This window comes from Pseudophryne corroboree, chromosome 6, assembly GCF_028390025.1.
Source record: "Pseudophryne corroboree isolate aPseCor3 chromosome 6, aPseCor3.hap2, whole genome shotgun sequence".
Lineage (NCBI taxonomy): Eukaryota > Metazoa > Chordata > Amphibia > Anura > Myobatrachidae > Pseudophryne > Pseudophryne corroboree.
The window spans coordinates 111338051-111482229 of NC_086449.1; the positions used below are offsets into that span (position 1 = coordinate 111338051).

General features: G+C 46.1%; 1 protein-coding gene across 1 annotated transcript; it reads right to left on the reverse strand.

Moving 5' to 3' along the window:
* Window positions 1-25194: 25194 nt before the first annotated feature.
* LOC134934923 (CD209 antigen-like protein E) lies at window positions 25195-115852 on the reverse strand. Its single transcript, XM_063930251.1, has 12 exons — window positions 114748-115852; window positions 114251-114388; window positions 112554-112610; window positions 112303-112341; window positions 86469-86519; window positions 84316-84432; window positions 72414-72455; window positions 67387-67458; window positions 50293-50346; window positions 48416-48564; window positions 34412-34515; window positions 25195-26034 (listed from the first exon to the last, which is right to left on the reverse strand). Exons 1-12 carry the CDS (start codon window positions 114785-114787, stop codon window positions 25902-25904), a joined length of 996 nt encoding a protein of 331 aa, XP_063786321.1. The 5' UTR covers window positions 114788-115852; the 3' UTR covers window positions 25195-25901.
* Window positions 115853-144179: the final 28327 nt, after the last annotated feature.

The following is a 144179-nucleotide window of genomic DNA, read 5'->3' on the forward strand; positions in this document are numbered from 1 at the left end:
CACATGCTACACTGGATTTTGCTCCCTTTTGAGCTGTGATCATATTTATATGATCTGGAACTATCTTAAGGCGTCATAAATTCCTAACTAATAAGGTGTCTCCCCTTCTGGGGTAATAATAACATATACACCCAAGCATTATAACAGAGTGTCACACAATCGATAACACATTATCTATATTCGTCTCACTCACATCTCTTTAATGCCTCCTTGAAATATCGTTTACTGACTAGACAAACACAGTAACTAATGATATAATCAACGACTAATATAATATATTTATCTAGACGTTAGAATAAACACGCGGACACACATTTTTTAATCTTTTGATCACCTTTATTATATTTCATTGCACCTTTATGTTTTGTCTATGTCATATTTTAACCTCTATTTTTCGCCTATACTCCTAGTTTGTGTATAATCATTCTTGCACCAATTTTTAATATATAATAATAAAAGTAAAATTTTAAAATAATATAGATGGATTCGTTAATTAGATCGAATCTTCCTCATGTGCACCGATAATACAGCCCTTTCCTTCTTTTTTCTTTGTGTGACTTCCTCTTTAGAAATATCCTGGCTAAGACCGAGCAATGTGTGGGGACTGATGGATGGAAGAATACAAGGGGCAAGGTATTCTATACAGTTCTGTGAAAATCCAGGAAGGTCTGAAGGTGAGGGGAGGTTATATAAGGTTTCGTAGTACAGGTTGAGTATCCCTTATCCAAAATGCTTGGGACCAGAAGAATTTTGGATATCGGATTTTTCTGTATTTTGGAATAATTGCATACCATACTGAGATATCATGGTGATGGGACCCAAGTCTAAGCACAGAATGCATTTGTGTTCAATATACACCTTATACACACAGCCTGAAGGTCATTTTAATCAATATTTTTTATAATTTTGTGCATTGAACAAAGTGTGTGTACATTCACACAATTAATTTATGTTTCATATACACCTAATACACACAGCCTGAAGGTCATTTAATACAATATTTTGAATATCTTTGTGTATTAAACAAAGTGTGTGTACATTGAGCCATCAGAAAACAAAAGTTGCACTATCTCACTCTCACTCAAAAAATTCCGTATTTCACAATATTCCGTATTTCGGAATATTTGGATATGGGATACTCAACCTGTATTCCCTGAATGTCTGGTTGATAGTGTGGGGATCATAGGACAGTGTATTGGTTTTATCTTTCAAAGAGACTATGGCTTGAGCAGCACGTTTAGCTTTCAGTTTATTAGCCAGTAGAGTGTCGGCTTTATTACCTTGTCGTAGAATTTCTGTCCTAACCAGCGCAGGGTTTTTTCCATTTTTTCAGCTAAGATGTTGTGTAACTTGCCTCTCGCTTTATCAAGCTGTTGTAGTATTACGGCAGAGTGGGTGCGTTTATTTTCAGCTTCCAATTGCTGGATTCGGGCTGATAAGGTAGATATAGTGGCCAATTGGGTTTTCTTGCGGTGAGAAGTGTAGCGAATAAACCCCCCCTGATCACTGGCTTATGGGCCTCCCACACCGTGCTCAAGGATGCGTCGGATGTGGTATTAGTTTCAAAGTATTCAGATAATGTGGTGTTCAAGGTAGCCTGGAAATCTGGGAGTTTCAGGAGTGCCCTCACATGCATGGAGACATGAGGTCTAGGTGGATCCCTACAGCTGAGTGGTCAGACCAGGGATAGAATAAATGGTCGAGTCAATAAGGGAATCCGTCAAAGAGTCACAACAAAGGAGCATAGCTATTCTCGAGTAGGAGTCATGAGGGCGGGAGTAAAAGGTATAGTCTCTGGCTGTGGGGTCAGGGCCAGCCCTAGGCATAGGCAAACTAGGCAATTGCCTAGGGCATCTGGTATGCCTAGGGGCACAATCAGCTTCTGCTGATAAAAATTATATGCAGCATGCCTATATTCTGTGTGTAGCATTTCGTATGCAGATACAGCCACAGTCGCACACAGTATATAGGCATGCCGCATATCATTTTAATTAGCAGAACCTGCTTGTGCATCCAAGCCACATAGCAATGCAAATAAGATGAATTTTCATAGAAAATAGGCACCCGACGTTAGCAGAGCTGCCATTTGACTCATGCCAGGAACTATATGTGTCATTATGTGACCCTGCACCCCTTTCCCAGCACCATCACCCCCACCCATAGCAGTCCTTTTTTTGTTTTCCTTCCCCCTTAATTTAAATAAGAACAGTGTGCACATTCGGCGCACAGCCCAAAAAGGTATGTGTTTTTGCTGGCAAGGGGTATGGCCACACAATAGTACCCCCCAATTCAAATTATGCCTCGCAGTAGTGCAACTTTATTCACAATTTATCATGCGATAGTGTCCCTTATTCACATTACATCACACAGTAGTACCAATTTACCTTATATACGTTACTCCTCACAGTAGTGCCCCTCATTCACTTAACATCATACTAAATTGCTCCTTATTCACATTACACCACACCATATTGCTCTTTATTCTCATTATACCACACCATATTGCTCCTTATTCACATTACACCACACCATATTGCTCTTTATTCACATTAGACCACACAGTAGTGCCCTTCTATCCATTACGCCACACAGTAGAGCACCTTATACACATAATGACACACATTTGTAATGCATTGTCAGTAGGACAATGACCCTAAGCACACAGCCAAGATATCAAAGGAGTGGCTTCAGGACAACTCTGTGAATGTCCTTGAATGGCCCAGCCAGAGCCAAGACTTGAATCCTATTGGACATTTCTGGAGAGATCTGAAAATGGCTGTGCACCAACGCTTCTCATCCAATCTGATGGAGCTTGAGAGGTGCTGCAAAGAGGAATGGGTGGAACTGGCGGTGGTGCTAGGGGGCACCAGCCAAAATCTTGCCTAGGGCATCATATTGGTTAGGGCCGGCTCTGATGACCCACATAATGTCCCTTACACATATGCCACACATTATTAATGCCCTTATACACATAATGAAACACATAGTGCCCCTTACACATATGTTACACATTATTAATGCCCTTATACACATAATGACACATATAGTTCCTGGCGTGAGTCAACTGGCAGCTCTACTAACGTCGGGTGCCTATTTTCTATGAAAATTCATCTTATTTGCAATGCTATGTGGCTTGGATACACAAGCAGCTTCTGCTGATTAAAATGATATGTGGCATGCCTATATACTGTGTGCGACTGTGGCTGTATCTGCATACGAAATGCTACACACAGAATATAGGCATGCTGCATATCATTTTTATCAGCAGAAGCTGATTGATGCCCTAGGCAATTGCCTAGTTTGCCTATGCCTAGGGCCGGCTCTGCCCAAGTGAATTTTCGTTTTATAATGTGTGGTAATGAAAATGTCCTATCTTGATGAGGATCAGGCCATCCAACTAGCCCATTGGATGCTGCAGTAGCCTCCCCGTTGCCTCTTCCTGTATGCCCGGCTGCTGGAGGGGGGCGGCAATCCTATAAAGTTTGCCTATCCGCAGCTGCGGAAAGATAGTCTTTCTTCAGCCCAAGCTCAGTGGAATCAGGGAAGCTGTTGATACATGCAGGGCTGTTTCTAGCCAATTTGGCTCCCAGTGCGAGATTTCAAAATGCCCCCCCCCCCCCCCCCATTGACATAAAAAAAAATGCGCCCCCCCATAGATATAAAAAGGAAAAAACAGTCGCGCATGCACCCGGCAAGGGGGTGTGGCCTCATTAAAATTGGTGTGTCCTCATTAAAATGGATGTGGCCTCATCTGAAAAGACTACCTTTCACCCCAGTTTTTGACCTTGCACCAACAGATCACGGCCACCACAGGAAAAAAAAAACTAAAATATATATGCTATATATATTGTGCCATACACCGCAATGCCCATGATACATTAAATCCCCATTTTACACAGTACGGCAGGCAAGAGTCCCCATTTTACACAGTGCGCAGGCAAGTGTCCCCATTTTACACATTACATTTGCAGAGGCTCTTCCCGCTCTTCGGGCCGCCTCTCCCTCCTCGCGCCGGCCGCCTCCTCCTTCTTGCTTGGCTCCCCCTCCTCTTGTCATCAGTACTCCGCTCAGGGGGTGGAGTTTCGCGGATGTCACGACGCAACCGCGTCATTCCACAAAACTCTGCCCCAGAGCAGGAATACTCGGGAAGAGGGAGGAGGGGGAACCAAGGACCTGCAAAGTGCCGCGGCGGGCGCCCCGTGTGGTTTCACGGCTTGCCTGCCGCAAGATACGGCACTGGCTACAGGCACTACCAGGGTATGTCTTCCATACTGTAGGTTCACAAAGAAAACAACACCAAAAAAAAAAAACTCATGTCGACCTTTTAGCATGTCGACCTTGTACATGTCGACCTAATAGTCGTGTTGACCTATTTCTAGTGTTGACCTATTCACTGTTGACCAATGGGTGTTGACCTAATGGGTGTCAACCTAAGTGGTGTCGACCCAGAGTCCGGATACCAGCCCCACATCCCCTGGTCTCTAATGCTCTCAGCCAGCAGTGGTTGATGTTTTATAGTTAAAAAAAGTTTAAGGTATTTATACATACAGGTTTTTTTAACTGTATAAAACTATTTTTTCCAAAAATGTCCACAGAATTGTTGATTATTATTTATTTTTTTTAAAAATCAAATGATGTAAATTGGAGCTACAGGTACTTAACCTTTATTCAGTATGACTTGATTAACCAATCTGCATATTTGTTAATAAAGTTATACTGAATCCAGTTTAAAATTTAAATAGCTAGAAATAAATAAATAAATAACAGCAAGTTTGGGGACATTTTTGTAACAAATATTAGCCAGTTAAGTGGTAATGTTTCTCACTGTCTTAGTACATGGCAAAAACATACAGGTCTGACCCCATGACTGGGGAAGGAGCTTACAGGCATGTGAGGATGTGAGATGACTCATGTGACAAATGACAATGTGATATGCACATTTTATAAAAATAAACCATGGAAATTCAGACTCGATATTTGTTGCAACACTTTCACGTGAAGCCAAAATGATGTTTGTTGTGTCAATGGAGAAGCCAATAAAGTCACCACGAGACTCCATTTCTTTGCCAGAAATACAGATTTTTCACTTATATCAGCAGTTTCCACACAAATGTAACACAATACTTTTCCATGGAATTTGAATGCAATACTTAGCAAGGCCATGGGGTAAATGTAATAGTGGATGAGTTTATTGCAGATATATCTTGCCAGAACACGTAGCGAGTTTCTGGTGAGTTTGGAGTGAAACTCACTGGATGTATTAGGGAGCAGGGAGTTAGACTGTGCTTATGTAACTCAATGGCAACTTTGATCAAGTTTGCAGTAGCTGTAACCCTTGAAAGCCTCACCAATCCTACAGCGAGTTTCAGAACTTGCGTTGTGTTTGGGTTGAACCCATTGTAGGCACAGGTTGTCCAAAATTAGGAGAGTTTGACCTCATTAGCCCTCTGTAAGCATAGATTCTGCATACTAATCTCTGACAGAGACTGTAGAGGAAATACCACTAGACACCTTTCAGCCTACGCAGGTCTTGCCCTCTCACCACAAACCCAGCCAAGCATATCTGCTTTATCTGGATCACTAAAGGAGTCCTGGTCAGTGCTGCATTAAGCGGAAGGAAGGATGAATACCTCTGGGTCCCCTTCCCTCAGGGGATTTTCAACCATAGCTGCTCCAACCCAGCTCTGGTGCTACTGTCCAGGGACAATACTGTTCTTCTGCAGCCTCCACCACTAGCAGCAGCACGGCTGAGTTGTTGAGGGAGCTGCTGCTGGCAGTGGAGCCTGGAGAAAAGTTGAATCATCCCCAGCACCTGCACCTGTCTGTCTGTATCTGCTTGCTTGCTGCCCTGCTCTGGCAGTGACCTCTAGATGGCGCTGCGCAACTAACACTGGTGGAAGATAAATCTTGACATCTCCTCCCCCGGCCTCTAGACGACGCCTGATGATGCTGGGATGCTGGGAGGACTGAGCTGAATGCAGCCCACCCCAGTCAGCAGAGGTCAGAGAGCAAAGCAGTACAGATATGGTGGGAGAAAATCATGGAATATATTTTATACAGGGTGGGGGTGACAGAAGATCATTAAATATTATATAAGGGGTGGGGGCATTCATGCCTACTTTTGAAAAAGTAACACCTATCCATCGGACTGGGGCATGAAGGGCCCACTGGGAGAATGCAGCCCTAAGGGCCCATGTTTAGGGGTGTGGCCAGCCGCTATAGAGGTTTGACTAACCATTAGAGAGTAAATACTGCTAGTACATCATGAAAATGTTAAAGATTAATAACAACAATGTACTGTAGAAAATACAATATAGTCCACTGCAGTATAAGGTAACATATATATATATATATATAGTATAATTCAAGTGCCCAGTCTGGAAACTGATGTCTAGAGAAGAAGGTGGGCCCGCCGGCAGTGGGGCCAACCTGGGGTTTCCCCTGTACCCCTGTGGGCCAGTCCGACCCTGCACCTATCGGCGTGGACGTGTACTTACTATATCTGAGAGGCGTGTCATAAAAATGACTTATATCCATATGTAATTGAGCCCCAAAGTTAGTAAGAGCTACTTGTTGAAGAAAAGACACTGAGATTTTTCAGGATTTGTTTGTGTATTATGTTTTACAAGAGGTTCCATATACTGTAAGTGGCCACGAGAAACCTTATTTAAAATGCATGTAGCCATAGGGATCACTGTGCCTTATACCAATGCAGGGAAATGGCACTGATGATCCCATTTGAATGTATGTATCTCTGATTTCTTTTTTTCCCCCCCAAGAATATAACAGCTACATAATGGGGATAAGGTGCAATCAGGGAGATTGATGACTATTCAAGGAGTCAGGGAGATTGCTGCTATTTCAGGGAGTCTCCTGTAGAATGCGGGGGGGGGGGGGGAGGTAACTATGGGGTGGGGGTGATGGGAGATCATTAAATATATTATATACACTACATCCGGAAAGCATTCACGGCGATTCACTTTTTCCACATTTTGTTATGTTACAGCCTTATTCCAAAACTGTAATGAATTCATTTTTTCCCGCAAAATTCTAAACACATTACCCCATAATGGCAACATGAAAAAAGTTTTTTTTACGTTTTGCAAATTTATTAAAAATAAAAAACTAAGAAATCACATGTACATGTAAGTATTCACAGCCTTTGCTCAATACTTTGTTGAAGCACCTTTGGCAGCAATTACAACCTCAAGCGTTTCTGAAAACTTGGCACACCAATCTTTGGGCAGTTTCGCCCATTCCTCTTTGCAGCACCTCTCCAGCTCCATCAGGTTGGATGGGAAGCGTCAGTGCACAGTCATTTTCAGATCTCTCCAGAGGTGTTCAATTGGATTCAAGTCTGGGCTCTGGCTGGGCCATTCACAGAGTTGTCCTGAAGCCACTCCTTTGATATCTTGGCTGTGTGCTTAGGGTCATTGTCCTACTGAAAGATGAACCGTCACCCCATTCTGAGGTCAAGAGCACTCTGAAGCAGGTTTTCATCCAGGATGTCTCTGTACATTGCTTCATTCATCTATCCCTCTATCCTGACTAGTCTCCCAGTTCCTGCTGCTGAAAAATATCCCCACAACATGATGCTGCCACCACCATTCTTCACTGTAGGGATGGTATTGGCCTGGTGATGAGCGGTGCCTGGTTTCCTCCAAACACGACGCCTGGCACTCACGCCAAAGAGTTCAATCTTTGTCTCATGAGACCAGAGAATTTTGTTTCTCATGGTCTGAGAGTCCTTCAGGTGCATTTTGTCAAACTCCAGGCAGGCTGCCATGTGCTTTTTACTAAGGAGTGGCTTCCGTCTGGCCACTCTACCATACAGGCCTGATTGGTGGATTGCTGCAGAGATGGTTGTCCTTCTGGAAGGTTCTCCTCTCTCCACAGAGGAATGCTGTAGCTCTGACAGAGTGACCATTGGGTTCTTGGTCACCTCCCTGACTAGTGCCGTTCTCCTCTTGTGTGTAGAATTTTGAGTGAAAAAATGTATTTATTCCAGTTTGGAATAAGGCTGTAACATAACAAAATGTGGAAAAAGTGAACCGCTGCGAATGCTTTCCGGATGCACTGTAGGGGGCAGGGCTGATGAGTGCTGGGCAGGGGAAAGAGACATCATATATATATAAAGGAAGAATCGGGGATATATACTGCAGATAGGTAGAGATAAATATATATATTATATACATACCTGTATATATTACTAATTAGTAAACAGTAGCTATATATATATCTCCTATATAATAGCCCAGATCTGTGACTTTGTGACTCATTTGCTAATGCTGGGCGGAGTCACAACACTGGGCGGAGTTAGTCAAATGAGTCACAGATCTGGGCAAATCTATAGGAGACTAGGAGCAGAAGCAGATGGTATGGGCATGGCACAGGCAGGGGTGCATACCTGCCAGCTTTCTTCAGACAGGAGGGACACACACGCGTCGAAAAGGGGCGTGGCTTCACGGGAGGGCCCCATTTTCGTCACTGAGGGGGCATGCCCAGCACTCTGTGAGCTGCTGGCATGCCCCCAGGGGCGGATTATGAGTCTGGGGGGCCCAGGGCACTTGAGACAGGGGGGCCCTATCTCATTGCTGTGCCTGCTGTGGGTTTGGGGGCGTGGCCTAATAGTGTGACGCGTGACCACGCCCCTTATGCAAATTCCGGAGACTTTTTTTTTCCATGGGATTTTGGCCCCTCAGCTAGGGGTAAATCCAGAGGGGGTGGTCGCTCCCCCCTACACACCCGCACAGGCAGAAGAAAGCAGGGACCCTGCAACACCACAGACCTGCCAACACGCAGGAGCGTGTGCTGACTGTAGCACAATGCTGCTGCTGTTGCTGGCAGGACGGGGGATCTTCAGAGCTGGGACAGAGCTACTCCAGCCGGGGAGGCCCCTAAAACTGTGGGGCCCATGGTACATACCCCCTGGCCCTCCCCCCTTAATCCGGCTCTGCTGCCAGAACCCCCCCTTAATCCGTACCCCCTGATGCCCCCTCTCCTCCTGTCTCCACTAAATAGACGCTGTGCGCATCTATTCACCGCTGCTCTGCTAAGCAGAACAGCGAGTTCAGGAGCTTCCCAACTGCCCCCCCTCCCCCCCCCCGCACCGGGGGACACTGCGGGACAGACCCCCAAAAATGGGACTGTCCCGCGAAAATCGGGACAGTGGGGAGGTATGGGGGTGTGTGAGGGGGTAAGCCGTACAGGCAGACGGGCACCGGCTCACTGTGTGCTTGACCCCCCCACAATAGAAAACTCAGCAGGGGCTCTCTGGCGCGGGGGAGTGTCACTTTATGGCACACTCCACGCTTCTTAGCTGCAGTTTTGTGGGGCACCTGCCTCTGTACAGGTTCCGTACTGCCCCTGTTATCTCCAGCCCCGGCAACCCCACCGCTAGCTGCAGCGCTGCCACCCGCAGTGAGGTGCGCCCAGCTCCTTCACAAACTTTAGCCGGCGGGTAGCGCTGCAGAAGTCTGCGCTGCTTGCAGGCTCCGACCCCCTCCTCTCTCCAGCCGCAGCATCTCCTGGGAGCTAACCAGTCACTCCCAGTCTCCCCTTTCCACAGTGCCCGGCAGCCGCGAGGTCCGCGCCGCGTGCATGCTATGACCCCCTCCTCCCTCCAGCAGCAGCGTCTCCCGGGGGCTAACCAGTCACTCCCAGTCTACCCTTACCACAGTGCCCGGCAGCTGCGCGAGGTCTGCGGTGTGTGACTGAGGAGGGGGGGAGGGATGCGGACGGGCAGAGGAAGCAGGACTCCAGCCTGAGAGAGTCAGCCATGCCAAGTCTCCACCAGCAGCAGATCCCAACAGGTTGGAGTGGAACAGCAGCAGCAGCCAGCAGCAGTGACTCCGGTAAGACACATCTGTCTGTCACCACTGTTTTGTCCCTAATACCAATCTCTCCCGTGCCCTGTGTTCTGTCATTTCCCTGTCACCCCTGGCCTTGCCCTGTCACCCTTATCCTGGCCCTTTCACCCTTATCCTGGCCCTTTCACCCTTATCCTGGCCCTGTCACCCTTATGCTGGCCCTGTTACCCCTATCCTGGCCCTGTCACCCCTGTGCTTGCCCTGTCAACCCTATACTGGCCCCGTCACCCCTGTCCTGGTCCTGCCGCCCCTACCCTGGCCATGTCACCCCTATCCTGTCCCTGTCATTTCTGTCCTGGCCCCATCGCCCCTGTCCTGGCCCCATTACCCCTGTCCTGGCCCTGTCACCCCTGTCCTGGCCCTGTCACCCCTGTCCTGGACCTGTTACTGCATACCCTCCAACTACCTTTTTGGCAGGTACAGTACCCGCAGCGCCTCCAGACCCCTCCCCAATGCACCACACCTCCGTACCTTCCCCTCTACCACATGCGGCACCCCTCCCCCCACGCTGTGCCTCCAGACCCCCTACACTACCCGCGGCTCCCACTCCCCCGCCTCTCCACCACCCACAGCACCTCCAGGCCCCCTCCACCATCCACCCCCCATATATCTCTCCCCCCACACCTGCCCCCCCCCTCCACCCACAGAATCTGCAGACACCCTCCTCAATCCGTGGGTCCCCCCTCCCCCACACCTGCCCCTCCACCACCTGCAGCGCTTCGAGACCCCCTTCCCCATCTGCCGCACCACCTGTACCTGCTCTTCCCCCACCCATGGTGCCTCCGGACCCCCTACCCCACCCCCGGCACCCCCGCCCCTTCCCATCCCACAGCACCTCCGAAACCCTTCACCCATCCGCAACATCCCCGCACCTGCCACTCTCCCACCCGTAGCACCCCTGCCCCTCCCCCACCTGCAGTGCCTCTGGACCCCTCCCCCATCTGCAGCCCCCACTCCTCTGCCCCTCCCCCATTCGCAGCACCTCCCGACCCTTCCCCATCCGGACCCTCCCCCGCTTCCGCCCCCTCTTCCACCCGCAGCATCTACAGACACCCTCCCCCATCCGCAGTCCCCCCCACACCCGCTACATTCTGTACATCATGCCCTGCAGGTGCTGTTCACGCCGTCGCAAGGGGCTGCGCCTCCTTCACCATCGCACGCCCTTTCATTGTGCAATATTTAACCACTAACAAAGGAATGCAGGTAATACTCCATATAATACAAATATTGAACCCCAGAAAGGCATGCAAGGGTTAAGGGGGCGTAGCCCCTTGCGACGGTGTGAAGAGCGCCCGTAGGGCGCGATGAAGCACCTAGTATGTATATATATATATATATATATATATATATATATATATATATATATACATACATACATTGTAGAAGAGCCGCACTCACATGTCGTTAATAATCACAGTTGCTGGGGTGCAAAATCCAGGAACAGGTCCTATCAGAACAAAGTTCCACGATACATGTGCACAAATAAGGATGCACTCACCAGACTTCTCCAGGGTGAAATTGATAGATTTTAATCCAGACAGCACATACTCACAAACAGAAGACCTTCTGTTTGTGAGTATGTGCTGTCTGGATTAAAATCTATCAATTTCACCCTGGAGAAGTCTGGTGAGTGCATCCTTATTTGTGTATATATATATATATATATATATATACACATACACATACACACACACACACACACACGGTATATATGACTTGAGCCTCATGGAGGTGCAGGGGGTAAAGACACATGCAGTGGGCACAGTCAAGGGGGCAGTGCTGACATGAGGGGGCATCTTAAGTGTGCTAGGCCCCCTGAAGGCCCCTGACACTCCTGGTCCTTAAGATGCAGATTCACTGGCCTAGACAGCGGTCATTTTGAGCAACCTTGCCTGATGCCAGCCCGATGGTCACAATGACGATCTGATGCTGCATCTCCGATAGCAGCGGGTCTGAGAAGGCACAGGTGAGTGACACCTGCATCATTTACATATCTGCTCCCATACGCTGCTACAGCAGTTCATCATATGAGGATGTCGGTCTGTGGAAATAGGCGGGATAGTTACTGACCCTGAGCTGAGAAACACTGTGCTACAGCAAATTGACACTTGACCAAAGTTTCATTTTCATGGATATTACTCTGTGTGTACGAGAAGGACAGATTTCTGTTCATTTTCGAGTCTTCTTCAAAATCTTTACAGGATTCCAAGTGATTCTCCATTTTGGTCAGTTTCAGTTCTTTGTATTATAACAGTGACTCACACAACTTTCCAGAACTGTATGATAGCTTTTTATAATACGTATTCTTTTTTTGGTCTGGGAAGAGTATACTACTCACTTTTATTTGTTTCATTTTCATCCACAGACAGGGGTGTAGAGAGCACTGGCGGTCCGAGGTAATTGGGGAAGGGGGGGTGTGGTCTAATCGCAGGAGGCATGGCCACACCTCTTATGCAGATCAATATGAAAACAAAAATCTTTTCAGAGACGATGAGCGCAGATTTGGGGAGAGTCACAGCAGCGCACAGGAGGTCCCGATGACCAGCTGCCTGCACTGCAGCATTGGCTCCTGGTACTGGTATTTTGTTGTTTTTTTACTTTTATTTTTTATTTACCGATGATCAGCTCGTGTGTCCATCGGACACACATAGCTGATCACCGGAGCCCGATCCCTGCACAGCTTTCTCTGCCAGGGGGCAGAGAAAGCTGTGCAGAAGAAGGTATCTCGCAATGATCCTTGTAACACCAGCTGGAGTTGGCGTAATTATCACAGGGCTCATTGCGAATTTAAAAAAAAATTTTTTTTTTAGTACATTTGGCCCAGATTGCATTTTCCATTATAAGTATGAGAAATGCGATCTGATTACTAAAAAAAAAAAAAAAAAAAAAAGTGATAAAAACTGCTCCACAAGCCCTTTACTACATTTAAGTGATACTAAAATAATGTGAAAACACCTTTTCACATTGTTTTAGTAAAAATAATGTTATTAAATAGGCCCCCAAGACTTTTCTGATTGCATATGTGATTAATTTTGACTATTCATGTATGTGTTATTGTTGATGATAAGAAAGTTGAATTGATTGATTGATTGATTGATTGATTGATTGATTAATTATGGCAAGCCTATCTAATGGTTCATTTGGGCTTCAGGTAAGAGCTTTCCAGGTTAATAAGATTTGCACAGAGTAAGGAAATGATGGCTTGTTGGGTAATGATCTGAACTGCTGCCAATCAGTAATACATGTATTGATTGCCAGTAATATATACACAATGGAGCAGGGCAAAATAGATATAACCCTATTTAGGTGCTTTTATAATGACATTTTTAAATACAGGTTGAGTTTCCCATATCCAAATATTCCGAAATACGGAATATTCCGAAATACGGCATTTTTTGAGTGAGAGTGAGATAGTGAAACCTTTGTTTTCTGATGGCTCAATGTACACAAACGTTGTTTAATACACAAAGTTATTAAAAATATTGTATTTAATGACCTTCAGGATGTGTGTATAAGGTGTATATGTAACATATGTAACATAAATTTATTCTGTGCTTAGACTTAGGTCCCATCTCCATGATATCTCATTATGGTATGCAATTATTCCAAAATATGGAAAAATCCGATATCCAAAATACTTCTGGTCCCAAGCATTTTGGATAAGGGATACTCAACCTGTATATCCTGCCAGTAGCTTACTCCACTACCATACCTCCCAACATGACCCTCTCCAGGAGGGACAGAATGCTCTGCTCCTGGATTTCCCTTTTAATGTATGATTGCCGTCACTGTTTTGTTCATATGTTTGTAAATCCAGTCATCAGGACACAGAGACATGTGAGTTCACTGCTGTGCTTTTTATTCCATCCCCAACTTCAGGCACACTGCACACTGGACCACCCACTTCCCAGCATCCCCCTGGTCCTAGGGACCATCACTGAAGATTTAGGCTTACACATGTTAGTAAGGGAGTGTCTACAAATATTAAGCATTCTAACACACTAACATCACATCCTCTTTTCTTTAAAGATAATCCCTGTACGCTTCAATGCAACAAATAGCAACGTCATATTAAGAACATCATCTAACATGTTTCAATGAGTCTCTCAGGTCTGCATATTTCCCTTTTGGGTCTTTCATACACAGTCTGTGTTTCATTGACCATGTTGGACCTTTCTAGAATCGTGGTTTGTTCACCATCATCAGGATCATCATACATGTCAGATGAAGGGTATTCTTCAGTCATGTTATCTTCATTATGGTTAGGTTGAGATCTTAAATCCACCTGATTTCTTCTTACTTCCGTTCCACGCTCTGTACGTATAGTATAAGATCTTGGTGCTACTTGTGCTTGCACAATACTTTTCTGCCCCCAAATACCTTTCTCGTGATCTCTGAGACTGACTTGGTCACCCGATTTTAGATCAGATAAGCTTTTTGCTCGCCTGTCATGAAACAGTTTCTGTTTCGCCTGTTGACGTTCCTTACTGAGTCTGACCAACGCTGAGTTATGTGTATTAAGCAGTTCATCATGTATCGGGAGATTTGCTCTAATCCTCCTTCCCATCAGCATTTGTGCAGGAGAAAGTCCATTCTGTAAAGGTGTACTGCGGTAGATTAAAAGACTTTTGTAGAAATCTTCTTTACCTTCTTGAGCTTTTTTCATGAGACTCTTTACAGCTTTTACTGAACTTTCCACCAACCCATTTGAGCGTGGATAGTGGGGACTTGACGTAGTATGGACAAATTCCCACTCATCAGCAAATTGTCTAAATTCAGCACTGGAAAACTGAGGACCATTGTCAGTGAACACTTCCATAGGAACACCATGCCTTGCAAAGATTGACTTCATGCAATTGATTACGGCTATACTAGTAGTTGTATGTAGTGTCTTCACCTCAGGGTAGTTAGAGTAATAATCAGTCACGACAATGTACATTTTCCCATTACAATCAAACAAATCTGCGCCAACTTTCTGGTACGGTCTCTGGCACTGCGTGAGAACTCAGTGGCTCGACTTGTTGTTTCGGTCTATACGTAAGACATAATTCACATGTAGCTGTAGTCTGTGCTATGTCTTGGTTCATTCTTGGCCAATACATAACTTCACGCGCTCTCCACTTACATTTTTCTTCTCCTAAGTGGCCTTCATGTATCTTGCACAGCATAGTTTTTCTTAGTCGTGCAGGTATTACAAACCTATTGCCTTTGTAAATAATACCATCGACGACTGTAAGGTCACTGCGGTACATCCAATAATCATGGATAGACAGCGGGCACGCATGTTTTTCTGCTGGTCAACCTTTCAGAATGATATCTTTCAACACTTTCATTGTGTCATCTGTCTCAGTATCTTTCCTAATCTGTTCTTGTCTTGCAAGAGACACTGGTAGAGAAGCTACGATCAAATTAACATAGGCTTCTATCTCTTCATCCATCAGACTTTTGGAACCTTCACTTTTGTCCACAGCACGAGAAAGTGTATCAGCAATGTACATGTATTTGCCTGGACAGTACAGCAAGTGTACATCATATTTCTGTAGTCTGATAAGCATTCGTTGAATTCTCATGGGACAGTCATGTAATGATTTAGTCATGATAGCTACCAATGGCTTGTGGTCAGTTTCCACTGTAAATGTTTGACCATACACAAACTGATGAAATCGCTCACATGCATATGTGATTGCTAGAAGTTCTTTTTCTATCTGAGCATACCTTGTTTCAGCACTTGTCAGTGCTCTTGATGCATATATTACTAGTTGCCATGTATCCTCATGTTCTTGTAACAGCACTGAGCCTAGGCCAAATTGTGGAGCATCTGCTGAAATTCTTATTCTTTTCGCAGGATCAAAGAATTTTAGCACTGGTTGCTCTGTAATGATCTGTTTCAAGTTTTGCCAACTTTCTTCTTGTTCATGTGACCACATCCACTCGTTATCTTTGTCCAACAACCATCTAAGAGAGGCTGTTCGTTCAGAGAGTTGAGAAATAAACTTTCCTAAGTAAGTAATCATTCCTAGGAATCTTCTGACGTCGTCTTTGTTGTTAGGACGTTCCATGTTCACTATGGCTGATATTTTCTTTGGGTCTGGTTTTACACCTTGATCCGAGACCACGTCACCCATAAAGGTAAGTGTATTCACGCCAAATTCACATTTGTCCTTGTTTAGCTTTAGATTCACTTTCTTGACGAGTTCCATTACTTGTCTCAATCTAGAATCATGTTCTTCCTTTGTCGATCCCCAGACAATAATGTCATCCATCATTGTTTCAACACCTGGAATATGTTCAAAAATCATGTGTATCTTTTTGTGATATACTTCTGGAGCAGACAATATTCCATATGGTAGTCGAAGAAATCTGTATCGACCTTCTGGTGTATTAAATGTACAAAGCTTTGAGCTGGCCTCATCTAGCTTAATTTGCCAGAATCCTGAAGATGCGTCTAATTTACTGAACCATTTTGCTCCCGCAAATTGCGACATGATTTCATCTCTGGTTGGTAGTTTGAAATGTTCTCGTTTAATAGCTTTGTTTAAATCTCTGGGGTCTAGACATATTCTGAGTTGTCCATTTTTCTTTTCAACAATTACTAAGGAGCTTACCCATTCAGTAGGCTCATCAACTTTCTGTATCACATCCAAGGCTTCCATGCGATTTAACTCTTGTTTCAGTTTTTCTCTCAGCGCAAACGGCACTTTTCTACAGGGGTGTATCACTGAAGAAACTTGCGTGTCTATATTTATTTTATGCTCTCCAGGCAAACAACCTAGACCTTCAAACAAGTCTCTGTATTCTGTAAACATCGATTTGCAGTCATCTTCTACTTGTGGTATCACCATAAAAACTTTCTTTAGCAAGCTTAGTTTCTCACAGGAACTTAATCCTAGAATCGGTTGCACATTTTTATCCACAATCAGTAGAGATGTTTTAAACTGTTGTCCCTTATATTTCAGTTTCACTAAGCATGTACCTTTCACAGGAATTTCCTCCCCAGTGTACCCTGTAACTTTCACTTTGGCTGGATGAATTTTAGGTTTTACTCTAAAAGTCTTATAGTCTTGAAACGATATTAAATTCACCTGCGCACCAGTATCAAGCTTAAAAGGGAATGACATCTCGTTCACAGTTAAAGGGACAATCCATTATTTCTTATCTGCACTGCAAAGTTCAATGCAATCCACAAAGAATTCCTATGCTTGCTTAATAGCATGCACATTGGTTTCACTTTTCATTTTACAGCATTTGGCAAAGTGATTAAGTCTACCACATTTCATGCAGGTTTTACCATAAGCAGGGCACATTTTAGGATTGTGAGCATTTCCACATCTACTACACATTTCCTTGTTAGGCTGTGGCTTAGACTGCTTCATTCTTGAGAATGGAGGTTTGCGTGGCTGTTTTCTGCACTACATAGACAGCACCAGCTTCCTTGTGTAATGTTTTGGCTTGAAATCTAGTTATTTCTGCAGATCTACACATAGTCACTGCCTTTTCTAGTGTTCGGTCCTGCTCTCTCAGCAATCTCTCTCTGAGTACATTATCAAGTATTCCACAGACAATACGATCTCTAATCAGTGAATCCTTTAAATCACCAAACTCACAGGTTTTACTGAGTGATTGCAGCTGTGTAGCATACTGATCAAATCCATCTACAGACTTCTGATCACATGTGAAAAACTTATATCTTTCATATGTCACATTTTTCCTTGGCACAAAGTAATCTTCAAACTTTTGCATTATAGAAGATAGCACCATATTCTGCCCCTCATCAAACTGAAAACTATTATAAATGTCCAGCACATCCTCTCCTATGACATGGAGGAAAATGGATGCCTTCGCTTTGTCAGCCTCTGTATCAGCTCCACCAGGGACGTGCAGTCAGGGGAGGCAGGGGAGGCAGTGCCTCCCCTGTCATTAATGATTAAGATAATACAAAGAAGATGCATATGACACATATTCTGTGTCATATGTATCTTCTTAATATTATTCTTTGCATTGCTGTTTTCTTTTTGTGTTTGGGAGGCACCGATCGTGGTGCCTCCCGTTGTCACTGGGGAAAGTATGGGGGGCGGGCACGGGCGAGGACTAGCCATGGGCTGTAAAAGCCCATTGAAAATATATGGGAAAGCGGCACCATTAGTGGTGCCGCTTTCATACAGGGACGTGCTTTCAACCTATGAAAGCACGTCCCTGTCAGTGAGGCCACAGTGATTGGCCAGCGGATCCGTCACTGGATCCGCTGTCAATCACTGTGTGGGCGACGCTGGCGGAGGAGGTGCGGGCTGCTGGATGCGGCGATGGTGCGGGCGGCGGCGGTGCGGGTGGCGGGTTGCAGCGGCGGAAATTTACCTTTATCCTGCAGAGTTTGGCAGCGGAGCGGTTCCAGTTTCAAAAATGACTCCTCAGCGTCATTTTTGAAATTCAAGATGGCCGCCGCGAGCCAATCACGGCTCGCCGCGTCATCGCCCCGCCCCCTCCGGCTGACTTATATAAGTCAGCGCGAGGCGGAGGAGAGTCAGTCCGACGGCGGAGGAGGAGCAGTGAAGAGCTTAGCAGCCGCCGCCCACCAGGTGAAGATGCTGGAAGCCCTGGGGGGGTGGCGCCCCCCAGGTGAAGACGCCGGGAGCCCTGGGAAGGCGGCGGCCACGCAAAAGAGCTTAAAGGCCGCCGCCCCCCCGGTGAAGACCCAGTTTAATAAAGCTTATTTTCAAGATGTGCGGGCCCTTTATGTCCGGGCATGCTGGCACTTGTGGTTCTCTAAGTGCCAGCATGCTGGGGCAGGCTTGCTGGGACCTGTAGGCTACCTGTAAAGAACAATATTACTATTCTTTGCAGGTGGACTACGGGTGCCAGCAGGCCCTTTATGTCCGGGTATGCTGGCACTTGTGGTTCTCCCAAGTGCCAGCATGCTGGGGCAGGCTTGCTGGGACCTGTAGGCCACCTGTAATGAACAATATTAACACACAATTAACCCCGCACCCACCGTCACCAGGGGTGCGGGGCATAGCACTGGGCTATCAGCCCAGTGCTGGTTATTGCTCGGGAGGGGGGACCCTATTTTTATGTTTTGGGGTTCCCACTTTCCGAGGAATTCCAACCCTGGGCTGACTGGCTGGGGGGGCAGATTAATGTTATGGCAGGGGGACACCACACTGAGTGTCTCCCCTGCTATGGCATTACTCCCCCTGGCTGCTTCTGCCTAGTGCTGGTTTTACTGATGTGTTGGGGGACCACACTTTTTTTTTTTCTTTTTTTTTCGGGGGTGGGTGGGGGGGGGTGGGAGGGCTTGTTAGCTGCCAGTGCCTCCCCAACCAGTGACCTCACCGCACGTCACTGAGCTCCACATGCAGCAAGATATATATTAAACCTTTGCTTAAATCTTTTCCAGTTTTCAGACAAGTTACCAGACATCAGCATGCCGGTTGGAGGACCTAGTTTATCCATGGTTACTCACTGTTTGAAGAGAGGAGTATCGGCAGGCTTTGCAGACACCGAGTATCACAGCCTTACAGACTGCTGCAAGATTATTTTACACTCTGAGAGCACTAGCAGTCCAAGTTAAACTTCTTCTGACACCATGTTTTGTTCATATGTTTGTAAATCCAGTCATCAGGACACAGAGACATGTGAGTTCACTGCTGTGCTTTTTATTCCATCCCCAACTCCAGGCACACTGCACCACCCACTTCCAGCATCCCCCTGGTCCTAGGGACCATCACTGAAGATTCAGGCTTATACATGTTAGTAAGGGAGTGTCTACAAATATTAAGCATTCTAATACACCAACATCAGTCACCTGTGCTGAAACTCCTTTCTTATCCATAAACCTGTTCAATACAGGTGCCAGCAACCATACATTGAGAGAAAAGTCCAGAAGCAGAGCATTTTGTCTGTCCTGGAAAGGGTCATGTTGGGAGGTATGCACTACTATTGTTTTACCACCAGCTGCCACTGTCCTCCACTCTGACCCTAAATTCTGTTCTTATCCTTATACTTCTACCCACTCCTTTGGGCCCATTTACTACAGCCTACATCTTGTTGAAAGTGGAGTGTGCTACTGCACAGAATCCAGTCTTCCTGTCCTCCAGAAAGGCTTCATGCCCTATCCCAAGATGGCCACCCAGCTTGCTACTGAGCTTGTACAGATGCTGTGTAGTGTGACTCTACAGGAGACAGAAGTTTCCTACTTAGCTCCAAAGTGACCTGGTTTGGTTATTACCTGCAATCCACAAGCTGTTCCAGCATCCCAGCACCACTACCATTTGCAGTATACACTCACTGGTGAGCTGTATGAAACCCTACTGTGTTCCTATCATAAAAGCATTTTTAATCACCAATTAACAATGTATTATTATAATATTGCTCCTTTAACATAATTAATAATGGAATAAATAAATAATATTGCGCTCTTAACTGCAATTTTTTCCTTCAAAACCGTACATAACATTGTATTTAAAAAATAATAATAATTATTTAATATAGTTAAAAAAAAAACATTTTTAAGATATTTAAATTTTGTATTGTGCACATCTGCAGAACGGATCTCGTTGTCTGAAACTGGGGGCACAGTGGGGCGGCGCGGTCGCATGTGATCTGACCATGCTAGTTAAGTGGTTAATACCGTTAAACAATACTTTTACCCCTAATATATTAACAAAATAGTATATCCCCCATAAGGGAATTATCAGTGTTATCTATCTCCTTATTTAATATACAATTATTGCTCTCCTTTTAAGGGCATTGTGATTCCTCACCTTCTGATTGGCCAGATAGATTTGGTGGTTTTACAGCTGCATAGTCAGAACCTGCGGATATAATTAACACAAAACCACCATATCACATTGGACATCAACCTTGGATTTCAAAACCCCATCAAAACAGCTGAATAGTACTGTAAGTTCAGTGGTTTGGTACTTCAAAACCCTGGCAAAACCACTGCTTAACAAATGTACCCCTACAGCTCTGTTGGATGTGTGTTAAATACATATACATTTTCTGTATCTGTATACAGGTTGAGTATCCCTTATCCAAAATGCTTGGGACCAGAGGTATTTTGGATATGGGATTTTTCCGTATTTTGGAATAATTGCATACTATAATGAGATATCACGGTGATGGGACCTAAATCTAAGCACAGAATACATTTATGTTACATATGCACATTATACACACAGCTTGAAGGTCATTTTAGCCAATATTTTTTATAACTTTGTGCATTAAACAAAGTGTGTGTACATTCACAGAATTCACTTATGTTTCATATACACCTTATACAAACAGCCTGAAGGTCATTTAATACAATATTCTTAATAACTTTGTGTATTAAACAAAGTTTGTGCACATTGAGCCATCAGAAAACAAAGTTTTCACTATCTCACTCTCACTCAAAAAAGTCCGTATTTCGGAATATTCCGTATTTCGGAATATTTGGATATGGGATACTCAACCTGTATTTGCCTGGGTGTGAAAATATTTTCCTATGTCCAGAGTGCTGAAGGTTAGGGACAGAAGGACAGTTACCCTGCAGAGCTCTGACTTGGTGCTGGAGTTGTTGCTGGATACAATCTGTACCAGTTGATGCATGTAATTAGACACTATGGGGGGAATTCAATTGTTTTGTGGATGCCTCACAAGTACAATCTGCTATATGTCATTGAATGCTATTAGTTTCTAAGAGTGAGGGAATGAACATCCTAGACATATGTGCTTTTATCATTCAATAAAATGAATTTGTTTCATTAACCCAGAGGTTCTCAAATGCGGTACTCAAGGCACCACAATGGCCCAGGTTTTAAGTTTAACTAGAGCCCACAAAAAATACTTCATTTTGTATCAGGGCTTGCACTTTGTTGGTCTAACTATTTCTAAAGAAAACATATGTGATATCCAGCACCGGAGAAACACACACACAAACGTATCTCTTCACCCAGTGGGACTTTTTGGGGGGTGTGGTTCATCAAATCGACAGTGTCTAGGTCGACAATGTTTAGGTCGACCACTATAGGTCGACAGTCACTAGGTCAACATGGATGGAAGGTCGACAGGGTTTCTAGGTCGACATGTGCTAGGTCAACAGGTCTAAAGGTCGACATGAGGTTTTTGGGGGGTTTTTTGGTGTCGTTTTCTTCGTAGAGTGACCGGGATCCCAAATTAGTGCACCGCGTCCCCTCGCATGGCTCGCTTCGCTCGCCATGCTTCGGGCATAGTGCCTTCACTCCGCTACCGCTTCGCTCAGCACACTTTACCGTTCCAATCGTAGTCCGCGTGGATCGTTAAGTATGAAAAAATTCAAAAAAAGAAAAAAAATGTGAAAAACTCATGTAGACCTGTCGACCTAGAAACCCTGTCGACCTTCCATCCATGTCGACCTAGTGACTGTCGACCTATAGTGGTCAACCTAAACATTGTCGACCTAGACACTGTCGATCTTCAGACCGGATCCCGTTTTTGGGAAGTCCCCCCTTTTCCCAGGCTGCAGGACAATCCTTTTCAATGTATTAATTATTTTATTATCTTTGGTACTATTCGGGTGGCGCCAGTCAGAACATCTGCCTTGACCTTTGGGCTGACCTCTCCGGGAAGCGGTAACCAGGTTGGCGCAGGGGAGGCGTGGTGCTGCAGAAGTGGGTGGTGCTGGGGGTGTGGTGACATGATTGCATCATCTTTGCCCAGATTACCGGCATTGAGATGTGGGGGGACAGGGACACGATGATGTAATTCAACATTTATCGCATCATCATCCGCCTGTTCCGTTCACTTCACTTGGGAAGTGTGCGGTTGGGTGGGTGGCAGCTCTGGGAGACTTGCCCACTCTTCTGGGCAACTAACAAATTGGAGAAGAGAGAGGATCTGTATTGTTGACGCACATGGAGAAGGAAAGTTTTATTACATTAAAATATAACCTTTATTGTTCTTTATTAAACTATAAGTTTCCGTGTTAATCCATGAGTACAGTGAAACATAGAGGTTAAAATCACAAAGACTAACAAATATGTCCATATGAGAAAATTATACTGTATGTATATGCACACAACCTTCCATCTGTCAAACTTCCATCTATAAGTAGATTTGGTTGCCATTAGCACTTATGACTCCTTGGGGGTGATTCAATTGTTTTGCGTGCCCGACCCCCCGTCTAAAGTAACAGAAGGTTGCTGGGCGCAATTTAATTATTTTTTCTTATTTGTCATACTGATTGCGCCCAGACAGGCCAGGCTTTGACACATAAAGACACTAAACCCAACTATAGTGCTGGGCGTGACGTGAAAACTGCTGTTTGGGTGCCCACAGGGGTCACTTTTCGAACATTTCAGCTCGCCTTTATGCAGGGCTGCAAGCTTAAATGTGTCCCCTGTGGTTCAGCACATCCCAAGGGAGAAACAATGAAATCCCTCCTTGTGCTTGGATAGGCAAATCAGAAGGCAAATATTGCTCAAGGAGACCACATATGTGCCTGTCAGGGGCGCAACATGTGCAGGTGCTCCACTCCTGGCGCAAAATACTTCAGCAGCCTCTCTCGCCCAGCGCAGCACACACTGCTGACACGCTGCTGTGTGCTAGGCTAGGGAGAGAGCCAGCAGCAGTGGTCAGCCTCTGTCCTATGCGCAGGCGATTGCATCTGCCCCCTGCTGCCCACCAAATCTAACATAGGCGCCCCCAGGCGGTGCACGTGGGTGCACACAAAGAGAATTTATTTATTTTTTTGTAAGGAGGGGGCCTGGCCACACCTCCCCCATTGGCGATGCGGTGGCTGCAGTGCCGACTACCTTGTGCATGGAGGGAACGCTAAGCACATATAAACAATACATGTGTAGATGTATGTAATATATGTGCTGCTCACGTGTCTGGATCGGAAGCGGTGCAGTATGCCACAACAGCTGCGCAGAACCCGGGACACAGCTTTAGGTTTCCCTCTCCTAAGCCCGCCTCCAGACTCCTGTGAAACTAGCCAATGAGGGTCTAGGGGCAGGCTTAGGAAAGGGAATCCTAATGCGAGTCCCAACTTCTGCACAGCGGTTGTACTATACAGGTCCGCTGCCGATCCGGACACAAGGCAGCACATATAATACATACACATGTATTATACATATAATACACATGTATGTTTATATGCGCTTAACGTTCCCCCCTACACAAGGTAGTCAGCACTGCAGCTGTCGCTAATGCCTACTGTAATAGGGATTTATGTGGCATGATGCTCAGTGGTATATCACGCAGAACTCAAACGGCCCTTAAGGGTGCAGAAATCAGGTCTACCCTTGCAAAACTGGGTTGTATGGATGCCCTATGTATGAATTGATTTGGGACATAGGGGGTTATTCAGCGTTGTCAACTAACCAAAAGAGCACACTAATGGGCAAAACCATGTTGTACTGCAGGAGGGAGGGGAGGTTGGGGGGGGGGGGTGGGGGGTTGGGGCTATGTAACACGTGAGTTAGATTTGGGTGAGGTGTGCTTAACTCCCAACTGTCCCGAATCCAGCAGGACAGTCCCGCTATTCGGAGACTGTCCCACTGTACCTCCCGCAGGCAGTAGTGTCCCATGGGTGAGGGGCAGTTGGGGGAGCCTTTGATCACACGCTGCTCTGCTCAGCAAAGCAGCGAGTGATCTCTGAATGGATGCCATGCGCATGCGTACGGCATCTATTCAGTGCTGGGAGAGGAGCAGGGAGTTCCAGGAGCGCTGGGCACACCCCATAATGCGGGACCACGGATTAGTGCCACATGCCTTGCCCGCTCAGGCGAGTCCATGCGCACTTAACTTAAGGCCACTCCTTTTCCGAGTCGCGCGTGGATACGCTGCAGAAGTTGGGAGGTATGGGTGTGTTCAAACTGAAATCTAAGCTGCAGTGTAAAAATAAAGCAGCCAGTATTTACCCTGCACAGAAACAATATAATCCACCCAAATCTAACTCTCTCTGCACATGTTATATCTGCCTCCCCTGCAGTGCACACAGAGCCGGCCCTAACCAATATGATACCCTAGGCAAGATTTTGTCTGGTGCCCCCTAGCACCGCCGCTAATTCTGCAGGAGATGCCTGGCATGAGTCAGCTGTCAGCTCTGCTAACGTCAGATGCCTTTTGTTTCTGAATATGCATCACATTATTTGCATTACTATGTGGCTAAGATGCACAAGCAGCTTCTGCTGATTAAAATGATATGCAGCATGCCTATATTCTGTGTGCGACTGCGGCTGTATCTGCATACGAAATGCTACATTACAGTGATTTCCCGGAATCCACTGCAACATAGCATTTCGTATGCAGCTACAGCCGCAGTCACACACAGAATATAGGCATGCTGCATATCATTTTAATCAGCAGAAGCTGCTGGTGCCCCTAAGCATATCAAATGCCCTAGGCATTTGCCTAGTTTGCCTATGCCTAAGGCCGGCTCTGAGTGCACTTTGGCCCTCATTCCGAGTTGTTCGCTCACTAGCTGCTTTTAGCAGCATTGCACACGCTAAGCCGCCGCCTACTGGGAGTGTATCTTAGCATAGCAGAATTGCGAACGAAAGATTCGCAGAATTGCGAATAGAAATTTCTTAGCAGTTTCTGAGTAGCTCCAGACTTACTCAGCCATTGCGATCAGTTCAGTCAGTTTCGTTCCTGGTTTGACGTCACAAACACACCCAGCGTTCGCCCAGACACTCCCCCCATTTCTTCAGACACTCCCGCATTTTTCCCAGAAACGCCAGCGTTTTTTCGCACACTCCCAGAAAACGGACAGTTTCCGCCCAGAAACACCCACTTCCTGTCAATCACACTACGATCACCAGAACGATGAAAAATCCTCGTTATGCCGTGAGTAAAACACCTAACTTTTGTGCAAAATAACTAAGCGCATGCGCTCTGCGAACCTTGCGCATGCGCAGTAAGCGACTAATCGCAATATAGCGAAAATCGGCAACGAGCGAACAACTCGGAATGACCCCCAAGGTTTTGCCCAATTGCTAACTTTTGTGGTTCGCTAACAACTCTGAAAACTCCCCATAATTCTTTACACAGTCATTGGTTAGTGTCGTACACTCAGCAATCGGGCGATCTTTTGCATATGTAGTCTATTGTATTGCTGCAGTCCAAGTCATTCCATCCTCCCGTTATCATTTCTGTACAGTGCTCACGATAGGCGGCATTATTCGGTTCACCATTATTCCAGTTGCTGCAAAGACAAGACACAATAGTGCAATAAAATAGTAGTAACTTTGCACCTGGCCAAACCATGCTGCAATGCAAATACTTTTATTTTATTTTTTTGCATGCACTGGCTGCTTTTGCATGTAGCCGACATGTGCTGGGCAGCTTTATTTTTACACTGCCATTTGGATTTGAGTTCAGACACACTTCTTTCAACTCTAAATCTCTCTGCATATTTTACATCTCCACCACCTGCAGTGCGGCATGGTTTTGCCAAAGCACAGTTATGCTCCCAACCCTTAATTAGGGGTGTCGTACAGTATGCCGGCGCCCGGGCTCCCGGCGACCAGCATACCGGCACCGGGAGCCCGACCGCCGGCATACCGACAGTGTGGCGAGCGCAAAAGAGCCCCTTCCGGGCTCGCTGTGCTCGCCACGCTGCGGGCACGGGGTCGTGGACCCCCACGAGGGAGAATAGCTGTCGGTATGCCGGGTGTCGGGATTCCGGTGCCGGTATACTGTGCGCCGGGATCCCGACATTCGGCATACTGAAGACCACCCCTTAATTAGACCAGATCTGTAGATACAAACATTACACAGGATACACATTACTGACTTTAACCACAGCACAGCAAACAGGCTGCATGGTTGTGGTCACCATCAGTGAATGATGATGAATACACATGGCACCACTAGATATGGGACTAACAATGCAGTTTCTCCTCCCCATACTTGCCTACTTTTAAAAAAAGCATCTCAGGGAGATGTGAAAGTAACACCTATCAGTGCTGACGTGTGCTGCTACATCTGAGAGGCGTGCCATGAAAATGACTTACATCCAAATGGAAATGAGCCCCAAAGTTAGTAATATCTATTTGTTGAAGAAAAGACTCTGAGATTTTGCAGGATTTGTTTGTGTATTGTGTTTTACAAGAGGTTCCATATACTGTAAGTGGCCACGAGAAACCTTATTTAAAATACATGTACCTATAGGAATCATTGTGCCTTATTACCACTGGCGTTTCTATAATGGGTGCAGTGTGTGCAGTGCACACGGGCCCATGAGTCCAGAGGGGGCCCCCACCACACATGCTGCACCCTTTTTTTAAATACTCACCCCTCCGGAGTCCAGCACCGGCATCCACAGCGCTGTAAAAACACAGTGAAAATGGCTCAGCGGCCATTTTCGTGGAGTTTTGCGTATGCACAGTAGAGAAATCTCAAGGAAATTGGCCGCCACGCCATTTTCCTGGAGATCTGCGCATGCGCAATAGAGTCTGAGTCCTCTAACAGCTACATAATGGGGGTAAGGTGCTATCAGGGAGATTGCTGGACTATTCAGGGAGTCAGGGAGATTGCTACTGTTTCAGGGAGTCTCCTGCACAATGAGGGAGGGTAGGCAACTCTGCTGCTCCTACAACCTCTGATCTACTCTCCTAAGCCTACACAGGGGCATTCCCTGTCTCATCTTTACTAAGTTTGCTGCAAGATGATTAAGGGTGCAGGCAGTGGTGGTACGTCCACTATTGCATACTGTGCAGAGGTTACGGCCACCAGTCCTTTTTTAGACCACATAGCCATTTGTTGCAATTTTTTAAAGCAAAATCCAGTTTATTGCGTTGGAAAATATAGATATTTTTCATAGAGATGTGCGGGTTCAGATTTACTCAGTTCTTAACGCCAAAATGAACGCGAGTTTGGATTTATCTGGACTTTTCTAATTGGCTATCCAAAACACATAACATCCAAGAGCCAATAAGATGCCGTTTTGAGATCCGGGTAAACCAGAACCCGCACAGCTCTACTTTCTTCCTACCCAACACACCAGGTTTTGCATTTAAAAATGAATAATAAAATAAATAAATGAAGGAAAAACAGGATTTTAATAACCTACCGGTAAATCCTTTTCTCGTAGTCCGTAGAGGATGTTGGGGTGCATTAAAGTACCATGGGGTATAGACCGGTCCTGTGGAGCCTTGGGCACTATAAAATTTGAATAGTGTGGGTTGGCTCCTCCCTCTATGCCCCTCCTCCAGACCTCGGTTTAGGAACTGTGCCCGAGGAGCTGGACAACCTTGAGAGAGGATACTACATAGTTGTGTGGCGAGATTCACACCACTCACACTGAACTTATAACATGCAACCACATGTAACTCAATGAACACGTCAATATACATGAACAAAATTGGCAGCAACAGCTGCCATCTCTTAACAAGTAAAAACTGTGCAGGGAACAGAAGCACTGGGCGGGTGCCCAACATTCTCTACAGACTACGAGAAAAGGATTTACCGATAGGTTATTAAAATCCTGTTTACTCTTACGTCCTAGAGGATGTTGGGGTGCATCAAAGAACCATGGGGATGATACCATAGCTCCCACTAGGGGAGGGAAAGTGCTGATGTTCCCTGCAAAACTGAATGGCCAAACTGGAGGTCATCAGAGGCCAAAGTATCAAACTTGTAGGATTTAGCAAATGTGTTTGATCCTGACCATGTAGCTGCTCGGTAAAGTTGAAGTGCCGAGACACCCCGGGCAGCCGCCCAGGAAGAGACCACTTTACGAGTAGAGTGAGCCTTTACCGATTTCGGTTTCGGCAATCCTGCCGAAGAGTAAGCATGCTGGATAGTACATCTTATCCAGCGGGCAATAGTCTGGGATCGTAAAGCACGAACAAAGCTTTTAACTTTCTAAGAGGAGCCATCCTCATGACATATATCTTTAAAGCCCTTACTACGTCTAAGGACTTTGCTGTAATAGAAGTGTCAGTAGCCACTGGCACCACAATAGGCTGGTTGATATGAAAAGATGATACAACCTTTGGAAGGAACTGCTGACGCGTTCTTAACTCAGCTCTATCCTCATGAAAAATCAAGTAAGGGCTCTTGTGAGACAAGGACCCCAATTCTGACACCCGCCTTGCAGATGCCAAAGCCAACAAAGCGACTACTTTCCACGTAAGAAACTTTAAGTCTGCCTCCCTTAAAGGTTCAAACCACTCCGATTGCAGGAACTGCAACACCACATTAAAAGCTAATGGCTCCGTAGGAGGCACAAATGGAGGTTGGATGTGCAGAACCCCTTTCAAGAAAGTCTGAACTTCTGGAAGGGCAGCCAATTGCTTCTGGAAAAATATGGACAAGGCCAAAATCTGGACCTTGATAGAGCCTAATTTTAGGCCCGTATCCACCCCTGACTATAGGAAGAGAAGTAACCGACCCAACCGGAATTCTTCCGTAGGGAATTTTTTGGATTCACACCAAGAGACATATTTCCTCCAAATTCTATGGTAATGTTTTGACGTTACTCCTCTTCTAGACTGAATCAGAGTAGGAATGACCTTATTCAGAATACCCTTCCGAGCCAAAATCTGTCGCTCGACCTCCATACCATCAAACCCAGAAGCAGTAAGGCCATGCAAGGTACTGGTTGCTGTAGGGTTAGATCCTCTGGAAGAAGACAGGACTTCATCCTGAGATCGAGAATCTGAACTTGTTTTAGGACTTTTAAAGCCCTGAGGCCTGCCAGATTTGTGTATACTTGAACTGGATGGTTTATCTCCAGTGACCCTTACACTAGAACTAGCCCCAGGATCACTCCCACTATTTGTGGGGTCAACCACCTGGAACAACGTATCCCATCCATCATCTTTCGGTAAAGGCGCCTTATGACTCTTTGAAGATGTAGGCAAAGGTCGTTTACATTTCTGTGAACCACCCGAAGTAGACACCTTCTCTTGAGATGTAGTCTCAGGCTGCACTTTCGCAGCCACCGTAAGAGAAGAAACAATCTTTTCATTTACAATGATCCTTGGAAGCTTGTCACCAGTTCTGATGTCCTTCAGCGGATCCAGGTCTGATTCTTGCACCTGTGTCCCTGTAGTAAAGGAGTTTTTTTCCCTCATAAGAAACGACCTCTAGTTGTACTGATATCAATTCAGGCCTTGTTTCTTCAAAAGACTCTTCTGGAAGATTAGTTTGTGGAATGGTCATCCTATCGATTTCCTTTTGGATTCTCTGTAATTGTCTGTGTCAATTTTTCCAGGAGGGAGTTTTCAACTTTATACGGCAATCCCACTCAGTGGTTGATCTTACTTTCCCTCCTGACTGGACTCCCACGTGGGAGCCCCAGCATCATTGTGGGTTAGCTGGTGGAACAGAAGTTGCCTTCTGATCCTGAACCCCTGCTGCTGCAGGTTTCCCACCTCGTCTCTGACCCCTTCCTTTAAAAAAGAATGGGGTGGAACCTCTGGATTTCCCCGCTTTACCACCTCGGAAAGGTTGTGTAGATGGACCAAAATATGGCTTCTTTGCAGTAGGAGTTGCGGGAGGAAGAAAAGCTGACTTACCCGCTATAGTTTTATATATCCATGCATCCAGTGCTTCCCCAAACAAAGCCTCTCCTTCGTAGGGTAGGGTTTCTACATTTTTCTTAGATTCTGCCTCTGCTGTCCATTGGTTAAGCCAGAGGACTTTGCGCACAGATACTGCCAAGGCAGATGATTGTGCAGCTAATAGGCCAATGTCTTTCATGGCCTCAACCATGTATTCTGCCGAATTCATATTTTTCGATTGCATTCGAAACCCATGCACCTGCAATAGTAGGTCTAAGTATAGCCCCACTGGGTGTGTATAAGGATTTGAGTGTGTTCTCAATTTTCTGGTCCGCTGGTTCCTTTAGTGAAGCCGTCCCGGGGGCGGGTAAGGTAACCCTTTTGGATAACCTCGATAGGGAGGCGTCTACCATGGGCGGGGTTTCTCATTTCATTCTATCCTCTTCAGGAAAGGGATAGGCCAGTAATAGTCTTTTAGGTATTTGGAATTTCTTGTCTGGATTCTTCCAGGTTTCACCAAACAGAGCATTTAAATCTTCTGACACAGGAAATGTAACCACAGGCTTTTTATTTACATGAAAATAAGCTTTCTTCTCCTGCACAGGAGTCTCATCTGTGATTTCTAACACTTCCTTAACCTTTGTAATCATATTCTGAATACTTTTTGAAAGGGTAGCGTCCGCTCCCTTCATCTCCCCTTCAGCGTCCCCTGTGTCATCATCAGTAACCGTGTCGACATTCATTAAACACGCCAAGGAGCGTTTTGAGGGACCTGAAGTGGCTCTCTTAGCAGAGGTAGAGGGGCCAGTATATAATGCATCTTCTATAGACCTCCTCCAATGCTGAAATTCTTTATCAGTTGAATAAACCTGTTATTTAACTGAGCAATCATTTGTTTTATGCTGCCTAAGCCTTGTGGTTCTTCCACGGAAGGATCAGGGAATAACACACATTCCTGTTTATCAGGCAGGAAATCTCTTTAAAGAGTTTTAAATTACCCTTCCATGCTTTATATATATTAATATATAAACCTTATAGGTCTTAATAATTCACCAATGTGTTCCCCACCCCCTTCTATAACACCCTGGTACCACAGAGAGTTAGGAGGAGGTCAGCGTTGCCTGCAGCGTGTCCTGTGTGGGTCGATGCAGCTTCTCAAAATGGCGCTGGTGGGCTGGAGCTGAAATGAGAAGAAGTCCGCCCCTAGAATCTCCCGCGTTATAGTTATTTATACTGGCCGGGGGATCATGTAAACAGGGAGGCCGGGGCCGCTGATTTACTCGTGAACAGTCTATTAGGGACATTGATTTATATATATATATATATATATATATATAACCAGCTCAGAGCGCCCCCCCTCCCCCCCCCCCCTGCGCTCTGTACCCAGCAGAGTACCTCAGTGAGCCAGCGGAGCACAGCCTGACAGAGCTGTGCTCCGTCCCTAACAGCCGCCACTGAACGTCAGTTATCCCTTATGGATACCTGTCGTTTTTCTACTCACCGCTTGACGTCTTCTGGCTGATTTCAGGGGGCGGCGGCTGGCGCTGCGGGAGTGACCGTTTGCCATCGGGGGCTATCCTATCAACATCCTCAGGAGCTAATGGTGTCCTGTTAGCGGGAGCAGGAGCCATGAAGTCTTTAGGTACTTGGTTCCAGCTCCCCCTTCCCCCCCCCCTGAGTCCCATGCAGCAGGGAAGCTGTTGCCAGCAGCTTCCCTGTAAGCAAAACTTAGAAATATCAATTCCTTTTTCACTCATCTCAGGAGCTCACTGGAAGTGCTGCCGGCTCTCTCGGGCACAATTTCTAAACTGAGGTCTGGAGGAGGGGCATAGAGGGAGGAGCCAACCCACACTATTCAAATGTTATAGTGCCCAAGGCTCCACAGGACCCGTCTATACCCCATGGTTCTTTGATGCACCCCAACATCCTCTAGGACATAATATTATATATATATATATATATATATTTCTCTTAAGAACAGTAAGACTTCAAGCACATAGCCAAATTACTGACGGCCTCTACCAACAAACAACTATTCTCATGAATGGGAAGTGCACAGAGGCCATCGACAACACTACTGTTTGCCTGAAACCAGGCAAGTGCTAATAGAGAAGAGCTGGATCGTTGGATTACAGGGATACTGCACCCAGGTGAGTTGAGTTAAGGGTCGTACTGACGGGGAGATATCCCCAGAGATGTGTGCTGAGCAGTCTAGCACAGACCGCTCAGCACACATCTCTCCCTCCGCTCAACACAGCGCGATGTGCTGAGCGAGTTGGGGGGGGGCGCTCATTTCCCCCAGCGGTGAAATGAGCGACCTGCTAGATTGTGGGCCAATCTAGAACCGGGGATAGCGATGCGCAGGTCTGCACATCGCTGTCACCGGCACCCCTACACACGGAGAGATGTGATCTTAATTTCTAAGCAATCTAGTCAGATTGTTTAGAAATAAAGTGACCATCGCTCCGTGTGTACCCCCCTTTGGTGATCTGTACTCAGCACTAAATATTAGGGGCATATTTATTCTAACTAAATTTTGCTATTTTTATCAAATTGTCTTTTTTTTACACTAAACCTCATTCATCAAATCAGTAATAAAGGCGATATGACTAATATCTCCATTATTACAGCCTGCTTCGATAATCTCTACACTCCCCATACTAACGTATGGGGATATAGGGGTCTATTCATGCAGCAGTGAAAAGCCCTGTTTTGCGTTAAACAGGGCTTTTCTCTGCTTACCGCAATTCACAGAGCCGGTTACCGTGGAGAAGTCTCTGACTTCCCCAGCGGTTCCCCGCTCTGTGCCTGAATCGCATCACCATACCTTTGTATGGTGAGTGCAATTCATGAAGGTGCGGAAAGCTCTGCTTTCCGCTTCTCCATGGAGTTCAGGTTCGCCATCTGAGGACGGCGTAACCTGAACTGTAGTGCGGAGACGTCAGGGAAGCTCAAGTCAATGCTTCCCTGATCGCTGCTCGACACCTCGTGCTGGCTCCGCCCCCCGACCTCTCAGCAACCACTGCAGCCTGCCGGGAGGTCATCAAGCTGCGCATGCGCAAAAGGACCCACCGCTGGACTCCGCGCATCGCAGGGAGGGACCGCTGGAGAAGACCTCACCACAGGAGCCCCAGACACCGCAGCGCATCGTCGGAAGGGTGAGTATACATGAATTGCTACTTATCACAGCTATACATCGCATCGAAGAGATGCGATGTATAGTGATAAGTAGCAATTATGTTTTCGTTTTCTACATGAATAGACCCCATAGAAATTAGTAAATTCATCAAACCCAGAAGAAGCATTCGGAGTTTGATCGTGAAACTGTTCGCCATCCTAAGACTGCGTTCAGTTTCACGAAGTACGCCAAAGCTGTATTGTGCCCTGTATACAGCAGGGGAAGGCAGGGAAAGAGAGGGCATGTGGGGGCTGAGACTGCAGCAGCGTTTACCTCCGTATATGTGTCCTGCCGGCTGGGAGAAGAAGGGAGCCGCGTCTGTGCGATCACCTCTCCACAAGGCACTGCCAGTCCCGGCAGGGGAGGTGAGGGGGTCGCGGCTGTGCAGAGCACAGTGGCTTATTGCACCGGTAAGAGGATGCAGTTGGCCCAACACACTACAGCGGTGAGGCGTGCTGGGGGGGTGTCTGTAAGCTGCGGGGTGTAGTACTATAGTTTACTATTACCTGCAGGGTTAGGTAAGTGGGGGAGCGAGGCGCAATTTGGAGGCGCATGTGCAGTGTGGAAGTCCTTAAGGACGCCTCAGCTGCAGGGTTAAAAATATCACTTTTCCGAAAAAGCTGCTTCGCAAAAATAGCAGGCTTTCTGTAGTGATATTTTGAATATAGAGGCATGATGAATACTGAAAGAAATGTGAAATGAAAAGGTGAGAACTGAAGACTAAAAATTCTCATTTCACAGGTTTTTCATGATGAATATGCCTCTTAGTCTTTAGGTTTTTTTTATTTTGTTTGTGTTTTAAAAATGACAACAATAATGACCTACAGTAAGTACTTACTGTGCACATATATGTAAATGTTTGGAGCACACAGATTGCTTCATTTATAACTTACGTGAACGCTGGGGCTGTTCCATCCACCCAAATCCAGTTCTTGGCATTGGCCTTTCTCAGCCCAATCCAGAACCTTTTATTTCCAATTACTGGCCCCAATGATTCCTGCAAAATAGTAACAGTTCAAAGGTCAAACCTTTCCACTAGAAAGATGTAACCACCATTTATCATCTCACACAGCAGGGTAATATAAAATATATAGAATAAATGTAGCAAAATATTTGTATATATTATGATGAAGAGGTTGTTGCTCGGACGTTAGTGCTATGTACACACCAGACAACTTGCAAACGATACGATGTCATCAGCAACGGGATCCCCACACTTGCCAATACCGGTTGCAATGAACGACAGCACGGCCCTCGCTGGCGATGTAGTCCATCAAGTCCGACAGAGAATGCCGCTGACAACATGCAGGAGGGCGCATCGTCAGCGACATTGGGGGTCATTCCGAGTTCATCGCTCGCTAGCAGTTTTTAGCAGCCATGCAAACGCTATGCCGCCGCCCACTGGGAGTGTATTTTAGCTTAGCAGAAGTGCGAACGAAAGGATCGCAGAGCGGCTACAAAATAATTTTGTGCAGTTTCAGAGTAGCTTCAGACCTAGTCAGCGCTTGCGATCACTTCAGACCATTCAGTTCCGGTTTTGACGTAACGAACACGCCCTGCGTTCTCCCAGCCACACCTGCGTTTTTCCTGGCACGCCTGCGTTTTTTTTTCGAACACTCCCTGAAAACGGTCAGTTGACACCCAGAAACGCCCCTTCCTGTCAATCACTCTGCGGCCAGCATTGCGACTGAAAAGCTTTTCTAGACCCTGTGTGAAACTGCATCGCTCGTTGTAATAGTACGCTGCAAGTGCGCATTGCGCCTCATACGCATGCGCAGAAGTGCCTTTTTTTGCCTGATCGCTGCGCTGCAAACGAAAACAGCTAGCGAACAACTCGGAATGACCACCAATATCATGAAAGATGTGTCCGAATTGGACACATAATACACAATACTGTCTGGTATGTCTGGTAGGGTTGGTGGGGGGCAAAGGCAAACAAGTAGCCCAGGACAAAACAAGTGTGCAGTATATATACTGCAGGAAATCTGGGGAGTTTTGATCAGAGATGTGCAAAAAAGATAGGCAGGTGAGGCACTGCCACACCTGTCTTAGGGGGAAATCCAACTGAGGCCCTCATTCCGAGTTGTTCGCTCGCTAGCTGCTTTTAGCAGCATTGCACACACTAGGCCGCTGCCCTCTGGGAGTGTATCTTAGCTTAGCAGAATTGCGAACGAAAGATTCGCAAAATTACGAATAGAAATTTCTTAGCAGTTTCTGAGTAGCTCGACACTTACTCTGCCACTGCGATCAGTTCAGTCAGTTTCGTTCCTGGTTTGACGTCACAAACACACCCAGCGTTCAGTCAGACACTCCTTCGTTTCTCCAGCCACTCCCGCGTTTTTCCCAGAAACGGCAGCGTTTTTTCACACACTCCCATAAAACGGTCAGTTTCCGCCCAGAAACACCCACTTCCTGTCAATCACACTACGATCACCAGAACAAAGAAAAAACCTCGTAATGCCGTGAGTAAAATACCAAACTTCTTAGCAAATTTACTTGGCGCAGACGCACTGTGAACATTGCGCATGCGCATTAGCAACTAATCGCTCCGTTGCGAAAAAATAATAATGAGCGAACAACTCGGAATCTTGCATACCTCGCACCCAATTTTGGATCACCGCAGGTATGCACGCTCCCAATACCCGCAGTATCCAATTTAAAAAAAAGTGGTTGTGGGGTTTTCAGAATTGAACCCCCCTGAACTTCACCTATTTTACACGGGTCCGAGGCAGCCTCGGATCTTCCAGCCTTGCTTGGTTAACCAGAACGCGCCCGAACGTCATCATCCCGCTGTCGGATTCTCGCGAGATTCGTATTCTATATAAGGAGCCGCGCGTCACCGCCATTTTCACTCGTGCATTGGAGATTGAACAGAGAGGATGTGGCAGCGTTCTCTCCCTGAAAAGTTCCGTAATCTGTGCTCAGTGTGCTGCAAATATCTGTGCTCAGTGTGCTGCAAATAATCTGTGCTCAGTGTGTTGAAAATATCTACATTCTCTGCCTGAAAATGCTCCATATCTGTGCTCAGTGTGCTGTAAATATCTGATCAGTGTGCTGCATTGTGGGGACTGGGGACCACCAGTATATAATAATTATAGTAGCACAGTACAGTAGGCCATTGCTGTATCTTGCAGCTCTGTGTCACTGCAAGTATCCATTCCATATCTGTGCGGCATTTTTGTGAGCAGTATATATAGTATTACAGTGCAGCATTTAGGTGACTAACAGTATATAGTTGTACAGTAGGCCATTACTGTATCTTGCAGCTCTGTGTCACTGCAAGTATCCATTCCATATCTGTGCGGCATTTTTGTGAGCAGTATATATAGTATTACAGTGCAGCATTTAGGTGACTAACAGTATATAGTTGTACAGTAGGCCATTGCTGTATCTTGCAGCTCTGTGTCACTGCAAGTATCCATTCCATATCTGTGCGGCATTTTTGTGAGCAGTATATATAGTATTACAGTGCAGCATTTAGGTGACTAACAGTATATAGTTGTACAGTAGGCCATTGCTGTATCTTGCAGCTCTGTGTCACTGCAAGTATCCATTCCATATCTGTGCGGCATTTTTGTGAGCAGTATATATAGTATTACAGTGCAGCATATAGGTGACTAACAGTATATAGTTGTACAGTAGGCCATTGCTGTATCTTGCAGCTCTGTGTCACTGCAAGTATCCATTCCATATCTGTGCGGCATTTTTGTGAGCAGTATATATAGTATTACAGTGCAGCATTTGGTGACTAACAGTATATAGTTGTACAGTAGGCCATTGCTGTATCTTGCAGCTCTGTGTCACTGCAAGTATCCATTCCATATCTGTGCGGCATTTTTGTGAGCAGTATATATAGTATTACAGTGCAGCATTTAGGTGACTAACAGTATATAGTTGTACAGTAGGCCATTGCTGTATCTTGCAGCTCTGTGTCACTGCAAGTATCCATTCCATATCTGTGCTGCATTTTTGTGAGCACTATAACGAGTTTTATGGTAAGAACTTACCCTTGTTAAAACTCTTTCTGCGAGGTACACTGGGCTCCACAAGTCTGGACAATGGGGGTGTGGAGTAGGATCCCGATCCGAGGCACCAACAGGCTCAAAGCTTTGACTGTTCCCAGAATGCACAGCGCCGCCCCCTATATCACCCCGCCTCCCAGCACAGGAGCTCAGTTTAGTTAACCAGCCCAATGCAGTAGCAGGAAAAGAGACGACAACGGTTAGTAGCCACATACACCACACTCTCACGCCAAGAGAAGTGTCAGCGGCTAATGCCATATCAACCCAAAGAAGCTAAGTGCGTCAGGGTGGGCGCCTTGTGGAGCCCAGTGTACCTCGCAGAGTTTTAACAAGGGTAAGTTCTTACCAAAAAACTTGTTTTCTGCTGCGGGGTACACTGGGCTCCACAAGTCTGGACAATGGGGATGTCCTAAAGCAGTTCCTTATGGGAGGGGACGCACTGTAGCGGGCACAAGACCCCGGCGTCCAAAGGAAGCATCCTGGGAAGCGGCAGTATCGAAGGCATAGAACCTTATGAACGTGTTCCCGGAGGACCACGTAGCCACCTTGCACAATTGATCAAGGGTCGCACCACGTTGGGCCGCCCAAGAAGGTCCAACAGACCGAGTAGAATGGGCCGTAGTGTGAACAGGAGCTGACAGACCAGCCTTCACATAAGCATGCGCAATCACCATTCTAATCCACCTGGCATGGGTCTGCTTGTGAGCAGGCCAGCCACGTTTGTGAAATCCAAACAAAACAAAGAGAGAATCAGACTTTCAAATAGAAGCAGTTCTCTTCACATAGATACGAGGAGCCCGTAACACATCCAAAGACCGCTCTTTGGGAGATAAATCAGGAGAGACAAAAGCTGGAACCACAATCTCCTGATTAAGGTGGAACGAAGAAACCACCTTAGGTAAATATCCGGGACGATTCCTAAGAACCGCCCGGTCACGGTGAAAAATCAGATATGGTGAACTACAAGACAAGGCACCCAAATCCAACACTCTTCTAGCAGAGGCAATAGCCAGCAAGAACACCACCTTAAGGGAAAGCCACTTAAGGTCAGCTGAACCAAGAGGTTCAAATGGAGGCTCCTGCAACGCCTCCAAAACCACCGACAAGTCCCAAGGAGCCACAGGCGGGACATAAGGAGGTTGGATACGCAACACACCCTGAGTGAAAGTATGAACATCAGGTAAAGTCGCAATTTTTCTCTGAAACCACACCGACAAGGCAGAAATATGAACCTTGAGGGAGGCCAGACGCAGGCCTAAATCTAGGCCTTGCTGTAGAAAAGCCAAAAGTTTGGTTGTACGAAACGTGGAAGCGTCATAATGGTTAGATGCGCACCAAACAAAGTAGGAATGCCAGACCCGATGGTAAATCTGAGCAGAGGCCGGTTTCCGGGCCCGCAACATAGTTTTAATGACCTCTTCAGAAAAACCCTTAGCTCTTAAGACGGAAGCTTCAAGAGCCACGCCGTCAAAGACAGCCGGCCTAGGTCCTGGTAGACACAGGGGCCCTGAACGAGGAGGTCTGGGCATTGTGGAAGTAGAAGTGGACGCTCTGACGATAGGCCTTGCAGGTCTGAGAACCAGTGCCGTCTGGGCCACGCCGGAGCTATGAGAAGCAGATTTCCTTTTTCTTGCTTGAACTTCCGAATTACCCTGGGCAGGATTGACACTGGAGGGAACACGTACGGCAGCCGAAAACCTCCAAGGCACTGCCAGCGCATCCACGAATGCTGCTTGAGGATCCCTTGTCCTTGCTCCAAAGACCGGAACCTTGTGATTGTGTCAAGACGCCATCAGATCCACATCTGGAAGACCCCACCTTTCCACGAGGAGTTGAAACACTTCTGGATGGAGGCCCCACTCACCGGCATGCACGTCCTAACGACTGAGAAAGTCCGCTTCCCAATTCAGGACTCCCGGAATGAATATTGCCGTTATAGCCGGTAGATGGCGTTCTGCCCAACGTAGAATCCGTGAGGCTTCCTTCATTGCCAAACGGCTTCGAGTGCCGCCTTGATGATTTATGTAAGCCACTGTGGTGTCGTTGTCCGACTGTACTTGAACAGGACGGTTCTGAATCAAATGCTGGGCTAGGTTCAACGCATTGAAGACCGCCCGCAATTCCTGAATGTTGATCAAGAGGAGACATTCCTCCTTGGTCCACCGACCCTGCAAGGAGTGCTGCTCCAGCACCACGCCCCAACCTCTTAGACTGGCATCTGTCGTCAACAGGACCCAGTTGGATATCCAGAAGGGACGGCCTCTGCACCATTGTCGGTCCTGGAGCCACCAGAGCAGCGACAGACGGTCCTCCGGAGTCAAAGAGATCATTTGAGACCTGATCCGGTGAGGCAGGCCGTACCACTTGGCTAGAATCAGCTTCTGGAGGGGGCGAGAATGGAATTGAGCATACTCCACCATGTCGAATGCTGACACCATGAGGCCCAGCACCTGCATTGCCGAATGTATCGAAACTTGCGGACGAGAAAGGAAGCAACGAATCCTGTCCTGAAGTTTCAGGACTTTATCCTGAGACAAGAACAATGTCTGGTTGTGAGTGTCCAACAGCGCTCCCAGATGCACCATGCTCTGAGCAGGGACCAGGGAGGATTTCTTCCAGTTGATGAGCCACCAGTGGGCTTGTAGAAACCGGACCGTCATATCCAGATGACGCAGGAGAAGATCTGGGGAATTTGCCAGGATTAACAAGTCGTCCAGATACGGCAGTATCCTGACCCCTTGACGGCGGAGTACCACCACCAGCGTCATCACCGCCATAACTTTGGTGAAGACTCGCGGAGCCGTTGTTAAACCAAAAGGTAACGCCCGAAACTGGTAATGGAGGTTGCCAATAGCGAACCTTAGGTATTGTTGATGTGACACTGCTATAGGAATATGCAGGTAAGCATCCTGTATGTTCAGGGAGACCATGTAGTCCCCAGGTTCCAAGGCCAGAACTATAGAGCGAAGGGTTTCCATACGGAACTTGGAAACCTTCACAAACTTGTTCAGTGCCTTGAGGTTGAGAATGGGCCGGGAGGACCCATTTGGTTTCGGGACTAGAAACAGTGGAGAGGCACCTGTACTACGACTCCTGTATCCAGGAGGGTTTGTACCACCGAATGCAGAGTGTTTGCCTTTGTCTGGTCCGACGGGATGTCTGTCTGGCAAAATCGATGAGGGGGTCGGTTTTTGAAGGCTATGGCGTAACCTCGAGTAACGACTTCCTGTACCCAGGCATCTGAAGTGGTCTTCAACCATTCCTGGGTATACCCTAGAAGCCGGCCCCCGACCCTGGGATCCCACAGGGGGAGGCCCGCCCCATCATGCGGCAGGCTTATCGGTCTTGGCTGCTGGCTGACAGGCAGCCCAGGCTCTTTTGGGCTTCGGCTTACCAGGTTTGGAAGTGCGGGCCTGCTTATGGTACGCCTGACCTTTTGCTTTACCTGAAGGACGAAAGGGGCGAAAGGACATGCCTTTGGCCTTCGACACAGAAGGAGCTGTATTAGGCAGACAGGCAGTTTTGGCAGTAGCCAAGTCAGCCACTATCTTATTTAAGTCCTCCCCAAACAGAATATACCCCTTGAAAGGGAGTACCTCTAGGGTTTTTCTAGAGTCCAGATCCACAGACCAGAATCTCAGCCACAATATCCTGCGAGCCAGGACTGACGTAGTAGAGGCCTTGGCTGCTAGAATACCGGCATCAGAAGCCGCCTCTTTAATACAGTGAGAAGCTGTGACAATATATGACAAGCATTGTCTAGCATGGTCAGAGGAGATTCAGCTTCTAACTCCAAGGCCCATGCTTCAAAAGCCTCTGCCGCCCATGTAGCTGCAATAGTGGGCCTTTGTGCAGCACCCGTGAGGGTGTAAATCGCTTTAAAACAACCCTTGACACGTTTATCCGTAGGCTCTTTTAGAGACGTGACGGTAGTGACAGGTAGAGCTGAGGAAACCACCATTCTAGCCACATGTGAGTCTACTGGAGGAGGCATTTCCCAATTCTTAAACAGCTCTGGCGCGAGGGGATAGCGAGCCAGCATCTTCTTTTGAGGCACAAACTTCGTACCTGGGCTTTGCCAGGGTTCCTGACGTATATCCACTAGGTGTTCAGAGTGAGGTAAAACTTGTTTAATAATAATCACCCTCTGATGCTTGAACCTATCTGGTTTCTTAGGAGGAACGGATGGCGAGGGATCATCCGTAATCTGCAGAATTAACTTAATAGCCTCCAAAAGATCAAGAACATCCACATGTGAACTACCCTCCCCATCAGCCGTATCTGAGTCAGAACCTGTGGGGTATGTGCTGTCTTCATCAGACGAGGTGTCAGTGACAGCAGTGGATTGTGAGGAGACGAGCGCTCGCTTAGAGGACCTCTTGGACTTAGGCGAGCGTTGGTCAGACTTTTTAGTAGTCAGGGACTGGTTGAACTTCTTTAATTGAGCCGATAAATCGTCCGCCCACGGCGGGTTAGCTGCAGGGACCACTTACGGTTGTACCGGCATTGGGGGTCCCATAGGGGGTGTTAGTTTATGAACTAGCGTATGCAGAAGCGTGGAAAAAGCGGCCCACGGAGGATCAGTATGTGCCTCCGTTTCCACAGTCCCACTGGGGGGCAAGGAGCCCCCAGAACCAGAGCCCAAAGCTGCTATATTCTCCTCATAGGTATCTGCGGCTTCAGCAACACCAGCAGTGTGTCCCGCCCCAGAACCGTTACCCTCAGAAGCAGACATGATATAACTTGCAGTATGAGGTAACACAGTACAATTATTAGCAGCACTATATCCCTAAACCCAAACCCCTGCGCAGTGTAGTCAGCACCAGCAGAGATAAAGGAGAGATATGGTGACTAAATCACAGAGAAAAATACGTAATACAGTATATCTTTGTGAAAAATTAAATAACACCTGACGCACCAAGCCCCCTCAGGTTATAGAATATAGGGATAGCAGGTTGAGTGAAAGACACGAGATGGACACCACTCAGCTATCAATGCACACACAAATAGTCACAGTCTGTACAATACAGAGGTTATTACAGACAATAATACTGCACTGGACTAGCTTACACAGCTATATAGTCAATAGATATAACACTACACAGTAAGAAACTGGATGTATATCACAGGGTAATTGTACTATAAACCCCTGACTAAATGCACTCTTTCTTACTAACACTGACTAAAAAGGCAGGTAGAATACTTAAGTGTCATGTAAAGGCACAGCGCTGACAACCAGGCGGCTTTACATAGGAGGATTTGCCCAAGCAGTCCCAGGAACAGTGAGCTGAGGGGTAATGGCGCCGCAGACACTGACAGGGAGTGAGGAAAGACAGAGATGCAGCTCCAGGGCGGGAACACTTGCTAGAAATGGCGCCCTGGGGCTGGGGGAGGGGCTTCAGGTCTAAGCCTTATATCCCTAGTGGGATTGCCTGTACTGCCACAGTGTCCACCGCCAGCGCGCGTGGTCCGCCTCCCGCTGTCCGCGCCAGATCGCGATAAAGACCAGGTCCCGCGAGCGGGTCCCATTTACCACCTCCCGAAGCGCGGCCACGCGATCCTGGAGAGCCCCAGCCGTGTGTGTGCCTAACGTGAAGTAAACCGGAGCCTCCGCTGTAGGTACCCGGCAACCAGGGCTCGGGAGTGTACAGCGCCGCTGGGGAGAGCTGGAGCTGCAGCAGTGAATGTCACAAAACATTTACCACCGCTGCCGCCCTTGACGTCTTCACTTTTTACCTCATAAAAAGCTTTTCTCAGGGCTGCTTGGAGCAGCCCCTCTGTTAAGTGCCTGCTTACTGCAGCACCAACTGACAAACTGAGCTCCTGTGCTGGGAGGCGGGGTGATATAGGAGGCGGCACTGTGCATCCTGAGAACAGTCAAAGCTTTCAGCCTGTTGGTGCCTCGGATCAAGATCCTACTCTACACCCCATTGTGCAGACTTGTGGAGCCCAGTGTACCCCGCAGCAGAAATATAGTATTACAGTGAAGCATTTTGGTGACTAACAGTATATAGTTGTACAGTAGGCCATTGCTGTATCTTGCAGCTCTGTGTCACTGCAAGTATCCATTCCATATCTGTGCGGCATTTTTGTGAGCAGTATATATAGTATTACAGAGCAGCATTTTGGTGATCAACAGAATATAAGCACATGAGGGAAGAGGGCCCTGCTCGTGAGAGCTTACAATCTAAAGGGGAGGGGTAGACAGACATGGGTGACACAGATGGGGTATATAGAGAACGTGGAACAGAGGGTTAGGAATCAGGATGAGATTTGGCTGGGTTTGGTGAAGAAGTGGACCCCCAGAAGGCACAAGTCAATACTTAACATTGCAACATTTTACTGAGCTATGCAGGAGAAAATTAAAAATAGGGGAAAAAAAAAAAAAAAAAAGAATCGATAACTTCTACCGCTTTCAAAAAGGTCAATGGAAGCTGAAATAATGGACAACTACCTCATGGAAGCCAGATACAGTATACCAAACAGTACTTAGCAGAATTAGGAATGAGTGCTAATGAAATACAGTAACATTTTGTCATAATATTTCAGAAACTGCATGGCTGGTCTCTTGCACTCTTTTGCTCTAATACACCACCTGCTTTAGAATTTATATTCAAAAACATTTTGTCTCCATAATCCCCAAAACGGCAGTCTTCTTCCAGTGATATGGACCAATAATACCATTGATTAGAACGAATAATTCCTGTGATTTTGTCATTTTCTTCCAGTGATTTGGACCAATAATACCATTGATTAGAACGAATAATTCCTGTGATTTTGTCATTTTCTTCCAGTGATTTGGACCAATAATACCATTGATTAGAACGAATAATTCCAGTGATTTTGTCATTTTCTTCCAGTGATTTGGACCAATAATACCATTGATTAGAATGAATAATTCCAGTGATTTTGTCATTTTTTTCCAGTGATTTGGACCAATAATACAATTGATTAGAACAAATGATTCCAGTGATTTTGTCATTTTCTTCCAGTGATTTGGACCAATAATACCATTGATTAGAATGAACAATTCCAGTGATTTTGTCATTTTCTTCCAGTGATTTGGACCAATAATACCATTGATTAGAACGAATAATTCCAGTGAATTTGTCATTTTCTTCCAGTGATTTGGACCAATAATACCACTGATTAGAAGAAAAAATAATTCCTGTGATATTGAGGTGTTTGTGTCGCTTAGCTTAGCCGTCCAGCGACCACAGTGCACCTCTTTTTCTCTTTTCTTTGCATCATGTGCTGTTTGGGGCCAATTTTTTGAAGTGCCATCCTGTCTGACACTGCAGTGCCACTCCTAGATGGGCCAGGTGTTTGTGCCGCCCTCTTGGGTCGCTTTGCTTAGTCATCCAGCAACCTCGGTGCAAATTTTAGGACTAAAAATAGTATTGTGAGGTGTGAGTTGTTCAGAATAGACTGGAAATGATTGGAAATTGTGGTTATTGAGGTTAATAATACTATAGGATCAAAATTACCCCCAAATTCTATGATTTAAGCTGTTTTTGAGGGGTTTTTGAGAAAAAAAACAAACACCCGAATCCAAAATACACCCGAATCCGACAAAAAAATTTCAGGGAGGTTTTGCCAAAACGCGTCAGATTCCAAAACACGGCCGCGGAACTGAATCCAAAACCAAAACACAAAACCCGAAAAATGTCCGGTGCACATCTCTATTAAAAACGCATGCTCACCTGTCCAGTGGTGCCCTGGGCTTCCAGTGTGTTCCCCTCCATCTTCTGACTGGGGAGGGAGCTTCTGGGAGTCTCAGGTGCTGCTGGGAGGTGCAAGGGCTGCTGGGAAATGTAGGTCTCCCAGCAAGGGGGGGGGGGGGGGGGTGCACAGACCAGGGGGCCATTCTCATACACACACACCTAGTCATACACACTCCACAAAAAGAACTCAGATAAACTGATGGTATACACGATTTTGGTATGCATATAATATATTATGGATTCCTAGAGGTAAATTTACTAAGATGGGAGTTCTATTTAAGATGGGATGTTGCCGATCGGACTCTACTCATTTATATAGCACCGAAGATAATACCTGGAATCTGATTGGTTGCTATGGGCAACATCCCATCTTAAATAGAACTCCCATCTTAGTATATTTACCCTTATGTTGGGACAGTGTTATTAACCTTTGGTGTCTCTGTGGTGCAATCGATTAGCGCGTTCGGCTGTTAACTGAAAGGCTGGTGGTTCAGTCCTACCCAGGGACGTGTTTGACCTTGTGGTCAAATTTTGGTGATCTTTAAGTAGACAAGTCAACATATCAAACCCCCTCTTCTGGTGTAAGGTACCTGACCTTCTCTGATGCAGAGTTAGATTTGATTAACCACTTGCCTGGCATGGTCGCATCAGATGCGACCACACCAGAAAGTGTTTTATCTGACCTGGTCGCACAAGATGCAACCAGTCAGATAAACAGTGCTAGCAGCGGCAGGGAAGAGAAACTTCCCTCCACTGCTGCTCTTACAGGGACCGGAAGGTCTCTCTGCCTCTCTGCACCCTCCCCTCAGGGTTGCCGTACCCCCTGTGTACCTGGCGACTGTCTTGGGGGTAAAAAGTAACGTTGTGATGGTCACGATGTTACTGATGTTACGATGTTACCGATCTTCTGACTGATATTCTGATGTTTGAGAAAATGATTTTTATTTGAACACACCCTATCCAATGCCAAACTCTCTGCACATGTTACATCTGCCCCACCTGCACTGCACATGGTTTTGGCCATTAGAGAAAAATTTTGCTGCTGCGATCAGGTCTGAATTATGCCCCTATGTTTCTATGACATAGTAATGTTATATTAGATGGTGCTGTTTCTCATTTAGAGGCATTTGTATTAATATTATTTTTACTACAATAGTCTGGGGGAAAAAAAGGTGTTTTCACCCTTTTCACGTTATTTTATTTTTACTGAAATGTATTAAAGGGCTTTTGGAGCAGTTCTCGTGAAAAAACCTCCATACCCTTTAGTTCCCATTTTTTTGCAATAAAATCGCATTTTCCATACTTATAATGGGAAATGTGATCTGCCCAAATGTACTAAACATTTTTTTTTTTTTTTAAACACAGCAGGGATCCCTGGGATAATAATGCAATACTGAGACAGTGTAATCTCCGGTTCCCCTACTCCTGCACAGCATCGATCGGGATACCTGGATTTTGGCCTAAAATCATCGTCATTTGAATCCTGGGATTGGAGCTTCCAGTCCTGGGATTTCAGGATTAATCAGAGAATGCGCTTTCATTTTGTTGTTATTAATGCCAGGGAGCGCTGAGCACCTGCAGCCGACGGCTCAGACGCTGCCACAGGCTATACGCAGTGTGACATCAGAGGTCACGCTGTGCAGCCTGACATCAACCGGGACTGTCCGCCCAGCATGCACAGCCTGGTCAGTACGTGTGTGATAGTCTGCTTGGCAGGAAGGCCACTGGTATCATCACAGAGGGAGCCAGCCCAGGCAGCTGCGGAGAAAGTAGACACAAACGGAAGCTGCTATTCAGGGGAGATGGGGCGAGAGAGAGAGATAAGGACTGAGGAACGAGGGGGGGGAGAGATAAGTACTGAGGGAGGGGGGGGGGGGGGGAGAGAGATAAATACCGAGGGATGGAGGGGGAGAGATAAGTACTGAGGGACGAGAGGCTGCCTGCCAGTGCCACCACAAACTCAATCTCATGATCGTGGGATTGAGCATTTTTCAATCCTGGTACCAATTAGCTATGCGTGCCTGATTGACACACAGGCTGATCACAGTGTGAATAAATATATATATATATATATATATATATATACTGACCTACACCCAGGGACTGGTGATCGGTTCTCCAGTGAGGGCTGCTGCTGGGCTGCTGCTCATCTGATCTCTGTGTTTCTGTTGTGACCCCCAGTGCAGTAAAGTGATGCTGTGAAGCAGCAGCTCACTTTACAGTACCAGGTGTCACAGCAGAAACACTCGTTCCGATGACCGGCAGCTCACCCGGATCACTGATCACCGGTACCTGGGTTCTGGTAAGTATAATTTGAGGAGGTGGGGAAGGGGGGGGGGGTCACAGTGGCACTCCACGGCGGTGGCACATGCATGGACATGCACTCAGGGTATTTTTCATGAAAAATACCTTATGTTTTGCACTAATCGGATTCGCAGGGACAGAGCTTTCTCGCAAGCTTTGTCCCTGCATGTGATAATTGATCCATCCCTGCAGCATCGGACTGGCTCACTGGGAATTCGCTTCTGCTACATTTATGCCGAGACAATCTTTAGAAGCCCCCGGAACCTTACACCCGCTACCTGTACCACTGACATCACACAAGGTGATTGGAGGTGCAGTGCAGAGAACCGGACACCTGTAAACATTGTCCCAGCAAAAATGGACCGGGAGCGGATCCCTGGTGAGGCAGTCCGGAGCAGCATCCCTGCGATGTATTCAATTATTGCAGTGCGGACTGGGGAAAATGTATCACATTCCATCTGCATCTAATATGCAGATTGTGATAAAAATGCCCCTTATTGCTTCACACTCATCTATTGAATTACTTTTTTGAGAATCAGTTGCCATCCATTACAGCTGGAGGGCGAAAACTATTTTACAACTAGGATTATTTTCCTTGCATTACGTGGACATTCTTTAGGTGTAGTGCTGATAACTACAATCTGTATACTGTATATATATATATGTGTGTGTGTGTGTGTGTGTGTGTGTGTGTGTGTGTGTGTGTGTGTGTGTGGGGGGGGGTGTGTGTGTGTGTGTGTGTGTGTATATATATATATATATATAGAGAGAGAGAGAGAGAGAGAGATTGCTCAGTGGCTAGCTGCATCAGGGGAGGAAAGACACCAGTGGATTGGCAATACAATACCAATTCTTTCTTGCTGTTCAGAATGAGGAGGGTGGAGCCAAGTTTGCTGCATTCCTTTTGTGAATTCTCCCAGGTCTGGTGAGCATTGGATAGAAAATAGCACGTGGAACCCAGCAATGTCCATTCAGCAGGACATATACCGCACAGGCCTGTATGGGAGACAAAGCAATGCAAGGCTCACAGAACATCATCACCAGAAATGGGAGCAAAAACAAAGTACTGTATACTCTACATGCATGTGTACAAATATATATATATATATATATATATACATAAATATGTGTATATATATATATATATAGTAAAATGGGTACTGAAATAAGGACTCTCAGGCAGGTTCACCGGTTACTGGCATCAGACACTGTAGAACACTATATGACAGCACACTCAGACTTGGGCCTGGTCACACAGGTACATTACAGAAAATAAAGCAACAAACATAAAAGGTCCTAGCACTTCCCATGCTCAATAGTCATTCTGCTGCAGTGGCTTGCAACCACACATGCTATGCTCTCCTGGCACAGCCAATGTCCACAGTCCCTGGCGCTACAAACTGTTCCCTGTTCACTGGCCTCTAACAGGCATCAGCGCCATGCACTGCGGGTGTTTGGGAGTTTTAAACCCCTCTCCTACACCTGACTTTTTGCTGTCTCTGGGTGAGCTGGAAAACCCGGACTTCTATTTCTCCATTTGCAGTTGTGCAATTCAGAAAGCCCGGAATTATAAACCTCCACTACAAGTGTAGAATGTGCAGGCCTTGTTTTCCTCTCTCTTAAAGGGAGCTGATCCCACTTGTGGTGAGAGTACTATGGCATACCTCCCAACTGTCCCACATCAGCGGGACAGTCCCGTTTTCCTGGGACTGTCCCACCTGGCATGTCATCTATTCACAGTGCCGGGGGGGAGCCTGGGGCAGTCCAGCATCTCGGAGAGTGCTGGGCACGTCCCCATAGTAACACGATTAGGGGGGTCCCACAAGAATCCGTCTCTTTTCCCAAAGTACCGCACCTTTTCCTGACTCTCCGCTCCTTTCACACGTGCAGGGAGCCTTCGGCGCCTGAAGGATCACGCACCGTAAATCCACAAAATTGGGAGGTATCCTATGGAGTTGGTCACCCTGTTGCTGTTAAAACAGCCTCCTTTCTGCTGGAAAGGATTGGCACTATATTTGGAATACAGTACTTCCTTTGATCATACTTGCCTACCTGACCCTCTCCATGAGGGAGAAAATGCTCTGTTCCTGGACTTTCCTGGTAATGTATGATTGCCATCACCTGTGGTGAGCTAGGTAATTGATAAGAAAGGTGTTTCACCACAGGTGATGGCAATCATACATTACCAGGAAAGTCCAGGAACAGAGCATTTTCTCCCTCATGGAGAGGGTCAGGTAGGCAAGTATGCCTTTGATCAAGATGAGCATTAGTAAAGTCCAACACTGATGTTAGACATGAAGGCCTGCCTCACAGGTGGTGTTCCAGTGCATTACAGGATGTTGGATAAGGATGAGGACAGGAATCTGTTCAGGTCAGTCATGTTCTTACACACCAAACCTGACAAAACTTGTTTTTAGCTGTACTGTACTGCTCCATTATGCCAAAACTAATGCAAAGCATGTTACTGTTCTGGACTATCTATTATCGGAGGCGCTAAGTAAAGTTAAAGATTGCAGATTTTCCAAGAAACCTGCAGATAATATCTAATTTCTCCATTCTTCATCCCATACAGCCATCCCTCAGCTGTGTGTGCATGCAAACTAAGCAGAGTTGCTATTAAATGACATGCCGGATTGGTCAGATGTGCTCTTTACCCCCTCTAGTGGCGAGAATGGATATGAAGGCATTATAGACAAATTAAATGTTGCTTTCTTGCATACTTACCCAACAGTTTTTTAATGGATTTTATATCAGTCTTTAGAGCATTTATTTCATTCGCTGAAAGATACAAATGGAAATCAGCATTACAGAGATACATAAGCAGAATATTATTTACAGTATTTGATACTAGGATGCTCTGGGAACAGGTAACCTATAGCAAACGTGGTTTATCTTCCTAAGAACTTCAGGGTTAGGTTAAGCATCTTGCTGTACAGACTCCAGCCACATGGGGGGGGGGGGGATTATAAATTATGACCTGTGTGAAGGCAGGTTATGATAGCAGTAGTGTGTAATTCAGTTATGCCAGCTTGAGAAAAATTATTTTGGTGAACAAATATAGATTTTGACCCCCGCTGTGGAACAAATTATATTTTACAGGATGAGCCAAAAAATCTCCCAGATTTTAAAGGTTAACAAAAAAACATGGTAAATTCTATTCAAAATTGTAGTACATAAGCCATAGGGGGTCATTCTGAGATGATCGTAGCTGTGCTAAATTTAGCACAGCTACGATCATTCACACTGACATGCGGGGGGACACCGAGCACAGGGCTATCCCGCCCTGCAAGTCAGTGACGCCCCCCCCTCCCCCCCCCCGCAAAAGTGCAAAGGCAATGCACAGCGGTGATGCCTTTGCACTTCAAGAGTAGGTCCCGACCAGCGCAGCTTTAGCGTGCTGGCCAGAAGCTACTCATCACTCCCCGACCCATAGCGGCTGCGTGTGACATCCCGCAACCGCTACGGCCTGCCCCCTGTTCGGACCGGCCACGCCTGCGTTGGCCGGACCGCGCCCATGAAACGGCAGGCAGCATCTATTCAACGCTGCCCTCCTCAGAGCAGCAAGTGACAGGGGGGGTTCTCCCAACTGCCCCCCCCCCCCCCAACCGCGGGACACTGCAACCTGCGGGTGGGACAGCGAGACAGACTGAGAAAAATGGGACTGTCCCGCCAGAATTGGGACAGTTGGAAGGTATGATATATTATCATTTCTTGGTATATACCAGCCTTCAGTTCATTAATGGTTCTTGGTCGTTGTTTGTAGACCTTGACCTAGATGTAATCGGGTGTGAGTTTAGCACTAAACTCAGACTTTTACAAAAATTCACCAATAGGCTACGAGAAGATGCTCACAGGTACTTCACATCTCCACTACTTGCATGGCCCATACTCGCATCCAGATGTTTTCCCATTAACAACATACAACTTGCACAATGTATAAGGCCACCCCCTGTCCTGTGTGCCGCATGGAGAGTCTCCTCCATCTTTGTTTTGAGGACACATTTAACGTTGTTAAAACGTTCTACATTTTCAACATCATGATGGTAGGAACTCATGGCATTAACAGCCTCCTTACGTGGTCGGGTAGTCCTATGTAATTGTGCACCAAGAAGCTGATCAAACTCTGGCACCATAGAATGCACCAGTGCACAATTTTCTGAAGCGTACATTCTGGCAAGTGCCTATCTGCCCAGGAAGAGACACAGCAGGCTCCTCCTCCAGCATCTCCTCCTCCCTCTCAGACTGGGTGACATTCACCTCCTCCTCCTGGCTCTCCTTGCCCTTAACTCTCATCCTGATAGGGGTTGGGTATGTGTGACCAGTGGTCAGGATCCCGTCATTGCGGGGGGGGGGGGAGGGGGGCTCAACAAAGCCCCTTGAGGGAGAGGGGATTGTTCCCTGTTGGTCGGCATGCCGAAGTCAGTATGGTGAGAGTCTGGCTTGTAGGTGATGGTATTGTGACCGCCGGTCACATAACTACATCCCCCTGAAAGACATAGATGGAATAGCTGGTAGCAAAATAACAACTCTCTCACTAGCTCAAACCCACCGCTCCTTCACTGTGTCCTTCCAAAACCAAAAGCACAAAATGGCTAAGATGGGACTTGGATTCAAGGGAGGGGGAGAGGGTAGAAATCCTCTGCACTGGACTTATTTCAGTTTAATATTAGAAATGGTGAACTAATGTAATTCCCCAATTTTATTATTATAAATCAATTCATGATGTTATATGGGGGTGCCGCCATAGACAATAAAAATGGAAGAGAATATGCTAGAAAGGAAAGAATTGTCTCTTTGTTGGCACACTTTAAGAAGAAGAGTAAGTATATTTAAAATGTAACTTTTAATTTCATCATATTAAAATACCTGAGAATGTGAAAAATCATGAGACAACAATCACAAACATTACATAAAATAAAGATAATGAGAAATTCTCCTATGTGTCTTAATTGTATTTGTATAATTTATAGTTCCTTTAAGTGTGTGCAGCAATAGCTCAACTCTTGTCGCAAAAGCAGTGACTGCTCGATCAGACCCCTATTTATTGGGGTACCTCTATTAATACAAATTATAACCCTTATTTATTGGGGTACTTCTATTAATTCAAATTATAAGGATATATCACTGTATCCAGCAGTCACTTGAAAATTTGCGGTTAAATTCTATTCTTTATTCATAATCGTGCATATACATGTGGGACCAAGTCGTGTCGATTCTATGCACAGTAACTGTAGGTAATTGTTATAACGTATAAACCAATGATCATAGCTCATTTGTGGCTTTATCATATATCTATTCTGTTGCTGTCTAAAGAATTCCGTCAGTCCATGGTTATAATGAAGCGATCCCAGAAAAAAATTGCAACTATTAACACTGGGGTTGCAGATTATCTCTATGCCTCTGTAGATGGTTATAAACACACTTCTGTGTCTATCAGTTACACAGAGTAACCTACAGAAAGCATTTATTGGTCAGATATACAGCTCCACCACATAAATTCTTATACAGTAAATGTGAACTATCCACTGTGTTTGTTTATCACACAAAGATTTTTTCAGTGTATTATGCTGGATTGGTTTATCAAAAATCGCTAATTTGTGTCTCTCACATATGACTGCTCTATTCCTGTTACAAAAAATTTGCAACAAACCATGGCTCTTACAGTTTTATTCTGAACATTGCAACAGTTGCCACTGGGACTGCATGTTTCTATTCTCCTTATTATGATGTGATTGACACACTGCTGTATCCTTTTATTATGTGTGGTATCCTACAAAAAGTGTTTACAATCACGTCTAGGAAAAAGTCCACCACATGAGCTCCTATTATTTAAATCGGTATGAGCTGTTTGTTATGTGCGTTTATTGCACAAAGTTTCCCCAGCCATGTCAGAATATATCTGCATACTGTGCTGATTTAATTCAACAGCGTGTTAGGCTTGTAGCTACACCCTTAGACTGATATGAACATTCACTAATTCACCAGTACAATTTCCACAGCTGATATCAAACTGTGCCTGCACATTAGACTAATTGGATAAGGTGTGCTCATACAGGTGTATAGGGAAACTGACTCTGTCCCACTGAAAATAATAAAGGTCCCGCTGCTAAGAATTCATTAGCCTATATGCCTTATTCCAGTGAGCACTAGTCTCATCCACATTTCTGACTACAATAAAGTCCCATATGCTGCACTTTATACTTTAAATCATTTGAATGAGTTTAACATTGCATACACTAATACCCCTTTTACACTCGCAGGAAAATCCCGGGATATTGCACGTGAACGCGCATCATCCCGGGATTCTTCTCAGTGTAAATGGGTACATGGACAATTTCCCGGGACGAGCATCCCGGGATTTCATCCCAGGTCAAAAGCAGGGTTGAACCCGGGACCGTCCCGGGAAGCTGTGTAGTGTGAAAGGGTCCGTCCCGGGATTCACTATCCCGGGACTGTTAAAAGGACTTGGATTGGAGCTTTCTTGGGCTCAGAAAAGCTGATGTCATCTTTTCTGAGCCCAAGGCCATTTCTAATGACATACTAATGCATTTGCAGGGATATCCCGGGATCAGTGTAAATGGGGCTGTCCCGGGTCGATCCCAGGTCTTAATGCAGTGTGAAAGGGGTCAGTCCCGGGAATGCATCCCGGGATGCATCCCGGGAAGCATCCCGGGAGTGACCCGGGAGTGCGAGTGTAAAAGTGGTATTAGTAGATTTTTAATGTAGACACATAGCAGATGAGCTGGCGTGCTGCCGCCGCTCTGAAACGCCCACGTGCACGTTTCACTTTCGCTTCATCAAGGCAAACCCCATTGCCCTGCTCACGGACATTATAACGGCTGGGAGGGCCAATCACGGCGCGGTTTAGCGGTCATGTGATCTCCCATTCAGAGACGCTCTGTCGCCTCATCTTAACTCCGTAGCTGATCGAATAGATAACAACCCTTTATGTTTATGAGACATCCAGTATAGATGACCAATATCAATTATGCCAAAGGACCGGACACTGTATTCCACTATATTCAAGTTGCCCTAATATACTTCAAACATTGAAGCATATATTGGTAACGTTGCTGGACACTGATTATTACAGAAACCACTGACTCTCAATTACATAAAAATCCAGAATAAGGGAATTATCCACATTAGTGCAATGGACACGTTTGTTACTGTCTTTTGTGTGGGATTTTGCACATATTCGTATGATTTTAATTAATTCTGATTGAAACTGCATGAAATTAATACGAAGATGACTCAGGTAAGTATTCATAGTCATTAATATAAATACAGTAAGAATCATAAAGTGTAAAGATGTAAAATGTGATTTGTGTCAAAAGTGAGAAAAAAATTGAAAAAATGTGACAAGTGTCATGTGTTAAACCATAAATATAATATTATGTATATATGTTTAGACACAACATAATATGCACTAAATTATTATAATTACAAAAATAATATATAATTGTGCCTTAAATATTTAAACTTGTGTTAATGTCATCACTAAACATTAACCCTTACCAAAATCACTGACGTTCAAAATCTGAAAAGTTACGGGAGGCAGGAATTATCTATATTGATACAGTGGGCACAATTACTACTACCCATTGTATAAGATCCTGCATATATTCATATAATTTCAATTAATTTTAAATGTGACTGCATTAACTTAATACTGTAACAACTCGGGTAAGTATCCATATCTGCAGGTATAAACACTGGAGGGATACAGTGCTGGTCGTGAATTATGAGGATAAGTGCCGTGATCTGTACCAAGTGTGGGAAAAATTGATAGTGAATATATAATGTGACTAGTGTCGTGGATATAAAATCATATGTGTATATTCAAACATCAAGTGATTTATGAACCATTAATGTGAACAAACTCAACAACTTAAAAAAGAGTGACAAGTGAAAAAGCTGTATAATGTGTGCATGATGTGTGTGATGGCTACCTGGCCATACTTTATATAGTACTGTACTCATCTATGAATCAATACTTGGTATTACCTCCTAGAGTTACTCCCCAAGTGTAATAATCAGTGCATTCCCATCTATTACTATAAAGAGACAATGATGTTCCAGGGATTATTCCTGTCATCCCGAACGATGTTTATTATTATTAATTTGGTGCTTAATGATATTATCAAAAATATCCAAAATCCGGAGTCATATAGATGTATCCCTCCCATACGGGGACCAAAAATAATCTGACGTACCTATTTATTGAGACAAATATGATAATACTGAAATATAGTGGTACCCTATGCAGTGCCATGATTTCAAAATTTGCTCACATGTTGCTTAATATCTGGAAACTCGTGAAAATATGATCATAGAGGTTTAGAATGGTGATGATACTTTTTATATCAAATATTTTCACTAAATAGTACTAACATAACTACAGATCGTTGACCTTACAGCAAAAAAATGTAGCTGTGAAGATGAAATCTACATAAGAAACCCCTTTTTTGTGATTATAGAAGTGAATTCGTTTCTTATGTAGATTTCATCTTCACAGCTAAATTTTTTGCTGTAAGGTCAACGATCTGTAGTTATGTTAGTACTATTTAGTGAAAATATTTGAGTGGCAACTGTTGCAATGTTCAGAATAAAACTGTAAGAGCCATGGTTTGTTGCAATTTTTTGTAACGGGAATAGAGCAGTCATATGTGAGAGACACGAATAATCCAGCATAATACACTGAAAAAATCTTTGTGTGATAAACACACACAGTGGATAGTTCACATTTACTGTATAAGAATTTATGTGGTGGAGCTGTATATCTGACCAATAAATGCTTTCTGTAGGTTACTCTGTGTAACTGATAGACACAGAAGTGTGTTTATAACCATCTACAGAGGCATAGAGATAATCTGCAATCCCAGTGTTAATTGTTGCAATTTTTTTCTGGGATCGCTTCATTATAACCATGGACTGACGGAATTCTTTAGACAGCAACAGAATAGATATATGATAAAGCCACAAATGAGCTATGATCATTGGTTTATACGTTATAACAATTACCCCCAGTTACTGTGCATAGAATCGACACGACTTGGTCCCACATGTATATGCACGATTATGAATAAAGAATAGAATTTAACTGCAAATTTTCAAGTGACTGCTGGATACAGTGATATATCCTTATAATTTGAATTAATAGAAGTACCCCAATAAATAAGGGTTATAATTTGAATTAATAGAGGTACCCCAATAAATAGGGGTCTGATCGAGCAGTCACTGCTTTTGCTACAAGAGTTGAGCTATTGCTGCACACACTTAAAGGAACTATACATTATACAAATACAATTAAGACACATAGGAGGATTTCTCATTATCTTTATTTTATTTTATGTAATGTTTGTGATTGTTGTCTCATGATTTTTCACATTCTCAGGTATTTTAATATGATGAAATTAAAAGTTAAATTTTAAATATACTTACTCTTCTTCTTAAGTGCGCCAACAAAGAGACAATTCTTTCCTTTCTAGCATATTCTCTAAGATGGGACTTGTATATGGCGTGTGAAGTACAACAGGTGACTTTTGGGGACCAATGGATAACTTTCTTTTAAACCGTGCAACTCGTATAACCTAACTTGCATTCTGGCTTGCAAAATTTTTGTGGGCTTCTCCATGAGAAATCTAACGGGATATCGCATGCGAGTTACGTAGGATCGTGAAATCTCACACCCTATTACATAGTGAGAGTTACAACTCACATCATAGTCCCAGCAAAATGAAGCAAGTTTGTTCTCGCACATTAACTTGCACCCTATTACGGTACACCCCTTAGCTCTCAGATGGCCCTATTAGCTATGTAGAGGCCTTTCATGAAGCTGATGAGGATTGTTTTCAACCCAGTAACAAAATTCTACTTGTTAACGCAGTCAGATGAAAGTAAGCTTCGGTAAGAAATTGCAGCGATAACGCCGGAAATGACCCGCCGAGTGATGACAAACTTCAGAAATCGACTACAAATGTGTACAGCGAATGAAGGACACTATCTGGAAAATATCACATTCAAAACCAATTGAAAATAAACTGTATTCCATGCACTGTTACATTATGTACTAACATTTTGAATATCATTTACTATGCCTTTTTGTTAACCTTTAAATGATTCTGAGTTGTACACTATTGGCAGCTGCAAGGAAGCACCTGTGCAATATCATACAGCTAATATGCACATGTGCAGCGTCCCCAACATCACTAACACTATAGCACTCTTAAATTATTCCCAGGGCTGGCTCCAGGCACGTTCCTTAGGAGAGGCCACGCTGGACGCCGACTCCTGCTGCCGGACCGCAAGCTTTGACTGGCTGATGGACCGGCGGCTGATTTCAGGCAGAGGGCCACCGGAGACAGGACTGAGGGGCAGGAGAGGTGCGCGCTGCACTTTCCTCCCCTCACACAGAAGAAGCGGCGGCGGCAGCACGGAAGCAGTAGGAGAGGCCGACGGCGGTTAGCAGCACTACAGGGGCACGTGTATCTAACACTGTGGGTGGCATGTGTATGTGGCACTGTGGGGGCATGTGCATCTGGCACTGTGGGGGCATGTGTATCTGGCACTGTGGGGGCACGTGTATCTGACACTATGGGGGCACGTGTATCTGGCACTGTGGGGGCACGTGTATCTGACACTATGGGGGCACGTGTATCTGGCACCATGGTTGCATATTATGTGTATCTGGCACTGTGGGGGCATATTATGTGTATCTGGTGCTGTGGGGGCATATCATGTGTATCTGACACTGTGGGGCATATTATGTGTATCTGGCACTGGGGACACATGTGTATCTGACAATGTGGGGGCATATAATGTGTATCTGGCAATATGGGGGCATATAACATGTATCTGGTACTGTGGGGGCATATAACGTGTATCTGGCGGCACTGTGGGGGCATATGTATCTGGCATTGTGGGGGCATATTATGTATATCTGACACTGTGGGGCATATAATGTGTATCTGGCACTGGGGACACATGTGTATCTGACAATGTGGGGGCATATAACATGTATCTGGCAATGTGGGTCATATAACGTGTATCTGGCACTGTGGGGGCATATAACGTATATCTGGCACTGTGGGGGGCATGTGTATCTGGCATTGTGGGGGCATATTATGTGTATCTGGCAGTGGGGACACATGTGTATCTGACAGTGTGTGGGCATATAACGTGTATCTGGCAATGTGGTGGCATATAACGTGTATCTAGCACGGTGGGGGCATATAACGTGTATCTGGCACTGGGGACATGTGCCCCTTACAATATGGGGGCATATAACGTGTATCTGGCAATGTGGGGGGCATGTGTTGCTGGCATTGTGGGGGCATGTGTATCTGGCACAATGGGGGCATATTATGTGTATCTGGCACTGTGGGGGCATATTATGTGTATCTGGCACTGTGGTTGCATATTATTTGAAATTTTCTCGCTCAGGGCACTAGTAGGCCTGGAGCCAGCCCTGATTATACCACATGCTGTATTTTTATCAGCCTAACAGATCGGATAGGATTAAAGACATGTCCAATTATTGCAGTCCTTATAACAGTATCTTGTAATCCTTAGCAGTCCAGGCACCGCCCTTTATCCTGGCACTGGTTCATTTATCCATGGTTCCTGAGTACAAGTAGGGAGCTAGCTCCTGTAGCTAACCAAATGGTAACCCTTATCTCTCATTGTTGTAGTCATTGCCTAATGGTAGCCTTACCGGAGCTGTAGCTCCTAGCCAGTCCAGTTTCCCAACTTCTACAATTGTGAATCTAATCTACTTCTGACTTTAAACTGGCTCTGGTTCCTAAGCCTGTGCTGATTGAGTATTTATTTATTTATTAACCGTTTCTTATATAGCGTACCAAAGTGTGTTGTGTTTCATAATTGGAAACAACAGTGATAAAACAAAACTGGGTAATAACAGTTAGATTGTAAGCTTACAATCTATAGGGGAGTAAGCATTAATACACAAGGGGGTCATTCCGAGTTGATGGCTCGCTGGCTACTTTTATCAGCCGTGCAAACTCATAGTCGCCGCCCACGGGGGACTGTGTTTTTACTTTGCAAGTGTGCGAACCCGTGTGCAGCCGAGCGGGACTAAAATGTTTTTTGCAGATTCTAAATAGCTCTGGACTTACACAGCCCTTGCGATCACTTTAGTCTTTTTGGTCCCAGAATTGACGTCAGACACCCGCCCTGCAAACGCCTAGACACGCCTGCGTTTTTCCAAACACTCCCTGAAATCGGTCAGTTGACACCCATAAACGCCTTCTTCCTGTCAATCTCCTTGCGATCGGCTGTGCGAATGGATTCTTCGTTAAATCCATCGCCCAGCAATGAACCGCTTTGTACCCATACGGCGCGCCTGCGCATTGTGGTGCATTCGCATGCGCAGTAGTAACCTGTTCGCTGCGCTGCGAAAAACGGCAGCGAGCAATCAACTCGGAATGACCCCCAAGGATAGGTGTTATCTATTGCACAATGGTCCACCAGATTGCAAGAGTTCTTGGTGGACTGTATGATATGGTCAAACAGCAATTTTGGTCTGGTCAGGAGGGTGTGAAAGTGAAGGTGGAGAAAATGTGAGGATATGTGTGGACTGTACAGTGGAGATTTAATTGGATAGGAAAGTTTATGAAGGTTATATAAGTGGTTCTGGAATTTGATAAGCTTGCCTTAAATAATTTTTACTATCAGTGTTCTTAGTGCTAGGAGTGTGCATCTGCATCTCTCTTCCTCCAGCACAGTATTAGAAGCCTCAGCATGATAGCACCTCTTGAAATCTTTAGTATTAGGGTGTGCAGTCCAGGTCCCCCTTTTTTCCTCTATATTTGTGTATATATTGTACACTGGAAGGCAAGGCTTCCTTAATCTGGTATTGGCACCCCTCCCATTTACCCTCGGGTGTTTTAATTAGCTAGGTTCCTGCATTTCAGATCACACATTGAAATGGCACTATTTGGAGGTAAGTCCTGTATAAATTTATATAATGTGTTAGTATTAGGAATGTTTGAGACCCATGTGATGAAGTCACCTGGCCGCGGTACATGGGCCCGCATATTTGCACAAATGTGTGCTAAGAACTTCAATTATACTCCATTTTAATTGTGAGAGTTTATTTAAATTATTTTTACTATCAGTGTTCTTAGTGCTAGGAGTGTGCATCTGCATTACTCTTCTTCCTCCAGCATATGTGTGGACTGTACAGTGGGGATTTAATTGGATAGGAAAGTTTATGAAGGTTATATAGGTAGTTCTGGAATTTGATAAGCTTGCCTGAAGAAGTGAGTTTTCAGGGAACACTTGAAGGTTTGGAGCCCAGAGGAGAGTCTTATTGTGTGTGGGAGGGCATTCCATAGAGTATAAGGTAGCAGCCCAGGACTTACTCAACCGCTACAATGATCGGGGCCGGAGCTGATGTCACGATTCCTCCTACAAAACGCCAGGTCCCTGCGTTTTTCCGGACACTCCCTGAAAACAGTTGCCACCCACAAACGCCCTCTTCCTGTCAATCTTCTTGCTATCACCGGTGCGATCGGATTTTTAACACCATCTCGTTGCTTTCCAGCGCTCCCCGTCGCGCCTGCGCATTGCGGTGCATGCGCAGTTCAGACCTGATCGCCCACTGTGCAAAAATGCACAGCAGCGATCAGGTCTGAATTAGCCTCAAAGGGTAGTAAGTGGAACATATTAGGAAGGGGATAATGTTATACAGTAAGTGGTGTATCACATGGGCCATATCCTTCTACACATTGGTAGATTCAGACGGACTATATTATTGATAATGGGGAAAATCATTATTTTTAAGCTCTAACAAAATAGGTGACAAAATAGATAAAATAGGATTTTATTTACCTACTGGTAAATCCTTTTCTCGTAGTCCATAGGGGATACTGGGAATCCATTTAGTACCATGGGGTATAGACGGGTCCACTCCACTAGGAGCCATGGGCACTTTAAGAATTTGATAGTGTATGCTGGCTCCTCCATCTATGCACCTCCTACCAGACTCAGTCTAGAAAACTGTGCCCGAGGAGACGGACATACTTTGCGAGAAGGATAGATAAGGAAAGTGGTGAGATTATGAACCACTGAGACAGAGGCGGTCGCTGGGCGGGAGAGGGCTGAACGGCGGCAGCAGGAGCTGCGCTGGCCGGGAGTTACTCCTCAAATACAAAGGCATCACCGCTGTGCGATGCTTTTGTATTTGTGCGGGGGAGGGCGGCACTGACATGCGGGGCGGATTAGCCCTGTGCTGGGCGTCCCACCGCATGTCAGGGAACATGATCGTAGCTGTGCTAAATTTAGCACAGCTACGATCAACTCGGAATGACCCCCTAAGTCCGTTGCCACTCGTGGAAGCGCTCACGGGGTCCCATGTCGTAGAGGAGCTCCAGGTGCTAAAGGCGGTTCCCGCAGAGGTCTTCATTTCTTCAAAGTCCAAGTTCTTCAGCCTCATCTTTCAATCACAAACCACAGTCTTTATTTCTTCAAAGTCCAAGTTCTTCAGCCTCGTCTTTCAATCACAAACCACAGTCTTCATTTCTTCAAAAGTCCAAGTTCTTCAGCCTCATCTTTCAATCACATACCACGTCTTCATTTCTTCATAGTCCAAGTACTTCAGCCTCGTCTTTTAATCATAAAACACAGTCTTCAGTTCTTCTTTACCGGAGTTTTTCAACTTCACCGTTCAAGTCATTTAACCATATACTCTAATTCTTCCAGTTTCTTCTATTTCTCCAATATTCGTGTACAGCCTGATTATTCATTAAAACTACAGTTATCTTCCTACGAAGTCCTCCTTTTCTTTACGCCCTCCAGGCCAACGTTAACACTTAGTTTGGCTTCCACCCCATGCGGAGGAATTAAATTCAGCCACCTCATTTACTCTCCTCACAGGTAGCTGTCCCTTCAGCCAAAACTCGGTTGTCGGAACCCCAACTTACGCCGACACCCTCATAACATCCAAAGACTTTGAAGTAGCAGAGGTGTCCGTAACAACCGGAACCATAATAGGTTGGTTGATGTGAAATGCGGACACCACCTTAGGAAGAAATTGCTGACGAGTCCTGAGTTCAGCTCTGTCCTCATGGAAAATTGAGTAGGGGCTCTTGTAAGACAATGCCCCCAGCTCCGACATACGTCTTGCTGAAGCCAAAGCCAGCAGTGTGACGGTCTGCCATGTAAGGTACTTTACGTCCACCTCCTGTAACGGTTCAAACCAGTCCGATTGGAGAAAATGCAGAACCAAATTGAGATTCAAAGGTGCCGTGGGAGGCACAAATGGAGGTTGGATGTGCAAAACACCCTTCAAGAACGTCTGGACCTCAGGGAGAGAAGCCAATTGTTTCTGAAAAAGAATAGACAAGTTCGAAATCTGGACTTTAATGGAGCCCAGACGTAGGCCCACATCCACTCCCGACTGCAGAAAAAGCAGGAAATGTCCCAGAAGAAATTCCACCGCAGAATATTGTCTGCTTTCACACCAAGATACATACTTCTTCCATATACGGTGGTAATGTTTAGACATTACCCCCTTCCTGGCTTGGATCATAGTCGGGATGACCTTGTCAGGAATCCCTCTCCTGGCTAGAATCGGCCGTTCAACTTCCATGCCGTTAAACATAGCCGCGGTAAGTCTTGATAGACGAACAGGTCCTGTTGCAGAAGAACCTCACGAAGAGGTAGAGGCCACGGATCTTCGATCAGCATCTTCGGCCAGTCCGGAGCAATGAGGATTGCTTGAACCTTTTCCCCTTTTATTCTTTTTAGAATTCTTGGGATCAGAGGAAGTGGAGGAAACATGTACACCAGCTGGTAGACCCACGGAGTTGTCAGAGCGTCTACCGCCAATGCTTGTGGGTCTCTCGACCTAGAACAATACCGCTTGAGCTTCTTGTTGAGTCGAGAGACCATCATGTCGATCTGTGGATATCCCCACCGATGTGCCAACCACTGGAACACCTCCGGGTGAAGGCCCTACTCCCCTGGGTGCAGGTCGTGTATGCTGAGGAAGTCTGCTTCCCAGATGTCTACTCCCGGAATGAAGACCGCCGGCAGCGCCACGGTGTGTTTTTCCATCCAGAGGAGAATTCTTGACACCTCTGACATTGCTGCTCTGCTTTTCGTTCCGCCCTGACGGTTTATGTACATCACCGCCGTCACATTGTCCGACTGGACTTGAATGGCATGATTCCAAAGTAGAGATGAGGCCTGCAGAAGGGCATTGTAGATAGTCCTGAGTTCCAGGATGTTTATTGGAAGGACAACTTCCTGACTTGACCATCTTCCTTGAAACTGCACCCCCTGGGTGACTGCTCCCCAACCTCTGAGGCTTGCATCTGTGCTTAGCAGAATCCAATTCTGAATCCCAAACCTCCGACCCTCGACGAGGTGAGAAGTCTGTAGCTACCACAGAAGGAAGATCCTGGCTCTTGGCGACAGATGGATCCTCTGGTGCATGTGAAGATGCAATCCACACCATTTGTCCAATAGATCTAGCTGGAAGGGCCTCACATGAAACCTTCCATACTGAAGCGCCTCGTAAGAGGCCACCATTTTCCCCAGAAGGCGAATGAAAGATGCACCGAGATCCGGGTTGGCTTCAGGACAGCCAGAACCATCGACTGGATTACCATAGCCTTTTCCAAGGGAAGGAACACTCTCTGAGACTCTGTGTCCAGTATCATTCCCAGGAAAGGAAGCCTCTGTGTCGGTTCCAGGTGAGATTTTGGTAAGTTCAGAATCCACCCGTGATCCTGGAGTAGTCTGGTCGAGAGGCCAATGCTGTCCAACAACCGCTCCCTGGACGGTGCCTTTATCAGAAGATCGTACAGGTACGGAATTATGTTCACTCTCAGTTTGCGGAGTAGAAACATCATCTCTGCCATCACTTTGATGAACACCCTCTATACCGTGGAGAGACCAAATGGCAGGGCCTGGAACTGGTAGTGACAGTCCTGCAGTGCAAACCGTAGATAAGCCTGATGAGGTGGCAAGATCGGAATGTGAAGGTATGCATCCTTGATCTCCAGAGACACTAGGAATTCCCCCTCCTCCAGACCTGAGATCACCACTCTCAGAGACTCCATCTTGAATTTGAACACTCATAAGTACGGGTTCAACGACTTGAGGTTCAGAATCGGTCTTACCGAACCGTCCAGTTTCGGTACTACAAACAAGTTGGAATAATACCCCTTGTTTTGCAGAAGAGGTGGAACTGGAACAATGACCTGAGTCTGTAACAGTTTTTGAATGGCGTCCTGTAAAGTTATACTTGCCTCATATGAAACTGGTAAGCCTGATTTGAAGAGTCTGTGAGGTGGGAGCTCCTGGAACTCCATTCTGTAGCCCTGGGAAATAAGATCTATGACCCAGGGATCCTGGCACAAACTTGTCCAGATGTGACTGAAGAATTTTAGGCGGGCTCCCACCTGCCAGTTTTCCAGGCATTGCGGTCCACTGTCATGCTGAAGGTTTTGAGGAAGCAGAGCTTGAGCCCAGTTCCTGTGAACCGGCAGTTGCTGGTTTGCATGGTTTACCTCTAGCGCCTCTGCAGTAGAACCTCTGGGTTTGCCCCTAAACTTGGACATCCGAAAGGACTGTAAATTGGGACCTGAGTAAGCCTTCCTAGCTGGGGGAGCTGCAAAAGGAAGAGAGTTGGATTTACCCGCAGTAGCTTTGGAGATCCATTTGTGTAGTTCATCTTCAAATAAGGCCTCTCCTGTGAAGGGTAGGCCTTTCACGCCCTTCCAGCAGTCCACGGGCGTAGCCATAAGCCCCTGCGTGCTGACGCTGCCATAGCAGTGGTGCATGCATTAAGCAAGCCTATTTCTTTTATGGCTTCCACCATAAAGTTTGCAGTATACTGTATGTTGCAGGAGTAAAATAGTCTCCCCTTGAGGCAAGGTATCTAACCCCTCAATTAGGTTACCCGACCATTTGGCAATGGCTCTTGTAATCCATCCACATGCTATAGTCGGTCTCTGGGCCACCCCAGAAGCTGTATACAAGGATTTGAGTGTGGTCTCAATTTTACGATCAGCCGTGTCTTTCAGGGAGGCTGCACCCCGGGACAGTCAATAAAATTCTTCGTGACAGCCTGGATCAGGAGGAAAAGGAAAAGATGATAACAACCGCTTAGGGATTTTAAACTTCTTATCAGGATTAACCCATGGTTCATCAAACAGGGTATTTAGTTCCTTTGACACAGGGAAAGTGGCTGACGATTTCTTTTCTATATTAAAATAAGATTCCTCACTCTCCTCTGTCACCTTATCAGGGATATGCAGAACTTCTCTGTTAGCCTCTATGAGAGCCTTTATGTCCTGTGACAGAGTACCCTCCCCCACCTCTGAGTCCGCCTCCCCCTCCTCCATGTTTGACCCCTCATCATCAACAGGGACGTAACAAGACTTTTTGGTGCCCTGTGCCAGAGAGAGAATTTGTGCCCCCCCCCCCCCTCCCCATTTTTCCAGTAGGGACATAAGGCGCATGCCTCGTGGGAAAGGGGCATGACACGATTGATCCCAGAGAAAGCCCATGCTATGATGCACCTTCCCACATTTTTATAATACACACACATTTATCGACCACTGCAAGAAAATGAATTTGGACACAAATCCTCTTTATACCACATTCATGCACTTACCTTGAGAGCTCGTTGTTATTCAGTTACAATACCCTTTATTAAATAACACATTTCAATATACTGCCATACCCAGGATTTAAACCTATAACCTGTTGAATTCTAATCAAACGCCCTACTCATTGAGCTACTTGATTCTGCATAAAAACTATGAAAACTACATGAAGCTACTGGTACTTTGTAAATAACTAATCAGCATTGCAATTGAGCAGATCTACAGTATGTAGCGTGCATCCACATATTCAATTTCTTGCAGAGACACACTACATAGATCTGCTCAGCCACAATGCTGATAATTTCTTCACAAAGTACAAGGTAAGATTCAAATAGTTAGAATTATATAGCTCAGAATTATCTACCTTTCTATGTAAAGACAGATAGCTCAATGAATAACTTGTCTGGCTGCAATGCCAAAGGCAATGAGTTCGAAACCGGGTATGTCAGCATATTGAAATGTAATAAAGGACAGTGTGACTGAATAACAAAGAAATCTCAATTAAATTCATTAATGTTGTATAGGTAATAGCCACAGAAGGGGTCAGGTTAGGAGACAGGAATGGTCAGGGGATGCTGCAAGTGAAAGTAAATAAAACAGATAACTGACAAGTGCGCCCCCTACCCTGCTCGCCGTGGTGGGGTTTGCGAATAGTTCCCTCAGGAGCTAGTGTCCTGTCAGCGGGGAACGGGACCATTAAACCTGAGAGAGGTTGGGCCGTGTGTGCCCCCCCCCCCCCATGAAGCAGGCAGGCTCGTGCCATCCAGTCCCATGAAGCAGGCAGGCTCGTGCCATCCAGTCCTGTCTGAAAACAACAAACACAGAAAACTCTTCAGGAGCTTCCAGAGATGTGACCGGCTCCTCCGGGCACATTTTCTAAACTGAGTCTGGTAGGAGGGGCATAGAGGAAGGAGCCAGACCACACTATCAAATTCTTAAAGTGCCCATTGCTCCTTGTGGTCCCATCTATACTCCATGGTACTAAATGGATTCCCAGTATCCTCTAGGACGTAAGAGAAAGTAAAAATCCTAAATGAATCAGTGTCTCAGAAGCCCTTGCTTACAGCGTCCAAGGTCAGTAGCTACTCATTCCGCAATTTGCAGAGACCAGACTTAGCTGCTCTTCACCTGGGGATGGATGAGAGTGTGATAGAAGAGCATTATGTCTCTCACTCACCCTGGTTGTCTTTCTTCAGGTACTCCTTCCAAAGCTCTATTTCCTTCTTGGTTGACTCTTGGGCTAGAGAGACTATATGATAATACATTAATACATTTTGTACATGAAGCAAGCATTCCTAGATATTACAACATTTTTTTGTGATCCTCAGTTTCTAAAATGACTTCTAGAGAATATTACAGCATTCGTACAATAATACCAATAGAAAGAAGACTGTTACAACATATTCAGGGGGAGACTTATAAAACAGAGAGAGATAAAGTAACAACCAATCATCTCTTAAATGTCATTTTTCAAACACAGCCTATAACATGGCAGTTTGGAGCAAATTGGCTGGTACTTTATCTCTCTGCACTTTATCTCTCTCCAAAGGTTGATACATCTCCCCCTCAGTCTTTTCATGTGAATACTTTAACTGCGCTAATCTATAACAATATAAGAGATTGCACAGCCACAAATTGTAATGTAGTCTTATACATCATTATATAACATCACAGTGAGTAGCCCATACTGTTCCTCTCTCTGAAATCAAAGCGATCTAGTTTCTGTATTATATAAACATGAAATCTCCCTTTTAGGCTTGACTCATACCATTCTATTTATCATTATCCTTTACGTAAATGGCGACACAAGGGATCCGCTGCTACTTACATACCATACGTAGTACAAACACAGAAACAGTGCAAACATAACAATAAAAAAGTGCAAAGGACTTACAGTACAAAATATAGCAGACCACGGGATACAAGCTATAGAAACACTGCAGCATTTGCAGTCATAATACCTACAGAAGTAGCACCAGCTGAACCCAAAGGTTCAGTACCATTGTCTGCAATTGGAAGAGATGATGGGATAAATGAAGGAAGGACAAGGATGAGGGAATAAGGCCTTGCTCATGTCAATTTACAATCTAATGTGTGAGGGGCAGACAGACAGGGCTGACACAGAGGGGAGAGACACAGGGGCGGAACTGCCGGAGACAACGGAGTTGGTTGCCGCTGGGCTCCTGGCCCTGAGGGGGTCATGGCACCTGCTCCGTTGTCCCCCGTTCCGTCTCCAGACCAGTACACATTCATTTCTGTAGTGCAGCAGGAGCTGCTAGATGAGCCGGCGAATGAGAGCAGCGCTCGCTCCTCCTCTAAGTGCTCCCTGCTGCTTTGCTCTGGTGATGGATGTCACGTGATATCCGATCACGACCCAGAGCCGCTGCCCAGGATACGGAGCAGCTGCCAGAACACAGTCACAGTGCGGGGAAGTGAAGCTGTCACTGTCAGGAGGACTGTATACCATCGGGACAGACTCCTGGAGACGCTATACAGTACTACCCTGTAAGTGCAAGTCCTATTGGGAGAGGGGACATGTGAGGGGGAAAACACCAAAACAAATGATTCTTTTTTTAAAACTATATAGTATATATATTCAATCATCCAAGAATGCAGCCCTCCAAATAAGACAATAAGACACAGTCAGTCACAGTGCCATAATTAGCGGCACAGTGACAGTGTCTTATTTGGAGTGCCGCATTCTTGGATGATTGGTAAGTATTTTGCTATATGTGGGCGCCCAACTACTTTATTCCACTACAGGCGAGCCGGGCATCAGAGTTTTTTATTTATATATATATTTACTGTTGGAGGGGGGGGCGCCGGACTATAACTTGCCTCCGGGTGTCGGGGATGAACTTACGCCACTGTACAGGCAATAAGAAGTCTTTTTACTAAGCCTGGGATGGAGATAACGTGCACAGAGATAAAGTACCAGCCAATCAGCAACTACCTGGCATGTCACAGGCTGCGTTTGAAAAATGTCAGTTAGGAGCTGATTGGTTTGGACTTTATCTCCATCCAAGGCTTAGTAAATAGACCCCTGAGTGAGGAAGATAACACGTTGGGTTAGGATGAGAGCTGCAGGGCTTTATAAAGAAGTGGATTTTGAGACCCCGTTTGAAGCTTTGGAGAGTGGTAAAGAGTCTGAAAGGGAGAGATTTCCAGTGGGCAGCATAGGCCAATTCACACTGGCCGATATATCATCCGTTCAATTGAACACTCGATATATAGTGGGTGTGTCGGCGGATATGTACCAGTCATATCTCTGTGAACGACGTAATTCACAGACACATCACGTCAGCCCTGCAGCACAGTTGACGGATGATATATCTGCAGATATATTGGTGCATCTTGCTGTGGGTAGTATAGCTGCTGAGGGGGCTGATGACAGAGACCAACATATCGAGCAGCTGATCAGTAAGTTTGTACACTTGATCAGTAGGAGCATGTTAGGTGTGTACCCAGCCTAACTCATGGGAGCATTATGACAATGGTACAGTGGTCAGTGTTGCTGTCTCTCAGTGTTGGGGTCCAGGGATCGATTCCCACAAAGACCCTTTCTGAGTGAAGTTTATATTTTCTCCCCATGTCTGTGTGTTGGGGGAAATTTAGCCTGTAAGCTCCAATGGATCAGGCACTGATGTGATTACTTATGACTATATCTGGTGGGTGCTACTGTATGTAATCTACAGTGCATCCGGAAAGTATTCACAGCGCTTAACTTTTTGCACATTTTGTTATGCTACAGCCTTATTCCAAACTGGAATAAATTATTTTTTCCCTCAAAATTCTACACACAATGGGCCTCATTCAGGCGTGGTCGCACGCAGGCTATTTTTTGCACTGCTGCGACCAGGTAATCGCCGCCTACACAAGAAGGGGTAAACGCTGTACAGGGGTGCGATCAGCTGTACAGTTTCTGCACAGCCCAGGACTGACTTAGCCGCTGCGATGATCCTGGACGGAGCTGTCGTCAGGAACCCTCTCTGGAGACGGCCGGGCATGTCTGGCTTTTCCTGGATACTCCCTGAAAATGGTGAGTTGCCACCCACGAACGCCTTCTTCCTGTCAATCTTCTTGCGTACGCCACTGCAAACGCTTTCTTTGTTCCGTTCGGCGGGGGCGGGTGACACGCCTGTGCATTGCAGACCGTACGCATGCATTGTTCATACCCGATCTGAATGACCCTCAATAGCCCATAATGACAACGTGAAAAAAGTTTTTTTGAGATTTTTGCAAACCTATTAAAAATAAAAAATGAATAAATCACATGTACATAAGTATTCACAGCCTTTGCCATGAAGCTCAAAATTGAGCTCAGGTGCATTCTGTTTTCACTGATCATCCTTGAGATGTTCCTACAGCTTAATTGGAGTCCACCTGTGGAAAATTCAGTTGATTTGACATGATTTTGAAAGGCACACACCTGTCTATAATATAGGGTCCCACACTTGACAGTGCATGTGTGAGCACAAACCAAGAATGAAGTCAAAGTAATTGTCTGTAGACCTCCGAGACAGACTTGTCTCAAGGGACAAATCTTGGGAAGGGTACAGAAAAAATATCTGCTGCTTTGAAGGTCCCAATGAAATGGAAAACGTTTGGAACCACCAGGACTCTTCGTAGAGCTGGCTGGCTAAACTGAGCGATCGGGGGAGAAGGGCCTTAGTCAGGGAGGTGATGAAGAACCCGATGGTCACTCTGTCAGAGCTATAGCATTCCTCTGTGGAGAGAGGAGAACCTTCCAAAAGGACAACCATCTGTGCAGCAATCCACCAATTAGGCCTGTATGGTACAGTGGCCAGACAGAAGCCCCTCCTTAGTAAAAAGCACATGGCAGCCCACCTGGAGTTTGCCAAAATGCACCTGAAGGACTCTCCGACCATGAGAAACAAAATTTTCTGGTCTGATGAGACAAAGACTGAACTCTTTGGCATGAATACCAGGCGTCATGTTTGGAGGAAACCAGGCACTGCTCATCACGAGGCCAATACCATCCCTACAGTGAAGCATGGTGGTGGCAGCATCATGCTGTGGGGATGTTTTTCAGCGGCAGAAACTGGGAGACTAGTCAGGATAGAGGGAAAGATGAATGCTGCAATGTACAGAGAAAAACTGGATGAAAACCTGCTCCAGAGCACTCTTGACCTCAGACTGGGGCAACGCTCCATCTTTCAGGAGGACAACAACCCTAAGTACACAGCCAAGATATCAAAAGAGTGGCTTCAGGACAACTCTGTGAATGTCCTTCAGTGGCCCAGCCAGAGCCCAGACTTGAATCCGAATGAACATCTCTGGAGAGATCTGAAAATGACTGTGCACTGACGCTTACCATCCTACCTGATGGAGCTTGAGAGGTGCTGCAAAGAGGAATGGGCGAAACTGGCCAAAGATAGGTGTGCTAAGCTTGTGGCATCATATTCAAAGAGACTTGGGGGTGTAATTGCTGCCAAAGGTGCATCAACAAAGTATTGAGCAAAGGCTGTGAATACTTATGTACATGTGATTTCTTATTTTTTATTTTTAATAAGTTTGCAAAAATCTCACAATGTGGAAAAAGTGAAGCGCTGTGAATACTTTCCGGATGCACTGTATGGTGCCATACCAATAATCAGTGATGATGACATGTACATGGGGTGACTACACATGGCTGAAGAATGTAAAATAAGTTATCAACAGTTATCCACTGTAATCAGGGCCTGATCAACCAATAGGGTGATCAGGCTGCAGCCTGGAGCGCAGGATCCGGGAGGGGCACGGCTGGTGCAGACGTCATGTGCGTCATGATATCATGCGCCATCACTGTACCCGCTTGCGCTCCCAGTCCTAGAGTGTCAGCTGATACACAGTGAGGCAGCCTGCACCGCTGCAGCGTTCCCACCCGCCGGCTGCGCTCCCTCATTCTGCATAGGAGGGGGAGGGGCGCCCACTTCTGTATTATTTATTACCAGTTATTTATATAGCGCACACATATTCCGCAGCGCTTTACAGAGAATATTTTGCCCATTCACATCAGTCCCTGCCGCAGTGGAGTTTACAATCTATATCCCTATCACATGTACACACAGACACATTCACAGTCACACTAGGGTTAATTTTTGTTGGAAGCCAATTAACCTACTAGTATATTTTTGGATTGTAGCCTAGGGCGGCTAGAACCCTTAACCAGCCCTGACTGAAATACATGAAGGTGGTGCTTACCATTTTGATTCATGTCTGAGAGTTGATCCGAGAAGTTCACGTCTGAAATGGAATCAGAATTTTGAAGCTCGAATCATTCCATTCATCATCTTTGTCATAGACACAAAAGGCCTCATTTAGAGTTAGGAACAACAAATAAATCTCAGGGAAACCCCTTTCACATCGCCAAAATAACCCAGTTAATTGCTGGGTCGACCCAGGTCGAGGGGCAGTGTGAAAGCACCAAAGTGAAATAATCCGTTTCGAGCAACCCAGCATTTCAGCCCTGGATTAAAGCATGATTAAACACGGATCGAACTTTGCTCTATGGCCCTCATTCCGAATTGTTCGCTCGTTAGCTGCTTTTAGCAGCCATGCAAACACTAAGCCGCCGCACTCTGGGAGTGTATCTTAGCTTAGCAGAAGTGCGAACGAAAGGGTCGCAGAGCGGCTCCAAAATAATTTTGTGCAGCTTCAGAGTAGCTCCAGACCTACTCCTAGCTTGCGATCACTTCAGACTATTTAGTTCCTGTTTTGACGTCACAAACACGCCCTGCGTTCGGTCAGCCACGCCTACGTTTCTCCAGCTATGCCTGCGTTTTTATATGCCACGCCTGCATTTTTTCCCTCACTCCCTGAAAATGGTCAGTTGACACCCAGAAACACCCACTTCCTGTCAATCACTCTGCGGTCAGCAGTGCGACTGAAAAGCTTTGCTAGACCTTGTGTGAAACTACATTGTTCGTTGTAAGAGTACGACGCACATGCGCATTGCGCAGCATACGCACGCGCAGAATTGCCATTTTTTGCCTGATCGCTGCGAACAAAAGCAGCTAGCGAACAATTCGGAATGACCACCTATGTGCAGTGCAGTGTGAAGGGGTCTGACCCCGGTTATTCAACTTGGGACTCAAAAATAGGTGCTGATTGGGTGTTTCTGTGTCTCCTTTTGACACCTCATCTTTGTGAGCCAGAAAAAGTCCATTTTAAATGACATCCATAGTGTTTACATGGGTGACCCGGTTTCATTGTAAAAGAGAACAACCCGGAAATAACCCGTGTCAAAAGTGCAGTGTGAATGTACAGGGGAGTAATGTGCTGTATGCTATAACTGTAAAATGGACCTTACACATGTGTCTGCTGCAAAAGAGACATATCCATCCTAGGTTAGCTGGTGTCCTTTGTCAAATGGTCCCATTATGACCTTTTAATGGAACTTGGCAGTTTGGAAAACATGGATGTCTTTGCCACTGAATATGCAGTAACTGAAACTAATGCCAGGCACTCTGGGCTGACGTGCTGGTACGCTGTCAGCCTCAGAAAACCCCAAAAGATACATTCATGTGTCAGTTTGCTGGATCTACAGTGTTGATGCTTTTTTATACAAGGTTGTGCCCATGATGTGTACTCTCTGGGCGGGATGTACTAATGTACATCACCGCCCATCGCCGCCCAGCAGAGGCGTCACTAGGGTTGGTGTCACCCGGTGTGGTAACTCATGGTGTCACCCCCCCATGATCCTCCTCCTGTATCACACCACACGGAACCCTTAGTAATGTACTAGTACTAGTTTTACTTGTAAATCATAATTCCTGTATATCACTGAATGCAATGGCAATAGTAGTGACATAAACAGCTAACAAAATGAATATCATACCTTTAAATTACAATATCATATGCACAGCCCACATGAACAAAAAAAAAAACCTGTAAAAGCCATATACACTTAAAAAAAAAAAGTTACAGCACTATACTCACCATTGGCTGAAGTCTTACTGTTATGCGGGTCCCTCACCGTGGAGCTCACAAACGGGCAGGCTGTGGGAGACCAAGCAGCAGGAATGCGAAGCTGCAATGCATCATGCCATCAGTGGGATGGGGATAACCAGGCACAGTGGTGGGCGGCCAGGAGCCATTTTAAATGTGGCGCCTACTTGCGAACCAATAGGAGCTTGCGGTCCGGCAACGCTCCTGATCGGCTGTCGGTCCGTGAGCTCAGAATGGCTGGAGGTCGGCGCCTCATTTGAAGTATCGTCAGCGCTATCATCTATAGCTGTCCAGCCCCTGCCTTACCGCTTGTGTCGATGTTCCCTTCGTGATCAGGACCAGGAAGTGACAGCACGAGAGGGCAGTAGATTACTTCCGCCCTTACAGCACCTTAATGTTTTATCCATTCTCCGTTCGTTTGTGGTTATTTCGTTTTACCTATGCACCATTGGACGCTCGACACGCTTTGGGCTGGGTGTCTCGCTCTGCTTCGCTCGCCACAGGTTACTATTAAAAATAGTTTGTGACATGGACCCAGGAGGTTATGGGAAAGGTCCCCTCACGAAAGATAACTAGACGCTACCCTACCTGACCGCATGCCCGGCCCCATCCTCACTACGTTCCCAGTCCCCTCCTCATAGTGTTCACGGCCCTGGTCGCCAGGCACCAATACCTGGTCGCCATGGCGTCTTGGCCGCCGGAATTTGTCGTGCCATGCAATACACACTTACAAAATCTAATCTAAATTACCTTTTATCTTTTTGATAATCAAATAAACATTTAGTATCAGTTGTACAGCAGTCACATAGGGTTGTGTCTATGTTGCCTTCGTGCAAAGGACCTGGACGTGACAAAATGAGTGGGCATGAGAGAACTTCCGCCCTTACAGCTCCTACATGTTTTCTTTGTTCTCTGATTGGGGTATTTTTTTTTGTCTATGCAGCATTGGACCCTCGCCACGCATCGGGCTCGGTGTCTCGCTCGCCACACTTTTCTATTCCAAATAGATTGTGACATGGACCCAGGGGGTTATGGGAAAGGTCCTCTGCACGAAGAGAATCTAGACTCTACCAGTCACATAGGTGTACTAACCTCCCCTGCCGTATTATTTGGCTTGTCTCAGAGCTCTTTTTGTATTATCTTTGCAGATACTGGTCACCGCTCCGCTGCCCGGCGCTACCCATTGCTCCCCGTCTTCATTCTCCTCTCTGCCATCCGCATCATCACCGCCGTGGCCACTGATTCCTCTGCTCTCCGTAGAGCTTAGTCAGCACTGCGCTCCCCCTGTCATCTGCCTAACAGGAAGTTGTGACAAGTGCGCATGCGCAGCTGACAGGGGGAGCGCAGCGCAGACCAAGCTCTACGGAGAGCAGAGGAATCAGTGGCCGCGGCGGTGATGATGCGGATGGCAGAGAGGATAATGAAGATGGGGAGCGTGGGGGCGCAACGGGTAGCGCCAGGCAGCGGAGCGGTGACCAGTAGCCGCAAAGATAATACAAAAATAGCGCTGAGAAAAGCCAAATAACATGGTGGGGGAGGTTAGTACATCCCACCCTGAGACTGTACAGGAGAAGCTTATATCCACTTACTCAGCACTGCAGTCTCAGCTCCAGATGAAAATACAGGCCAGCCCAGCCCCTGCTTCAAGATGTGAGCTGCGCCACAGGACTCAGCTACATGCACCGACCCACACAGTGTCACTGTCAGCTTATCCCGCAGAGTCCCCGCCCGCTCCTCCCAGCGCCTCCCAGCCTCCCTCTACAGCCGCTACAGTGCAGAGAGAAAGACTCGCGAGATGATGATGTCATCATCTCACGAGTCTGTTCTCCGTCGATAGCTCCGCAGCGGCACAGACTGAGACACAGTGCCGCTGCGCTGCGGCTGCCGGACCCCTGTAGCAGTGACAATACCCCGGGCGGTGGCGCACACGAAGCGCGCTGTCCGGTGTCTGTTTAACTTTAAACATAGCGGGCGTGAGTGACTGCGGTCCGCTTTAGGAGGAGGGGGTGCGGACGTGAGAGTGCCTGTACTTGGTGTCACCCTATTGAAGGGTGACACGGGGTGCGGGCCGCACCCCCCGCACCCACTAAGTGACGCCACTGCCGCCCAGTGCCCTGATGCTGATCGCATATGTACTTACATATGCGATCAGCATTGCGGAGGGCAGCTCTTCCGATAAGAGCTGTCCCCTGTGATGCGCAGCGGCAGCCTGACTTCGAGATTCGGCCCCGGGAGTCAGGCCGACCGCAGGGCATGCTGGGAGGGATCCGATCGGATCCCTTACACAGCGATGCGGAGAGAAGCCCATAGGCTTCTATGGGGTATCGCTAGCAAAAGCTGGTGAACCCCCCTGCAGCACTGTCCTGCCGGCTGGGGGATAGTACATTAGGAAAATACGGTAAACGGGGTTTACCGCATTTTCCACTTAGCACATCGCGCCCCTTATCTCAGACTTTAAAGAGTCATAATCTATAGGTGGTTCCAGAGAGCAAGTAGCAGAGACTGAAGGGGAGATGTATCAAACCTTGGAGAGAGATAAAGTGAAGAAGTTACACAGAGCAAACAATCAGCTCGTAGCATCATTTATTCAGCACAATCTATGAAATTACACAGGGATGCCCGATTGGTTGCTATGTGAAACGTCTCCACATTAGCTCTCTCCCAGGTTTGATATATCTCTCCCTGAGTTCTTAACCACCCCCTGGAGATAGGGGTACAGATTGTGGAAACAGAGGAGACTGCCCAAGGACCACTAGACCCACGATTAAGGTAATCAAATGGGGATTGAGTCTAACAAAAAAAAAACATAATTGACATAGGGGCTAATTCAGCATGTATTGCATTTGTAAAGCTAATCACGGACAGCTTTGCAAATACAATCCTTAGCAATGCAAATGCAGTAGGCCTTGCTGCATTTGTAATCCCAGCACTGCGACAGCGTTGCAGCTTGGGATCAACGGGGGTAATTCCAAGTTGATTGCAGCAGGATTTTTTTTAGCAGTTGGGCAAAACCATGTGCACTGCAGGGGAGGCAGATATAACATGTGCAGAGAGAGATAGATTTGGGTGGGTTATTTTATTTCTGTGCAGGGTAAATACTGGCTGCTTTATTTTTACACTGCAAATTAGATTGCAGATTGAACACACGCCACCCAAATCTAACTCTCTCTGCACATGTTACATCTGCCTCCCCTGCAGTGCACATGGTTTTGCCCAACTGCTAAAAAAAAATCCTGCTGCGATCAACTTGGAATTACCCCCAACATCGTGAGCGATGGCCGCAATGTTCCTTGCAGATTGTCAGCTGAGTAAACCTCCTTGGCCTGTGCAGTCCTTGGCCTCACCAGTCCTGCAAAACGGTAGGGATGACATGACACCATTTCCGGCAACATCCCCCCCCCCCCCCAAACGCATCTCCCTGTCAATACTACAATGTGATCACAAGACCGGTTCTGCACATGCGCAGTTTCCCGATTATCATCAAACTGCGCTAAGGATTGCAGGAGCGATCCATACTGAATAACCCCCATAGTCAATTAATTGATAATACAGGTTGAGTCTTCCATATCCAAAATTCCGAGATACAGAATTTTTTTGCGTGACTGAGATAGTGAAACCTTTGCTTTCTGATGGCTCAGTGGACACACACTTTGTTTAAAATTATTAAAAAATAGGAATTTAATACCTACCAGTAATTCCTTTTCTCGTAGTCCGTAGTGGATCCTGGGATGACATTAGTACTGTGGGGTATAGATTGGGCCATAGGAGCCTGGCACTTTAAGAAAACATTAGGGTGTGTTGGCTCCTCCCCTCTATGCCCCTCCTAGCAGACTCAGTCTAGGAAAACTGTGCCCCGAGGAGATGGACATACCATGAGAGAAGGATATAGACATATATAGTGGTGAGGCAACGAATCAACACACAACGATAATAAAGGATAGCATCGCTAACTAGAACAGAGGACAGCAACGCTAAACTTAACCAGGATAGCAATGCTACCCAAACATGGAAGAGGGACAGCAACAGCAGACCCAACAAAGAACACTTACAACCAGGTAAGCAGGAAAATGAAGCACTGAGGCGGGCGCCCAGTATCCACTATGGACTACGAGAAAAGGAATTACCGGTAGGTGTTAAATTCCTATTTTCTTTAACAGCCTAGTAGATACTGGGGATGACATTAGTACTGTGGGGAAGTCCCAAGTTCCCATAATGGGTGGGAGAGTGCTGAGACCCCTGCAAAACCACCTGACCAAACTGAAGATAATTTCTGGCCAAGGTGTCGAACCTATAGAACTTAACGAACGTGTTCAATCCAGACCAAGTAGCTGCACAGCACAACTTTAAAGCAGTTGGTCTTACAGTTACAGCCACCCAAGAAGAACCCACCTTGTGGAGTTGGCCTGGATAGAACTCGGTAGTGAAGAGCTGCCGAAGAATAGGCTTGTTGAATGGTCAACCTGAGCCAACGAGTAATGGGCTGCTTGGAAGCAGGACATCCAATTTTGGTAGCATCATAAAGGACAAACAACGAGTCAGACTTCCTATGATGAGCCGTCCTTTTGACATAACTTCTCAAAGCCCTCACCACATCCAAGGACTTTGGAGCAACTGACGTATCTGACAGAATCGGAACCACTATCGGTAGATTTATGTGAAAAGCCGAAATCACCTTCGGCAAAAACTGCGGGCAGGTCCTGAGCTCCGCCCTATCCTCGTGAAAAATCAGATACGGGCTCTTACAAGATAAGGCCCCCAATTCAGACACACATCTAGCAGAGGCTAAAGCCAGCAGCATGACAGTCTTCTAAGTAATAGATTTCAAGTCCACCCTGTGCAAGGGTTCAAACCAATCTGACTGGAGAAAGGTCAAGACCACATTAAGATCCCACGGAGCCGTGGGAGGGACAAAGGGTGGTTGGGTGCGAAGAACACCCTCCAGGAATGTCTGTGCTTCCAGAAGTACCACCAGTTGTAACTGGAAGAAGATGGAGAGAGCGGAAATCTGAACCTTAATGGAGCCTAACCTGAGGCCCACATCCACACTTGCGCAGGAAGAGTAGAAACCGGGCAAGTTGAAACTACCCAGGAGAATATTTTTTCCCTTCACACCAAGAAACATATTTCCTCCAGATACGGTGATAATGTTTTGACGTGACCACCTTACGTACCTGGTCCATAGTGGAAATAACCTTGGAAGGGAGACCTTTTCTGGCTAGTATCTCCTTCTCAACATCCAAGCCGTCAAATGTAACCGCGGTAAGTCTGGATAGATGAATGGTCCTTGTTGAAGAAGGTCCTTGATAAGCGGCAGAGGCCAGGGATCCTCCAGAGACATGGCCAGCAGGTCTGCATGCCAGGTCCGTCGAGGCCAATCTGGGGCAATTAGAATCGCCCGAACATTTTCCCTTTTGAGTATTTTTAGAACTCTGGGAATGTGAGAGGGATTGGAGGAAACAGGTACGCGAACCGGTAAGTCCACGGTGCCGTCAGAGCATCTACTGCTGCAGCCTGCGGATCCCTCGTTCTGGAACAGTAATGACGGAGTTTCTTGTTGAGACGAGACGCCATCAGGTCGATCTGTAGACAGCCCCACCGGTGAACCAGTTGTTGAAACACCTGAGGCTGAAGACCCTATTCCCCCGGGTGGAGGTCGTGCCTGTTGAGGAAGTCCGCTAACCAATTGTCCAGGCCTGATATGAATATGGCTGAGATGGCCTTTTGTCTCCACCCAGAAGAGTATCTGCGTCACCTCTTGCATTGTGGCCCTGCTTCTTGTTCCTCCCTGTCAGTTTATGTACACCACCGCCATGGCGTTGTCCGACTGCATCTGGATGGCTTGATTTTGGAGAAGATAGGAGGCTTGCAGACGAGCATTGTAAATCACCCCGAGTTCCAGAACATTTATCGGGAGTATAGATTCCTGACTTGTCCACATACCCTGGGACTGAACCCGTTGGGTCACAGCACCCCAACCTCTGAGGCTGTCATCCGTAGTCAGTAGAGTTCAGGATTGGGTACTGAAACTCCAACCCTCCACAAGGTGAGAGACTTGTAGCCACCAGACCAGGGAAATCTGTGCTTTTGGCAACAGGGTTATACTCTGGTGCATTTGCAGGTGAGACCCTGACCACTTGTCCAGAAGATCCAGCTGGAACGGACGGGCATGAAATCTGCCATACTGGATTGCCTCGTATGAGGCTACCATCTTGCCCAGTAGGTGGATGCAGAGATGAATCGAGATCTTGCGTGGTCTAAGCACCGAGCAGACCATAGCCTGGATAGTCCATTGGAAGGAATACCTTCTGAGACACCATGTCCAGAATCATTCCCCGGAACTGAATTCTTTGTGACTGTTCCAGGTGAGACTTCTTGAAACTTAGGATCCACCCTTGGTCCGTAAGCAGGCGAGTAGTTAAGTCGACATTCCCTGGACACCGCCTTTATCAGGAGATCATCCAAATAGGGGACTATGTTGACTCCCATCCTGCGCAACTGCAGCATCACCTCCACCGTGAATTTCATGAATACCCTTGGACCTGTGGAGAGGCCAAAGGGTAAGACCTGAAACTGGAAGTGGTGGTCCAGTATAGCGAACCGTAGGTAAGCCTGATGAGGAGGCCATATGGGAATATGTAGGTAAGCATCCTTGACATCCAGGGATACTAGCAACTCCCCCTCCTCCATACCGGATACCACTACCCTCAGGGACTCCATCTTGAATTTGAACACTCTTAGATACGGGTTAGAGGATTTTAGGCTCAAGATGGGCCGCACCGAACCGTTCGGTTTCGGTATAGCAAAAAGGCTCGAGTAAAAACCCCTGTTGTGCAAAGGAGGAGCTACTGGAACAACAACCCCCATTTGTAGCAATTTTTGAATGGCATCTTGCAAGGTAACCCTTGCTACGGGTGAAGCTGGTAAGCTGGACTTGAAGAATCGAGTGCAGGTGGTGCTTGAAATTCCAACCGGTACCCTTGAGATATGAGGTCCCTCACCAAAGGGTCCCGGCAGGACTTTGTTGAAGGCGATCACCTACCTAAAAGTCGCCCTGCTGCTGGGGCCAACCGTCACGCAGAGGGCTTCGTGGATGAGGATACAGAAGCCTGGTCCAGCGATCCAGCAGCCGCTGGTTTACAGGACATACCGCAGCTTCCTTTAGCAGTATTTAAGGCGCCTCTGGCTCTGCCTCTGAATCCCGCCACACAAAAGGACTGCAGAGAGGGCCCAGGGTACGGACATCTAGCAGGAGGTGCAGCAGACGGCAGATAGATAAACTTACCCGCCGTCGCCTGAGAAATCCATTGTTCAGTTCTTCCCCAAACAAGGCGTCTCCTGTAAAAGAAAGATTCTCCACACCTTTTTTGGAGTCGGCATCCACTGACCATTGTCGTAGCCATAGAGCCCTGCGAGCCGAGACTGCAATAGCTGAGGTACGGCCATTGATGAGACATAATTATTTTACGGCCTCACTCATAAAATTTGCAGCATCCTGAATATGATGTAGCAGTATAATGATGTCCTCCTGAGGTAGGGAGTCAAACCCATTTATTATATTATCCGACCATTTTACCATGTCCCGCAAAATCCAGCCGAAAGCTATAGTGGGCCTTTGAGCTACGCCCACTGCAGCATAGATTGATTTGAGTGTAGTCTCAATCTTGCGGTCAGATGGGTCTTTGAGTGAGACAGTCCCAGGTACAGGCAGTACAAGTTTACATGACAGCCTGGACACTGAAGTATCCACAGACGGGGGATTTTCCCAAACTTTCCTATCCTCAGGAGGGAAAGGAAAATAATTTAATACCCGTTGAGGTGTTTTGAATTTCTTGTCAGGATTGACCCATGCCTCCATATCAAGGGAGTTTAATTCTTTTGATACAGGAAAGGTGGCAGAGGATTTTGGTTTTACACTGAAAAACAATTCCTCTTCTGGTTCTGCCTCCTTATCCAGTATGTTGAGGACCTCTCCAATAGCATAAATCAGGGCCTCAACACCCCGGGACAGAGAATTATCATCCTCCACATCAACCTCCCCTTCATCCAGGTCTAGTAACTCAGTATCAGAGTCAGACTGGAGTACTTGTGCGAGCGTGCGTTTATGAGAGACCAACAGAGGGGGCTGAGGAGTGTATCTGTGGTCAGCAGCCTTAACAAAAATATTATCTACAGATTGTTTAAGGGTTTGCCTTTCCTGTCTGGCAGTGGCTAACTCTGTATTAATATTATTAATCATGCTTCTGAATTATTCTAACCATTCAGGTTCCTGCAGACTACTACCCTGAGAGGTTATAGAACACTGGTTACATAAGAGAGACCCTTTTGATGAAGGTGTAAGTTTTGTGTTACATGACACAGTCTTTTTCCCAGACATTCTAATGCAGAGACACACAGAGTTATGTGAATAAACACAGTGTATTTACAACACAGATAGTAAGAATGCACAGCAACCCCAGACAGTCCGAATGCAGTGACACAAAGAGGCTTGGGACCAGCACACAATACCCAGGCAAAGCAGCACTCCGCTGGGTATATTCAATATATATTAATTTTGTACTGCTAATATGCTCCCCCCTTTCTATAAAACCCCCTGGTACCAGTACAAGTTGTGGTTCAGCAGGGTCGGTGGAGGAGCAACTCATATCCAGAATACCATAAGTATTCTGGATAAGAGTTTTTTCCATATTTTGGAAAATTTATTTACCATAATAAGATATCTTGGGGATGGGACCCAAATCTAAGATCCAAAATACTTCTGGTCCCAAACATTACAGATATGGCAGACTCAACCTGTATTACCAAACCCAGAAGCAGACCTAAAGATATGGATGAAGATCATAATCCATTCACTAGCGTTTATGACGTTGTCATAATCATATATTAACACATATAATCTACCAGTGGTTAATAGACCATTTTAGAAATTATGGGGAGATGTATCAAACCTTGGAGAGAGATAAATGGGTCTGTTTACTACGTCTTGGAGAGAGATAAGGTGTATGGAGATAAGTACCAGCCAATCAGCTCCTAACTGCCATGTTACAGGCTGGGTTTGAAATTAAAAATGATGGTTAGGATCTTGTTGACTGGTACCTTATCTCCAGTCCATACACTTTATCTCTCTCCAAGACTTAAGTCCCATACACTAGAACGATATGTCTGAGGCTGAAGTCGGGGGCTATTTCCCTTGAACTCTCCCAGGAGCTTCCCGGGAATGGTTCCATACGATTCCATACGATTTGGTACAATTTGCATGCAATATATCTTATGCGATCCCAGCCATGCCTGCGGGAACCGACATATCACGAGTGCAGCACTAACGATCTAGGGGAGCCGATCCAACCCTCGCGGGAACGCGCATCGGATCGGAAACACATCCAAAATGCCCGATTTCACCCGCTATATCGGCCCGAATGCCCGAAATTGGATGAAATTGGGCATTATCGTCCTAGTGTATGGGGCCTTTTAGTAAATAGACTCCAAAGTACCAACCAATTAGCTTCTAACTGACATTTTTATACACAGCCTGCAACATAACAGAAAATTATTGGTTGGTACTTTATCGCTCTCAACTTTATCTTTCTCCACACTTTAATACATCTCTCCCAATGCAAAGGAAAACACCAAAGGTTCAACTGTAGTTACACACTCATAAGAACAAGCTTACTGCTGAGGGAGGGGTCCTGGGCAGCCCTAACCTTTACTGAGCATGCCCTGCAGCAAGCCCTCCTTGCACTTGGGGACCCTTGGGCTACTCCTTATACAGAGTGATGTCTTCTGGGAAATAAGTATGTAATGGATAGGGAGAGATTGAATCCCTCATTTGATCACACTGCGTGAATTGGTGTAAAAAGCATAATAATACAGTATTACTTACGAGGGGTCCAGTGTTCCATTAATTTAGTGGGTCCATCAATGTCTATTGGACCATTTATGTTTTCTTTGATCCTACTGAGTAGATGACAAAATACCACATTGCAGGATCTACAGTAGGAGAGGATGACCAGACTGCAGCAATCATTGTGGGACCAACCAAATCAGGGGACAGCCTGGACTCCAGGCAAGTAATATTCTGGTTTTAGTAATATTTAATTCATAGCGACTTTATGCACAACTGACATACACAACAATCTGTCCACTTGGAAGCGTTACTTACAAAATATGATCATGATGCCGCTTATTATAATGTAGAGCACGAACATAAGGATCAGCCAGATCACTATCATTAGTTTAAATCCACCATCTTTGTGGTTCGTCTCAGAACTTGGAGCATCTATGAGAGATATAGAGATATAATATGTACAATATCATATGGACAAGGGATTTATATTTATATGATGTGGTAAATCACCTTACTGATAGTTATATCTCAGTGAGTTAGTTTACATCATCTGGTGAGGTTTCTTAGCCTCAAATTTGTATGGTCAAGTTCCAGAATAAATAGATTTGGCACATCGGCACAATTACAAATATACTGGGGCATATGTAATAGGGTCCAAGATTGCCAGAGGTGCGGGATTCCGGCCAATCTCTGACTTTTTTTAAAAGGGCAATCATTTACAAGGCAAAACCATGGCTTGTAAATGATTGCCGCTTTAAAAAAAACGCCAGAGATCATGCGGCATCTTGCACCTCTGGCAAACTCAACCCTGTTACTTATGCCCCACTGTGAGCACCGCACCTTTTGGATCAGTGGGAAAGTCAGATTGCAGTTGAGTACTAAGGATGTATTCATGTCAAACAATTCTGCACTTGATGGCCCATATTCACTGGTCTGTGATGTTGTTTTTCTAATATGTTGAATAAATTAATATTTGCTTTAGTGCAATAACAATAAATAACCTCTGTATCATTTTCATCTGTTCTTCATGGAACATGGGGGGTCATTCCGAGTTAATCGCACGTGGCAACTTTTTGCTGCTCGTGCGATCAATCTGACGCCGCCTATGGTGGAGTGTATTATAGCATAGCAGGGCTGCGAACACTTGTGCAGCCCTGCTATGCTAAACAAGCTTCAAGTAAAACAAGACCAGGGCTGCAGTTACTCACCCAGTGCGACGGATCCAGGGATAAAGGTCCAGGTCCTGACGTCCGCCCTCCAAACACCTGGACACGCCTGCATTGGACTCACCACGCTTGGAAAACGGTGAGTATCCGCCCCGGTACGCCTCTCGCCTGTCCGTCTTCTTGCGATCGCTGCTGCGATCACATTTCTCGCTGGCGGCATCGTTGCCCGGCGGCGATCGTCCCCAGGCAATGACGTGCGTGCGCAATGCGGCCGCCGCGCATGTGCATTTCCGACCCATTTGCACCTCAGCGAAGAACCGCTGCATGTGAACGGGTCGGAATGACCCCCCTGTAGGGGGTGTTCTGTCTTATGCTTAGCATGTAGGACCTGGAGCAGTAATGTCTGCAAATTACTCCTTTACTACACAGATGCGGCGGGAGAGAGAACACTAAACTGAAGAAGGGGGCATTGGGCTGAAGAAAGGGGCCCTGGTAGGTACATGACCTCAAGAATGGTAGGGGCGTTTAATATGTAGGGGAGGGGTGGATAGTGGAGTGTGCTTAATATTTCATAATTTTCTGGTGGGAGGGCAGCTTGCTTGACTGTTGATATCTCAAATTCCTGAAAATAGATTTCTTAGCTGTGAATGGGATAAAAAATCTAGAAAGTCTCACCTTTCAGGATGTACTCGGGACTTGGGGATCAGAGTTCAGGAGCCAGAACAATCCACAAAAGAAAATATAAAACTTCATACGCCTGGTGTGGAGCTAGAGCAGGGACCAGCTGCTGGAAGGCTGATATCTCTGGTTCTAGGCATAGTAGAGACAAGCTGCCAGTGTCCACCGAAAGGGGAGCTTTCGGATTATACGCTCAGAAAAACTCTAAATCAGAGAGAATCCCAGATTTCTGGCTGAAAGAGCAATTAACAGGCTTGTTAATGGCTTTGAAGTCAGATTTCTCTGGTTCCCCAGGGCCGATTTTAAAAAAGCTGGTACCCCTGGAAAGAGGAGACCCTCAGATATCAGCCTAAGGCCCTTATACTCCTGTGTCCCATGGGCAAGTGCCCATTGAACCCATATGAAAAGACGGCCCTGTTCATACCATTGTCTAATTCGCCTGCGGGCTTCCTGTGTGAACGTTACTCCCTGGGTGACAACAGGACCATTATAAATTCTCCCTAACAGTGTGATGATGTAACGCTCTACTCTAGTGTTTTACTTATTTGCAGCCATATGTAAATGATTTCATTTTAGCAGAATACTTCCCCTTTTAATAGTTGGCAAGCGTCTATGGGTTCTCACCTGTCAGGTCTCTGAATGCTGCATTTACAGCTGTTGATGAGAAATTAAGGCCTAATGAAAGAAGATTGGAGAAAGTGATATAATTGGATGCAATGTAAAGAGCATGCTGTGACCCCAACCTCACATTTTTCACAAGCCATTCATCTTCATGCGGACCTATCGGTCAAATATTTCATAAGTAAGTGGCTTTTATTCTAGACACTATTGCACTAGTAAAGCAAGAATAGAGAAGGCTGAAAAGTCAAGTATAAATATAAATGAAAACAATCAACTTGCCCCCAGGAGCTATCATGGCTATAAATTTGGAGCGAAAAGAAACACAAAGATGTATTGGCATAATTATGTAATTTTAGCTCTTGCATGTTCATTCATGTAAATTGTTCCTTACTCTATGGGGCCTATTTATTACCATCCACATCCAAGGATACGGATGTGAGGTGATAAAATCGCCCATAATCGCACTGTGATAACTGATTACATCGCAGGTATGTCCCTGTGATGACACTCCGCAGCATCATCGAGGTATTTTTCAGGAAAAATGCAACAATGTCCTGCTGCACATGCGCGTAACGGGCAGAATCGCTGATACCGCAGATGCCGGGTCAACCCCCCGTTGCGACTACCCCCCAGTGCGCCGCAGACGCCCTTCCCCCCCGCATGTCAATATAATCACCAGTCCAGGGAGCCAGTCCATGCTGTTCCTGCTGGGCGCTGGATCATGTGCGCTTCTGTGACCCCCGGTGCTGTAAAGTGCGCTGCCGTTTTGCAGCGTCAGTTTACTGCACTGGGGGTCACAGCTCATGGAGGACCCAGCAGCTCGCACAGGAGCACCAATCACCGGCTCCTGGATGGGTAAGTATGTTTTTTGGGGTTATTTTACTTTTTGTTTATTATTACTTTTAAGCAGTGATCAGCTTGTGTGTCCATCGGACGCACATAGCTGATCACCGGAGGCCAGTGAAAACAAATGCCCTTTAGTACATTGGAGTGATACTAAAAACATGTGAAAAGGGTGTTAAAGCACACTTTTTCCAAAATGTTTTAGTAAAAATATTGATAATAAATAGGCCTCTAAGTCTTAAGAGAAAACTATCAAATTAAAAAAATAGAAAAGGAAGATCAGGAACACTTTTAATATCCATGGGCCTAATTCAGTAAGGATTGTAAATTCTGCTAATTAGCAGAATTTGCAATCGTTTGGAGCGCATGCTGGGGGTCGCCCATCGCTGGGCAAGGCCACCCAGCATGCTGACCGGAGCCTCCCACCGTTGAACAAGCAGAAATTGCGATCGCATCTTCCTGATCGCAGTGGCTGCGTGTGACATCATGCAGCCACCGTGATCACGCCTCGACGTGCCACCGTTTGTCCTCCTCCACCCCCGTTCGCTTCACACCGCCCCCGCAACGCTCCATCTCCTCCCTAGAAACGGAGTGTTGCCCACCCCGCAACAGCCTCTGCCTGATTGACAGGCAGAGGCGATCGCATTTTCTGCAGCCCCCCTGCAGAAAATGTTGCCGCATACGCAGGACGAGCGCTGTGCATGCGCCCGCTGGGCGCTCGTAAAAATTCCAGTTGGATCACGAAAAAAACACACGGCCGATGTAATCTAAAAACAAATATAAAGCAATTTGCACATGTACAGTGCCTTGATAAAGTATTAACCCCCCCCCCCTTTGCATTTTTCATGTCTTGTTGCCTCACAACATGGAATTAAAATGGATTGTTTGAAGGTTTGCATAATTTCATTCACAGAACATGCCTACAACTTTGAAGATGTGTTTTTTTTTTTATTGTGAAGCAAACAACAAATAGGACAAAATAACAGAAAACTTCAGCGTGCATATCTATTCACTCCCCTAAAGTCAGTACTTTGTAGAGCCACCGTTTGTGGCAATTACAGCTGCAAGTTGCTTTGGATAAGTCTCTGCGCCTGCCACATCTTGCCACTGGGATTTTTGCCCATTCCTCAAGGCAACACTGCTCCAGCTCCTTCATGTTGGATGGTTTCCGCTTGTGAACAGCAATCTTCAAGTTCCCACTTGGATTGAAATCTGGACTTTGACTAGGCCATTCCAACACATTTAAATGCAGAGCCGGCCCTAACCAATATGATGCCCTAGGCAAGATTTTGTGTGGTGCCCCCTAGCACCACCGCTAGTTCTGCAGGACATGCCTGGCACGAGTCAGCTGGCAGCTCTGCTAACGTTGGGGCGCCTTTTGTTTATGAAAATGCGTCCTATTTGCATTACTACGTGACTAGGATGCACAAGCAGCTTTTGCTGATTAAAATGATATGCAGCATGCCTATATTCTGTGTGCGACTGCGGCTGTATCTGCATACAAAATGCTACATTACAGTGATTTCCAAAAATACACTGCAACGTAGCATTTCGTATGCAGATACAGCCTCAGTTACACACAAAATATAGGCATGCGACATATCATTTTAATCAGCCGAAGTTGCTGGTGCCCCTAAGCATACCAAATGCCCTAGGCATTTGCCTAGTTTGCCCATGCCTAGGGCCGGCTCTGTTTAAATGTTTCGCCTTAAAACACTGAAGTGTTGCTTTAGCAGTATGCTTCGGGTCATTGCCCTGCTTTGCTCAAGAATATCCCTGTATTTCGCACCATCCATCTTTCCCTGCTGCTGAAAAACATCCCCACAGCATGATGCTGCCACCACCATGTTTCACTGTGGGGATGGTGTTCTTGGGGTGATGGGATGTGTTGGGTTTGCGTCAGACATAGCGTTTTCCTTGGTGGCCGAAATGTTCAATTTTAGTCTCATCTGACCAGAGCACCTTCCTCCATACATTTGGGGAGTCGTCCACATGCCTTTTTGGCAAACTCAAAATGTGCCTTCTAATTTTTAACACTAAGTAATGCTTTTTTCTGGCCACTCTTCCATAAAGCCCAGCTCTATGGCGTGTACGGCTTATTGTAGTTACATGCGCAGATACACCAGTCTCTGCTGTGGAACTCTGCAGCTCCTTCAGGGTTACATTTGGTCTCTGTGCTGCCTCTCTGATTAATGACCTCCTTGCTCAGTTTGTGAGTTTTGGTGGCCAGCCCTCTCTTGGCAGGTTTGTTGTGTTACCATGTTCTTTCCATTTGAAGATGATGGATTTGATGGTGCTCCGGGGGATCATCAAAGATTTGGATATTTTTTTATAACCCAACCCTGACTTGTGCGTCTCAACAACTTTGTCCTTAACTTGTTTGGAGAGCTCCTTGGTCTTCATGGTGTGATGCCTCTTACTTAGTGGTGTTGCAGCCTCTGGGGCCTTTTAGAAAAGGTGTGTTTATACTGACATATCATGTGACACTTAGATTGCACACAGGTGGACTTCATTTCACTAATTATGTGACTTCAGAAGATAATTGGTTGCACCAGACCTTTTGAGGGGCTTGATAGCAAAGGGGGTGAATACAAATGCACATGCCAATTTTACATTTTTTATTTATAAAAATTATTTTTTATATAAATTTTTCACATTTCACTTTACCTACTCAGGGGGACATTTACTAAGCAGTTATAAGAGCGGAGAAGTGAGCCAGCAGAGAAGTGGCCCCATCAATCAATCAGCAGCTCTGTATCATTTTATAGTATGCAAATTATAGATGTTACATCAGTGCTGATTGGTTGCCATGGGCAGGACCGGCTCCAGGCCTACTAGCACCCTGTGCGAGAAAATGTAAAAGTGCCCCCTCCCATATTCGCGTGCGCTCCTGGAAAAGTGGGTGTGGCCTCTGAAAAAGTGGGCGGGGCCTCACAACTTCATATTATCACACTACAAATAAATATATTTTCACACCCCCTCTACGCACACAATTAGCAGCATTACACATAACAGCTACAGTAGTGTTCCTTACACACAATGTCTCCAGTATAGTGCCAGCTACACATAAAGTCTACAGTAGTGCAGTGCCAGATAGACATGACATGCCCCGCAGCAGTGCCAGCTACACATGACATGCCCCCAGCAGTGCCAGCTACACATGACATGCCCCCCAGCAGTGCCAGATAGACATGATATACCCCCCAGCAGTGCCAGATAGACAGGACATGCCCTGCTGCAGTGCCAGCTACACATGATATGCCCCCCAGCAGTGCCAGCTACACATGATAGTGTTCACTCTAAGATTTTTTAGGGCAGGGGTGCTGATCACGGGGAGGGCACATTTTGCATTTGGGAGGGCACATATTTAAGTTAGAAGGGCAAAATTATGTACATACTGTAATGCTTGTTGCTCCGATCAAAATCATGGACCTTGCGCGCCGAAGGCGCGCATTAAAAATTTAGGGGCGTTGCTTCGTGGGGAAGGGGCGCGGCCACATAATAGTGGCAATTCGCATTACACCACACAGTAGTGCAGCTAATACACATTGCACCAGATAGAACCTCCTATACACACTGCGACAGGTAGAGCACGTTAAGACACTTTGTGCCAGGCAGAGCACGTTAGACACTTTGCACCAGGCAGAGCACGTTAGACACTTTGCTCCAGGCAGAGCACGTTAGACACTTTGCGCCAGGTATTGCACTGAGACATGGGAACACTGCATGATATGCCCCCCAGCCGTGCCAGCTAGACACGACATGCCCCCCAGCCGTGCCAGATGCACATGACATGCCCCCCAGCAGTGCCAAATGCACATGACATGCCCCCCCAGCAGTGCCAAATGCACATGACATGCCCCCCCAGCACTGCGAGAAACATAATTGCCCCCACAGTGCCAGATACATAAATGCCCCCCACAGTGCCAGATACATAAATGCCCCCCACAGTGCCAGATACATAAATGCCCCCCACAGTGCCAGATACATAAATGCCCCCCACAGTGCCAGATACATAAATACCCCCCACAGTGCCAGATATATAAATGCCCCCCACAGTGCCAGATATGCCCCCACAGTCCCAGATAGATAAATGACCCCACAGTGCCAGATACATTAATGCCCCCTCACAGTGCCAGATAAATGCCCCCACAGTGCCAGATACATTAATGCCCGATCACAGTGCCAGATAAATGCCACCACAGTGCCAGATACATCAATGCCCCCCCCACAGTGCCAGATAAATGCCCCCCCACAGTGCCAGATACATTAATGCCCCCCCACAGTGCCAGATAAATGAATGCCCCCCACAGTGCCAGATAAATGCCCCCCACAGTGCCAGATAAATGTCCCCCACAGTGCCAGATACATTAATGCCCCCCCAGTGCCAGATATGCCCCCACAGTCCCAGATAGATACATGATCCCACAGTGCCAGAAATGCCCCCACAGTGCCAGATACATTAATGCCCCCTCACAGTGCACAGATAAATGCCCCCACAGTGCCAGATAAATGCCCCCCCCCCACAGTGCCAGATAAATGAATGCCCCCCACAGTGCCAGATGCATTAATGCCCCCACTGTGCCAGATAAATGTCCCCCACAGTGCCAGATAAATGCCCCCCACAGTGCCACATATGCCCCCAGTACCTGCCGTGCCGAGGGAGGGGGAGTGCTGCTGTACGTGCCGCTGTCTGACACAGAACTGTGCGCGCTGTGCGGCGCCGGTGTCTGACATCAGACGCCGGCGCCGCATAGCGCACACAGCTCACTAACAAGCGGGAGGACAGCAGGGGAGATCAGGGCCGGCTCCAGGCTCCGACATGGCGGCGCCAGCGCGCGGCGCCCTTTAAGGGTGGCGCCCTGCGCGGCCGCTCAAGTCGAACATGCCTCGAGCCGGCCCTGGCCATGGGCAATTTCTCCACTGGCTTACTTCTCTGCTCTTATCACTGCTTAGTAAATGTCCCCCTTAGACTATTTTATGCAGATCCATCACATAAAATTCAGATTTAAAAAAAATTACAGGTTGTAATGTATCAAAATAGGTAGAAAGCCAAGGGGGTTGAATACTTTAGCAAGGCACTGTATAAATTATCATATGATAAGCATTATGGTGACAAGAACAGCACTTTTTAAATAAATATATTCATCCCCTTAACAAGAAATGTATATATACGCTATGGAGGAAAAAAAAATAGAGAGACAAAACACAATTCCAAAAACAACGCACATTGGGGGTAATTCCAAGTTGATCGCAGCAGGATTTTTGTTAGCAATTGTGCAAAACCATGTGCACTGCAGGGGATTCAGATATAACATGTGCAGAGAGAGTTAGATTTGGGTGGGGTGTGTTCAATCTGCAATCTAATTTGCAGTGTAAAAATAAAGCAGCCAGTATTTACCCTGCACAGAAATAAAATAACCCACCCAAATCTAACTCTTTCTGCAAATGTTATATCTGCCTCCCCTGCAGTGCACATGGTTTTGCCCAATTGCTATCAAAAATCCTGCTGCGATCAACTTGGAATTACCCCCATTAGCTCCCTTGGACATTAATACGCCCCTTCACATGGCAAAATATAACCCATATGGTATATGGTAATGTACAATAATTACAAGCACTAATTACAAGTATTGATGAGAGGGGATACCAGGATGTCTTAACCTTTTGTTTTTTTCAGCAGCTCAGCACACTGTTCTAAGCACATTTTCTTAAATCTGACCATAGACTGTTATACTTCTCCCAGGCATTTAGCAGACACGGGGTAATTCAGACCTGATCGCTGGGCAGCGATTTTTGCTGTCCTGCGATCAGATAGTCGCCGCCTACTGGGGGAGTATATCTGAGCTGTGCAAGTGTGCGAACGCAGTCTCTGCGCAGCCCAGTACTTACTCAGCCGCTGCGATCACTTCAGACTGTCCAGGATCTGATTTGACGTCAGACACCCTCCCTTCCAACGCTTGGACACACCTGCGTTTTTCCAGACACTCCCTGAAAACTGTCAGTTGTCACCCACAAACACCCTCTTCCTGTCAATCTCCTTGCGATCGCTTTTTTCGCACCTTCCCGTCACTATGCAGCGATGCCCAGTGCAGTCGTCCGACGGGTCTGCACATTGCGGTGCATACGCAGGCGCAGTTCGGACCTGATTGCAGGCTGTGAGAAAAAGCAGCCTAGCGATCAGATCTGAATTACCCACCCCAGGTCTAAGTAGGGAGTTGTGTGGGGCATACGTCTCTGCTTGACTGGAGAACCCATGAGTGGTTCCATTGTCTTTGCCCTTTGTATGATAAAGAATTAAGTTATAAATAAGGAAAGCCAGTCTCCACCTCAGCATCTGTCCATAGCCTCCTCTGGACCAGTGTGGCCAGCTTTGGGTGTTGACTAATGACCATCAAAACCTCTTATTATAAAAGAAGGGCTAGGGCTCTTTGAGTGTCTATCATTTTATTGGTGGCATATGCAATCTCTCAGTCCTTTAACTTTAGAGAGAGATAGGCCACTAGGTGCTCCTGACCATCATCCCCTATATGGCTCAGCATGTTTTGCAAGGTGATTGTGAGCCACCATTGAATGTCAGGAGCAGCTATCACAAAGGGCGGTACTAGTGCAGCCTTCAGATGAATGAAAACTTGCTCACATTTGGGTACCAGATCATCTGTTGGACATACTTCTTAAAAGTCCAGTCTGTCAGCAGTTTGGCAATCAAGCTGTACTGGGGTACACGTTTATGGAAGTTCAATGCCATCCTAAGGAAAGCACCCACTTGCTATTAGATTGTCTAGGAAATTTGGAATGGCTTTGACTGACTCAGGATATATCATGGTGCCTTCAACCTGGTGCCCAGAATATAGCATTTCCCGCCATCCCCATATGACACTTGTCAGGACATATGGCCAGCAATTTCTGGCTGATGCACCTCATTACCTGAGAACTTCCTAACTCACACTAAAGCTGGTTATGTCATCCAAGTATGCCTGGGCAAATAAATGACACCCTTAGACAGTACTTATATGGTACGCTACTTTCCAGTGGAGAGAGGTTTAGAGATTATTTATTGAGAAGGGCATGGAGGTGAATTCGAACAGCCGAATAGGAGAGATGAAAGCAGTCTATTACTGCACCTCCCTGCTAAGGTCTCACTAACACTTATTAAGATCCATGGTTGATACATAGTTCGCTGCCATGACCCTGTCTAATCACCTGTTTAAGCTAGAGGTAGTCCATGCAAGACCGTGTGGTTCTGTCCTTACTGGGGACTAGCGCAACACTCATTGCACAGGTGCTTTGAGATGGTACAATTACTGTCAAGACTAGTATTTGTCTAGTGTAGTTTTATTGCATGTCATAATTTCTGCATTGTACATGTGACTGTGTGTGTGCATATACAGCTGCTGCGTGACTTCCATTTCTTGTATCTCACTCAGATTGCTATCCCTATATTCTGTACCCTGAGGGGGCTAAGTGCGTCAGGGTTATTATTTAATATAGGTGATTCACAGGATATGCTTATTGTGTCTTTTTCCTTGTGATTTTCAGTCACCATATACCTCTTGATTTCTCTGTTTGTATTTACACTGCACAGGGATTTCTTGTTAAGGTTTTGGACTGCTGTTCTTGTACTGGGTTGCTCATAGACTGAGATTTCAGTTATGTCAGGTACAAGGGGCGATGGAGCTGGGGCTGCTCCCACATTGCATGGTGGTGACGCTACAGACACGTTAGAGGAAAATATAGCAGCAGAGGGTTCAGGTTCTGGGGGTTCCTTATCCCCAAGTGGAACTGTAGCAACGGGGGTTCAAAATGACCCGCCTTGGGCTACTTTCTCCATGTTATTAAGTACGCTGGTAACTAAACTTACGCCACCTGTGGGACCTCATATGCTGGTACAACCGCTTATGGTCCCTGCGGTTAATCCGCTATGGGCAGATCACCTGTCCAATCAGTTACAGTGATTGAACCAATCACTGACTAAACAGAAATCTAACCCTCACCCGCCTAAGACCAAGGGGTCCTCTAAGCGGGCGATTACTTTCTCACAATCCACCCACGTCCTTGATACCTCGTCTGATGAGGATGGCATGTATACTGACCCCACAGACACTGACCCTGACTATTCTGATGGGGAATCGGTCTCTCAGGTGGATGTTCCTGACTTATTGGAGGCTATCAGGCTAATTCTTCAAATTACTGATGATCCAGAACCTGATGCTGCCCCTAAGAAACCAGAAAGATTTAAACGTCAGAAAGTCATTAAACAAGTTTTACCTCATTCTGACCATTTAGTTAACATATGTCAGGAATCCTGAGAAAATCCGGGAAACATATGTTCTGAGGAAGCCGCCGATCGGACTCTAAGGCGGGGAAACGCGTTAACCAACTATTCATACATTAGCAGCCGGCTTCTATTTATTCCCCCGCATTGGGGAGAGGAATTGGACTTTTGCGATCTGCAATTGACGTGGTGTCCGAGGAGAAAACAGTGCTTGCTGTGTGGTTTATATGGGGCGTGCAGCCCGACACGGAAAGCGGATGAGCGCTCACCTCTATATTGTTGTTTCTACTTGGGACAATGTTAAAAGCCCTTGCATTGCTGGCGGGCAGCCCGAGAACAAAGAGGAGACTGATCTCTGTGTGATGTGCCGGGTGTGATGTGCCTGATGATAGCGGAGTGCTGACGAGCACCATTGGTGAGTTACTGCTATCCTACACTAATTACAACAAGGCTTTTTGACTATACCTCTGGATATGTCCGCATATAAAGGAATAGCTACCAGCGGCCGGGAGGATTGTATATAAGATTGCCATTGGGCTTCTAGTCAGGTGGAACAAACTACCAGCATTTGGACACTTTAAACTCCTTCAAAGGACACTCATCATAGTTCCTTTTGAACTTTTTAAATGTGCTTGTTTTCAAGTGGGGCATATTTTATTTACCGGCCGGTAATTTATTATATTGATTTATTAATACCAATTGTTTATTTTTATGTATGTTATATTATAATTATTAAAACAAACAATATTTGAATATCAGCGCTTCTTTTTTCTTCACTAGTGGAGATTTTTTTTTTTACACCTCATAAGAAGATGCTGGCTCGCTATCCCCTCGCGACGGAGCTAAAAAAAATTGGGAAACACCCCGCCAGTGGATTCGCAAGTGGCGCAGCTGGTTGTATCCTCAGCTCTACCTGTAACTACCGTCACTTCTCTGAAAGAACCGACGGATAAGCGTGTGGGGGGTTGTTTAAAGGCAATTTACACCCTAGCAAGTGCTGTGCATCGACCCACTATTGCAGCAACATAGGCTGCAGAAGCTATTGAAGCGTGGGCTCAGGAGGTGGAAGCAGAGCTGCCTCCCATCTTTTCTGATAATGCTAGACAATGTCTCCCGTATATTGTCACAGCCTCTCATTACATTAATGAGGCGGCTTCTGATGCCGGTATTCTGGCGGCCAAGGCTTCTACTACGTCCGTTTTGGCCCGCCGGATTCTATGGTTACAGAACTGGTCTGTGGATCTGGATTCTAAGAAAACCCTGGAGGTGCTCCCTTTTAAAGGAGACATTCTTTTTGGAGAGGACCTCAACAAGATAGTGGCTGGCTTAGCTTCTGCTAAAACAGCGTGTCTACCTAGTACTGCTCCTTCGGTACCGCAGGCTAAGAGTATTTCTTTTCGCTCCTTTCGTCCTTCAAGTAAAGCAAAAGGCCAGGTGTACACGAAACAGGCTCGCACTTCCAAAACCTCTAAGCCCAAGCCTAAACAGGCCTGGGCTGCCCATCAGCCTGCTTCCGAAACTGACAAGCCTGCTGCATAACGGGGCGGGCCTCCCTCTGGGGGATCTCAGAGTGGGAGACCGACTTCTAGGGTTTACCCAGGAATGGTTGAAGACCACTTCTGATGCCTGGGTATGGGAAGTTGTCACTCGCGGATACGCCATATCCTTCAATAATCGTCCCCCTCATCGATTTTGCCTGACAGACGTCCCTTCGGATCAGGTGAAGGAAAAAACTCTTCACTCAGTGGTACAGTCCCTACTGGACACAGGAGTGGTAGTACAGGTGCCTAGTCCCGAAACCGAATGGGTCCTCTCGGCCCATTCTCAACTTCAAGTCCTTGAACAGATTTGTGAGAGTCTCCAAGTTTCGTATGGAAACTCTTTGCTCTATTGTTCTGGCCTTGGAGCCTGGGGATTATATGGTCTCCCTGGACATACAGGATGCTTGCCTGCATATTCCTATTGCAATGTCACATCAGCAGTACCTGAGGTTTGCTGTGGGCAACCTCCATTATCAATTTCGGGCTTTACCTTTTGATTTGACCACGGCCCCGTGTCTTCACAAAGGTCATGGTGGTAATGAGAGCTGTACTTCGCCATTAAGGGGTCAGGATCCTCCCATATCTGGACGACTTGTTGATCCTGGCAAATTCCCCAGAAATTCTCCTATGTCATCTGGATCTGACGCTCCAGTTTCTGCAAGCCCACGGGTGGCTCATCAACTGGAAGAAGTCTTCCCTGGACCCTGCTCAGAGCATGGTGCACCTAGGGGCATTGATGGACATTTACAACCAGAGGTTGTTCTTGTCTCAGGAGAAGGTCCTGAAGCTTCAGGACAGGATTCAATGCTTCCTATCTCGTCCGCAAGTGTCGCTACACTCGGCAATGCAAGTGCTAGGTCTCATGGTGTCGGCTTTTGACAGGTGAAGGCTCAATTCCATTCCCGCCCTCTACAGAAACTGATTCTAGCCAAGTGGGATGGCCTGCCTCACCGGATCAGGTCTCACATGATCTCCTTGTCTCCGGATGTCCGTCTGTCACTGAGCTAGTGTCTGCAGGACCATCGATTGAGCAGGGGTCGTCCCTTCTGGATCTCCAGCTGTGTCCTCCTGATGACGGATGCCAGTCTGAGATGTTGGGGCGCGGTGCTGGAGCAACACTCCATTCAGGGTCGGTGGACCAAGGAGGAGTTTCTCCTCCCGATAAACATTCTGGAACTGCGAGCGGTGTTCAATGCTCTGAACCTGGCCAAGTATTTAATAAAGAACAGGCCTGTTCAGGTGCAGTCGGACAACGCCACCATGGTGGCGTACATAAATCATCAAGGCGACACTCGAAGCTGCATGGCAATGAGGGAAGTATCAAGGATTCTTCAGGGGGTGGAACGTCATCTGCCAGCCATATCGGCAGTGTTCATTCTGGGGGTCCTAAACTGGGAAGCGGACTTCCTCAGTTGTCAGGACGTACATGCCGGTGAGTGGAGCCTCCATCCAGAAGTATTTCAACTACTAGTGGACAAGTGGGGTCTCCCAGATGTAGACATGATGGTGTCTCGACACAATCACAAGGTTCCGGTCTTCGGAGCAAGGACAAGGGTTCCTCAAGCAGTGTTCGTGGGCACACTGGCAATTCCATGGAACTTTCGGCTGCTGTACGTGTTCCCTCCGGTGTCACTCCTGCCCAGGGTAATAAGGCAGTTCAAGTAAGAAGGAGGACTCCTGCTTCTGATTGCCCCAGTGTGGCCCAGACGGCATTAGTTCTCAGACCTTCAGGGTCAATCGATAAAGCGTCCCCTTCTACTTCCACAGCGCCCAGACCTCCTCGTTCAGGGCGCTGTGGAAGTCAGAATTTGGCCTGGCTGGCTTTGACGGTGTGGCTCTTGAAGCTTCCATCCTGAGGGCCAAAGGTTTTTCTGAGGTGGTCATTCAGACTATGTTGAAGGCCTGTAAGCCGGCTTCTGCTCGGATTTACCATAGGGTCTGGAATTCTTTGCTTGGTGTGCATCTAACAATCATGACGCTTACAAGTTTAGTACGGCCAAACTTTTGGCCTTCCTACAACAGAGCCTGGACTTGGGCCTTCGTCTGGCCTTCATTAGGGTTCATATTTCTGCCTTGTCGGTTTGGCTTCAGAGAAAAATTGCCACTCTGCCTGATGTTCATACCTTCACTCAGGGTGTGTTACAGATTCAACCTCCTTACGTCCCGCCTGTGGCTCCTTGGGATTTTTTGGTGGTTCTGGAGGCATTACAAGAGTCTCCGTTTGAGCCTCTTGAATCTGCTGACCTTAAGTGGCTTTCCCTTAATATATTGTTTCTGCTGGCTATTGCCTCTGCTAGATGGGTGTCGGATTTGGGTGCCTTGTCTTGTAGGTCCCCATATCTGATTTTTCACCGTGACCGGGCGGTTCTTAGAACACGTCCCGGGTACCTACCTAAGGTGGTGTCTTCTTTCCACCTTAATCAGGAGATTGTGGTTCCGGTCTTTGTCTCTCCTGAATTGTCTTCCAAAGAGCGGTCTTTGCATGTGGTACGGGCTCACCATATCTATGTGAAGAGGACAGCTCCTATCAGGAAGTCTGATTCTCTCTTTGTACTGTTTGGTTTTCACAAACGTGGCTGACCTGCTCACAAGCAGACCCTGGCCAGATGGATTAGAATGGTGATTGCACATGTTTATGTACAGGCTGGCCTTCCAGCTCCTGCTACCATCAAGGCCCATTCTACTTGGTCGGTTGGACCTTCTTGTGCGGCCCGCTGTGGTGCGACCCTTGAACAATTGTGCAAGGTGGTTACATGTTCCTCAGTGAACATGTTCATAAGGTTCTATGACTTTGATACTCCCGCCTCCCAGGATGCTTCCTTTGGATGCTGGGTTATTGTGCTAGAGTGCATTCCCTCCCATGAGGAACTGCTTTAGGACATCCCTCATGTTATTCCCTGTGGAGCCCAGTGTACCCCGGAGCAGAAAATTAGATTTATGGTAAGAATTTACCGTTGTTAAATCTCTTTCTGTGAGGTGCACTGGGCTCCACAGGGCGCCCACCCTGACGCACTTAGCGTATTTGGGTTTGTATGGCTTTAGCTGCTGACACCTTCTCCTGTCGTGAGAATGTGGTGTATGTGGCTACTAACAGTAGTCGTCTCTTTTACCTGCTACTGCATTGGACTGGTTAACAACACTGAGCTCCTGTGCACAGAGGCGGGGTTATAGAGGAGGCGGCGCTATGCATTCTGGGAACAGTCAAAGCTTTTAGCCTGTTGGTGCCTCGGATCAAGATCCTATTCTACACCTCGATGTTATTCCCTATGGAGCCCAGTGTACCTCGCAGAAAGAGATTTAACAACGTTAAGTTCTTACCATAAATCTCATTTTTAGCTTTCATCAGCGGTTAATAATAAATACAAGGCAGATTCAGGTGCAGATGGATCCACCTTGGGCTATGTTTGCACAGACTTTATCCAGTATAGTTGAACGGATAATTCCTCCAATTCCTGTAACAAGGATAGATTACACTATTAACCCTTACATGCAGCTCCTCACTTCTGGTGTATCACTTCCAGCAGCAGCTTCTCAAAAGAAACAAACTGATAAACCGGTGGTAAGTAAATCTTCACCCTCACAGGCTACACATGACTCAGATGAGGATTCATTGGAAGATGAAAGCTCAATTTATTCTACTTTGGCATACATCATCTCAGCTCAGTGGATATAGCTGAGTTAATTAATGCAATGAAAGCCATTCTATCCTTAGAGGATTCAGCAGAGCCTATGTTAAAAACCAAGGCACCTGTGTTTAAACGTCCCAAAACAGTTAAGACTGAGTTTCCAGGGTCAGATCAGCTAACGGAAATTATGGAAGAGGCATGGGCTATGCCCAATAAGAAGTTTAGAATTCCTAAGAAATGGAATTCCAATTATCCTCTTCCAGCTGGGGATTATTTAAAAAGGGAGGTGGCTCCTAAAGTAGATACGCATGTGATCCAATTAGTGCAAAAATCTACATTACCTTTGCCTTCAACATCATTAAATGATGTGACGGATAGGAGAGTGGATGGTTTTCTAAAAAACGTTTTTTTCCTGTCTGGGGCAGTCATAAGGCCAGCCATGGCTTCAGCTTGGATGGCAAAGACAGTGGCTGCCTGGGCTGATGCATTGCAGGGGGATTTTCTATAGCTTCTAGAGAGCAAAAATCCCATATAGCTCATATAAAACAAGCTACAATGTTCTTGGAAGAAGCAGCGTTGGATATAGGTACTATTGCCTCCAGGGCATCAGCTTCAACACTAGCTGCTTGCAGAGCAGTTTGGCTACGTACGTGGAAAGCTGATTCAGAATCTAAGAAGGTTTTGGAATCGTTACCTTTTTCTGGAGGTATTCTTTTTGGAAAAGAACTGACAGATATTCTGGAGTCAGAAATAGACTCCAAGAAGGTCAAGTTTCCTTACACATACAATTTCAGACCTAAAGTTGTGGCATTTCGGCCCTTTTGGTCTCAAGGAAAAGCTAAAAGGAAAAAAAGTGATGGCAAGCAGGCCCAATACAACAAGTCTGGTAAGACTAAAAAGCATTGGGCTACCAGAGCACCGGTTTGGAAGACAGATAATAAACCATCAGCCTGATGGTGCGGGCCTCCACCCGGGGGACCCCATGGTGGGGGGCGAACTTCTTCAGTTTGCACAGATCTGGCAGCAGTCTACAACAGATGCCTGGGTGCAGGAAGCGGCATCTCTAGGTTATGCTTTTGCCTACAAGAAGCACCTTCCTCAAAGGTTTTTTTGTAACAGCCCGTCTCGGGTAGAGACGAAGGCCAGGGCTTTGTTAGAGGCAGTTCAGAAATTGCTTCACTCAGAAGTAGTCATTCCAGTTCCTCCTGCACAACGAGGACAGGGTTTTTACTCCAACCTGTTTTTAGTTCAGAAGCCAAATGGGTCTTTTCGGTCCATTCTCAATCTCAAAGTACTGAACAAATACATTTGGGTACCTCGGTTTCACATGGAGATGTTCTGTTCCACCATTTTGGCCATGGAACCAGGGGATTATATGGTATACCTGGATATACAGGATGCTTACCTACATGTTCCTATAGCACTGTCCCTACAGTGCTATCTCAGGTTCGCTATCTTCCAACAGCATTTTCAGTTCCATGCCCTACCTTTTGGGTTAGCCACAGCCCCCAGAATATTTACCAAGATTATGGTGGTAATGGCAGCTTATCTCCGCCAGCTGGGGATAAGAATTTTTCCATACCTCGACGATCTTTTAATCCTGGCACAGACGCAGGATTTGCTTTTATGTTATCTGCAACAGACAATAACGTGTCTGCAGAACCACGGGTGGCTCATAAACTGGAAAAAATCATCTCTGGTTCCGTCACAACGGATGACTAACTTGAGGGCTGTACTGGATTCAGGTCTTTAGAGAGTAAGTTTACCTCTGAACAAGAAAGCCAAGGTCCAGTCAAGGATTCAGGACTTGTTACACAGTCAAAAGGTATCCATTCACGCAGCAATGCGCGTGATGGGTTTGATGGTGTTAACATTTAACATGGTGGAGTATGCACAATTCCACTCGAGGTCTCTGCAGCGTCTGATTCTTGCCAAATGGAATGGGTTGCATCAGACGATAAAAACACAGACCTAGGGGTATATTTACTAAGCTCCCGATTTTGACCGAGATGCCGTTTTTTCTTCAAAGTGTCATCTCGGTTAATCTCGGTCATTTACTAAACACTAATCACGGCAGTGATGAGGGCATTCGTAATTTTTTGCTAGTTCAGGTAAAAAATTACGAATGAATACACCATCGGTCAAATTACGCCTGTTTAGATATGAATCTCGGTCATTTACTAAGAAGTGCAAAGCAAAAAAACACAAAACACTGCCGTGAAAAATTACAACTCGTAAAAAAGTCCTAAAAAAAAACAGACCTGCTTTTTTTTTCCGTGATTTGAGATGCATGCAGGGATCCATGAGATCCGTGCATGTATATCAGTGGGAAGGGGTGGGAAAGTGCTTATTTTTGCCAAAAAAATTGCGTGGGGTCCCCCCTCCTAAGCATAACCAGCCTCGGGCTCTTTGAGCCGATCCTGGTTGCAGAAATATGGGGGGAAAAATGACAGGGGTTCCCCCATATTTAAGCAACCAGCATCGGGCTCTGCGCCTGGTCCTGGTCCCAAAAATACGGGGGACAAAAAGAGTAGGGGTCCCCCGTATTTTTAAAACCAGCACCGGGCTCCACTAGCTGGACAGATAATGCCACAGCCGGGGGTCACTTTTATACAGCGCCCTGCGGCCGTGGCATCAAAAATCCAACTAGTCACCCCTGGCCGGGGTACCCTGGGGGAGTGGGAACCCCTTCAATCAAGGGGTCCCCCCCCCCCAGCCACCCAAGGGCCAGGGGTGAAGCCCGAGGCTGTCCCCCCCCCATCCAATGGGCTGCGGATGGGAGGGCTGATAGCCTTTGTTGTAAAATAAAAGATATTGTTTTTAGTAGCAGTACTACAAGTCCCAGCAAGCCTCCCCCGCATGCTGGTACTTGGAGAACCACAAGTACCAGCATGCGGCGGAAAAACGGGCCCGCTGGTACCTGTAGTACTACCACTAAAAAAATACCCAAAAAAACACAAGACACACACACCGTGAAAGTATAATTTTATTACATACATACACACATACATACATACTTACCTTATGTTCTCACGCAGGTCGGTCCTCTTCTCCAGTAGAATCCAAGGGCTACCTGTTGAAGAAATTCTACTCACCAGATCCATGGGTCCAGGCTCCTCGGCAAATCCAGGGTTAATCCACGTACTTGAATAAAAAAAAAAAACGGTGTCCCGACCACGAACTGAAAGGGGACCCATGTTTGCACATGGGTCACCTTCCCACGAATGCCAGAAACCCACTTTGACTTCTGTCTAAGTGGGTTTCTTCAGCCAATCAGGGAGTGCCACGTTGTAGCACTCTCCTGATCAGCTGTGTGCTGCTGTCCTCACTGACAGGCGGCACACGGCAGTGTTACAATGTAGCGCCTATGCGCTCCATTGTAACCAATGCTGGGAACTTTCTGCTCAGCGGTGACGTCACTTTAGGTCAACCGCAGGGCAGAAAGTTCCCATCATTGGTTACAATGTAGCGCATAGGCGCTACATTGTAACACTGCCGTGTGCTGCCTGTCAGTGAGGACAAGAGCACACAGCCGATCAGGAGAGTGCTACAACGTGGCACTCCCTGATTGGCTGAAGAAACCCACTTAGACAGAAGTCAGAGTGGCTTTCTGGCATTCGTGGAAAGGAGTCCCATGTGAAAACATGGGGCCCCTTTCAGTTCGTGGCTCGGCTTTCCGTTTTCTTATTTTATGCAAGTACGTGGATTACCCCTGGATTTCCCGAGGAGCCTGGACCCCTGGATCTCGTGAGTATAATTTCTTCAACAGGTACCCCTTGGATTCTACTGGAGAAGAGGACCGACCTGCGTGTGAACATAAGGTAAGTATGTATGTATGTTTGTGTGGATGTATGTAATAAATCTTTACTTTCACGGTGTGTGTGTCTTGTCTTTTTTTGGGTATTTTTTTAGTAGTAGTACTACAGGTACCAGCGGGCCCGTTTTTCCGCCGCATGCTGGTACTTGTGGTTCTCCAAGTACCAGCATGCGGGGGAGGCTTGCTGGGACTTGTAGTACTGCTACTAAAAACAATATCTTTTATTTTACAACAAAGGCTATCAGCCCTCCCATCCGCAGCCCATTGGATGGGGGGGGACAGCCTCGGGCTTCACCCCTGGCCCTTGGGTGGCTGGGGGGGGGGGACCCCTTGATTGAAGGGGTCCCCACTCCCCCAGGGTACCCCGGCCAGGGGTGACTAGTTGGATTTTTGATGCCACGGCCGCAGGGCGCTGTATAAAAGTGACCCCCGGCTGTGGCATTATCTGTCCAGCTAGTGGAGCCCGGTGCTGGTTTTAAAAATACGGGGGACCCCTACTCTTTTTGTCCCCCGTATTTTTGGGACCAGGACCAGGCGCAGAGCCCGATGCTGGTTGCTTAAATATGGGGGAACCCCTGTCATTTTTTTCACCATATTTTTGCAACCAGGATCGGCTCAAAGAGCCCGAGGCTGGTTATGCTTAGGAGGGGGGACCCCACACATTTTTTTTAATTATTTTACAGTGTTTAATTAAAAAAACAAAAAAAAATAAACCCCAGCACGGATCACACAGATCCGGCCGAGATTGATTGTAAAAAAAGTCGGCAGTGTTTTGCTAATCACTGCCGTAAAAATAGGTAAAAAACCACGAATGACATCGACATCGGAAGCAAAGAAAAACCCGAATACGACAGCTTAGTAAATCCATCGTAATCAATTCAAAAAGTTGCAGTTTTACACTGTCGATGTCATTCGTGATTGAACTTTGACCTTTTTTCGGAAATTACGAATCTTAGTAAATTTACCCCCATGTCTCTTAAGATAAAAGTAAGAAGGTCATTAGCCTGGTGGTTACAGACATCCCATCTGGACACAGGGAGACCCCTTTGGATATCAGATTGGGAAATTCTGATGACAGACGCCAGTCTCCAGTGCTGGGGAGCAGTGTCAGGAAGGTTTTGTTTTCAGAGGCAGTGGACCAGAAAAGAAAGTTGCCTGCCAATAAACATATTGGAACTTCGGGCCATATACAAGGCACTGATTCAAGCAAAGGACATTCTTCGGGGAAAACCAGTCCAGATCCGCTCGGACATTGCGACGGCGGTAGAGTACCTCAACCATCAGGGAGGAACTCGCAGCCAAAAAGCGATGAAGGAGGTAAGTCACATACTAAAGTGGGCAGAACTTCATCATCCAGCCTTGTCCGCAGTGTTCGTTCTGGGAGTCCTAAACTGGGAAGCGGACTTTCTCAGTTGACACTCCATTCAGGCAAGCGAATGGGCTCTACACCTGGAGGTCTTCCAGACTCTAGTAGACAAGTGGGGGTTGCCAGAGATAGATCTCATGGCGTCCCGTCTGAACAACAAAGTTTCACATACGGGTCAAGAACAAAGGATCCCAGAGCAATCTTTGTGGATACCCTGTCGGTGAGATGGGACTTTCATCTAGCTTATGTGTTTCCTCCAATCACCCTATTACCCAGGATGCTGAGAAAGATAAAGCAAGGGAAAGGTGCCATGATACTAATAGCTCCGGCTTGGCCCAGAAGACATTGGTACACAGATCTGCAGAGGATGTCGATGGATGTTCCACTTCTGCTCCCTCAACGTCCAGATCTACTGATGCAGGGTCCTTGTTATCACAGACATCTGGATCAACTGTCTTTGACGGCGTGGCTCTTGAAACCTCTATCCTGAAGTCAAGAGGATTCTCACAACAGGTAATTCAAACTATGCTTAGAACAAGGAAACTTTCCTCAGCTCGAATTTATCACCGAAAATGGCAAACCTATATTCATTGGTGCAGTTAACGGGAAATGGACCCTAAGGCTTTCAGAGTTTCCAGGGTCTTAGCATTCCTTCAGGCAGGAATGGATAAAGGTTTGAAGGTGGCTTCCTTGATAGTGCAAGTGTCGGCATTGACTGTATGGTTCCAAAGAAAATTGCCAATTTACAGGATGTGCATACTTTTTTCCAGGGAATGCTCCGCATTCAACCTCCTTTTGTTCCTCCTACAGTGCCTTGGGACTTAAGTCTAGTCCTGAAAGCCTTTCAAGTTGACCTGTTTAAACCACTTAATAAAGTGGATCTTAAATGGTTGACAGCTAAAGTTATCTTTCTACTGGCTATGGCGTCAGCTAGAAGAGTATCAGATTTAGGGGCATTATCATGTCGTTCCCCATTTCTGATTTTTTATCCAGATAAAGCAGTTTCAGAACTAGATCTGGGTATCTTCCGAAGGTGCTGTCTAAATTCCATCTTAATGAAGAAATTGTAGTCAGTGCCATCAGAAAGACAGATTCTCTCTTCATTCTAGATTTCACAAGAGAGGATGGCCTGCTGATAAGCAGACACTGGCAAGATGGCTTCGGATGACGATTTCAGAAGCATATTCTCAGGCTGATCTCCTGGTTACGGCTAATGTCTCTGCTCACTCTACTCGTAAGGTAGGTCCATTATGGGCAGCACAATGTGGTGCTTCAGGAGAACAGATATGTAAGGCAGCCACATGGTCTTCCATTAACACATTCATTAGACATTATGCCTTGGATACCTTTGCCTCTCATGACGCTGAATTTGGGCAAAGGATTCTCCTGTCCAATCAAGAGCGTCCCCACCACTAAATTGCTTTGGGAAATCCCATTGTTATCCCGTGGATAACCTGTAGACCCTGCCGGAGAAATATACGTTATGGTAAGAACTTACCGTTGATAATGGTATTTCTCCTAAGTCCACAGGATCCACAGGGATCCCACCCTGACGCACCTGATTTGAGGATCCTTTTACTCCCACTAACCTCTTCCTTTTTGTACGGAAGGGTGTGCATGGGTGTTCTTATCACCTGATTAAGGCTAGCTATGATGCTCCTGCCTTGAGCTTTGGAATACAACTGATTTGCCTGAGCAAGGAGGCGGAGATATATGGACGGGCCCGTTGCATGCTGGAGGGCCGGAAAAGCTTTGACTGATTGGTGCAAATCTGCTTTCGCTTCATTATATCCCATTGTTATCCTGTGGACTTAGGATAAATACCGTTATCAACGGTTAGTTCTTACCATAACGTATATTTTTCATTGCCAAGTTCCATTGTGCTACATGTACAGACTCAGACACACACAAACATACAAGTATCAGGGCCAAAACCAGGAGTTTTGTCACGCAGGGCAAGCCATTAACTTGGTGGGCCATTCCCTTCCCAACTCCGTAAGGGCAAAGGGGATAGCTATGCATTTTCATACTTTTTATTTTTATTTATTTGGGCTATGGATAAAGAAAAAATAAAATAATAACCATACATTGATACATACATAAAATCACACACCTTACATACTGTCACACACTTAAACACACACACGCGCAAATACAATCACTCACATACATACATATAATCACACACCTGTATAAATACATACAGATGGAGCCGCGCTCCAACGCAGGCATGCACTCCTGGCATGTCCTCCTAGCCACGCCGGGAGTGCACAGAGACGCTCTCCCATTCTACTGAATGCGGCGCGTCTCCATCAGCGTCTATAACATCTGTCAGCATCTCCGGACGGAGACGCTCTCAGCGTTAGACGCACTTGGGCGGGCGTGCCCAAGCACAGATGGAGCCACGACTATAGGGACAGGGATACGCTTATGTGACCGGCGGTCAGGAGGTATTAATACCAACGCTGGGATCCCGGCAACTGAAAATCCCACTGGTCGGCTTTGTTGCGCTCGCCCCCCTTTCTCGCCCCCATTTCCGGCCTTTCCAGGATCCTGCCGCCGGTATTGTGACCGGCGGTCTCCTGACTGCCGGTCACACATACCCAATGCTAGTGACACATACAGTGACACACAAGCACATATACATATATATATACATATATGTAGTCACACACCTATTCACATACAGTCACACACTCTCCAATCCGGCGCACGGGTCACATCCCCCCCCCCCAAGCCCCCCCTAGTTGCGGCCATGCATGTGTCACATGACAAATTAATCGGGATGTAGTTATGTGACCAATGGTCTAGAGACAGACGGTCACATAACCTCCCCCTGCATCCCTAACAATGAAAATACTGATAGCCGGTATGCTGACTAGAAGGGACTATTCCCACTCGTGAGTTGTGCAAGTCCCCCCCACCGGCATTCTGCGTCCGGGATCCCGGGGAATCCCCCCGGCTGTGATGCTAACTGCCGGGATCCCGGCCGCCAGCGGCCACAACCCAATTAATCAGCACAGTCTCCTGGTGCTTTCTAGCTGCATAGCATTATGACTAAGAGTCAGACACATATTTGGGTAAAAAACACACCCGGTGCTAGCAGAGCCACACGGGACATGGCGACGGACTTGCGCCAGGTGTCTCATTTCATATGGTATATAGCGACTAGTTGATAACACATCTGTAATGTGATTCCGTTACCTCAAATTACGACCTGGGAAAAAAATTATAGGATCAACCTCTTTTAAAGATCTGCTTGTACAGTATTTAGAAACTTTAATATAAATCTGAATTTTGAGGTAATACCTCAATATTTGAATAAATAATAAAACTTTTTTTTAACTCTTTCGATAATGGAATCACCCTTAGGGCTAGATATAATAGATAATGATTTTGGAAAACGTGCCAAAATTGCACATTTTCCGCAAATCACAAATGTAATAGGGTGCGGTAATGCACAAAATTGCATGTTTTCAGCCTTTACCAAAAATTGTAAGGGAAAAATCGCATCCAGATGTTTTCCCACTGAAAACAAGCAAAACCACAAAAGTAATAGGGTGCGATTGTTCAAATCATACACCAAACATTACCAAAAATCACCAGAAATAGACCAGTTTGTGAATAGCGAGTTTGACAGAAGCATGCACAGATCAGTAAGATTCGTGCATGCTTCTGTCTTGCTCCCATCTTGCTCCCCTCCAATCTGTCCTGAACTCCGCAGCTAGGCTTATCTTCCTCTCCCGCCGCACCACATCTGCCACTCCCCTTCAACAAAATCTACACTGGCTCCCATTCCCCTACAGAATCCTCTTCAAACTCCTCACCCTCACATACAAGGCCATCTCTAATTCCACTGCTCCCTACATCTCCAACCTCCTCTCCCTTCATACTCCCTCCCGCCCCCTACGGTCGACTAATGACCGTCGCCTCTCCACCGCCCTGGTCACTGCTTCCCATGCACGAGTTCAGGATTTTGCCCGTGCTGCACCCCTTCAGTGGAACGCGCTCCCCCGCTCCATTAGACTCTCCCCAACCTTGCAAAGCTTCAAACGGGCACTAAAAACCCACCTACTCATCAAAGCGTACCCTTCTAATGCATAACTCAGAGCTGAAGCCGCGCCTCCACCCCCTGCCTCATGCCGTGAACATCTCAGCTTTGCTTGCATACTGCCATCAGGCTACCTCCCGCTTGCCTGCACCTCTTGTCATCTGTCTGTCGCCCCTCCCCAATAGATTGTTAGCTCTTCAGAGCAGGGCCCTCTTTCCTCTTGTTATCTAAGCCCTCGTCTCAACACATTTCACTCACAGCTCTCCCCTACTCAACGACCATTTTTATCCTGCTAGTAAAGGCTCATCTCCATCTATGACCACCAGCCTCTAGTAGTACGATGATCACTCCCTCAATACTTACATCTTAGCTGTACTATGTCTTGAGAATGTGTGGTGCTCTGTTACCTGTACTCTATTTCTGTTATTTATTTACTGTAATGCAATGTTTTGTCCCCTGTACTGTCCTTTGTACGGCGCTGCGAAACACATGTGGCGCCTTATAAATAAAATGTAATAATAATAATAATAATAAAAGTAAATAAAGAGTTAAAAAAAAAAGACAAGCAGGTCCTCACCACAAGCATAACCAGCCCTGGGCTCTTTGAGCCGCTCCTAGTTGCTAAAATACAGATAAAAAAATTGGCTGGGGTTCCCCCCGTATTTAAGCAACCAGCACCGGGCTCTTGGACCGGTCCTGGTTTTAAAAATACGGGGGGGAAAGACGTAGGGGGCCCCCATATTTTTGGAACCAGCATCGGGCTCCACTAGCCAGGGAGATAATGCCGCAGCCGGGGGACACTTTTATACAGGTACTGCAGCCTCAGCATCAGGCAGAGCCACAAGTACCAGCATGCGGGGGAGGCTTGCTGGGACCTGTAGTTCCACAGCAAAATACACTATTTATTTATACTTTTTTTTACACAATCAACAGCTATTAGCCTACCATCCACAGGCCACGGATGGTGGGGACAGCGCCGGGCTTCATCCCTGGCCCTTGGGTATCCTGGACGGGGGGGGGGGGGGGGGGCCCGGCCAGTGGTGACTAGTTGGGGGGGGGTTGATGCTGCGGCCGCAGGGACCTGTATAAAAGTCAGAAAAGTTTTTAAACGAGGGCTGTGCTTTACCCCCAATATTAAAGAAAATAGCTGCTGTGAGAGACAGTGAGGGGGCTCCACACGCCCTCTCGATATATAAATAGAAGTATAGAGATATCTCACTGCACTTATCTCCTTGATAGGTAATACCTATATATTTATGGTTTTTTTTTTACCAATATAGTTCTAAATCTATAATCTCTCCCAGTATTATATGGAAATATCCATAATCCACTCAATAAATATCAATAAAAAAAGGGCATTTATTATATTATACAATACAAAAAAAAATATGCAAAATATAAAAATTATAAAATAATTGGCCTAATACCGGTATACAACACATACACAACAGAACAATACAAACACCAGATATAATTGTGTATATAATGTGGGGATAGATACACATTACAGCAAATTACTCTTCTCCATACACAGCGCTTATTTCCATTATATTAGCCCTGACATTGAAGTATTATAAGATAATTTAATCAAACACCTTTATTTTCATTGCTTTATATGCAAATGAATGAAAGCCTCTACATAATATTGTTTTCATTCAGTGAACATATAGATTAAAGAGCCCTAATATGAAGTACAGTATATCACAAATCAAAATGATTTTCTTCTATTAAATAGAGCACTTCAACTGATGGGTGGTATTCATGTGACCGCCGGTCAGCTGACCGACAGTCACATGACCTCCTCCACCAGCCCGACGGGTCACTGTCCCGATGGTTGGCATGCCGACCAACAGGGACTATTTCTACTCGTGGGTGTCCACGACACCCATAGAGTGGGAATAGAACCCGTGGTGACCGCAGGTCGCCACCGAGCCCGCAGCGTGGCAAGCGCAGCGAGCCCGCAAGGGGCTTGCTGCACTCGCCCCTCCACGCCGGGATCCCGGCGTCGGTAAGCTGACCGGCGGTCAGGAGACCGACGGTCAGCCGTACTACACCCCAACTGATTAATAATGCTAACATCTTGTACCTGTGTTGACTTTTATGTTTTAGGTTCTACGTCCAGATTTTCATGGAATTGCCCTAAGGGTGCCATCAAGACTCTTGGATAGATCATAGATCTAAGGATGGGGTAGGGGGGAGGGGTTACAGCAATGCATAGTTGAAACGCTGGTAACACCCCAGTCACACAACACAACCATTAACTTCCTATACAAATAATTCCCATTCTCCCCCTACACCCCGCATGACAAACTTCTCACCTATAGCTGGTGGATGAAACGTTGGGACTGTCCGCGTCACTGGCAATAAAACATAAGGCATACAGGAATATGAGTACAGTCCCCAGTAGTGATAAAACATACATGTAACTCTTTAGTCAAATGCATTTATCTATAGTAGAAAAACAAGTTTTTACAGATAAAAAATAAACGGAGCAACTTGTACACTGACTGGAAGAATATATGTGCGGACATTTTTGGCATAAGTTAATGTAGGCACACTCTGTTCTCACCAACATTTTCTTTATGGTTTTTCCCTCTATCATTGAAGTTTCCAGGTTTAGCCAGGCCTGAAAAACACATTAATGACTGTGTCACATTAAGGCTGATGGGGGGCCATTCACAATAGAGCAAAGCAGTTTCTAGAATTGTGCAATATCATTGAGTCTGTTTTTGCACCTATGTGTAAAGATGGCAGCTCAGTATGGGGTAAATTTACTAAGGTGGGAGGTTTTTTAGAACTGGTGATGTTGCCCATAGCAACCAATCACATTCTATTAATTATCTGATTGGTTACGCATAATCTGATTGGTTGCTATGAGCAACATAACCATTTCTAAAAAAACTCCCACCTTAGTAAATTTACCTCCAGGACTGCCCAGAGTGAGGCTACACAATGGTATTATCAGATGGGAGCACGTCCTGAGATGCAGCACAGACGGTATGCCATTACTGTACACGGACCCGCAGAACTATTTAAGAAAGCGACCAAGCTCAATTTCTACAACAGAAGAAAAGAATCGGAAACGCAGTATGGACTGAGAGCAAACAAAGTTCATGGAAAGTAGCGCAATTAAAAGTTTAACTGCAAATAAAAAGAAGCAGTCTAGAGAAATATTTATTTTTTTAAATAAAAAAAATGTTTTAATAAAACATATAAATGAATACAGATTTTGGCTTGCAATGTAATAAGAGAGATTCTATGAAATTGGGCTCAAAGCCAACTGATGGATGGAAGTGGAACAAGAGTGGGGTACTATACACTGGTAATAAAGAGACCCAGTGTCCTTGGGAAGAAATATCCCACTTCCTCTGTGTATATTAAATAATGCCCATGTGTTAACAATATATGATGTAGCTGAAATGCTATGTTACTCTTCCATATAATCCTCTGAAAAGGTATATCCGCCCAGGGGCCCTCACTTCTGCAGATATAGGAACCCCACAGTAAGGTAGCCAGTCACCAAAGAGCGGAAGTACAGATGAACTTGGAGCTCGAAATGTGCAATACCTCAAGGCTTCAATAAAACGAGGAAAAAAAACTAAAATACAGCAGGAACAACTTTCCATCGCAAGGACAAAAAACTGGTTCTGAGAACTGAGACAGTATAAAGACAGCATGCAACGGATTCAGAATGTATACCCATGCAACGACAATAGACAACTTAGGGGGTCATTCCAGGTTGATTGCTAGCTGCCGTTGTTCACATGGCAGCGATCAGGCTAAAATTCGGCTTTTCTACGCATGCATATGCACCGCAATGCGCCGGCGCGTTGTACGGGTACAATGAGCATCGTGGGTTTCTAATGAACATTCCAGTCGTACGGCCGAACACAGGAAGATTGACATGAAGTGGGCGTTTCTGGGTGGCAACTGACCGTTTTCAGGGAGTGTTTGGTAAAACGCAGGCGTGGCTGAAAAAACGCAGGCGTGGCTGGGCGTTCGCTGGGCGGGTGTGTGACGTCAAAAGCCGTCCCTCCGTCGTTAGAATCAACGCACGCGAAGAGTAACTACAGGGCTGGTCTTGTTTTGCACAAAAAGATTTTGCAGGCGCTCTGCTGCACAAGCATTCGCACTTCTGCAAAGTGAAAATACACTCCCAGTGGGCGGTGGCATAGCGTTTGCACGGCTGCTAAAAGTAGCCAGCGAGCGATCAACTCGGAATGACCCCCTTAGTACTGTAAGTTAGTGTAATAATATATACTTTACATTTTAGCTGCAGGTCTTCCCTCCTGCCAGTGGCTTCAGTCCCCTTCTTCTCTCTTGCTGGAACAGCTGGTATACTCCTAATGTTGCTCACATTCTCATAGTCATCTGCATCACCATCATCATCGGTTACACCGCACCCTGAGGACGTACAAATAGGTATGTGTTACCTTCACCGGTACTCCTCACAGGAGCGACCATAGGGAGAATTACTGCAGGTTGTACACCTCCATAGAGACATCTGTCACCTAACAAACCCATCACCCTTTACATAACATTTATTATTGAGAGCATGAAGAATAAGTAATATGATCTACAGCCACTAATTCTTTGTTTAAAAAAAGAAATAAAATACAATCATTTTTTAAATCTCAAAGCTACAGTATGCTATAAATAAGGCCAGTTATGCCAGCGGGACACGCTTGGAGCATAAAGTGATAACCAGGTGCATATAGCGCATCCGCTTATTTAATCGAAAACATCCCACAATCTTCGCTTACCTTTCATTTTGTTCTTTGGCTCTCCATAAACATTCTGCATTTTGAACCCACGCTGTACCAGTACAATTGGCCTCTACTCTGTACCACTTTACGTAGTCAAGAGAATGCTCTGTTTGTCAGTTCCCTGTACAATACACCTTCACCACAGTGTACAGTACAGACCACTGCCACCTCACTGTACCCCTCTATACAGTACAACACACTGCCACCAAACTGTACCCCTCTGTACAGAACACTTCCACCACACTGTACCCCTTTATACAGTACAGCACACTGCCACCAAATCGTACCCCTCTGTACAGAACACTTCCACCACACTGTACCCCTTTATACAGTACAACACACTACCACCACACTGTAACCCTCTATCAGTACAACACACTGCCACCCCACTGCACCCCTCTGTACAGTACAGTTGCACCACAATGTACAGTACAGCACACTGCCACCCCACTGTACCCCTCTGTACAGTACAGTTGCACCACAATGTACAGTACAGCACACTGCCACCACACTGTACCCCTCTGAACAGTACAATGCACTGCCACCAAACTGTACCCCTCTGTACAGTAGAGCACACTGTCACCTCACTGCATCCCTCTGTACAGTATAACACACTGCCACCACACAGCACCACTCTGTACAGTAAAACTCACTGTCACCACACTGTACCCCTCTATACAGTATAACACACTGCCACCAAACTGTACCACTCTGTACAGTATAACGCACTGCCACAACACAGCACCCCTCTGTAACGTATAACACCCTGACACCACACAACACCCCTCTGTACAGTATAACCTACTGCCACCACACTGTTCCCCTCTGTACAGTACACCTCCACCACACTGTACTGTACACCACACTGTGTACCTCACTGTACAGTACACCTACACCACACTGTACAGCACACTGCCACCACACAGCACCCCTCTGTACAGTACAGCACACTGCCACCTCACTGTACCCCTCTGTAAAGTACACCTCCACCACAATGTACAGTATAGCACACTGACACCACACTGTGTACCTCTATGTACAGTACAGCACACTGCCCTTACACTATACCTCTCTGTACAGGACACAATGCTTCAAATAGTCAGAGAACTCTTCCGCTTTCAAAGTGTTCTGAATCGTCTACCTAGTTTTCTGGATGCTTTACTAGTGGCTGAGATGAATACACATCTTAAATCTTTCCATTTCCCCCCCAGTCTTCCTGTCAGAGAGTAGAGTGAACACCATCTAAGAAAGCCCCTTGGGATAGTAGACAGCAGTCCCAGTGACTCAGTAGGAGGTGAAATTCAAATCACCTTTGCTATCTTCCTCTTCTGTCTTTCTGTTCTCCTTCCTGGCTTGATAATCCTCTTATAAACCATCTATCAATGACTGAAATCAAGAAACAAATAAAATGTGGTCTTCTTTCAGTAATTTCTTAGACGTTAAGGTGCAAGAGTCATCCCTTACTTACATTGTTAAGATTTAGAAAACATATTTAGTGGTATCTTTGTAAAATATGACAAGGGTGCGTACCAGTACTCACAGTAGGTGCAGTGGATTGACTCCCATCATGGTTTCTTTAAGGTGCATGAGGAGGTGCAGTCAAATCTGCTTAATTGACTTTAATGCATTTCTCCCCTGCAGCCTGGGGCAGCTGAAAGCGCGTGACAGATTAAATAGTGCCCCCTGGGTCGAAGATATCTCGGATAGCAGAGATACCTTTATCTTTCTATAAAGGTGGGTACACACTGATAGATATATCTGCAGATCAATTGATCTGCAGATATATCTATGGACGGATCGGGCAGTGTGCTGTGCATACACACTGCCCAATCCGTCGGGGACTGACGTCATGAACTGGGCGGGCATGTACACATGCCCGCCCAGTTCAGCTGTCAATCACTGCCGGCCGCCGCAGCATGTGTACGAGTAGCCGGCTGGTCGCCCGCACACACACAGCGATGCGCCAATATATCGTTAGATATATTGGCCGTCGGCTGTGCTGCGGGGCTGACGCGATATGTCTGTGAATGACGGAGTTCACAGACATATCGCCCGTACACACTGGCCGACGGACCCGCGATATATCGGCCAGTGTGTACCCACCTTAAGAAATCAGGGTTGCCCCAGGCCAAAATGGTAAATATTTCAAAAAATGTGGGTCAGTGTGTAAACATTTATTAATAGTCAACCACACCTTATACGTGTCTCTAAAAAAGACATAGGTCATTATACCCTTAGGGGAGGGGCGTAAGGTGAAAAAAGCTCTTCCTCCAGTGATAGGTTGGTGAAGCAATTCAAATATAAACACCAGTCGGAAATATAACAAAAATCTGCTGCCTTGGAAAACGTCTGAATATCTGGTATGCCCAGGCCTCCTCTACACTTTGGTTGTATCAATCTCATCCTGGAGATTCTATTTTTTTGCCGTTCCATACAAATTTCAAAAAGGCTTTTGTGCATTTAAGATCATCTGATCTTGAAAGAGCCAAAGGGAGCATTTGCAAGGGGTAATTAAGTTTAGGAAATAGAATATATTTGACTCTAGCTATCCTCCCCATCAAGTACAGGGGTAAATTCATACAATGTGAAGTAGACTGAATAATCTTATCAATGACAACGGGAAAATTAGCTAAATAAATTCTATGTATAGAGGGAGTTATAAAAATACCAAAGTGTTTCAATTTAGATAAATTAACATGAAAAGTGGTACTCAGTAGTGGTCACTAAGAAGAAAGTCAGCCCGCGTGACCGGGTGAACTTTAGATTTTTGTATATTAGTGTTATATCTTGCAAAGGAGCTAAAACGTTTGATTTCATCTACAATGGCCGGGATGGAGACAGCAGGGTTAGCTACAAAGAACAGCATGTCGTCAGTATAGAGTGATCGTTTCAATTCTTGACTACCTGCAGTTGGAGCCTCGCTCATCTAGCCTTCTCTGCTGCGCCTAGGTGCACCAAGGTTTATTAGCATACGCCTTTAATCTATTGTTCTCCGTTGCAATACAATACAGAGAGAACAATACAGCAGGGGATTAAGTCCGACAGCACTGGCTCAGATATTCCTATTAAAGGGATAGATGTGCAGGGCTCCATCTGTATACAAATACCACAAAATAAAGCATGAGAAGAAATAGCCAGGGGTTCCATAACTTAGGCACATAATAGAGGGGAAAGTGGACAATCTTGCCGAGTGCCTGTATGGATGGTGAATGGATTCAACATAAAATTGTTGGTTAGTATCCTGGAGGTGGAGGAGAACTGCAGTATACAGTATGAAGGGGGATGACAATTTTAGAGAGAAACACAAAGCGGGATATAGTTTCAAAGCGGTGATCCCGCACTACTAGGTGAAATGCCTTCTTGGGATCAAGTGATAAAAGGACATTAAGAGTGTCAACATGTATATAATCGAAATGTTGTAAGACAAATAGAACCTTCCATATATTAGAAATGAGTTTCTACCCCAGACCTTTCTGGTCACAATGCACCAGCGAGGGGATTATGTGTTTCAATCATTCAGCTAAACTCTTTAGGAAGAGTTTGTAGACAACATTAAGTAGTGAAATCTGGCGATAAAATCCTGGCAGGGATTCAGTAGGATTTCCCTACAGTCGGGATCCCGGCGGTCGAAATACCGACGCCGGAATCGGTATTTCGACCGCCGGGATCCCGAATGTCGGGAAATTAACTGCATCCCAGTAAAACAGGTATATCTAAAATAGCAGGGCCACTGTGTACTAGCTTTCCCTCCGAATCTTGTAACACTAGAATGGCAGAATTGGTTCTACCTCCTCTAAGCAAATTAAAGCAGAGTTTGTCATTTTTTGTCTCCATGTATGTAAAAATATATTTATTACTATGAACTTTGCGATCCCCTGCTTGTTGAACGAGTGCATCACAGTGAATTCGACAATTCTCAAAAGCCTTTTTTGAGGAGGGTATAGAGGAATGGCGTAGGGTTTGATACACCTACGTCAAATCCAGCTGAGCCCTACGATTATTTTCTGACTGGTGTTTATTATGATGAGCAATATAGGAGAGTATGTCACCTCTAAGAATGTTAAGGGTATATCTGTAATTTTATTTACTTAATACAAATGTAAATCAGTTATGGTCATATAGTGCACTGTTTCCATAAAGCCTGCCCTTTCTCTCCTCTTATTATGTAGGCAGATGAACAGGGACACATTCATTTATTTATACACAGTTTCTTATATAGCGCAGGATATTCCGTTTCGCTTTACAATTGGAATCAACAGTGATAAGACAAACTGGGTAATAACAGACAGACATAGAGGTAGGAAGGCTCTGCTCGCAAGCATTACTCTGCTGAAACAGAGCAGTCTACTGAGTCTGTAAGTAAAGGTGCAGCCCATAGATTACAGGAGGGCTGTACCCAGCGTGAGCACATTGCAGTCACACCATTGATGTCGTAGATGTCTCACCAGCATGACTAGTCAGACAACTCTACACTATATTAAGTCAGACCACAATATACAAACAAGAGTATCAGGGAATCTTCCTTCTTCCAATGGAGCAATATTATATCATTCCTGCAACAACAAAAACGGTCATCTAGGACAGAATTGTTCTGAAAACAAATTATATAATTTCCTCATAGACTGAACCACTCTCTTATTTGTGCTTTAGCCTTCACTTACCTGGAGTGACTCTGTCACAACTGAGGGCCTGAGCTGACGGGAGGCAGCCTCAGTTGTAGGGGCTGAGATGTACCGGAACCTGGGAGGTTGTATCAGACCCCTGGACATGTAAGTAACATGAATAATAACTGCCCGAAGGCGTGACCACGACAACTTGGATAAAAGTCAATGATGTTTATTATGACAACTCCGCAACACAGCAGCAGTAAAAGAAAACGTAAAAGTCAGCAAAGAATAAATACAGTTCCTGGGTACTACAGGATGGCAGGAGCCACAGGGCACTGGTAGTGTGAGATAGTTCTTATGATCTTCTAGATGGAAAGTCCTTACCAGGCCCGACTGTAGCAATGGAGATAACCCAGGATTGTGCCAGCTGGTGTTCCAGGAAAAGCTGGGTTGCTGAAGATAAAACGGCTGCTGTGGATACTGGCTGGAACCAGACTGTTGTTAGCACGGAGTGGATACTGGCTGGAACCAGTTAAATAATAAATGAACTTGGGAGCGATGAAATATGAACTGAAATGTAGAACTTGAGAGCGGAGAAATAATAATACCGGTGGAGAGTGGTAAAGTGTAGAAAGGACACCGGCCCTTTAAGAGAAGCTGTACTCTGCTGGAAGCTGAGCTGGAAGCAGGTAATATTGTAGCTGGAAACAGATGAATCCACAATGGATTGGAGAGTCAGGCTACACCGCAGGTGGAATGCTGGTGCGGGTCTCTATGGTGGAAGTCTTGAGACAGGAGCTGGAACCTGGAAGACAATCACAGGAGAGAGACAAACAGGAACTAGGTTTGACAACCAAAGCACTGACGCCTTCCTTGCTCAGGCACAGTGTATTTATACCTGCAGCAAGGAAGGGATTGGCTAGGCAATTATGCAGATTATCAATACTGAGAACAGATTGGTGGAAATGATCAGCTGACAGAATCCAAGATGGCTGCGCCCATGCAGACACTTGGAGGGAAGTTTGGTTTGTAATCCATGTGGTAATGAAAACAGTAATGGCGGCGCCGGCCACCGGAGACAGGAGGCGCCAGGCTGACAGATGCACATCCAACCACGCGGACACAGCGGAGGCCGCGGCTGACGTAATCGCCACTCAGACACTCTGCATGCAGAAGTTCAGGGACGGCGGCGGAGGCCGCGGGAGACGCCATGCCAGGTGTAATATGGCGTTTACTGTGACAGCGTCCCAGAGTGACAGGAGAGGATACAGGAATGTACACATCAGGATAACAGATGGGATCCGGTCCTGGAGCGCTGAGCCAGCCTTAGGAGGCATCTGATGGGTAAGAAATGGCGTCCAGATACCCGGATCATGACAGCACACCCCCCCCCCTTTAGGAGTGGCCCCAGGACACTTCTTTGGCTTTTGAGGAAACTTGGAATGGAATCTCCGGACCAAGGCAGGAGCATGGACATCAGAAGCATTGGTCCATGAACGTTCCTCAGGACCATAACCCTTCCAGTCAATAAGATATTGTAGCTGACCGTAACGGTGACGTGAGTCCAGGATCTTGGCCACTTCATACTCAACGCCTCGTTGAGTTTGGACTTTCGGAGTTGGAGGAAGTGAGGAATGAAACCGATTCAAGATCAGCGGTTTCAACAGGGAAACATGGAATGTCCTGGGTATTTTTAAGAAGGGAGGCAACTGGAGTCTGTAAGCAACAGGATTGATGACTTGTTCAATCTTGAAAGGACCGATATAGCGAGGTGCAAACTTCATACTGGGAACTCTTAACCTCAAATTCTTCGTGGATAACCATACCCGATCACCCACCTTGAGAGCAGGAACTGCTCGACGCTTCTTATCCGCAAACTTCTTGTACCTGAACGATGCCTTGAGCAGAGCTGATCGTACGCTCTTCCAGATATTGGCAAACTGATGCAAGGTGATATCCACTGCGGGAACAGAAGTTGCTGGAAGCGGTTGGAACTCAGGGACTTTAGGGTGGAATCCAAAGTTAGTGAAGAATGGTGTTGAAGCAGATGAAGAATGATACTGGTTGTTATGACAGAACTCGGCCCAGGGAAGTAATTGAACCCAGTCATCTTGAGAGGAGGACACATAGATGCGGAGGAAGGCCTCCAAGTCCTGATTCACCCTCTCGGTTTGACCATTGGTCTGAGGATGGTAAGCCGTGGAAAACTTTAGCTTGACTTGGAGGACTTGACATAAACTTTGCCAGAATTTGGCTGTGAATTGAACTCCTCGATCTGAGATAATTTCTTCAGGAAGACCGTGGAGTCGGAAGATCTCTTGTATGAATACTTGAGCCAACTTGGAAGCTGACGGAAGACCGGTGAGAGGAATGAAGTGTGCCATCTTGGTGAACCGGTCAACTACCACCCAGATGGTATTGAACTTGTTGCACATGGGTAAATCTGTAATAAAATCCATCGACAAATGGGTCCAAGGTCGACGGGGAACAGATAGTGGAACCAGTTGCCCCGCAGGCGACTGGCGGGATACCTTATGTTGAGCACACTTTGGGCAAGATGCAATAAACTCCAAGACGTCCTTTTTCAGAGTTGGCCACCAATAGGACCTAGAGATAAACTCCAGGGTTTTTTGGATACCTGTATGTCCGGCAAAACGGGAAGCATGGGCCCAATGCATGAGCTTCTTCCTTAGCATCGGTTTCACAAAACTTTTCCCTGATGGGGGCGTAGAGTCCATCCCTACCGTGGAGAATGCCAACGGATTTATAATAGGATGCTTGTCTGAAGACTCTGACTCATTTTCTTGCTCCCATGAGCGGGAAAGGGCATCGGCCTTGCGATTCTGAGAGCCCGGACAGAACTGGAGTTTAAAGTCGAACCTGGAAAAGAAAAGTGCCCATCTGGCCTGACGAGGGTTGAGACATTGTGCGCCTTTCAGATATAAAAGGTTCTTGTGGTCTGTAAGTATGGTGATTGAATGAGAAGCTCCCTCCAACAGATACCTCCACTCTTCTAGAGCGAGCTTGATGGCTAGCAACTCCTGGTCGCCAATGGCATAGTTGCGCTCAGCTGGGGAGAACTTCCGGGAGAAGAAACTGCAAGGGTGTAAATGGCCATCTTTAGCCCTCTGAGATAACACCGCTCCTACTCCAACGGAGGAGGCATCCACCTCTAAGATGAAAGGAGAGTCGATGTCAGGCTGTTTCAGAACAGGCGCAGAGATGAACCTTTGTTTTAAAAGATGAAATGCTTGCATGGCTTCTTCAGACCACTTGGACGGGTTAGCACCCTTCTTAGTGAAAGCAGTAATAGGCGCCACAATGGTGGAAAAGTCTCGTATAAACTTTCGGTAATAGTTGGCGAACCCTAAGAACCTCTGGACCCCTTTGAGGGTTAAGGGTACCGGCCAATTTTGGATTGCTTGTAGTTTCTCAGGATCCATCTCTAGTCCGGAACCGGACACAATGTACCCTAGAAACGGAATGGACTTGACTTCAAAGACGCATTTTTCTAATTTGCAATAGAGATGATTGACACGGAGACGGGACAGAACCTCTTTAACCCAAAAACGATGTTCCTCTAAATCGTTGGCAAAAATGAGGATATCGTCTAGATAGACCACGACATGACGGTATAGAATGTCTCTGAAGATCTCATTGACAAAATGCTGGAAGACAGCTGGAGTATTGCTCAATCCGAAGGGCATGACGAGGTACTCATAATGTCCGTCACGGGTGTTAAAGGCGGTCTTCCACTCGTCACCCTCACGGATCCGGATGAGATTGTATGCACCTCTCAAGTCCAGCTTTGTAAAGATGGTAGCTCCGCTAACTCTGTCAAAGAGCTCAGTAATCAGGGGTAAAGGATAACGGTTCTTGATGGTAATGTCGTTCAAACCTCTGTAGTCGATGCACGGCCGCAGACCACCATCTTTCTTTTTTACAAAAAAGAAGCCTGCGCCGGCTGGAGAAGAAGAAGGTCGAATGAACCCCTTTGCTAGGTTCTCTTTAATATATTCCTCCATAGAATGCGTCTCAGGCAGAGACAACGGATAAGTTCGGCCTCGAGGTGGAACCTTCCCTGGAACGAGATCAATCGGGCAGTCCCATTCTCTATGATAAAGCTAAATATTTATCGTATATATAACCCTTTATGAGGTCTAAGAACACTGTACGCTATCTACGTGAGAAGTATCGTAAGGGTACGCAAGTTGCGTATCGATCGCTTAGCCGTGATCGAGACGCTCAGGCGTCACGTTCACTCACGGCCGAGTGATCGCAGGCAGGCAGACTATTGGCTGTTGACTTATCGTAATGATTCGCTATAGCGTAGCGGCGCTCGGGACCACGAGGAGATCACCAGCGATGCAGACGCTCACAACGTTGAACCTTTATATCTATACCCTTAACAATGAAATACACAGTAAACCTTAATGTAGAGACAAAGTGTAAGTGCAACCTTGTGTAACCTGATTAACTACAAAGCTGTTTGAGCGTAACAAACGCTCAGAGAATACTTAATACTATAAAGAATACACAGATACCTGGGCTTAGGGTCCGAAACCTATTATGTGTATTATGACTATTATACTTGCAAAAGGAATCACAGTACAAATGATACACTACAATATAACATAAACCAACTAACCAGATAAACTACACAGGAAATTCAATACAATTAATTAAAGGAAAATACGAGAGAAAGAGTAGAGAGAGAGAGGGAGAGAGAGAGAAATGGCTCACAGTAAGACAATATGATTACGGAGAAAACTTACGCACAAAGGGGAACGATCGCATGCGCCTCGATATCCAGCTCCCGATTATCAGCAATGAGAACCGTTGAAGAGAGTGAAGTTGGATATGGTCGGCCTGCTATTTATGCCCCACACACAATACAATTCAATGGTCCCTACAATCTCATTGTTCATTGGACACAGGAATTCGGCTTCGCATTATAACAAAAGGTCATAGGTTGATTCATACAGGTGGGCTGTGACTATTTCCAACTGCTCAGGTGGGAGGGAAACTGGGTTTCCCGCCGCATGGGTAATAAAGTGCAAATAAAGTAAATGTTCATAAACTTCTTATGTCCATAACTATTCGCACGAGCGATTGATCTGCTTCAAACCAACACCGGAATATTTCTAATTAAATATTCTTCCGAAGGATACTAAACACCACTGTATTACTCCTATCTGACCCTTCGTATCATACAAAGAGGGATTCCTCTGTTCATAAACATTCTATATTAACCAAACTTTCAGAATCTATCAAAGGGACCATGATCTACAAAATACATTATTAGTGAAAATATGTTACGATTGAGTCGCCTGCTACAACCACATAAACTCTACCGTAAATACGCATAACATGCGCCTGCGGGTGCCCGCGACTGTGAGTATGCGCACGTACGGGAGAGCGTACGCATGCGCAGCACGGACCTGTGTGAGGTGCAAATATGGTAGTGTGCATAGAGATATTTTTCTGACTTTGACAGTCCACCCTTTGGCAGTCAATAATAACTGCCACTTCCTGAAAACATTTCAAAAGGAGAAAAATATATGTCAGGGGTTAATTCATTTCCATGGTTGGGTGAGGGAGGAGAGAGGAGTAGGTGTGAAGAGGGTATGACCTAGTGTGATAGCAGAAGCATGTGTGTATGAGTCCATGTTTGGGGGGTCATGTATCATCGTGCCGTACGTGTTGTAAATCAAGCTTCGAGGTATTGCGAAGTATACATTTGAATTCCTTCTTATCCCGTGGTACAGGTCTGTGGATGGGCTGTCAAACTTTACCGAGCTCTTTTCGGATTTTGAACAAAATGGGGAGCACATTTTAGTTGATGATACATGAATGGGGGAATATGTGATTGCTGATATCTGTGCCTGTATTCCCTATACTATGTGTGTCATTACCTGAGGGTTGTAGAAATGAAGAAAAGACATAATTACGGTAAATGCGGTGGTATTCTATGTCAGGTTAATGTACATCTGTCGGTTGAAGTTTTGTTCGGTATCAGTTGAAAGTCGTCTTCTTTGCGCTGTTTTGCTCATTAAGCGTGAGCAATAAGCTTTGTCAATGCCATTAGATTTACAAAAAATGTTGGGCTAGCGTAATTTTAAGAATTCTAGGGAAACTGGGGATCCATGGCAAAGTTCATCAAGTGTCCATATCTCAAGTGGTCAAAACTTCGTCTTTGGTCTATCCGTTGTCTGTATAGCGTCTCATCAACTTCCTCGTCCAAGGGGGTCTTGTTATCTTGGAGAAAAACCAGAAAAACAGGTGAAAGAAACGGACCGTAGAAATCGCATTTTCATCACATCATTGTTTCTATCGTTGGGTCGTAAATCAAATCCAGGTTAATTACAGTTTCCTCACTCCTCAAACTCATCACTCTGGTACTTTGTTTGCACCTCATTAAAGCCTGCCCGCATCTAAATATCAATCCAATCGATATAACGACACCTAAGATACATAGTAGAAACTTCCCAACATCCATTATGACTCCTTGAGCCCAGTCTCCTAAACCAGAGAACCAATTTCGCGGGTTCAACCATGACACCCAACCAGTCAGCTCATTACCTACAGCAGCAAGAGTGAGATTGTGTTTTCGGCGAAATTCCCACTTTAATTGGAGAATATCGTCCATCTTTTGGTCTATGACCTCTACCGGATCCTCGGTGCTATTTGTGATATACGTGCAACACTTTATGCCGTACTGTGTTGCCAATGTAACACAATATCCGCCTGTCACTGCTGTGAGGTAATTAAGAACCATTCTATGCTGTACCAGTTCTGTTTTATAAGCTTGGAGTTCTCTTCCAGTGTATCTAAACGTGTCATCATACATTTCAGTGATATTATCTAACAAATTGGCGAGTGCGGAAATGTATCTATAATTCATCACTCCTCGAGCGGTGCGAGTGAAATCTAACGCCACCAGAACCTGAATCCCGGTGGATTCATGGATCAGATCAGAGGCCGGATGCTCTAACCTTTCTGACAGTTGTCTTTTAACTCGGTGCTCGTAATGAGTGTGAGTATAAGGAGCTTGGGCACCACGGTGTATGTCTTTCATTTTATCATGAGTTACAGTCATTACTTCAGGCAATACTCTTCCAATATAACACAATCCTTCAGAGTTTGGGGCAAGCCACTTGTACGCCTTTCTCCCGCATATGAAATATGCATCATCGGGGAGAACATATGGGACGGAGAAAGACATTACCATATTACAAACCTTCCAGGTGAAATCTCCTAGCCCTAATTCTTCCATCTGCTTAATGCACGTATCAGGTTGTACGATATGTGCACAGTATCCTGGTGATACTTCTCCAACTCTAGTAATCCTATTTCCTAGGGTGTATCTATACCGGAAAGATTTTCCTCTACTGGCTATGTGGCGTACAAGCTCTGTATCTGTAGGCATTCTATCTGCTCTATGTGAAAAGGTCATGGTGTGGTTACTCCATGATACTTCCCAATTTCCCGGCTTTCTGGGATTGGAGATGTTAAAACATAATAGGGACCTATCCACGTGGTATTGGTGGAGCTTCAAACTAGGAGGGCTGGAGATATTAAACCTCCGGTCCACCGGTCTCCCACCATTTAACTCAAGTACCTCCCCTATCGTTAAAGGAAATGGTACTAGCCCTGATTTGCTATGACCCTGAGGTACTTGAGAGCATACCCAACAATCTGTTTTGTTTAATACATTACCCACTAAGGAGTGATAATCACTCAATGGATGTCGGTCCATATGGATATTAAAACTGGATTGGCATTTCTTAATGCACCCATCTTCAATGACATTGTTACAGAGCCTACAGATACAATTTTCTTCAGCTAACAATCCGTCACAATTTCTTCTATGGTCAATGCTATCGGATCGTTTTCTGATACTCGCCTTTGCTTGTTGGTTAGGTTGATCTTGGAAAACTACGCCTCCATCTTTATCATCAGAACTCATTCCAGAACCTCTATCGACCTCCATGGTACTCTCGCCGGAACAGACTGCTCTGGTCAACATCATGGTCAACAGGAAAATCCGGATCACAGTCTCTTGGGGCAAGTCCATCTTTGAGGAGGAGATGGAGAAGAATGAGAAGGAGGAAAAAGAAATTTGAGGGAGAGGGGATGGGAAGTGGAGAAAAACAATAAAAGGGAGTGGGGAGTCGACAACAGCTCTCGGTCTTCAAGGCTCAGGTGCCGCCTCAGTCCTCCTGGAACAGACACTCCAGTGATACAACCTCTACCGTCTGTTCCTTATCACGGGACTTCTCTGGATCAGCAACCTTCTTGCAGTGGGATGAATGGACCCAAGTCTCTCTCTCAGCAACCTTCAATGCCGTAGTGCTAGTCAATAAGACCTGGTATGGTCCTTCCCATCTGTCAATAAGGCAACCTGAGCGTAGAAAATTCCGTATCATTACATAATCCCCAGGTTCAATGTCATGACAATTACTATCAGGTAGATCAGGAATCACCAACTTCAGATTATCATTTTGATTCCTTAACTGTTTACTCATGTTAATCAAGTACTTTACAGTTACTTCATTGTTACATTTCAAATCATCCTGAGGGTTAATCATGACATGCGGTTGTCGACCAAATAAGATTTCAAAGGGGGACAGATTAAGAGGGGACCTGGGAGTGGTTCTGATACTGTACAATACAATGGGTAAAGCTTCTGGCCATGTCAATCCTGTCTCTGCCATCACTTTACTCAATTTATTTTTAATAGTGCTGTTCACTCTTTCGACCTTCGCACTCGCCTGTGGACGGTACGGAGTGTGCAGCTTGCTATCAATTCCCATCAACTTACACATTCCTTGAAAGACATCACCTGTAAAATGGGTACCCCTATCACTTTCGATTATTCTAGGGATACCATATCTACATACAAATTCCTGCACAATTTTCTTAGCAGTAAACATAGCGGTATTTGTAGCTGCAGGAAATGCTTCGACCCAATTCGAGAAAACATCTATACAAACAAGTACATATTTCAAATTCCGACAAGGGGGTAATTGAATGAAGTCAATTTGTATTACCTGGAAAGGGCCGCCGGCAGGTGGGATATGGGATGGTTCTGTAGGTATTGCCTTTCCAATATTCTTTCTCAAACAGGTAAGGCATGACATTGCTCTTTTACTCGCATGAGAGGAGAATCCTGGGGCGCACCAATAGGCTCTTACCAATTTGCACATCCCCTCCTTGCCTAGATGAGTCAGCCCGTGAGCTGCTTCAGCCAGACATGGAAGATATGCTCTGGGGGCCACTGGTTTACCATGTCCATCCGTCCAGAGTCCTGAGGACTCTTGGCCACATCCCTTTGCCTTCCAGACTGCCTTTTCCTGTGTGGAACACAAATTTTGCATTTCACACAACTTCTGTGTGTTAATGGTATTAAATACCATTAATTGTGTGGTGTCTGTCTGTATGGGGGTAGCAGCTGCTAACTTAGCAGCTTCGTCTGCTCGGCTGTTACCAAGTGATACCGGGTCTTGGCTATATGTGTGTGCTTTACATTTGATAACAGCCACTCTGTCGGGTTCCTGTATCGCTGTTAGAAGCCTTTTTATGTGAGCTGCATGCGCTACCGGTGTACCAGCTGCCGTCATGAAATTTCTGAGGCGCCATAGGGCTCCGAAATCATGGACTACCCCGAATGCGTATCTAGAATCGGTGTAGATATTGGCTGACTTACCCTTAGCCAATTCACATGCTCTGGTTAGGGCGACCAGTTCAGCAACCTGGGCTGAGTGAGGTGGGCCTAGCGGTTCCGCTTCTATGGTGTCTTGGTCATCTACGACTGCGTATCCAGTACACAAGTCTCCCGAGTCTGACTGTCTGTGACAACTACCGTCCGTGTAGAACGTGAGTTCTGCATCTTCCAGTGGGTTGTCACTGATGTCAGGCCTTGCGGTAAAATTTTGGGTCAAATATTCCATACAATCATGTGTATCTTCCTTTGTATTAAATCCTCCTTCCCCAGCACTCTCACCTTCCACCCTTTGTGCCTGACCAGGCACACCTGGGAGATATGTTGCAGGATTTAATGCACTGCATCTCCTTATGGTGATGTTTACGGGGGCCATTAGTGCCAATTCCCATCTTGTAAACCTCGCTGATGAGACGTGTCTGGTTTGGGCAGAATTCAATAAGGCTGATACTGCATGTGGCGTATGGATTGTGAGGTTGTGGCCTAGCACGACATCTTCGCTTTTTGTCACTAGCAATGCTATCGCAGCAACGCTTCGCAAGCATGTGGGGAGGGATCGCGCTACCGTGTCTAGCTGAGCGCTGTAGTATGCAACTGGCCTGCTGGCATCACCGTGTTTTTGGGTTAGTACACCTGCCGCGCAACCAGCACTTTCTGTTCCGTATAGTTCAAAGGGTTTCCCATAGTCTGGCATACCTAGTGCTGGTGCCTGCGTTAGGCACTGTTTGAGTCTCTCAAATGCTGTTTCGGACTCGTCTGTATGCGAGATCCTATCAGGTTTGTTTGAGGAGACCATTTCCTGCAAAGGTAACGCTAAAATGGAAAACCCTGGGATCCAATTACGGCAATACCCACACATTCCTAAAAACGTTCTGATCTGTTGCTGGGTTTGTGGTAGAGTCATGTCTCTAATTGCTTGGATTCTATCAGCGGTCAGGTGTCTCAGTCCTTGTGTTAGACAGTGTCCCAAATATTTTACCTTAGTTTGGCATAATTGCAACTTGTCTTTGGACACCTTGTGTCCGGTGTCTGAAAGATGAAACAGGAGCTGTTTCGTATCCTTCAGAGATGCTTCCAGTGAATCTGAACACAGTAATAAATCGTCCACATACTGTATCAATACTGATCCACTGTCTGGTTGGAAAGACTGTAAACAATCATGCAAAGCCTGAGAAAATATACTTGGACTATCTATGAAACCTTGGGGTAATCGAGTCCACGTGTATTGGACTCCTCTGTATGTGAATGCAAACAAATATTGGCTGTCAGGGTGCAGAGGTACCGAAAAGAAAGCGGAGCAGAGGTCAATAACAGTGAAAAATTTGGCAGTGGGAGGGATTTGCATTAGGATGACAGCTGGATTTGGCACTACGGGGAACTGACTCTCAACTATTTTGTTAATCCCCCTTAGATCCTGCACTAGCCTGTAACCCCTCCCCCCACTCTTCTTAACAGGGAAGATGGGACTATTGGCAGTGCTGGACGTTCTTACCAGAATGCCCTGTTGTAGCAAGCGCTCTATTACTGGGTAAACTCCTAACTCCACCTCTGGCTTCAGAGGATACTGTGGGATTTTTTGGAGCTATCCTACCATCTTTTACTTGTACAACTACTGGAGCTACGTTTGCCATTAATCCAGTGTCCTGTCCGTCTTTTGTCCAAAGTGACTCTGGTATCTGAGATGTCATCTCTTCTATTTGGGATGGATTCCTATTTGTCATAATGGTATGTGACATTAATTTTGATGGGGAGTCTAACATGTCTCGCACTTCCTGAGCGTGTTTCTCAGGTATGTCCAAGAATACACCTTCAGGAGTACAATAAATGACGCACCCCATTTTACACAGTAAGTCTCTTCCCAGGAGATTGGTTGGTGCCGATGCAGCCAGCAAAAAGGAATGCTTGGTATGCAAAGGCCCTATTGTAATCTCGGCTGGTTTGCTAACAGGGTAGTGCTGGACTACTCCTGTTACTCCCATGGCTGGAATTGTCCTACCAGTGGTTCTCATGCCCACTGTCGAATTTATCACTGACTTGGCCGCCCCTGTGTCTACAAGAAAGTTTAAAGTTTTACCAGCTACATTGATTGCGACCTCGGGTTCACTTTCAAGGTTGGCAATCAATTTCACTGGCTGCAGATTACAGGTATGGCCACACCCCTATTGGGTATGGTGACCTCCCTGAATCCCGCTGGCAGCAACTACTTGTGAGGGAGATAGTTGGGAACTACCAGAGGCATGCCAGTCTCTGTTTGGGGGATATCTTTTTGTTTCCCCTGTATGTGGCTCATAACTCCGTTTCTGCGGACCTTGCTCCCAATGTCGTGTGTCGTGTCGTTGTCTAGGGGGTTGGTATGTGTTTCGTGAATTCTTTACTCTACAATCTCGTGCCATGTGTCCCTGTTTGTGACAAGAATAACAAGTAACCATACTTGACTTACCCACAGGATTTGGTGATACAAACAAAGGCTGCCTTGTGGTCAGAGCCTGTATACTTACTGACATTAATTTGTCACCTTGTTGTTCCCTGTGTCTGGTGATGTTTCTGTCGTGATCAATAGCAGCCTCTCTCAAAGTAGCCACAGACAGACCTCGCCAACATGGTTGCGTGGTCTGTACCCTAGTCTTCAATGACTCTTTTAAACCATCCATCAGTACCGATACTGCTACTTCCCGATGGTTTGTGTCTGTTTTAATGTCCTCTATACCTGTGTATTTTGCCATTTCTAATAATGCTCTGTGAAAATACTCTGCAGCTGTCTCTGACTCCTTCTGTTTAATGGAGAATATCTTATTCCATTTAGCTACTGCTGGGAAATACTCTTTTAGCTGCAAGTTTATTCTTTTCACATTATCTTGGTTGTACACATCTGTAAGAGGTACATCATGACCTAGTCCGCAATCAGCTAAAAATTGAGTTGCGTCGACATTTGAGGGTAAACATGCTCTCAGCAATATCTGCCAGTCTTTATTGTTGGGCTCTACAGTGTTACCTAAGTCTCTGATGTATTTTTGACTGGCAACTAAGTCTTTTCTAGGGTCAGGAAATTCAGACACTATGGTCCTTAATTCCATTCGGGAAAATGGAGTGTACATGGCAATGTTCCTAATGGGAGTGGCTCCTGATGCGTCTGTTTTCCCATTTGGCACTGCTATTACTCTAACAGGTGTAATTCTAACAACCTCATTCTGTGTAGGTTCTACAGGCTGTGGTGAAATAGTCTCAGCATAATGCATGGTGCCGTACTTACCAGTTGATACGACCTCACCTATCCCTCCGCTAGGGGCCTTTACTAATCTCGTGGGTGGAGCTGTGCCTACTGTGGTCTCTGCTATGGTGGCTGCTAGAGAGAGCGCTGAAATCGTTGTCGCTTCGTCCTCTTGATCACACTCCTGAGGAAAGTTCAAAACAGGGTACAACTTGCACGGGTTAATACTTGCATTGGTTAATGGGTTAACATTATCATTAACATTTACACAGTTACTAAGTGATTTTGTGTTACCCCTTAGTGCGTCTTTCTCCGTAATCAACTTCTCTCCTGATATATATGGTGGCGGCGGGGCCGTGGCAATTAGTTTTCTGTTAGAGCCAGATGCCGCCGCCTGAGCCAAACCTCTCTGTATCTCACCTTCCTGTTGCCACAACTGTAAATAATCATAATGCTGAACTCGTCTCTTTGTTGATTTTATGAGACATATCCTCCTCCTTAAATTTTGTAACACCTCTGAGCTGAAGCTCCCTATTCTTGGGAATTTCTCCCCGTCATGTACAGTCATTCTCTCCCATTCATCACATAAAGTTTCTGTGTGACTTCCATATTTCTCACACATTATATACCTGGCCGACCCAATTGGTCGGACCACTGAATCAACCCGAACCGAGGTTGATCGCCCCCTACCTGAACAAGTGGCCCCCATAGTTCGAAAGTGTTGCTTTATTTAGCCAACCCTTTACGAAAAACCAAATGCCAACAATAGGCTGACGGTGGCGGTTTACCGAGTACCCTACTCACTCGCCCACGCCGACCTATACGACCTGATCACACCGATATGGTGCTGGCGTACTCGACCTAGGGCCCCTGCGACCTGAACCTCTATTTACTGGAACCTGTGAGGGTTATCCGAAGAACACTTACTCTTTCCAGTAACTATTGGTTGCTGGATAGTTCCTGAGTGAGCAGCGAACTTCCCTTAAAATAAAAAAATTACACAAATCACGTTAGAGTGTACAGATAGCGTTTGTGACCCCTTTACTCTAATGGTACTAGGTCAGATTACTAACTACTGCACACACTTACGTGCGGTCCAGTCGTTCAGTACACAAACAACTAAGCTTATGTACGGAAAGACCAATGGAATCGAAACTTACGACTGCGAATTCCTTCAGCCAGAGCTTATATGGCCTATATGGGTGTTGCACCAACCCTTTTCGGTGTTGTGCCTGTGAACTGTATAGCGGACTTCCTTGTCGGCTGTACCTGGACCTCCTGGTCTGTTATGACCTCCTGGTCTTGTTACAGTATGACCTCCTGGTCTTGTTACAGTATGACCTCCTGGTCTGCTATACTCTAATGCTCAAAATTGTATTTTTTAACCAGAGATGCCTCCCTAGCCACCGTGCACGTCACTTACACGCATGTACCTCACGAGTACTCGACTTTTCTTGTGGTTCAACCTTTAAAAATTGTAAAAACACTCACTCATCACATGTACACTTTTGTTTCTATTTCTATTTCTGCGCAGAAATTTTTTTTTTTTTTTCTTTAGCCCAGCTGTGTTACCAATTAGGAGCAGGATCTGTTAATTTAAATTTTGGATTTCCAAAAATAGACTTGCGTTATTTATCGCCTGTGGCGCTCTTTACCGCTTTGCGTTACTTACCGCGTTGCGTTAAAAATCAACTTATCGTGACTTGAGCTACGTGGGCGTAACCGGACGCTCCGTTGCGTAATGTACGCTGCGTGCGTCCGCCTTTGGATTGCGTACACAAGTCTTTTGTTAGGGACACGTGTACGCAAAGCAAAGATCCACCGTAACACAATTTATATTTTTATCAATGTAGATGATCCCTGGTCATCTACCACACAACACACTGACTTCGCCTTATCTCCCAGGCAAAACTGTGTGTTTGTCTATCTTTTAACTATATTACCTTTACTCTTAAACTATGAAATAACGGCAAATCTTTTTTTAGCACTTCTATCGACTATAAAACTGGCAGACAGGAGAGTGATATACGAAAATGAAAAAGAAAAAGAAATGCAGATATATATGTGTGCGTGCGTGTGTACGCAAGACAGAAAAATACAGTTTTAAAAGACACTAGCGTTTTGTTCTTACCTCCGGTTCCCGGATTCCTTCAGCACTCTTTTATCTAAGCGAAGCAGACGCTTATCCCGTCAGCACTACGAGACAACCTCCCGCCCTTTGCTGAGGGATAATGTCTGCTGATCTACCTAGTGCAGATATGTGAAGGACAGGACGAGCCGCCAATTGATAAAGCTAAATATTTATCGTATATATAACCCTTTATGAGGTCTAAGAACACTGTACGCTATCTACGTGAGAAGTACCGTAAGGGTACGCAAGTTGCGTATCGATCGCTTAGCCGTGATCGAGACGCTCAGGCGTCACGTTCACTCACGGCCGAGTGATCGCAGGCAGGCAGACTATTGGCTGTTGACTTATCGTAATGATTCGCTATAGCGTAGCGGCGCTCGGGACCACGAGGAGATCACCAGCGATGCAGACGCTCACAACGTTGAACCTTTATATCTATACCCTTAACAATGAAATACACAGTAAACCTTAATGTAGAGACAAAGTGTAAGTGCAACCTTGTGTAACCTGATTAACTACAAAGCTGTTTGAGCGTAACAAACGCTCAGAGAATACTTAATACTATAAAGAATACACAGATACCTGGGCTTAGGGTCCGAAACCTATTATGTGTATTATGACTATTATACTTGCAAAAGGAATCACAGTACAAATGATACACTACAATATAACATAAACCAACTAACCAGATAAACTACACAGGAAATTCAATACAATTAATTAAAGGAAAATACGAGAGAAAGAGTAGAGAGAGAGAGGGAGAGAAATGGCTCACAGTAAGACAATATGATTACGGAGAAAACTTACGCACAAAGGGGAACGATCGCATGCGCCTCGATATCCAGCTCCCGATTATCAGCAATGAGAACCGTTGAAGAGAGTGAAGTTGGATATGGTCGGCCTGCTATTTATGCCCCACACACAATACAATTCAATGGTCCCTACAATCTCATTGTTCATTGGACACAGGAATTCGGCTTCGCATTATAACAAAAGGTCATAGGTTGATTCATACAGGTGGGCTGTGACTATTTCCAACTGCTCAGGTGGGAGGGAAACTGGGTTTCCCGCCGCATGGGTAATAAAGTGCAAATAAAGTAAATGTTCATAAACTTCTTATGTCCATAACTATTCGCACGAGCGATTGATCTGCTTCAAACCAACACCGGAATATTTCTAATTAAATATTCTTCCGATGGATACTAAACACCACTGTATTACTCCTATCTGACCCTTCGTATCATACAAAGAGGGATTCCTCTGTTCATAAACATTCTATATTAACCAAACTTTCAGAATCTATCAAAGGGACCATGATCTACAAAATACATTATTAGTGAAAATATGTTACGATTGAGTCGCCTGCTACAACCACATAAACTCTACCGTAAATACGCATACCATGCGCCTGCGGGTGCCCGCGACTGTGAGTATGCGCACGTACGGGAGAGCATACGCATGCGCAGCACGGACCTGTGTGAGGTGCAAATATGGTAGTGTGCATAGAGATATTTTTCTGACTTTGACATCTATGAGGAGGAAGGATATCAGCAGAAGCTTTACTGAACACATCCGTGAAATCTTGATATGGAGGAGGTGGAACATCAGACGACCTGGGGGAGGAAGAACAGACAGGCAATACTTTAAACAAACATGTCTCAGCACAGGAGGAACCCCATGCCAGGATTTGCGTAGTCGTCCAATCAATTGTAGGATTGTGAAGACGGAGCCATGGAAGGCCCAGGACCACAGGATGTGTGGCTCTTGGAATCACTAAAAAAGAAATAAGTTCGGAATGAAGAACTCCCACTCTCAGACGAACTGGTAGAGTCCTTAAAGAAATAACTGCATCAAAAATTTTGCTGCCATCCACGGCAGTTAAAGAAATGGACGAAGGAAGTCTCTCGGTGGGTAGGGACCACCGTTTAATATAGGCTTCGGTAATAAAGTTCCCAGCTGCTCCGGAATCAAGGAGGGCAATGACGTTCCGATAACGTTGAGCAACTTGAAGCGAGACTGGGAGATTACAATCTTGAGGAGATGGAGAGGAGATCATTACTCCTAGCCGGCCCTCTCCTTGGCGAGCTAGGATTTGGAGTTTCCCGGACGTTTGGGACAGGCATTAATGGTGTGAGACGGAGCTGCACAATAGAGACAGAGAGACTCGGAGAGACGTCTTCGGCGCTCAGCAGGAGTTAAACGGGAACGGCCAAGTTGCATGGGCTCATCTTTAGATGGTGACAGTTGACGAGGAGGAGGAGCAGAAGATTTTGGAGCAGATGATCTTCCACGCTCAGTTGCTCTCTCTCTGAAACGTAAATCAACTTTCGTGCAGAGTGAGATTAGCTCATCTAACTTAGAAGGTAAGTCTCTGGTAGCTAACTCATCTTTAATACGCTCAGATAAGCCATGCCAGAATGCAGCATACAGGGCCTCGTCGTTCCATGCCAGTTCGGATGCCAGGATCTGGAACTGTATCAGATATTGTCCTACAGTACGTGACCCCTGGCGTAAACGGAGAATCTCGGATGAAGCTGAGGTTACCCGGCCTGGCTCGTCGAAGATGCGCCTGAATGTTGACACGAAGGCAGTGTAGGAAGATAGCAGGGTGTCGGACCTCTCCCATAACGGTGATGCCCAATCAAGGGCTGAGCCACTGAGAAGAGAAATAATGTAGGCAATTTTTGTACGGTCACTGGGAAAATTGCCAGGTTGTAGCTCAAACTGAATCTCACACTGGTTGAGAAATCCCCTGCAGAATCTTGGAGATCCGTCAAATTTTGCTGGCGTTGGAAGATGAAGACGTGGAGCAGAAATGGGTAAGGTGGGTGGGGTTATAGCTGGAGTCACTGTGGTTGACGCACCAGACGCGCCTGATCCACGGAGAGTTGTCTGAATCCCATCCAGCCGAGTAGAGAGATCCTGGAGACAGCGGATGATGTGGCCCTGTGCAGCCTCCTGATGTTCTAGTCGGGCTGCCAGTTCTTGCATCGGCCTGGCCGCTTGATCCTGGTCTCCGGCTGGATTCATTAGGTCAGTGCTTACTGTCACAACTGAGGGCCTGAGCTGACGGGAGGCAGCCTCAGTTGTAGGGGCTGAGATGTACCGGAACCTGGGAGGTTGTATCAGACCCCTGGACATGTAAGTAACATGAATAATAACTGCCCGAAGGCGTGACCACGACAACTTGGATAAAAGTCAATGATGTTTATTATGACAACTCCGCAACACAGCAGCAGTAAAAGAAAACGTAAAAGTCAGCAAAGAATAAATACAGTTCCTGGGTACTACAGGATGGCAGGAGCCACAGGGCACTGGTAGTGTGAGATAGTTCTTATGATCTTCTAGATGGAAAGTCCTTACCAGGCCCGACTGTAGCAATGGAGACAACCCAGGATTGTGCCAGCTGGTGTTCCAGGAAAAGCTGGGTTGCTGAAGATAAAACGGCTGCTGTGGATACTGGCTGGAACCAGACTGTTGTTAGCACGGAGTGGATACTGGCTGGAACCAGTTAAATAATAAATGAACTTGGGAGCGATGAAATATGAACTGAAATGTAGAACTTGAGAGCGGAGAAATAATAATACCGGTGGAGAGTGGTAAAGTGTAGAAAGGACACCGGCCCTTTAAGAGAAGCTGTACTCTGCTGGAAGCTGAGCTGGAAGCAGGTAATATTGTAGCTGGAAACAGATGAATCCACAATGGATTGGAGAGTCAGGCTACACCGCAGGTGGAATGCTGGTGCGGGTCTCTATGGTGGAAGTCTTGAGACAGGAGCTGGAACCTGGAAGACAATCACAGGAGAGAGACAAACAGGAACTAGGTTTGACAACCAAAGCACTGACGCCTTCCTTGCTCAGGCACAGTGTATTTATACCTGCAGCAAGGAAGGGATTGGCTAGGCAATTATGCAGATTATCAATACTGAGAACAGATTGGTGGAAATGATCAGCTGACAGAATCCAAGATGGCTGCGCCCATGCAGACACTTGGAGGGAAGTTTGGTTTGTAATCCATGTGGTAATGAAAACAGTAATGGCGGCGCCGGCCACCGGAGACAGGAGGCGCCAGGCTGACAGATGCACATCCAACCACGCGGACACAGCGGAGGCCGCGGCTGACGTAATCGCCACTCAGACACTCTGCATGCAGAAGTTCAGGGACGGCGGCGGAGGCCGCGGGAGACGCCATGCCAGGTGTAATATGGCGTTTACTGTGACAGCGTCCCAGAGTGACAGGAGAGGATACAGGAATGTACACATCAGGATAACAGATGGGATCCGGTCCTGGAGCGCTGAGCCAGCCTTAGGAGGCATCTGATGGGTAAGAAATGGCGTCCAGATACCCGGATCGTGACAGACTCAAACCTTCCCACTGTAAGAATGTGAGGATTGGAAGGGAGAGCTGTTTTCCCCCAATCTGGTGCAGTGTTTATGTGTGCAGCCATTTCCTTTGACACATCCTCACCTATTACAGCACAGGTGTGCACCTTCAGTCGCAAGTGTAGATGCTATTGAAATGCTCAGTTACGGAGTATGTAAAGTGGGAAAACATACAAGACATGATTAGGGTGGCCAATCCTGGGATCAGGATCGGCGGGATCCCAGCCTAAAATTGGCCAGGATTTAATCCCGGGGATTTCGGGATTGGCTACCACCTTACTTTTTTCTATGCCGGGCAGCATTGAGCGTCCTCAGGAGGCTCAGACACTTCCCGGCTCACCTTGCTCATCTCCCCCTGCCCCCGGCGCAACGTGATGTGAAGTCAGAGGTGACAATGTGCAGCTAGCCGCCCATGGGACCTCACCTCCTGCACTGTCCCACATCTCACCTTCACTCAGCAAGTGACCTAAAATCCCGCCTGTCCAGATTAGGGTAATTTATGTGGGCTGGGCAGGGGGGGACAATGACACATTGAAAAGAAACCAATCCCAGGAATCCCTGGATTGACAAATTTTCAATCCCGATTCCTGGGATTGAAAAAATGGCCCAGGATTGGCCACCCTAGACATGATCTAAAAAGCAAGTGTTAGCTCAACTTTGCTCCAGCCGTGGGCGGGAGGTGTCATTCCTAAAAAAAACTCTCAAAATTCCAAAAACTGCGTTTAAAAGGCTCCATATGCAGTTAAAAGACCCCAGCAGTTATCAGATATGAATAAAGATATTGGGTATCACACATGCATCACACTTCAGAAAGAGTACGTTTCCGGAGCTTGAGCCCTCTAGACGGTGTTGCCTTCATCCCTCTGCGGCTTGCGCATGTGCTGGCCAAGTGTTGTGCATGCACAATAGGACACTCAGGTCATTAAGCTGGAAGCCAGTACATCTCTGGAACAGCTCTACACCAAAGAACTGTCCTGGCAGGTAAGTGATCATGCATGACGGTATGCATACAAATAGGGGCAGGATGTATCACAATAAAACTAATACATGATAGATCCCACCCTTATGTGTATAGGATCTTCTATACTAGTGCAGGGTTGGACTGGCCCACACAGGGGAAGAGGGGAACCCCCGGTGGGCCCAACTGCCTGTGGGCCCTCCTCCTCCTCCTCCTCTACGGATCAGGCTCCAGACTCTATCCTACTGCACTTGAATTATGCATTGTACATAGGTTACATTATACTTCACAGGACTGTGGTTTATTAAATATTTACCACGTACTCTCTAATGGTTAGCTAAACCTCTGTCATGGCTGGCCACGCCCCCACTAGAGCCTGGCCACACCCAGAAGAATGGGCCCCTACAACTGCATTCACCTGGTGGGCCCTTCAGGCCCCAGTCCGACACTGTACTAGTGTATTTTATACTAGTGTAAACGTTGTGTACACTCGATCAGCTGCTATTGCAGCACAGGAAACCAGATTTTGCATTCAGAATGAATCAGGAGTGGAAGGTAAATTGCTACATTTTTAAAATAAAGGTATAATTTGAAGGTGTCATTTATACCCCTTTCACATCGCACAAATAACCCGGTACCGACACGGCATACTGCCGTGTCGAACCGGGTCAGTGTGCGATGTGAAAGCACACTGGCCGATTTAGCGGGTCGCCTGACCCGGTAAATCAACCCGGTAAAAAAGAAGGGTTTTACCCGGGTTGATTACCGGGTCAGGTGCGGTGTGAATGGGAGCCGTGTCGATGCGACACGGTTCCCATTCACAAGATAGGGAGAGGCGGCGCTGGAGATGAGCTCATCTCCCGACGCCGCCTCCACCCCCGCCCCTGCTGCTGCTGCGCGCTCCGTTGTTATGGCAACCGACCCGGTATATTGCCGGGTCGGAAAGCCAGCAGCGGAGTGCAAATGCCGGATCCCACCCGGTAAGTACACGTTTGTCTTACCGGGTAGGATCCGGCATTTGCAGTCTGAATGCAGCATTACAGAGGTGGGCAAATGAATTGGGACAGAGGAAATGTTAGTGTTTTGTAGTTTTAATTATGGGGGCTAGAAATAAAACAGGCATCATTAACATCAGGGACAATTCTGTGATATTGTAGACTGCTGCAATCAGTAAATCTATACCCCTTTCACACCGCACAAATAACCCGGTATCGACCTGGCATATTGCCGGGTCGACACGGGTCAGAGTGCGGTGTGAAAGCAAAATGTCAGATTTCCCGGGTCGCCTGACCCGGTAATTCAACCCGGGTTATAAGCAGTGTTATTCCAGGGTTGAATACCGGGTCATTGGCTCTGTAAATGGATTCCTGGATCGAGACGATCCGGAACCCATTTACAAGATAGGGAGAGGCGGCGCTGAGATGAGCTCATCTCCCAGCGCCGCCTCCACCTCCGCCCCAGCTGCCAGCTCCGCCCCCGCCGCTATGGCAACCGACTCGGCAATATGCCGGGTCTGGAAGCCAGCAGAAAGAGTCTCCCATGCCAGATCCCACCCGTTTCTAATTCCCGGGTGGGATCCGGCATTGGAGATGTGAAATGGGTATAGTGTTTCATGTCTACTTAGACACAGCAAAAACAAAACTAAGGTGGAAATTTACTAAGCTCCCGTGTGTAATTTACTAAACAGCAATCACGGCAGAGTTTAACCAATTCGTATTCACTTTCACAGCCGACAACACAAATATGAATCAATAGACCATCGATCAAACGCGGTTGGATTTTCACATACCCCTCATACAACACAAGAATTTACCAAGAATTTGTATTCTTCAATCTCTGCCAACAATAGCCAAACACTGCCGCAAAAGGATAGAATTCGTACAGAAATAGAACTTTCAATTAGAACAGCTTTTGGCTGGCGTGTTTGGAGAATCATGCACAGATCAGTGAGATCCGTGAAATTTTTAAATTGTGTGTGGTCATCCCTCCTGAATATAACCAGCCCTGGGTTCTTTGTGCCGGTTCTGGTTGTTAAAATACCGGGGGGGGGATTTTTTCTTAAATACTGGGAAAGGTGTTCCCAGTATTTTAAAAACCAGCACCGGCTCTTGGACCGGTCCTGGTTCCAAAATACGGGGAGAAAAAACATAGGGGTCCCCCGTATTTCTGAAACCAGCACCGGGCTCCACTAGTCAAGATGATAATGCTACAGCCAGCAGACACATGTATATAGGTCCCTGCGGCCGTGGCATTACACCCCCAACTAGTCAGCCCTGGCCGGGTTTCCCTGGAGGAGTGTGGACCCCCCAATAAAGGCATAGATCCCCCCTCTAGGCACCCAAGGGCCACGGCTGAAGCCCAGGGCTATAGCTGCCACCCCTGGGCTTCGGGTGGGAAATTCAAAGCAAGTGCGTGTAAAAAATAGAATATTGTCTTTTGCTATGGAACTATAGGTCCCAGCAAGCCTACCCGCATGCTGGTACCTGGAGAACCGATTGACAGGCAGAGACATTTGGAGGGAGAGGTGGAGTCAGACAACTTTGCTGGAAACGGCAATTGCAATCCTTACTGAATTATGCCCACAGACTTGTATAAGTGGGAAACTGCAATACTATAATACAAGTTCTTACAGGTTATGGTGGTCATATTAATGGTTCCAGTATGAATGGTCAACACATGAAAAGGTCGACATGGATTTTTGAACTGTCTTTGGTGTAATTTTTTCCGTAACATGACCAGGAACCCCAATTAGTGTAACGCGTCCCCTTGCATGGCTGTGGGCAAGGTGCCTCGATACGCTACCGCTGCGCTTGGCACAGGTTGCTATTCCCAGTCGTAGTCTACGCGGATGGTAAAGTATGAAAAATTTTAAAATCGTTTTTTTAAAAAGTCATGTCGACCTGTCATGTGTCGACCAATTTCATGTGTCGACCATGTGTCCATGTAGACCATGTCAGTGCCGACCAATAGTGGTCGACCTAATGACTGTCGACCATCCAAACAGATAACATATTAATTAATAGTAATATGTAAATAATTGTAATTATTGTTTAGTAAGTGAAAACACACAAAAAAAACTAGCTGCCCCTATAAATTGGCACATCACTGTAGTAAATGGACAAAACCCTCTGTTTTGAACTTTCCCATGTAGCATGTATGGGAGAGTTTCCTCTCTTAAGAAAAGAACCCCATAACCTGTAGTACAGGTGCAGCTCTTTCCATCTAGTCAGTGGCGTAAGTTCGTCACAGTTGCCCGGAGGCAAGATAAATATTGGTGCCCCCCTATTTCCTATATTAAGATAAATATATTTATGTATGCGTGCGTGTGTATATATATATATATATATATATGTGTGTGTGTATATATGTGTGTGTATGTGTGTGTGTGTGTGTGTGTGTGTGTGTGTGTGTGTGTGTGTGTATATATATGGAGTGTTCTGAAAAAAGTATATGCTGTATTTATACATTTAATTGTCTTTTATTTTAAATCACACATTTCTTAGCAGTCATACCCAGGATTAGAACCCATGACCTGTTACACTAACAGCAGACACTTACTGATGGAGCTATTTGCTCCTGTGGAGGAAGCATGAGAATTCTAACTTTATGAAGTTACGTGTAATTGTCAGAGAAGTATCTTCATATAGTTAAAATTCTCATATTTCCTATACAGGAGCAAATAGCTCCATTACTAAGGTGTCTGCTTCCAGTGTAATAGGTTGTGGTTTCTAATCGTGGGTGTGATACTTGTAAAATGTGTATATTCAGTATAATAAAGAAGGTGTGATTTGTAAGGTGCAGGGACCAGTGAGGAAGTTGGCCACTGAAGAGATAGTGACAGCTATCAATTAACTTAATTCAGTGGTGTCACAGAATGGGAGGAGTGGTTCCCCCCTTCAGAGCAGGAGCCCAGCAGCAGATGACTCCGTTGCCTCCCAGAGTTCTACCTCTACATCTAGTCTTCTTCCAATATAGCTGAATAGCAGAATTTACTGTCAGCTCTAATAAAGAGGAGATGGCTGAGAGCTACAACTACACCAGTTCACAACTCAGTTAGACCTTAAGCTTCAGTCATCCAGAGGCTCCCTTGATCAGGATATAGGTAGTCATTCCGAGTTGATCGCACGTAGCAACTTTTTGCAGCCCGTGCGATCAACCTATCGCCTATGGGGGAGTGTATTTTAGCATAGCAGGCCTGCGATCGCTTGTGCAGCCCTGCTATGCTAAAAAGGTTTCCTGCAAAACAAGTCCAGCCCTGCAGCTACTTACCCAGTGCGACGGATCTAGCGATGAAGGTCCCAGCTGTGACGTCAGACATCCGCTCTCCAAACACCTGTGTTCGGATCTCCACGTCCGGGTAACGATGAGTAGATGCCCCGGAACGCCTCCTCCCTATCAATCTTGTTGCGATCGCGCTAG

Bases quoted from the DNA above. Each gene is read 5' to 3' on its own strand.
- LOC134934923 (XM_063930251.1), bottom strand. From the start codon at position 114,787: ATGCAGAATGTTTATGGAGAGCCAAAGAACAAAATGAAAG. The intron at 86,520-112,302 runs GTGAGAAGTTTG...TTCTTTCATTAG, and splicing joins GTTTCATCCACCAGCTATAG to GCCTTAATTTCTCATCAACA. The intron at 48,565-50,292 runs GTAAGTATGCAA...TCTCCCATACAG, and splicing joins ATCCATTAAAAAACTGTTGG to GCCTGTGCGGTATATGTCCT.